The following is a 123,308-nucleotide window of genomic DNA, read 5'->3' on the forward strand; positions in this document are numbered from 1 at the left end:
CATAAACATGTATACGTTTTTATACACACACATCAATTTTTTTTATTCTCAAACAATCTACGCTTCTTCCACATTCATACATTTTCTACAAATGTTCTCCTATCCTGTATCCTATCCTGAGCTGACTTTCAATTACTTGATGATGCACAGTTTTTTTTCTTCAGAGTCTTCCTCTGATTCTATTTCCAACTACCATTGCCTCTTATACTTATTTCACTGCTCTTCTTTCACTCGTTAATTCACATGTCCAAACCATCTCAACACACCTTTCTTCATTTCATCGGTAATGCTTATCTCAGCCTTGCATCCTCTCCTTAAAACACGTAATTAGCTACCTTTGATATTAAACTACTGATTTGCGTCCAACATTTCAAAATCCTCATGAATAAATAATATTCTATCCAATTAATAATTTGTCTCTCTCTCAAATTGATTAACTACTTGAGAGTTATCTCATTACAAACTTCAAGTATAGCTTTCCTTTAATACGAAAGTTTTAACGCTAATATTTGAGTTAGCGTTTCATTAGTTTCGTTGAAGTCTCAACTAAGCCTTAATCGTTTACATGTTAAGGGAGTCCTGGTTTGGAGAGATAAAATACGCCAACACCATCTGCCGGCCGCCGCAAATAACAATATCGCATAGTTTGCGTTATATTTACGCTCTTTTATTAGTCTTTTAAAAAAAAGGCGCTTAGCTAGAATGCGTTTAATGCTATCGTAAAAATTGAGAACATATTTTTGAATAGCTTTATGGCGCACATCATTTGTCAATTTGACAGTTTTAGTTCTAATATTGTTTGTCGGGTAATATATCCAAAATAAAACAAGGTTTGTTGGATTGAATTCTGCATTTATTTATGTTTATGTTAATACGTGATTTCGTCTTCTTGTGACATTATCAAACACTGACTAAAAATATTTACCAAATGTCATTATTTACTAACAATAATCGCTACTTTTAACATATACATAAATAAATGTAGAATTCAATCCAACAAACCTTGTTTTATTTTGAATATATTACCCAACAATTCAATATGGAATTCTACCAACTATCTGCAGCTACAATAAATAACTTATATTGTTTTCTTGTATGCTAAATATTGGTGACTTTTTTTGTAAAAATGATCCTTTTTTTAATTTTCCTTTTATTCCACTATTTGATTCAATATGTCCGGCTCCCCTAGTGTAATGGTCAGCACGCTCGGCTACCGTTCTGGAGGTCCTGGGTTCGATTCCCAAGGGGGGCAAAATAAATTTAAGTGATTTTTTCACTGTAATATTTATTCTTATTACCCAGGACTGTTACCTGAAGCGGAGGGCTGATCACCTTTCCTTCATGTGTAAACGATCAAGATAACACTGCGTTTATATGACGCAGTGCCCTATGCACCATTGGGGTGCGGATAAGGGTTTTATTATTATTATTATTATTTGATTCAATATTGATAAAGCAAGAGTTGACAATACCCAATTTAAACCCCACCCACTCCTTTCAACCTATACAAACCCATCGTACCTTGACTAATATTATAAAATATTGTTTTGTAATTCTTAGTGCATGTTGGTCCTCGGGTCGACCAAAACCGTATTTGATCAAGATTTTATGTAGTCATCAACAGCATGCAAGCAATACTATACGTCACTAATACAGCACTTTAAGAGTGTGAATACTGATTATCCTGATGAAGAGACGAGTATGTCTCGGAACCGGTAGACAAGAATTTCGATGAAAGGTAATGTACTAACATTTCTTGTAAAGTAAAAAAAAGTATTGTCCTTTTTATTAGATATGTACAAGATCAAATATTTTTTCTCAAATATTGACCGATTTTAGTATTTCTTTCTGGTATTGGTGGAGAACATATCAAACACTCGTATTTTGTGTATTAAAAGCGTATTCAACTTTGTGGTATGATAATAAAACACCGTCCATGTCATTCATCGTTCACTTTGTTTATTACCTACCACTTGAAAACACTACTCACGACTGTCGGTTTTGAAATAACCATTCCATCATCAGGTCAAATATAGACAATAAAAAAAAACGATTTTTTTTTTTGGCTTCATTTGACCTGATGATGGGATGTTTATTCCGAGGTCGGTAGTTATAAAAAAAGTGTTGAGTTAAGTGATTAGATAAAATTAACGTTGAATGATAAGGAGAGTGTAATATAACCATACCACAAAGTTAATAATGCTTTTAACATACAAAACAGATTTTCAATATATTCATTACCTCAAAATTATTATTAAATAATACATATTAATTGTGTGAAATTTCTATTTTTTTTATTTCACATAAACGAGACTGAGCCACAGCAACGCGCGGCTAAAGAAAAGATAAAGACGAAATATCTCAAGTCTCGCTATGTTGAATATTCGTAGTATTTTAGCAAAAATTTTAAACTTAAAAAAAGATTAACCAGACGAAATAGTTCTTATAAATTTGAAATACCTTCTTGGAAAAACATTATTTACGTAAGGTTCCCTACAAACTAATGTACCCTTTCAGATGTAAAGCTTGTAACATCGTACTTCAATGTTCATACTGCATAACGATTCAAGGAAAAATATGTAAGTCACTCCTTTCGATAACGTCATATATCAAAAAACATGATTTTTCAGGAGATCGTTTAAAAATATAATACAAAGAAAAAATAAACATCAAGCCACTTATTGAATTTTTTACTGTGCAACATGTCTTTTTAGGTAAAACCTGAATATTTTTTCTCTATTTGAAAAATATTTAACATATTTAAAAAAAAAAATTAAACAATACCTTTTCTTCAAAATGCAAAAAACAACACTTTCTGCCATGTAGCGGGTAAATATTGAGTTTAAAATATGCTGCTTTTACCGGGAAATAGTACATTTTCTAGGCATTCCGAAAACATGCACAACTGAAAATTGACGATTTTTGATATATGACGTTGTTGAAAGGAGTGAGCGATTTATATAGTACACTCTCGATTTTCCGGGATGCGGATTATCCGGGACACATTGAGTCATTTAAAAAATATTTACAACATTTTAAGGGTGTCCAAATACTTGTTCACAAATCTGTATTATCTCCAATTAGGAGTTATTTATATATTTTTTTTTTGACATCTCATCAAAGATGAAGAAGAATATGGGAGTCTGACATTTACAGAGCTTATTACGACCGTCATATATTCTGGTTAATCACTTTACATACGTGTAACGTTCACTAATTTTAAACATGATTAACAACCACACTACTGAAATTCTCGAAACTTCTATGTAGATATATTGATCAAACTCAAAACACATTTAATTAAACAAAAATTAAAGTTATTTTTTTCTTTGTCTTTGTTGAGATGCCAAAAATACACTTTATGCGCTGAAAAAAAAAACATTTTTAGCGCATAAAGATTTTTCAGATTTTTAATTTTTACGCAGCTTATAATTTGACCAGTTATATTATTCACTACATTCTGGGTATGTCCGAATCCTTGTTCACAAATCTTGGTTTTTACACATAATTATTATTATTTGACACTTGAGTTATTACAACATGACATTCCAAACATCCGTATTCTTCTTCATCTTTATTGAGATGTCAAAAATTATAAAAATAACTTGTGAAAAAGCTTTAGTTTATATTGAAGCCCGTAGATGGAATCATCTGTAGCTTTCGAAACTAGTCGTAACAATATAATGCCCAAGTGGTAAATAACAAGTGTTTTATTTGTGATTTTATCATGTCTTACTTAAAAGTGAATGGCGAAACAATAGTAATAAAATATACAGAGAACAAGGCAGGGGTTGAAAAACAATATTTTATGTAATTTTTCTGTCAAAATTAATTAAAGTAGTGTATCATTATGATCATAACATATACGGTATGGTAAGGGTTTAATGCATGATTTTACACAATTTAATTTTGAAAACAGTTTTATTATGTAAATTAAAAATTACAAATGGGTGAATCGCGAACCGTAGGTTGACAAATCCTTCTACTGCATAAAGCGCAGTTTTAAATGTCTCTTTGTTGACATTTTTTCGTTTTCGAAAATTGATTTTACGGGATTTTTTTCGCCATCCATCCCGGAAAATCGGGAGTGTCCATTGAGAAACCTAAGCCTTTCGACTATCAGCACCGCAAGTACAGAGTAATAACATCGTACTAGATATTTCCTTAGAGATGCATCTCCCGGTCTTATAAAGGTTGTATCCTGTGGGAATTCGCCACATGAAGTTGTTTGGCTTCGGAGCTTACTTGAAACTGGAATATCTCGGCAGCGGTGGTTCTCGTATTTCTCGTACTCTTATATAAAATTGTATGGATTTAGTTCTATTTTGCATGATACATAAATTAAGTGGAGTACATCATCAATATACAACCTTGTCCAAATGTACTAGGCACCCCTTCATGTCTTTAAATACTGCGACTCTTGGAATTCTTGCAATCTTTTCGGATTGTATCGTATTTGGATGGATTTAACTTAGTATTTATTACCTGCTATGTCCGACCTACGACAGTTAGGGGCGTGGTTTATTTAAAAACTCTCCCTTTTCTTTTTTCAAGGGTTAGTTTTGTATGTGAAACATTACTCTCCCGTTATTTTGATCAGTGAAAAAGTGCATTTTTCGATACTTTTCATTTATACCTTCATTATTTTATATAAAAATGCCAAAAAAACGTGATTTGAGTGAAGCTGAGCGGTCTCAAATAATATAATTGAATTCAGAAGGGTTGACCCGGGTAAAAATAGCTAAAAAAAATTATTGCCAAGTTATCCTGTGAAATGAGACCTAAAAACTGTTTTTTTAAGGAATAACCCACAATGCCTCTATCAACCTCCCCCTCCGGGTGATATGTATTTACTACAATTCGACTGTGCACAAGTCGTTCAGTGTTATCGTGTCGCTACGCTACTAGCTACGGCGGCTACTAACGATGTATTATTTTTCTCTTTTCTTGGTACTAACCATATCTAAAATAACAAAATTGATACATTTTAACATCTACTATAGTCAATAAAAGCAACATTTAGGAACTTTTCATTTTTACCGTTTTTAAATCACATTTTCATATACGTATCTCCGGTGCACGCGGAAGTTTTTAGCACCTTAAGGGAAGGGTAAAGAGTCTTGTATGCAGGTAGGATAGTAAGGATAGGGAAGGTAAATGTGAAAAATACATCACAAACACCCAGATCAATTGAAAATAAATCATTCTTCAATTTATTTTGCACTTGACGGGAATCGAACCTGCGACTCCAGTTTCGCTGGCGAGCGTCTACCCAACTACGCCACGGCGCCTACCGTGTAAATTACTATTCTAAAAATTGTAAAATAGATTTATATTTTCTAATGAAAAAAAACTTTAAAAAATTGTGTTTTATGCTGACATTTCTTGGTGAAACTGCATTTTATAGAATAAAATAACAACCATGTAATTTTTTTCCACATTAATTTTATTTGATCAGCAATTTTGGATATTTGGATATTTGATAGCAAGATTTGGGTTTCATCGTGACCGACACGATGTGATGTAACTGACACCAGTCTGATGGTGTCAGTTACGACAAGACCCGATTTCGGTCGAATAAAATTAATGTGGAAAATAACTACATGCTTGTTATATTACTCTAAATAAAAACTTATTTTTATTTTGTGACAAATTCCTTCCTCTGGACGGTACTATGGGAGAATTTAGAAAATCATAGCGGTAGGGCACTCGGGATTGCATACCCATACTCTTACTAGGTTTTATAAGTTGTATATTGGGTAAAAGTATAAAATTCTTAAGGATTGCGTTTATTACATTTGCAAAAAAATTACAAAAAGTAGTTTATTAATGGAATACTTAGGGAAAATATGTACACAAAAAACATGCTTTTAACTTTTTCCAGAATCCAACCTTTTAAGTGTTTTTTTTATTGATAAAAAGTTCTTCGTTATGAGTAAAAAATTAAAACTTAAAACAGTGTTTAATAAAATTTGCTTTGAATTAATTTATGTAGCGCGATTTTCTCTTGGTGTAAATATATTCATTTTAAAATTTTACCGTGTATAATAAATTAAGTTTTAGGATAAAATTCCTATATTTTTTCGCCCGGACAACGTTTTTAAAAGCAATTTCACGCAAAATTTTCAATAGAATAAAGATTTATCATAACTTGTAGCGTTCAGCCAGAAATTTTAATTGAAATTTTATCCAGTTTTGAGCACTAATTTCCCAAAACGATAAATACAATTTAAAACTCGCTCGGGAACAACAATGCAATTCTCATTTCTTGGGGGAACTCGCGAAATTCAAACAAACTCTGGAAATCTCAATTTGTCCAACTGATAAAACATTTCAAAAGTTGACACGATAAAGAAAGCTATATACATCAACGCGTTTCTTGAAATATTGCCGTTTTTGTTTTTGACATTCTGTGTGAAAAATCTAATCAAGTTATTTTCTTAACAGATTTTGTATCTGCAATTTAGAGCCTATTTGATATGACGTACTATATTTATTTTTCCGTATTTTTGACTAAAGGCTTGTTTGTCTTTTTAGTCAAGTGGTAAATGGTAGACAAACGACCGAAATAAATTCTCGGGTTCGATTCCCAGGGCGGTCAAAATGTACGAGTACTCTTTATTTAGTAATACAGTATTTGTAACTTTAAATTTTATTTAATATCACCCTGGACTGGTACAAATAGCGCAAGACTGATCACTTTCATCACACTATTAGTGTAGTGCCCTATGCACCATTGGGCGAGGATAAAAGTTTGAAGAAGAAAGGCTCAAAAACGGAATACCCTACAGACATGAGGATCTCTCAAGAACATTTTCACTTATAAATTAGCAAAAAAATCGGTAAATGCCAATATTTGTAAGCTCATTCGTAAATATATGTATGTTTGAAAATATATTGTTTTTTTTTCTTATGCCACTACTTATCGAATGATGGCGCATAGGGTACTGGATCATGTATAAGCAGTAGCATGCGACCGAATGTTAATTTTTTAAACACGTCACGTAATATGCAACGTTTTAATCAGTGCTGGCTGGAAGATAATTATTTTAAGACTTGGTTAAAAACAAGTGAAAATAGTGAAGAATATGCAAACTGTAAGTTCTATTTAACAGATCTTGCTATATGTAAAGCAATGGCAAATAGGCACCTACTTAATCAAAACAAAAATACGTATACCAGGTATTTAGATACTAAAACGATGAAGAGACTATTATCAAAACAACCACTTAGCAATGATTCATGTTACAAACTAAAAATAGAAAAGGATTTGATTTCTAAAAAAATAGTGCGTCCGCCTCCATAGTGCAATGGTCAGCGCGCTCGGCTACCGTTCTGGAGGTCCCGGGTTCGATTCCCAGGGGGGGGGGGTCAAATAAGTATAATTGATTTTTCACTCTAATATTTATTCAATATTACCTTGGACTGGTTCCTAAAGCGGAGGGTTGATCACCTTTCCTTCATGTGTTAACGATCAAGATAACACTGCGTTTATATGATGCAGTGCCCTATGCACCATTGGGGTGCGGATAAAGGTTAAAAATAATAATAATAATAATATATACATTAGTACGAGTACTGTTTTATTTTCTCAAAAAGGTAAGTTTTTCAATATACTACAATAATTTATTGGTTCTAAAATTTATTTTTTTTTACAGATTTTGGGTTATTGATTCTATACAGATTTTATACAAATTTCTAGACTGCTTGATTCAGATTTTTGGTTTGGCATATGGCAACACTGGTTGTGACCCTTGTGGAAGCAAAGACTCTTCTCCAGTCGATGAGAAAAAGTGACAATGTTTACGAATTTGACAATGTTTTTTTTAATTACAGTCCGATTTTTTAAAAGCAAGTTTACTTTTTGTAATTGCTTTCTTTGAAGCATACAATCTATTATCCAGGGGGCAAACCTCAGCTCTCACTTTTAGCCTTTAATTAAACTTCCGAAAATCACAATCTTCACCCGGGACACCCTTTAAAATGCCCTTTCTTCTGTTTGTGTTAGGCTGCTCTGAATATTGAATTAAGTGTGCTAGATGATCCTTCTTTCAAAACTTTGAAATGCTTCTGCCGGCGAAAAGAAGTTGTTTTTAAATTACGTTGAATTCAAACATAACTCTCGTAAACAAATGGAGTTCATCGTCCTTGCTTCTAGTTTACTATTATAAAAAATCATACTATAATCTCAAACTGCCTGAAAGATGAGGATAGTAGAGATTAGTTCCTCAAACGTTTATAATTTCAATATTGAAGGATATTCCTATGCAGATGTGATATTGTGCTACGATTCTACGTTATCTCTATTAGCTTATGTACTCCTGGTATACATATTTATTTTTATTTTTATTTAATAAGGTTACAAACGTTTTCTTAACATTTCTACTTACAATGTTAAAATTGTCCGCCTCCGTAGTGTAATGGTCAGCACGCTCGGCTACCGTTCTGGAGGTCCCGGGTTCGATTCCCAAGGGGGGTAAAATAAATATAAGTGATATTTTCACTGTCATATTTATTCAATATTACCCTGGACTGGTACCTGAAGCGGAGGGCTGATCACCTTTCCTTCATGTGTAAACGATCAAGACAACACTGCATTTATATGACGCAGTGCCCTACTATGCACCATTGGGGTGCGGATAAGGGTTTTATTTATTTTGTTAAAATTAAAAACGCAGTTCTCTCCAATGAAGATACTAAGCTCTTGTGCTTGGAGAGGGATGAACTAACACTTGTTAGTTTTGTTTGTTGGTAGTAAAATTTATTTTTATTGAAATTATTTTTTTTCCTCATATTATTTCGTAAAAAAGGAAGAACGATAAATATTTCAAATCAAGTTGTTACTTTAAAAAAATAACATCTCATCTGTAGGATGAAAAATCTAATATCATTAATCGATTCGGCAGTCACTTTGTGGTAAAATTTATCCATTTTTAATTTAAATTTTACATAGTAAACACCATTATTTCATAAAATCTATTGTGATACATATTTCGATGCATTCCCCATTATTTTCAAATAAAAACGGTGTTTGAAAATGATGCGGATTGTGTCGAAACACGTGTCAGAAAAGGTTTTAAAAGATAATGGAATTTACCAAGTAAAACTTAAATTGAAAATATAATATTTATGTTGCTAAGAAAGATGAGGCATCCAATATTAATAAAACAAACTAAAAAATTAAAAAAACCGGAAAATGATTTCATTTCTACATTTCATACCAAATAAAGTATTCTTCTCGCCTCAAGGCACAGTTTTTTCTTCAATATTTGTACGTTGCGTGATTTTTAAAAGATGTTGTAAAAACTACTACGTGGTAGGGCACCCTTTGAATAATTTAAAAGATGAATTTTTATGTTATAACTTTATTCACAGGAGTCTTCTTAAAGCATCTCTTTTGCAAGCCTTTTCGCTTCTTTTAAGTTTGCTTCATACACGGTGTCTCTTAAAAAAACATAAAAATAATAATCTTAAAACTGTTTTCCCAAATTATGCACCGAATTTGGTTGAATTTTTATTTTAATGAATTTTCACATGATAAAAATAAAAACTTTATCTCCAAATCCATATTAATTAATGTCATGTGAATCATGTGAGAAACACTAAGTTAAGCTCAAATGAGTGAAAAAATTAATTGAAATGGTTGGGAGTTGGAATGATCGACGGATATGTATGAGGTGATGCATGAATGTGTAAGAGGCGAAGATTGTTTGCAAAGACATTGGCGTGACGTTCTATTCTCTCTGCCCACTCCTGTGGATAATTGGCGTGATATTTAGTTACTTATATAAACTGGTAGAAAATTATAAAATTTTGAGCGGTAATGAATGAAATTCATAAAAAAAACATTTTGCAATTGAATTAATGTTATATTTGACATAATTTCACGTTTTTTTGCGCATGTTTAAGAAAATGATATAAAATACTTAGCGACCACTAATTTTGCACCCCCGTGTCCGTATTAGTGAGAGCCTTCACTATCAGAAACCCCTTAGTACAGGTTACTACCATGCGAAAATAAAGAATAAATATTACTCTAGTTTAGCGATCCTCAAACTTTTTAGCGACGGAACCCTTTTAAAATACTAAATACTGTGCGGAGCTCTAACATCAGCAAAATCTGGTTAACCGTTCATTATTTAACAATAATTTTTAATGAAAAATCTTACACAAATAAATACATATTAATCATCTGACTTGTACCAACAGTATACAAAACATATACTATATTGATTTGGCATATATGTTATGGAATAACATGATAATTTAAAAATAAAAATAAACTCCTATCCAATTTCGTGGTCTTAACGATGAAATTGAGTTTATTCATGAAATTACGACTAGTTTTGAGAAATTCAAACGTTCTCATCAACATATCGGTTGGGTTTGTATTTTCTTCCCCTGTTAACCTCTTAACAGTTGGCAAAACAGTTGGGCTCGTCAAATGCAATAAGAAATCCTTGCCGAGTCACGCTCGGCCTAGTCTGGTTAATGAGAACGTCTGTATGTTTTAAAACTGGTCGTGTTTACATTAACAAACTCAAAAAGTGGTATTACGCCAGTGTTTTATTTTTAAATTTTATGTAAACAAAACTATACACACAAACTATGTAAACACAAAATTAAAATGACATCGTATTGATTCCACTGTAAATTAATATATAATTTTTCATTTAGTAGGAGGAAGGTAGGAAACATTTTTGTTTGGTTATACATCATATTTGAACAACTATTTAATGCAGTTTTTGCATTGCAAAATTTTTGAATTAGCGCTCTTGAGCTAGCATTTTTCGAAAATGTCGCTATATAAATCACCCCAAATTACTATTTTTATTTTTATTTGTTATATACACCTTTATTATGCTGCTTCTTGTGGTAGAACCCTCGCAGAAGCTTTGCGGAGCCTTAGAGCTTCCCAATGCACACTTTGAGAACCGCTGGCTCTACTCTGTGACTAGTGTTGTCAGGAACAAATATGCCCCTGTGACGCGTAATATCTTTTACTTTATAAAATACCTGCTCTTTACAGGTTAAAACTTAATCGATATACGATATGTTAAAACAAATATGAATCCATACGATACGTGACGATCCTCTATAGGGAAATCTGTATATTGTGGATCAGTAAGAAATTTTCTGAAAAATTAAGAGATTTTGGGCGAGTATTTTTCATCCGCCTCTATAGTGTAGTGGTTGGCGCTCTAAGTTACCATGCTGGAGATCCTGGTTTCGATTCCCAAGAGGGTCAAAATAAATATAAGAGATTCTAACGTTTATTTAATATGACCCTGGAGTAGTACCTGAGGCGAAAGGCTGATCACCTTTCCTTCGTGTATTTAACGATCAAGATAACACTGCTTCTATACGATGCAGTGCCCTATGTATGCCCAGGGTAAGGGTTAGAAGAAGAAGATATATGTTTTTTGTTTAAATATGCTCTTACATATTGAATAAAACTTAGTGCATCAAACGTCTTAGTCTTATCTATAGCATATCGTCAAAAATCATATACGAGATTTTCGTGTGAACTTGGCGTTACCCACATGATTCATATGATACTGATTCATATGGATGTGGAAATTAAGATTTTAGTTTTATGATGTCGTAAAATTACATATAACATAACGCACCAAAAATTTATCGCCCTTGATACAGGTTTTATGATATCGCTCACTCCTTTCAAGAACGTCATAAATCAAAAAACTTGATTTTACGGGAGATAGTTTTTAAAGTTTAAAAATATAATACAATGTATTAAAAATAAATACCAAGCCACTTAATGAACTTTTTACTGTACAATAAATCTTTTTAGGTAAAACTTGAAGGTTTTTCCTCCATTTGAAAAATATTGAGTTTATTTAAAAAAATAATTAAACAATACCTTTTCTTAGAAATGCAAAAACAACACTTTCTGGCCCTGTAGTGGGTAAATATTAAGTTTTAAAAAATGTTGCTTTAGCTGGGATATAGTACATTTTATGGACATTCCGAAAACATGCACAACTGAAAATTGACGATTTTTGATTTATGACGTTCTTGAAAGGAGTGAGCGATATGGCGTCATGTAATGGAAGCTGTGTTCATCGACGCTACATAATAATAAAATCATGATAACATGTTACACCATACACACACACACACATATACACATATAAATATTTGTGTGTGTATATGTGTGTATGTGTATGTGTATGTGTGTTGTTTGGCAATCCTTACACCGGTTTTAGATTTAAAATTCTTAATTAATTCGATTGTTTATAAAAATAAAATACTTCATCAATATACTGATGTTATGGGACCAGAAAGAAAATTTTTATGGTGGAGCATTCCACCGGCTTTCATTTAGACTTATTTGAAAAGACGCTTTACTTAAATTAAAACGGAAATAAGATTGAAAAATTTTGCAAAGATATGTGAATGAAATTTATGAAACTAATATGTCACGTATCCAGTGAAAACTTGGTTTTCCCCTTATCAAAGGTTTGGTAGCGGAACTCGTGTTCTTTTGGAGGTTTTTAAATAGCGCTTCTGAATTGATTTGAAGTCTGAGTCCTACAGTTTTTTGGACACATCGCCAGAAGAAACGTTGACAGCCTCGAATGGTTAATGGTCATGACAAAGTTGAAGGTAGTAGAAGAAGAAGAAGAAGATCTTCCACGTAATTAAGAAAAGGTTCACTGACCCATCAAGGCTTTAACAAGTTCATCAGAGGTTGGAGCAATGCGGATGGTGACATTTTGGTAGAGATGGAAGAGTACATAAAATATCTCAAGGACAAGGAGAAAGGAGGACGACTCTCAGCAATAAAAACAATAACGTTGAAGAAGAAATGTAAACAAGTCTCTTAAGAAGAAGTCAATATATTCATTGATTGACTCGGCATCACTTAGTGGTAAAATCTATCCATTTTTAATAAATGTTTTACTTAGTAAATACTACTATTTCTCATGTTTCTGTTAAGGTTAGTTTGTTGGTAATTAATAAATCCTTTACAGATGAAGCTACATCCCAATCACTTTTGTTTTTTGTTTTCACTAGTTTATGCGTCGGGGCACATTTTTTTTATTACTTCTGCACATTTTTACTTAAACTATGACGATTGTTTGTATTTCTACGTTTATGTTTTTGGTTGTAAATTGTATTTCAGTCCACGGGATAATAATTCCAACTGATCTTTGTTAAACACGGTATTAGAAAGTTTAGCCACTCAATCGAAGTATTTATGTTCACTACAGTTATTAGTTTGGGATCGACTCATTATTTTTATTTTTATTAATCAACAGATTTTTTAATTTTTCGTTTAGTATGGATTTCTTTTTATGAGTTATTGTACTAGCTATATATACAAAATAGTGGTTACAACATTTTGAGTGTGTCCAAATACTTGTTCACAAAATCTGGATTATCTCCAATTACAGGAGTTATTTCATTTTATTTTTTGACATCTCATCAAAGATTAAGAAGAATATGGAAGTCTGGGCATTTGCGGGGCTGACGACCGTCATCGGCTGGTTTAAGTGATTTTATCTTTGATGAGATGTCAAAAAATAAAATGAAATAACTCCTGTAATTGGAGATAATCCAAATTTTGTGAACAGGTATTTGGACACACTCAAAATGTTGTAAATAAATTATCTGATCAAATTATAAGCTTAAATAATAAAAATGAAAATGATATTTTCTGGCGTTTCTCATGTGTGTGATTATAATCCAGGATTCGGACCTCACATACTAATATAAGAGTTTTTGCTTAGTAAAAAGCTTCTTTACATCTCACCAATAGATGTCTCTAGTGAAGTTCTAGTGATTCAAGAACAAGGTTTCTAAATTGGTTCATATATATAGAACTTCCAAGAATTTGAGTAGTGTGGTTGTCAATAATGGGTAGAATTGGTGAATGTTACACGTGTGTAAAGTGATCACTTAAACCAGCCGATGACGGTCGTCAGCCCCGTAAATGCCCATACTTCCATATTCTTCTTCATCTTTGATGAGATGTCAAAAAATAAAACGAAATAGTGGTATTTACTTAGTAGAACATTAATTTTAAAAGTCAATATTTCTCTGTTTTGTGATTGAAGAACATCACAATTCTTTATATTATAATTAAATATTTCTCTATTTTGTGATTCTAGAACACCACAATTCTTTAGATTATAAATATTAATTTGTCTCTATGATAATGTAGAATGGTTTGGTGAAATTACCTGTTACTCATGACGTTGTATAGAATTGGGTTGACAGTACTGGACACGTAGTACAGCCATCCAGTGACGGAGAACATGACCTCGTTGATGTCCTTGAAATGGGCCCAGTTCTGACCGTAAATGTAGATCAATCTCTGGGCATGAAATGGGGCCCAGCAGAGGAAGAATGCGACGACCACCGCAGCTAAAAAAAATTGAGAAAAGGAGATTAATAAATCAAACAATTGGTTAGCAGTAAAGCCCTGGATCTTTTACTCTACCTCGCTTGGTCTTTAGCGATTGTTTTTAGCCCCGTTTAAGAGGTAAAGTCAATTTTTTAGATACGGCGAATATAGAGAAGATGCCAATTAATCATTCACCTTGATATCCAAACCTCACACATACCAATCAAATGAGCTTACCACTTATATAGAGGTAGTATTCCATATTGAATGATTTGTTATTATTGTTGATATTGAATAACTTGTAGGATAATGTCTTAAGAAGACGAAACGCGTCACGTATTAAAATATCCATAAATAAATTTAGAATTCAATCCAACAAAAACCGTGTTTTATTTTGGATATATTACCCAACAATTCTATATAAATGTACTGAACGAACATAGTCCTAACTTATAAAGCACCATTTTCGCAAAATAAAAGACTTGAACGACGCTTTACAATGATATTCTGCCATATATTGTTTATTCATGGACAAATATATAAAATCTAGGTCAAAGGTTTCCTTTCATTTGGACAAATTGACTTGGTTCCGTTAGGGTCGCATAGCCATCGAATGTACACATTACACATTACACATTTACAAAACGAATACATAACAAAGAAGTTATTTATAACTTTAAGTAATTATCATAGTAAGTCATTAATAACTTTAAGTAATTATAATTAATAATTTATGTCATGTAAGTAATTATCGGTGAGTGGTTACATAACATTTTTGTAAAAAAATAAATAAGTAAAAATGACTATCCACAAAGTAAATGCTTTAAATATTCATGATATTGAGAATATTAAGTAATTATTTGAAAACACAGGACTTTACTAGCAAAATTGAAGTTTTTTTTTAAACTGAGGCTAACGTTATTAGGTAAGTATTTCGGAAAATATTTTATTCTAAAACAGGAATGTTTAATTTTTTTGTGAAGCGAGTAAAAACATGGCCCGTAGCTCAAACAGCGCCGTCATTCATGGTTATGTTTGTTACGAGAAAATTCTTATTTTTTATGACGTATAAAAAACCCTTATAAATATTAATTTAATACTACTACAAAAAAATTAACATGGGTATAACGAATGCTTCCGAAAAGCGAGTTTTTAAAATATTTTTTTAACGACATCCCTTGAACATTATGCTTTGAAAATATATAGACCGACATTTTTATGAGATGATAATATTATATTATCACGTTTTTGCGACTGAAAAGTACCCCATATATTTGTACGAGATTTTTTTGTTTGTTATCAAACCTTACTCGATCTCAATAGTGCATAGGGCATTGTTTAGGATTGACACAGTGTGTTCTTGGTTGTTAATTACATAAAGACAATGTAACCTATATCTGCGCTTAAGGTATTGATTAAATGGATTTCAAATAAATTTTAAAATAATAAGTAAAAATAAGTTATTTTTATTTCATATACACATATGTATATGTATATATATTTATGTGTATATATATATATATATATATATATATATATATATATATATATATATATATATATATATATATATATATATATATATATATATATATATATATATATATATATATATATATATATATATATATATATATATATATATATATATATATATATATATATATATATATATATATATATATATATATATATATATATATATATATATATATATATATATATATATATATATATATATATATATATGTCCGCCTCCGTAGTGTAATGGTCAGCACGCTCGAGTACCGTTCTGGAGGTCCCGGGTTCGATTCCCAGGGAGGGTCAAAAATATAAGTGATTTTTTCACTGTAATATTTATTCAACGTTACCCTGGACTGGTACCTGAAGTGGAGGGCTGATCACCTTTCTTTCATGTGTAAACGATCAAGATAACACTACGTTTCTATGAAACACCATTGGGGTGCGGATAAGGGTTATATACTTATATATATTTTTTTCGGTAAATATTCTTATTTAATTTCACAAATGCACTTATCACCTTTTTATTCTCTATGTTTATGAACTCAGCTAAGTAAAAGTGCAGACACAATATGGACTTTACGATAACTTTAATATTCTAACTTTTCTCTCAGGGACATTTAAAAACTCATTTATCAGCGACGGCTTAAAAAGCATTCGCTGAATAAAATTTTTAACGGATCTTTCTCTTTTTATAGCCATTATTAAAAGAATATTGCGCTTTCTCGAAAAAAAAATATTTCAAACGACAGAAAAGCGCTTTTTGTTTATTTTTCATTTACTTTTTTCATATTAAGTTCTATAAAATAACATAACATTCTCCTTTAAAAGTATTCAATTTTAACCATTCACTATGGTTAAAATTGAATAAGCATGTATAAAAATTTTCCTTCGTTTCCCATCAAAATATGTAGAAAGTCAACTTTACAATGTTATTTTTTTTTAACTAAAACATATTTTTTAGTTAGAAGAAATAAAAATTCACTTGATGATCTATAAATCTTGTACATACGTAAATAAAAAACGCAATTCCCATTTTTTCAAATTTATTATTCTGTACGAATATATTTATCTTAGCCATGCTCTCTTCTCAAATTCACCATTCGAATATCTATCAAAAATCGTTTTGTCGCACATTCGTTTGAGAGATTGCATTAATAATAACTAATTTCATGAATTGATTAGGCAGTAGCTTTGTGGTAATATCTTTTTATGTTCAATATAAGTTTTACTGAGTAAATACCACAATTTTTTTTATAATCCACGTGGATTGATTGATGATGTGTTCAAAAATAATGCGGATTGAACTGAAACACGTGTCACTACAGATTTTTTTGAAATTGTATTTTACAAGTAAAACTTAATATGCCAATAGTATAAAAAACTTGCCAAATGCCAAATTTTCCTCGGTCTCTCCTTCTATTACCAACGACTATCGATTCATAGATTTGCGTCAACCGGTTTGTTTAAATAAATCTGTAATAATTTTACATAAATTAGTTTTTAAAAAATTTTCACAAATATTTTAATGGCTCCAAACAATGTCCGCCTGGGTAGTGTAATGGTTAGCTTGTTCGGCTACCGTGCTAGAGATCCTGGGTCCGATTCCCGGGGGGAGGTGAAAATAAATATTAGTATTTTGAATATTAGCATTGTAAATTTTGTGGTTTGTCAGCAAAAATGTGGAATTTATTATTATGTCAGACCGTAAAAATTTCATTTTAATGACCTGATTATGGAATGATTATCCCAAAACTGGTAGTCACGAATAAAAGCTATTACAGTGAACGATGAAAGATAAATAGAGTGTTTTAATATGAATATATGTATATATATATATATATATATATATATATATATATATATATATATATATATATATATATATATATATATATATATATATATATATATATATATATATGTATACAAATACATTTTTTAGGAATTGTACAGATTTGCATTTTAAAAAAAAGTATGTATAATGAAAAAAGTTACATTAGTAAAAAAAGCCAATTACACAATTCTACAATATTAGCGATTTTACTCTCTAATTTTTATTCAATATTACTCTGGACTGGTCACCTTGCCTTAATAAAAGTAACGATCAAAATAAACTGCGTCAATACGATGCAGTGCCCCTTGCACTATTGGATGCGGATAAAGATTAGAAGAAAATATTTATTTATGATATCTACATAATTTAAATAGCTAATTAAGGAAAATGAATAATGATACCCTGTAACGTCATCTGCTTGATAGATTACTCCAATTAATGACGCAGACATCCAGGAAATTAAGTTGAATTCGAGTATTATATTTTATCATTTCCGTCCATAATACAATGTAATGTGATTGGATTCGGAGTTTCGGCCCTATTATACCAAATAATTAAGAAGAGAAGTCGAATAGAAGGAATTATTGTTCCGAAAAATTGGTATTTATGGGGAATTACGTGTGTCTGTCATAGCTAGTACAATATCTCTCGTTGTATGCGATCAAAACGCTAAGTATTTTAATTTGCGTCATAATGATTTTATATTTTGACAGCTCAACAAAAACGAAGAAGAAAATGGAAGTCTGGACATTTACGGGGCTGACACGGGTGTAACATTCATCATTTCTATCCATTATTAAATAAACATGTTCATATAATTTCATTTTATTTTTTGACATCTCATCAAAGATGAAAAAGAAAATGGAAGTTTGGACGTTTACGGGGCAGATAACCGTCATAGGCTGGTTGAGTGATCACTTTACACACGTGTAACATTCACTAAATCTACACATGATTGACAACCGCTCTACTCCAATTCTTGGAAGTTCTATTTTGGTGAGATGAAAAAAACCTCTTTTATTGAGTAGAAACTCTTTTATTAGTTTGTGAGGTCTGAATCCTGAATTATGTTTACTTACATGAGAAACACCAGAAAATATCATTTTCATTTTTATTATTTTAGCCCATAATTTGACCAGTTGTTTTATTTACATCATTTTGAGTGTGTCCAAACAAAAGTTTTTTGTTTTGTTAACAAGTATTTGACTAAAACTCAACAAACAAATAATAATAATCTTAAAAAAAAACTATTTATCATTCATGATTGTAAACAATAAACAATGAATGTAAGTCCCTCTCTAAGCACAAAAACGAAGTCTATTTTTTGAAGAGAAACAGCGTTACTAGTAATAAGTAACTAGATATGCTAATAGTAGAAAAGTCTAGCAAATTATGAAATTATAATCTTTTTTGTAACTATATTAAATAAATAAATAAATAGCTGAGATAAGCATTATCGATAAAACTAAGAACGTGTAGAACGAATAAGTGAGGAAATAATGATGAAACAAATTTATGAGTCGAATATAATTGGAAAAAGGAGCGGAGGGAGACCGAAAAAAACTTGGCACGATCAGGTATGTCAAATACTTGAAAGTGGTCAGGTTAGAAGTCGTAATAAACGTCGGGTATGTATGGAGAAAATGCATGGACGTGGAAGAGGCGAAGAATGTTTGCAAAAACAGAGTGGTGTGGCGTTCTATTCTCTCTGCCTACCCCTGTGAGGAAGCGGCGTAATGGTTAGTTAGTTAGTTAGTTTATCATTTCTGATTATAAACTTTAAATAATGAATGTAAGTCCCTCTCTAAGCACAAAAGCTTAGTCTATTTTTTGAAGAGGAACAACGTGACTAGTATTAAGTAACTAGATACGTTAATGGTATAAATGTCTAGTTGATGAATTAAATTATAATATTTTTTGTAACTATATTAAATAAATAGATGCTGAAAATTACAAAATTCTAGATCAGTTTTTTTTGTCGACCAGATTGTTTAAATAAATCTGTTATAATTGTGTACGTAATTAGTTTTCAAAACTTATACGAAGTTATTTTATTGGCTCTAGTATCGCCGATATTTTTTCGAGACAGACAATATACTCGTGGGTACTTGAAGGAAGGGTTCGCCATCAAACCTCGCTCCAGATTTTTTTGACAGGAGAAACTAATTCACTATGGAATATGGAATCCCGTTTGTGGGAAACTTCCCAACTCCAGACCTCTATGATTGAATTCATTTGCCAGATAAAGTACATTTTCATGTATTTGTTTTTTTTTTTAGTGTGTCGCGAAATAATTATATAATATAATGATATCATGTATAAATGTCGTTTTTTATCCTTAATTTAGTGAAATTAATAAATACTGAAAGCAAGGCCTCTATTGGAAGAGACACAGTGTGACTAGTATAAGTTTTTTTATGTGTAGCTAATGAATTGAATAATAATATTTTTGGTTTATTAAAAAAATATTTAGTACACCCAAGGTTTAAAGTCGTCCGCTTCCGTTGTGTAATGGTCAGCACGCTCGGCTACCGTTCTGGTGATCCCAGGTTCAATTCCCAAAGGGGGGCAAATATATATTTGATTTTTTTACTCAAAAATTAATTCAATATAACCCTGGACTGGTACATGAAGCGGAGGGCTGATCACCATTCCTTCGTGTGTTAACGATCTAGATAATACTGCGTTTATACAATGCAGTGTCCTATGCATTCGGGTACGGATAAGGGTTTGAAAAGTTAATAGAAGAATAATCTTTTAGGATGTTAATAATAATATGTATATGGATTTGCGCTTTCACAATTAAAAAGCTCTCAAATTGGAGTTCAGTAGGGTTTCATTTAGGTTATGGTTTTAGTTCGGCTGGATCACAGTATGCTAGATGACGCGCGGAGACCATTGTCTGTTGACTGCTGTTTAAAATTTAAGTTAGGATAAGTTAGTTTATGTAAGGTTTCTTAGTTTAACTTGATCACAGCTTGCTAGGTGATGCACTATGACTTGGTGAAAGTTGGTTGTTTAAGTAAGGTTAGGTTAAGTTTTTATTTTAACTCGGTTAGATCACAGCGTATAAGGAGACCCTCTGAGACCGTAAATTGTTGCCTGCTGTTTTTAAAACGAAGATAGCTAGAAAGCCATGTACATAAGTATTCCAAACAGTCTTATTTCCGTATTTAAACCTATGTATTAAGGCGCGGTATGCGTTAAGTCGCAAATTAATTTTCCCTAAATACAGGTAATATTTAACGTAATTAAAATTTTTGTTAAAACACCGTTTTAGCATTGAAAAAATAAGTTTTTCATCGAATTAATTTGACAAGAAAAAAGTTATTCAAAGATAAGGAGATATATAAATATATTAAAATATTTTTTCCACACATATTGTGTCGGGTTGTGGTTCCGTGGTTAGTGTCGCGGACTCTTAAGTCAGAGTTTCTCAGTTAGAACCTCTACAGCAATTAGATACCTATTTCTAATAATAAGCCGCTAAGGCTCACAGAAATAGTATGAAATTGAAATATTTGTGTAAATTATAAAAACACATATAATTCTCTTTAATTTAAATTATTATAATATTATAATAAACAAAACAAGATCCTATAAACATTCATTTAAAAAAAATCGGGCGTGTACCGCGTCTGAGTGCATTCTGATTTCAACACAAATTCTCGAGATTTCAGCCTTAAACATGCGCTAGGATAGTTTGACAAAAAAATGCAGATAATCCGCGTAATATTTCGATAACATGACCCCGAGATGACTGTGTATCATACCATAATGCGAAAAACATATTCTGTATATAAAGCGCAACTTGTTTGACAATACAGCGAAGTTCTATTGTTGAAATTTCCTGGCCGGAAAAAACCCACATGCGGAACACATACTATTCCTTACAAAACATTTTAACCCAAAGGGGATGATAGCTTTGTCAACCGGTGCATTTTTTTATAGCATTCAGTTACAAAAAAAAAAACTACAGAAAAAACGAACAAAGAGATTGATGATTGCAAACTTGAGATACTATGGCTACCTCAACCAGGTTTTTTTGCAAGTATAATAAAGAATGTACAGTAAATTCCCCTATAACGTTGAGATAAGTACCGCGTTATCGGAGAGAACGTCAAGGAGGATAAATATTTAAAATTATAATAAATATTAAATTAATATTATAATGACATTATTAAATTAATTTAATTTTAAATTTTTAAATGTCATTTTTAAATTATTATAATAATAACATTCTTCATTTCAGTCATTTCCACTAGTTAAAATGTATACAATTTAAAACATTAACCCCGTATAACGTTTAATCCGATAACGCGGTACCTATATCAACGTTATAGGAGGGTTTACTGTATAAATGATTAATTTACATTCTTCTCACTTCTTCTAACCTTTATCCGTATGCAATGGTGCATAGGGCACTGCATCGCATCAACGCAGTTTTATCTTGATTGTTACTTACATAAAGTCAATACGATCACTCTTTTGCTTCAGGGATCAGTCCAGGGTAATATGTTTTAAATGAATATTAGAGTGTAAAATCACTCATATTTATTTTCATCCCCCCGTGGGAATCAAACCCGGGTTTTAAAATTAATTTGTAAAAATTTCAATCAAAATATATACACATATAAGATAAATTGAAATAAACCTCGTTGATATTTAAAAAAACTTAGGAAACTAAGAATTATGAAAATTCAACGAAGCCAGTGTTCACCGATTTAGAATTGTCATAAGGGTAGAATATACATTATAATTAAGTGGATTATTACTTCAAATATGAAAAAAAATGCATATGTTATCAATTGGTCTGGATATTTATGGTGTATTTTCACTTCTATTTTCCCTACCCTAACTATCCTACCTACAGACGACCCTTCAAAATAAAGGATTTTCGGGTATTTCCTTTGATATTATGAAAACTGGGAGAAGGTTAAAAAGGTTTATCGCAAAAATTCAAAGTTTCTTTGACCAAACGCAGTATATGTTAAATTTTGTTTGATGTGTTTTTATATTTCTGATCTTGTGATTCTACATGAAGTGTGTTATTGGTGATTTGTGTGTCGTTTAGCTAGGAGGTGTTTTCTTGCGATTTGAATGAGCAATTTTCGAATGCATAAGTAATCTTTATACTTAGTATAGTTTATTTGTTTGAATGCCACGAGTTGTAATTTGATTAGTATTTCCTTAGTAAAAATCTGTTTTGGAATTTTTCAGTATTATTTTTATTATTAATTTTTATCATATACTATGTCCAATTCCAAAAATCTGCATAAAACTAAAAGACTAAAACAACTACCTAAGAGTAAAATCTGTCATCTGTAACGGCAGCCTTAAATCTGTCTCAATACAGATAAATCTGCATATATAAATATAAATATATATATATTTATATATATATATATATATATATATATATATATATATATATATATATATATATATATATATATATATATATATATATATATATATATATATATATATATATATATATATATATATATATATATATATATATATATATATATATATATATATATATATATATATATATACATATATATATATACATATATATATATATACATTTATATATTCGAATGTTTTATTTAAAATGAAATGGATAAAAGGGTAAAAAGAAGGGTTTTTACAACAATAACAACAAAAAAAATTTTTTCGTCGGTATTTCGACCCGAAAAACGTTGGTATGTCGACGTTTTTCAAAGTATATAAGAGTCAATACATTTTATCTCAGCAGTCAAACGGCTAGGGCACATCTATGATATTTTGGACTCACCGAGCATCCTAATGATGGCCTTCCTGGACTGAGTCTGGCGATTTTCTCCATGCACGGAGCCCTTGACTCCCTTGAGCTGGTGCCTTGATCTCGCGCGAATCCTCAGGCCCATCCTGCAGTAGAGCACCATGATGACGAGAGCTGGCAGGATGAAGAAGACGATGCTAGAGATCTCCCAGACGGGAAGTCCGTAAGGTCTGGTCAGCATAGCGCAGAACGCGGACTCGTACGACTTGTTATTCGAATCTGAAACAGATTATAAAATTGATTTTTATGGCAGTCATCTACAAATAATAGATCTACAACATTTTGAGTGTGTCCAAATACTCGTTCACAAAATCTGGATTATCTCCAATTACAGGAGCTATTTTTATATTATTAATAATATGTGAACAAGTATTTAGACACACTCAAAATGTTGTAAATGAATTATCTGGTCAAATTATAAGCTTAAATAACAAAAATGAAAATGGTATTTTCTGGCATTTCTCATGTGTGTGATTATAATCCAGGATTCGGACCTCTCATAATAATATTAGAGTTTCTGCTTAGTAAAACGCTTCTTTACATCTCACCGATAGATGTCTCTAGTAAAGTTCTAGCAATTCAAGAGCAAGGTTTCTAAATTGGTTCATATATAAAGAATTTCCGAGAATTTGAATAGTGTAGTGGTCAATAATGGGTAGAATAGGTGAATCACTTAAACCAGCCTATGACGGTCGTCAGCCCCGTAAATGCCCAGACTTCCATATCCTTCTACATCTTTGATGAGATTTAAAAAAAAAATATGCAAATAGATCACTCGAATCAACACCTATCACATCGGAGTATACAAAAATGCTGCTTATTTCAGACGAAATGGTTGATAAATATCTCACGCGCTAATTGAGTAGATCTACTATGGGTTAGTAACACGTTGATTACCGGTCACGCCTATACGCGTGGTCCGGCCCGTCAGCCGGTGGCCGATCACGCGTTATCGCGTGATCAATATTTATATTATGTTAAACCTACTTAGATAATATTAAAACTATAGGCACACTTTACAAATTTATATAAGCACAGTTAAAAAATACTCGTGTAAGCAAGTTTAAAGAAAAATAATAGTTTGGCCAACTCCTGAAATCCAGATTTTCAGGTCGATAATTAACGTGTTGATATTATTAATTGATTTGGTATTATCATTAACTTTGAAATTAAACAATTTCACTTCATTTGACACGACCAGTTTTCATCGACAGGTGATAACAAAAATTAAATATGTTTTTTTAATCATCTGTAGATGGAAATATTTGTAGTTTTCAAAACTAATGCATAATGAAATCAGACTCAACAAGTAGCATATGTCTTTAATTGCTATGGGTAAAATTACCTTACCAACTCCCTATCAGCGCATTATTATTAGCAAGCGTGCCTTGGCTGTTGCGGTACCAATGGGATAAAATGTACTTCCACTAGTAGTTAGAAACAGTAAGAGTGAGATGATCTTTAGAAAAAATCTAAAAACGCCATTGTTCGGTGAATCATATCCACAATCTGCATTTCTCCATTTTAATCACATTAAAGCTCCCTTGAGGTATTATTATACGAAAATGGCTCTATATAAATTATCCAAAATAATAATTTTTTGGGTCATTAGATGGCCCATTTAGATAGCCTACTGTTTAAACTTAAATTCTAAAGTGTTTAAAAATGGATATGTAAATAATCGAAAAATCATCTAATACTGGGACTAATTTGATTACATTTTCTAGGATTACGAAGAAATAAATTATATTTATATAATTTTCAATTAAAGAGAAATAATATTTTTGTTATTTAAGGATAATATGTACCTTTTCAATGTATGAGTTTAATGTTAAAAGTCTGAGAATTTGTGTTAATTAAAATTTGTTTAAAACAACTCATTAAAACAACTTTTACGCTATGTACAGAAACAACTTCAAAAAACCATAAAAGCGTGAAGACTTAAAAAAGGCGAATGAAATTTCTAGTGTAGAACATTCAAACATTGAATATAAAAGAGAAAAGGTTTCGAATTGTTTACATTAAAAACGGGAAAATTATTATTTTACGAAACGACAAGTGTTTCAAGAATTTTGTTAGCAGAAACCTCCATGAAATGTACGTAACATTCTTTCCCGATTTTCTACAGGTGGCGCAAAATAAATCACCCTATCGGAAAATGTTACAATTTTTGCAAATGGCGGCGCACGTCAATTATATTTTGTATTTATAAACTAGACAGTTGCAGTATACAAACAAATTGATCAAACGGGCACAAATGTGTATCGACACTGGCGGCAGCCACTTGACGGATATCATCTTTTTTACTTCATTAAAAAAAATTGTAAAGATTCAAATAAAGGTTTTTTTAATATTGAAAATCTTTTTTTATATTTCGTAAAAAAAATATAAACTGAATTGGATGAATTATTTTGCGCCACCTTTGATCTGTTTGTATTCTGGAGCTCTCTAGTTCACAAATGTCAAATACGATTGACGTTCAACGTCATTTGCAAGAATTAAAACATCTTCTGAAATGGTGATTCATTTTGAACCACCCTGTAGTAGAAAAAGCCTAAAAATATTATTTTCAATTTTCATTAAAAATTCGTATTTTATATATTTGTTGTAAGTATGAAGATACTACCAAGTACTGTCCCAAGAATAAATTGCTTTTTTTATTATTTATAATAGTTAAAAATATTTTGGACTAAAAACGATAATGAGAATAAAAAATTACTTTGTTTGAACCAACTGTATTTTTACATAATTTAATAAGTGAATTCTTCAGAATTTATATTTAAAAAAATTAACACACTCAAAACATTGGTCTACAATAACGGTGACTTATTGTCACTGTTATGGTAGACCAAATCCAGATTTAAATCTCTTTTTTGTACTGGGCTCAAGTAACACATCAAAGTTCAAGAAGCCCTGTTCTACGGTTTACAACTTGTTATAAAAATGAAGATATTACCAAGAAATATACCATTTAAATAATTAATCCCTGGTCAGACGAATATTCCTCAACTTCACAATCAACCATCCTCGTGTTGACGAGCTTTCAACCAAGATCGTTATGACAAAGTTTCAACCAACCGATGTTTACATGATCCAGAAGGATGTTATATGTCGGAAGGAATCCAAAGTACTACGAAACCCCAACGCAAAGTTTGAAGATGCGGGCTGCAAATTGAGACGAAGTTTGCGACGACACACATATCTTTTTGACATTTTTAATAAAAGTTCGAATTGAGAAAATTGTTTTTCATAATCTATTTTTTAATGTTTGTCATATAAGATAATCTGTTTGTTTTAATATTCTTTAAATTTCCAAAAATAATTCATCCTTAATAAATATAAAAATGTAACAATCGGCGGGTATGTATGAGGAGATGCATGAACGTGGAAGAGGCGAAGAATGTTTGCAAGGACAGAGTGGTGTGGCGCTCTATTCTCTCTGCCTACCCCTGCGGGGAAGCGGCGTGATGGTTAGTTAGTTAGTTAGTTTTAAAAAATATTTTACTAACTAACTAACAAGCCTTCACGCCAATTCTCCGCAGTGGCAGGCAGAGAGAATAGTAATTATTATTTAAAAAATTAACTACTACTACCATCACCCCGTTTGCCCGCAGGGGTAGGCAGAGAGGATGGAACGCCACACTCATCTGTCCTGACATACACTCCTCGCCCCCTTCACATCCATACATCTAGTCATACATGCCCTCCGATTACGCAAACTTTTGACACAACCAGATTTTAGGTTCTGATTGATCTGATCGTACCAAGTCTTTTTCGGTCGTCCTCGTTCTGTATTCCTTCTCACATTTGCCACATATATTTTCATAGTCATTCTCTCGTTATCCATTCGCTCCACATGTCCATACCATGAAACACTTGTATAATAAAATTAAACACTAGTAAAAAAAAATAACCACTTGTAAAATACCACTTAATGAGTTTTATTTCATTACGCTCGACTGCTACACGACCGATCTGAAAGTCCCAAGTTCGATTCCCAGGGGGGGTATAATATAAATATAAGTGATTTTTTTACTCTAGTATTTACTGAATATTACCTGAAGCGGAGGCCTGATCACTTTTCATTAATGTGTTAACGATCAAGATAACACTGCGTTTATATGATGCAGTGCCCTATTCACCATTGGGGTGCGGATAAGGGATAGAAGAAGACACACGACTAGTTTAGAAAACAACGGATGTTTTGATCCACAGGTGAATACCGAAACTAACGAGCAAAAGAAATATTCTGGCATATATAGAGGTTGTTACAGTAATAAATAGAAGGGCAGGCTAAAAAACAGGACTTTTAGTAAAGAAAAGAAAGTTTTCAAAAATAATTTTATTAAGTATCGTTTTTTTTATATTGTGTTTCTATATTTTCTAAATTGTTCATGACTGGATTTTTGTTTGTAATTGAATGTAATAATTAAAGAGTATGTGAGTCAAATGAGTAGTTAGTTTCTATTATGTGATTCGCGAACCCTGAAAAATAATTACTAGTAAGTCCACGGCGATGTTCTCTGATTCTATTTTTTTGATTTCTTACAGTTTTGCCAATATGTTTTTAAAGCAGTCACCACAAGAAATTTCATAAACATCACTTCTATCTAATATGTTAACTAAGAATTTTGAGTTTCCAAGAATATATTTTTTGCACAAAAATCAAAAATTAATTTCCGAAATAAACGTATTATGTACAACTTGTGATATTTAGATACTTATACTCTAATAAAAAAAAAGTTATCGCTCACTCCTTTCAAGAACGCCATAAATCAAAAATCGTCAATTTTCAGTTGTGAAGGTTTTCGGAATGCCCAGAAAACGTACTATCCCACTAAAAGTGGCATATTAACTTAATATTTACCTGCTACAGGAGTGTTAAAAAAATAAATAAAAAATAAAAAATTCAAATGAAGAAAAAACTTTCAGGTTTTACCTTAAAATATCTGTTGCACGGTTAAAAGTTCAATAAGTCGCTTATATTTTTAATATTATATTTTTAAACTTTAAAAATGTTCTCTTGAAAAATCAAGTTTTTTGATTTATGACGTTCTTGAAAGGAGTGAGGGATATGCATTAGAAAATTCTTCTTTTTTTTATAAATTCTCTGTTATGTGGTAACACCCAGTTATAATAAATAACAAGTCGGGAGGAAAATAGCCATACGTTGAGATGTGAAAGTGTTCTTTTAATGGGAAATGTCCCGCGAAAGCCTTGCACATGTGATATTATTTGATAGGGTGAAAAGCCTGTAATATTATGGTGGCGGGGGTGGCATATGGCAACTGGCAGATGCCTTAAGTGGCGACCTAAATAAAGAAATACATCATGGAGCACACAAATCTAGGGTAGATTGGGGTTGAATTACACAAACATGTCGGATAAACACGGTTTTAAAACTAATTTTATAAGTAGGCATATCATTCGTTTGTTTGAAGTTGTATGAAGAAATTTTACATGTATGTAAATAAAACTAGTCTTTGTTTGGATAATCTGGAAAAATAAAAATAAAATGAAATTCCAATAGTAAAACAATCAATAAAGACTTACACATAATAAATAACTAAAATTTAATCATTTAAAAACAAGCTTAATTAAACTTCGAGTCCACTTTTAAATATATTTCTATTGTGATTCATTTGTCGTCTTTCTCTCTTTATTTTTTTTGTGTTACACAATTGTAAAACCGTTATAGCTTTATTTTGATGACCTGCTGATGAAATGATTATTCCAAAACTGGCGTGAAGTATAAGTAAAACTATGAGTATTTCAATGTTGTAGAATTAGTACATAAACCCTGATGATGACAAGGTTCTTGTCGAAACCATTTGGAAAAAGTGTGCTTATAAAAGTGGTTGAAATAAAGTTGTTTTATTTTATTAATGTTATAAAAAGTGCCACAGAGTTTCTGCAAAAACATTAAAGAAATAAATTATCAGTGTTTATAAAAGTGATATTACACAAAGTCAACAATGAATGATAAGGAGAGTGTTTTAAACGCTATGTTTCACTCTCGCTGCTCACTGATAGTGATTATTTTTATTAGTGCATTCTTTATTGTTATTGTATATATTTATAAAAATATTGTAAAAGGCATTAGCCGTTTATAAAATAAAATAAAATAAAAGTTTATCGCAAAACAATAAATTTTAAAATACTGCTTTGTAATGCGCTCGAACTCCAGCGATCAGAATATGTTCATTCAATCCTTTATCATTCGTGCTTTCACTCAAGTATCATGCATAGATTACGCACAGAGCGCCATAGTCGGAGCTTTAAGCTTCACTCGTAAGTTTATCTATAGGGCGTTGGAGAATAGGATAAAACTTTCATCCCAACTTTCTTTTATCATTATTTGTGATAGGTGTCTGAGATGAAACATTTATCGTTTTTAAACGAAATAAATGGGCGTTTAAACATTTCAGGCGTCATTTTCTGGCATTTGCTGGCTTAAGTGATCACTTTATACACTTGTGAAAGGTTCACATCATCCAACATACGTATTGCATTAATTTTTGAAAATAAACAGACTGGTCAATGGCTGATAATGTCAGTAACGACAAAACTCGGTCACTGGTCTGTATATATCTTTGGAAAAAAATATTTCGCTTTTATTTTACTATGTTATATTTTAATAATATCCTGAACTGGTACCTAACTAAACATTACATCTATTTGATGCAGTGTCTTATGCACCATTGGGTGCATATAAAAGAAAAAGAAGAATTTTACTTTGGAGAGTTTTGGAGAGTTCTATTTATTTTAATCATTGTAATTTATATATTTTTTTATTGTACGGTTTGTATGAACCATAAAAGCTAGCACACTTGGCTTCAAAGTTTATAAAAAAAATAACTGAACTTAGAAATTCAAATTAAAATTTACGAGTAATTATATGTCTGCCTCCGTAGTGTAATGGCCAGCACACTCAGATACCATACTGGAGGTCCCGGGTTAGATTCCTAGGGGGGGGGATCAATGTAAGTGATATTTTCACTCCAATATTTATTCAATATTACCTTGGACTGGTACCTGAATCGGAAGGCTGATTACCTTTCCCTCATGTGTTAACGATCAAGATAAAACTGCATTCATATCATGAAGTACCCTATGCACTATCGGGTGCGGATGTTTGCGAGGGTTTGATGAAGACCATATTTTATACTACAGAACGATTTTTCAACTTGTATTGTTAATGGAAAACGCGTTTCACTTAACAAATTTTTGCATAACTCGCTCTTGGAACGAATTAAGTACGTTATGCGAGTTTTCGCTATATTTAAAAGGTGATACTTTTCCATGACTGCTTTAGTGACCATCTTCTATAAAGCCACTTCATTTAAAGAAAAAAAAACCATGAACTCGAATTTTAAAAAATCGGTCGGTTTTAAATATTTATGCTTCTGGAAAATAAAACAATTTAACTTTTTAAAATACAATGCATGCTATTTTCACACAAGAACAATCTTTGCATTAAGGGTTGTTTTGTTATTCAACCCTTACTCTCTAGGCCCTTACTTAAGGCTTAAAGACGCAAGTCACGACCCCCTTTGAAGGGGAGAGTTTTTTCAGCTTTTTTCAGGACTCACGAGAATACACAATATTTCAGGATATGTTCATATCACGTTGTATGCGGAGGAATACAATAAATTACCATTTAAATGTTCATCAATCATCAATCCAACACCTATTTATAATCCGAGAAAGTGTCGATACATGGCAGCGCATTAAAATGAAGCTTTTTGTATTTTATCTTATTTATTCGTGGTATTATAGCACGCAATGCGTTTTTTTTTAACTTTTAGCTGAGAATAATCATTTCAACAAATTAGTTAATTAATCCCTTACATTATACGATTACCTATTATACGATTTCATATTTCATTATTATTTACAATATTTTATTTTATGATATTATCATCATTCGCCATCGTCATTCAAATTCAAAAATGACATTAAAAATCCTTATTCATTACACACGTGTTTCTTATGAACTTAAATAGTATTTTCTAAAACTAACTAACTAACCATCACGCCGCTTCCCCGCAGGGGTAGGCAGAGAGAATAGAGCGCCACACCACTCTGTCCTTGCAAACAAAATAGTATTTTCAATTTCGTTTTATTTTGCAATCTGAATTCCAGCAATCAGAATACAAGTCGCTCACTCCTTGTAACAACGTCTAAATGTTTGTATAATTCGCACCGGTTAATAGTAATTTAGACAAGTCAAGAGTCGCAATATTCGTTAGCATTATTTTTCGAAATGTCCAATTACGTTTGACAAATACCCAGTTACAATTTTATTCCCCTGGTAGTGATTTCCTCACCAAATATTGATCTGATTTTTTACTGTTCATATATTACAAAGTTAGGCAGACTACTTTAGGTTTCAATATAGTTTTGTTATACTTTTAGGTGGGATTATCTGTATTAATGAAAAGCACGTGTAAAGTTTTAAATGATTTTTTCAGAAGCTTAAAAATGATCAATTTTTCGTTTTTTTATTATTTATTATTATTTATTCATTAAAATACCAAGTAGAGTAGAGTGTGAAAAGACTTCACGGAATATATTATTTAACTTTAATTTTCAGGAACGTTCAAATGCTCATAGTTATTCTGAAATATTATGCCCTACGTCGTAACGTAGGGCTACCGACTACTAAATAGTGCTACCGACGCGTCGGTAGCACTATTTCCGACGTTTTGATTTTCACTGAAATTTTAAAATGTCAAAATTAGAATTTTCGAAGTCCTAAAGAGAAACACGATATAACATAATACTCCAAATAAAAAATATGCATCGCTTGACAATTTAGAAATTCGCAAACTCCCCTTACATTTGATAAAATTTCATTAATTTTTATGATATTCCCTTCGGCTATTCTGTGCTCCTGGGAAAAGATAATTTAGACGAACTTTGAATGTATAGTTACCTGGAATTAATTTCCAGAATTTCAATTATCCTGGAAAATAATTGTTCAGGGATTCGATTTCAATTGTTTTATCCCAAAACAATTGGCCTTTGATCTGCAAAAACAAGAAGTGTTTATAACCCATCAAAATCCCTTTAATTATAGAATTAGTCCCCTGGGATTTGGGGCTTGAAATTAAAAATAAACAACGAGTTTATTTATGCTTTGAAAATGTATCTAAAAGGGTTATTATCTCTGAACTTCAATTAAGTATAAATAAATCAGAACTTTCAAATATAATATTATAAAATATCCTAGAACTGAACACACATTTTTATGTCGTTTTTTTTAATCCGTATTTTAATACAAGTATTAATTGTCGTATTAAAAAAAGTCTGCCTTCATAATGTTTTTATTAGTGTTTTTTCACACAATACTAGAATAAGGTGTCTGGTTGAATTTTTAGGGGGGTCAAAGTTCAACTAAGTGTTTTTTCACTATATTTTTTTTTTAAGATATCTTTCACTGTAATTCTTAAAATTGTTTACCCTAGACTGGTATGTGATGGTGATTTGGTCCCATACAAATATTATTTTTTTGTTTTTTTTTGGTTTTTCATTTTATGTTGTACAAAACAATTTATATCAAATAATAAATAAAACATTTACAATTTAAGTTATTTCATACACAGACACACACATACACAAACATACACATACACAAACATACACATACAAACAAATACAATACACACATCCGTATACATTCATACATGCCTGCGTTTGGATAGGTAGATAAAATAATTTATGTACTTAGTTGTAGTTTATTGTTAAAAAAAAAACATAAAAAATAATGTTCTTCTATTTAGATTTTTTTTTAAAAATTGAAATATTTGTGTTTTTATTATTTACATAAATATCTCAATTTCATGCCATTTCTGTGAGCCTAAGCGGCTAATTATTAGAAATATGCATCAAATTGCAGTAGAGTGGGTTTGAACCGAGAAAGTCTGACTTAAGAATCCGCAACACTAATCACGAGACCACAACCCGATACAAAAATTCGTTTAAAAATGCCATAACTAGGCGAAACAATTGTCAAAATATTAATGTATGTGTAAAAAAAAAAATACAAATTAGTAGGCTCAAAAAATCCATGCTTGATTTACAACATTTTGAGTGTGTCCAAATACTTGTTCACAAAATCTGGATTATCTCCAATTACAGGAGTTATTTTCATATTATTTTTTACATCTTATCAAAGATGAAGAAGAATATGGAAGTCTGGGCATTTACGGGGCTTACGACCGTCATAGGCTGGTTTAAGTGATCACTTTACACACGTGTAACATTGTTGAATTTGTGAATGTGACACGTGTGTAAAGTGATCACTTAAACCAGCCTATGACGGTCGTAAGCCCCGTAAATACCCAGACTTCCATATTCTTCTTCATCTTTGATGAGATGTAAAAAATAACATGCTTGATTTATTAATTAGAACATAAATTTAATTGGAGTTCTACAAATTAAACGCCATATCAATAAATAAAATAAAATATTAAAAAATAAAAAATAAATTAAATAATAATAAAATGATCAGATAGAAAATAGCAAGTGGGCATAACCGAGAATCACACCAGAAGTAATATTTTCCTCTTAAAGGCACCCTTACCGATGATGAAAAAGCATTTAAGAAAATTGATGGAGGTATCAGGCGCTTGGCGTAGATGTGAGAAGACGAAAGAAGATGTGTAAAAGGACGCTTTGTAAAAAAAATATATTTCCCTACTTATACCGGAAAATATTTACGACAAAGGATAAACAGGGTAATCCTCGTGACTCAGATTAAATAAGATCGAATTAACATTTAGGAAGACTCAAATAAATTTAGGCAGAATAACAAAAAAGGACGCTAAATGAATTATTTCAAGGCATGGTTAAATCCGTTGTTCAATTTGAATTTCCTTTAAAGCACATTCAAAAACAAAAATTAAAAGTAAGATGTGTTTGAAGTTTAAAACATTTAAAAACATACAGACATATCGATATCGCTCACTCCTTTCAACAACGTCACATATCAAAAATCGTCAATTTTCTGTTTTGTATGTTTTCGGAATGCCTAGAAAATGTACTATATCCCAGCAAAAGCGGTATATTTTTAACTTAATATTTACCCGCTACAGGGCAGAATGTGTTGTTTTTGCAGAAAAGGTTTTGAAGAAAAGGTATTGTTTAAGTATTTTTTAAATATACTAAATATTTTTCAGGTTTCAGGCAGGTTTTACCGAAAAAGATCTGTTGCACATTGATCATTTGATATATAAACTATTTATATATCAAATATAAATTAACCATGAATATGGAAGATCATATATTGGTTTGACCAAAATCAGGGAACATGAATACTGTTTAAGAAATAATAATTTATCAGAGTTCGCTTAGCATTAAATAAATAACGATCAAACATTTTAAAAAATAACGTTGAAGTCACCTTTTGGTTTGGTTGGTGAAGTCACGTTTTTTGTAAAATATTGAATGTGAGGAAGGTTAATAAAAATTTATTTGACATAATTACGAATCTCTGTGCAACCAGTTCAAAAACCTTTTATCCTTTTTTTATAAACATATGTAGCGACATCTATGTTTTTATTTATGACTGTTAATTATTTATAAAAGCACGTATTTTTTAAATGTACATATTTAACGCGGCCTATCTTTTAATTAAACGGATGACAGTGATGGATGATGCTGGAAGATGAATTTGACACGAATGTTTTAAGTCTTCGTGTTATTTCTTATCATAACGAAATAACGTACGTAATAAATACAATGTGTGTATGTAAAATAAAACAACGTTAATTTTGCTTATATTTTTGACATTTTATTATAAATAAGGGAACTTTGTTAAAGTCTTATTCAAGTGGGTATCGTTAACCTAATAATATGAAGTAAGTAAGTTAAGTAAGTAATAGTAAGTAAAAGGTTAAGTATTGAATGATGAAATCCTGGAAAAACAAAGGTTTTTTTATTAATATAAACGTATATTTACTACAATATATATATATATATATATATATATATATATATATATATATATATATATATATATATATATATATATATATATATATATATGTGTATATATATACATATATATATATATATATATATATATATATATATATATATATATATATATATATATATATATATATATATATATATATATATATATATATATATATATATATATATATATATATATATATATTTATGAATACATAAATGTATCGCTCACCCCTTTAAATGTTTTCGGAATGCCCAGAAAATATACTATATCCCAGCAAAAGCAGCACAATTTTAACTTTATATTTACCTGCTACAGGTTTTCATTCAGGTTTTACCTAAAAAGATGTGTTGCACACTGAAAAGTTCAATAAGTGGCTTGATATTTATTTTTAAAACATTGTATTGTATTTTTAAACTTTAAAAACGATCTCCTGAAAAATCAGGTTTTTTTATTTATGACGTTGTTTTAAGGAGTGAGCGACAGACCCTGTAAGTGGCCTTAAAGAAGGGTTTTGTTTTAATAATTTAAAATCTACCTATGTAAATATATACTTTACTATTTGTTGTCTATTTGCATCTTTTGCATAGACCAATGAATATATTTCTGCATTGATTAATTTTATTTAAAACGACAATTGAAAATTCCAGAATCTTTACCTTAGTTAACTGGAGTATTAAGTGAAGTATGAGAAATGAGTGAGAAGCATTTAGAAGCAGCAGAACTGTTAGAGAATAATGGAGGAAATTAATTGATTTTCTGTGCAGTTAACTCAGTATTTGATTGCACCGGTTTCCTCTGTGTTTGATTTTCATAGCAACCCCTTCAGGCTGACTAACTGAACAGCAAACACTGCAATCTTGAGATGAAATGCAAAGCAAAAAGAAAATGCTTTGTCAGAATTTCAAAATGTTGAATTTGAGCATATTGAAAAAAAAACTTTTTTTATTTTAAATCATACATAATATATCGCTCGCTCCTTTCAACAACGTCATATATCGAAAATCGTCGATTTTCAGTTCTGCATATTTTCGGAATGCCCATAAAATGTACTATATCCCAGCAAAAGCGGCATATTTTTAACTTAATATTTACCCGCTACAGGACAAAAAATTTTGTTTTTCATTTTTAATAAAAGGTATTGCTTAATATTTTTTTAAAATAAACTTAATATTTTTCAAATGGAGGAAAAAATATTCTGGTTTTACCTAAAAAGATCTGTTGCACAGTAAAAAGTTCAAAAAGTGGCTTGATATTTATTTTTAATCCATTTTATTATATTTTTACGCTTTAAAAATAATCTCCTGAAAAATCAAGTGTTTTGATAAATGACGTTGTTGAAAGGAGTGAGCGATATATAAGTCACAGATACAATATTGACGATGAGTAATTTCCATTACTGGATCGTCATTTCGATATTTTCTAGATAACGGAGAAGAAATTACTGTAGCTTCTGATTTTGTTGTTGTTTCCTTAGGTTTGGTAAAATTTAGTTATAAATATTACTTACACAACCCTCGGTACCTCAGCTGTTCATTTATAACGTTTGACGTGCACGGACATATATCTTATATATTATTTATCACAAACCATTAATATCAGAATTACCAATTAAAGCACCAATAAATGACAGTGTTGATATTGAATTAAAATAATATATTTTTTATTGAAATTTTGTATTTTTTTTAAATGCTCTCTCTCTCTCTGTGTCTGTCTCTTACATAAAATCTGTTATTCTCTTTATTTAAAGTAGTTTTACTTCTATCACGTGTACGGTGCTGTGCTCACAATTTTATCATTAATTTTATCGTTTGCACATACTTAAACAACATTAATTTGTACGTATATTGTAGTAACCCTTTTTTAATGAAAACGTGGAATCTTCCTATTAAAATTCGTCTCAAAGAATTCGTGTAAGCAGAGTAAATTCTAAAATTCACGGAAAATATCTCGGAAAATTATGAAAGGCTTTTAAGGTTCTGAGTGAGGGTAGATGGACCCCAATTTATTAAAATGACACCATGTATTAAGTTCCATAAAGGAATGCTTGAGCCACAAATCACGAAAGACCCACACCTATATTTTTCGGTTTTCTCATATCAAAACCTCTTTACTGATTAAGACAAGAAATTTTCTTCTTAGACATTTCAATTTATGATAATATAAGTGTATTAAAAAGGTACAAGTAAAGGTAAGGTAAATTATCGCTTTTGATTCTAAGTGTTAAATTTTTTAATTATTCTTTTTTTTATCCCGGTCACTAGTCAAATAAATGTATGTCAAAAAAAACTATAAATGGTAGTTTTTATTTTAGTAATCAAATGTAGTATGCCCCAATTTATGTTCACGAATTTCAGATTTTGATCCACTTAATCAAAGAGTTATTATTTCTAAAGTTCTTATATATGTTTGTAGATGTAAGTAAAAAAGTATAATAATTTGACCAGATAATTTATTTACAACATTTTAAGTGTGTCCAAATACTTGTTCACAAAATCTGTATTATCTCCAATCACATGAGTTATTTTCATATTATTTTTTGACATCTCATCAAAGATAAATGCCCCGACTTCCATATTCTTCATCATCTTTGATGAGATGTCAAAAAACAATATGAATTAATATTTTGTTAATTCCGATTCATTGTTCAAAAATCTTCAAAATAACCTAATATACATTTTTGTTTGTCAAATAAATTACTGAATCTTTGAAAGGTTCAGATCTTAAGTGTCAACATCAGGTTTATCGATTTTCTTGTCAAATAAATAATTTAATATATGAACGGTTTGAATGTTTATGTTCGACCCATAAATAAACAAATATATTATTTGTTTATCAAAAAATGAATAAATCGTATAAAAGTTTGAAAACACAAGTTTGTTTATGTGTCGCCTACTTTCAAAATGCGCCAGATCCATGTAAGTCGATTTTACAAAAAAATGCAAAATTCTACGGTTAACATTTATGTTTCAAAAATTAGTCTATCTTAAGAAAAAATATTATGAAAAAGAGAATTTTTCCCTTTTTTTCAATATTAAAAAAAAAACACGAGACACAAACCGAAAATAACGTCATCTTAATTTTTGACCTATCCCCGCTCTCTGATTGGCCGATATGGGTCAGAAGGCAAGAGTCGTGGATATGGCGGAATTTGAAATACAAAGCTGTTTTTAAGTATCTTTTAGAAGGGTTTCCAGGTATATAAGTATTTTAACAATGAAACCCACAGTTAGCATTCCCATAGAGTATTTATTTAAAAATCTTATAAAATTGGATCTGGCGGATTTTGAAAGTAGGCAACACACATATAAATAAGGGCAAATAAAAAGCGTTAAAACCCAAACGAATCGATTTGAATATACAAAAGTACACAAATGTTTTGCTCATTCCAATTCATTGAAATAGATCTTTAGAATCAACATCAAACATATCGGTTAGCTTGTCAAATAAATGATCGAATCTATGAGAGGTTCGAAAATATACTCATGTTGATATTACACAACCCAACTCTTTTTCTACATCCGTGGCTAAGCTTGCTTTGATGAGGGTAAATTTATTTGACTGCTCAGAATAACCTGTTCAGTGGCGGTGGATTAATAATGTTCGCAGTTTTGAATGGATTTCCAATACAGAAAATTTGCGGAATTAATTAACAAGGCTTTCGTGCGCTTGAAAATTTATTAAATATTTGGAAATAAATGTACCTCTTAAGAAATGTTAACACAAAGTTGATCGTGGGTTTTTGCGAGAACCTACAGTATGTTTTGAAAATAATTTGAGCGATAGTAATAAAATACATAAGTTTAGTTTCTTCATAGTTAAGTTGGGTTGTTTTTATTTGATTTATTTATTGAAAAACTAACAGAATATTTAACCAAAATAGCATAATATAATAAAATTTAAAAAATTACATTCCCATTAGAGCTTTTCACTTGAGTAATCTAAAAATAAAATAAACTGTCATGTACATATCGCTCACTCCTTTCAAGAACGTCATAAATAAAAAATCGACAATTTTCAGTTGTGCATGTTTTTAAAATGCCCAGAAAATATACTACATCCCAGTAAAAGAGGCATATTTTTATCTTAATATTTACCCGCTACAGGGCAGAAAGTGTTGTTTTTACATTTTGAAGAAAAGGTATTGTTTACTTATTTTTTAAATATACTAAATATTTTTAAAATGGAGAAAAAACCTTCAGGTTTTACCTAAAAAGATCTGTTGCGCAGTAAAAAGTTCAAATTATTAAAAATAAATATCAAGACACTTTTTGAACTTTTTACTGTGCAACAGATCTTTTTAGGCAAAACCTGAAGGTTTTTTCTCCATTTAAAAATATTTAGTTTTTAAAAAAATAACTATTAAACAATACATTTTCTTCAAAATGCAAAAACAACATTTTCTGCCCTGTAGCGGGTAAATATTAAGTTAAAAATATGCCTCTTTTGCTAGGATATAGTACATTTTCTGGGCATTCTAAAAAAATATATATAACTGAAAATTTTCGATTTTTGATTTATGACGTTCTTGAAAGGAGTGAGCGATCTAGGAGTGATGTATCAAGAGTAAAAACAAGGAAAACTTGGCATGATCAAGTATTGCAAGTACTTGAAGGTAGTCAAGTGGGTATGTATAAGGAGATGCACGAACGTGAAAGAGACTAATATTGCAAAAGATAGATTGGTGTGGCATTCAATTCTGCCTATCCTTGCGGGAAAGCAGCGTAATGGTTACGTGCGTCGTTATAAACTTTTATAATTACATGTAATTCTTCTTGAGACGCAGTTTGAGGATGATCAAGGGGTAAATATATGTATTATATGGAAAAGGGAGTACTTACTACATTTTAAAGGCTTCTGAAAATTACAAAGGACCAAATTTCTGAAATTCTATTAAGTGGCGAACATTCTAATGATGCCAGGAGTACATACGATCGAGAAGATGTAAAGAAATCCTAATAACTAGAAGAGATCAAGGGCCTGACAAAAGCATTTTGCATAAGCCCAATTTTGGTTTGACCTATATCATAATATCATCAATGAACCCCTATCTGCAAGAAATGCCTAGGGGTTTGTAATTTTCCTTCCCTTGCGTCTTCAAATTTGAACAATTTGTCGTAATTATCATACTTATCTGATCAGATAAAATGATCTCCTTATTTAATCGTAATTTTAAAGAAAGATTAAAATTACAATATTTTGTATGTGTACAAATTTGACCAGATAAAATAAGAGTTCCTGCTCAATAAAAAGCTTCTTTTCATCTCACCACTAGATGTCTCTAGTGAAGTTCTAGTGATACAAGAACAATATTTCAAAATTGGTTCATATATATAGAACTTCCAAGAATTTGAGTAGTTAGGTTGTCAATAATGGGTAGAATCGGTGAATGTTACACGTGTGTAAAGTGATCACTTAAACCAGCCTATGACGGTCGTCAGCCCCGTAAATGCCCAGACTTCCATATTCTTCTTCATCTTTGATGAGATGTCAAAAAATAATATGAAAAATACTCGTGTAATTGGAGATAATCCAGATTTTGTGAATAAGGATTTGGACACACTCAAAATGTTGTAAATAAAATATACGTGGAAAAAACAATATATTTATATTATAATATTCAATTTTGAAGCTAAATGTCAAGTCTTTAGCGTTTCGTTATAAAGGTTTAAAACTTCAGTATTCCTGAAATATCATGGATTTCACAATATTGTTTTTCATTTGTTGTGCTAGTTCCATTTCACGAACAGCAGAGAGAACGCGGCGGAGAAATACACGACAACTTTGTTGGTAAACATTTCACAAAATACCATAAATTGAAACAATGGATAACTTTATGATGTTTTCAATAATAACGGTAAAGAGATTTTTTTACTGAAAATCCCAACAGCACCTGAGTTTAAATATTTCAGGAATCAAAATATTAACGTAGGTACTATTACATTTGCTTGTAGTAATATGAGAAAAAAACTCAATAATATACCTGTTTTATTTGGTATACTAAAAGAACTGTTAACTTTGTGGTATGGTAATTTAATAATCGTATTTATTGATTTGGCGTTTAATTTATAAAACTCCATAATTTATATTTTAAATTTTAAAATCAAACATTGATTTTTAAAGTCTACTAAGATTTATATTTTATTTTTCAAAACATAAAATGTAAAATTCAATTCGCGACAATTGTTTACAATTAGGGCATTTTCAAACTGTTCATAGTTTGATAATGCCCTTACATGGCGAAACATTTTTCTCATTTTATTTTAAATTCTTATATCTTAGTGGACCCTCAAAATCAGGGTTAGATTTAAATGACACTTATCATTCATCGGTTTATGGTCAATAATGATGGAATGATTACTCATGATTCAAAGTAGTCTGAAGACATCAGTACACATCTCGCGCACAGATTATGACAGCCCTCCTCGCAGGCTTACCAACTTGACGACTTACGCTCTTGCTAGTCTTAAGAATAATAAATATAGGCAGGTGTTCACGTTGACTATATATGTTGTACTTTTATGAATATATTTTTTTAAATTCTAACTTTAAAAAAAAAAAATATGTAACTAACGTCCAATTCGATTTTTAAGGCGTCCATTTTGTTTTGTTAAATGTCTAATTTATTTGTAAATCGTCTAATGTGGTTTGTAAAACGTCCAATGGTTTTGTAAAGCGTCTAATTTTTTTGTAAGGCTTCCAATTTGTATTGCAAAACGTGTAATTTGAAGTGAAAAACCGATATTTCATCCGTATGGACAAAAATGTTTGTCTGTATACATTTATTTTGATTCTTTCTTAGTAAACTGATATCTTGGTAGATTGATTGAACAAAAAATATATGTTGAAAGCCTAAACAGCCCAATAAATATTCAATGAACTTTAATTAATTCGAATTACCATAATTGCTTTGTTATTCATGATTTTATGTACCTTTCGGAAACAGAGGAGTCTTTAATTAACAGAAAAAAAACGTTTGATTGTCGCCACTTCAAAATCGATTTGGGGGTTGAACATTAGCATTTCCTGGAAAGGGTTGAACGAGTTAAAAAGCTCGAAAATTATTTTTTTCTGAAATGAAATTTATTTGCTCAACAAATGTCAAATATCAAATACACACCGTTTTTTTGTGGGCGAATTCACTTTTTTTATAAACAGATACCTAACATAAGCATTCGAGCACGGTATTGTGAGAGTATTTCATAGTACAGTCGACCATAGAGGGTGAAAAAATAAAGTAACCCGGATTAAGATAAGGACCGGATTATTTCCATAGAAGAGAGTTGAGAAAAAAATAAAATGTATTCGAAATAAAAAGAAAGTACCAAAAATAAAAGAGTCCAAAAATAAATATCCATTTATTAACCAAAGTTTTACTTGGATAAAAACAATTCCAATATTTATAACTAAGTGGGATTTATCAAGTAAAACTAAAATAATAAAATTTTCGCCTCCAATCGTTAGTACTGAGGGTTCCGGGTTCGATTCCCAAAGGGGGATCAAATAAGTTGAGGTGTTTTTTTTCACTCCAATATTTATTTAATTTAACTCTGGATACCTGCACCCCCAACCTAAAGTGGAGGGCTGATCACCTTTCTTTCATGTGTTTACAATCACGATAACACTGCGTTTATGTGATGCAGTGCCTTTTGCACCATTGGGTGTGGAAAAGTGTTTAAAGAAGAACTGATTCGGCAGTCACTTTGTGGTAAATACGTATCCATTTTTAATTCAAGTTTTACATGGGAAAACCACTATTTCAAAACAGTTGTATTTAACAAATACAACTATTTTGAAAAAGTTTTTAACAAATAAAACTGAAATTGAAAAACACAAAAACAATATTGAACAAACAACAAAATGATAGACTCATTGTCTATTGTTTCAGTCGAATTCAGAAAGTCCTCCAGCCTTCAGTTGGCATAGCCGGTTTAAAAAGGCTATTTTCACGAATGGGGAATATTTGTGAATAAAGAAATTTGTCATATACTAGTACTAATAGACATTTTGCCTTTTAATGCTTCAATACGTTGATAAAAAATATTTTTACGTTATTCTTTTTCAAAATCTGCGAGTGAAATATACCCTAACTTTTAAATAGTTGTACCGAAGAAATCACAATTCGATTACGCATATATCCTGTGCACTGATGGTATTATTGTTATATCACACATGACGCAATTAACGCATCATTTATCGTCAAAGAACTAGCATGTAACACTTAACAGTTCCTTCGTACAAGTCGTAATTATTTTATTTCTATCAACTGTTTAAAATTAACAAGCTTTTAATCTATTTATCAAAAAAATATATATATTTTTGGTTAAGTATGAAGGTCAAGTGTGAAGTGATACAGACATTAAAAAGAATTGTGTAATTCAGTTAACGATATGATGAAAATAATAAATTATTTATTTAATATGAAAAAAATGGTTTATATTTACCTTTGGGCTAAGAACATACATACAGTAGAATCGTTTTTATATTCGAAAAAAATTAATCGTAGTTTAGTTAGAAATAAATTAATCATTTTGTGTAGTTTTGAGTGTGTAAATGGTGCTATGGTGGTGAAGGGTAGTATTGTTTGCATGCTGTGTTAGTGATTGTCCTGACGAAGAGATGGGTACGTCTTGAAACCGGTAGACGTAAAAATCTCGGTGAGTGGTTATGTACTCATTTTATTTTTGTAAAAAAATAAATAAGTAAAAATGACTAACCACAAAGTAAATGCTGTAAATATTAATAATATTGAGAACAATATAAACTAATCGATTTCTTGAAAATATTTATGATTTTTTCACCATCCAAAATTTAAAAATAAACATGTTTGGTTGATGTTCGAGCCTATTGAAAAAGTAAAAATAAACATCCTTTCTTTTCCTTACTACACTGAAGGCTTTTGAGGGCTCAGAAAGCCTTTGTAGGGCATAAGGGAAGTTTGTACATCTTTTTCATATGCGAATTCCAAAATGACAGACTTGATAAAAATATTTAGATTAATATCGTATACATGAATTGGCAGTTTGCGGAAGGAAACAAGAAAATGTAATACCGAAGGGGTGGGGTAAAAGGAGAATGCTAAATGACCTCAAAACGTTTTTCTCAATTGGGTTGTACGTAGTTCAACGTATTTCGTTCATCCCTGTTGCATAAAAAAATAGGGCGGAGAATTTGGTTGGGTTAAATTTACTTATCTTGTTAAATTTGTGCATCAATCATGGATGGATTCAACAAAAAAACGTTGAAGAGATACGCCCGCTAGATCAGTTTATCTCTTTTGTGTTTTTCGTTAGATCTATATATATATACAGTAAAACCTCTATCTATAATTTTTAAAGGGACCCATTGAAATAAACTATGAATGTGGTAAAACGATGAATAAGGGATTAAGAGGTCTATCCACAAGGAGATACGATTGAGTAAAGATACCGTCCTCCCAATCTACACAATCATTGGTACGTTAAAAATTTAAGTAGATGACAAGTTTTAGGTGTAAGTTTAATAATACAAATCTGATCAGAACTAAAAAATATTTAACTTAAGTGCATTATAAATAATCTGTGATCGACATTTGTTTTTTTTGCTGTTTTATTTCCATAAGTCAATAGTAGATTTTAGACTTTGCAACTAACATTTTTTTCGGCATCGGTTATTGAATATGCGTAGTAGAAAATTTTCAGTCTTTCAAAGAGTGTGCAATACTTCTGAAAATGAAAATACAGGCAGCGGCTCCTCTTCATCAATATCGACCTCTTCAGCTTTCTCTGTCAACCTTGTGTCGCACAAGCTTTCGATAGCTTTTATCCCACACGTTGTAATACTGTCGACGATGATGTAACAAAATTGAGAAAATCGAGAAGAATGTAAAAAACAGACAAAATATATTAAATATGCAGCGTTATTCAAACGATGAATGCGGTAAAATGATAAACATTAAACCTTATAAATCTGTAAAACTTTTAAAATTATTTTAAAAGCTTAAATGTATCGAAAAATATTCGTTTTAAAATTAATATTTTTAAAAAAATACATTTAATTGGCTTAATTATTTTTTTCCATGAAAGACTATTCAGGTTATCCATTTTAGAATCGACTAATTTGACAATATGTATATTATACCCTTCGATTCCGGACACGTATAAATTATTAAGCACAACTAACCCATATCAAAATATTATTGGTAACTTTTAATTTGTAACTAATTCAATTACAAATATAATGATGGTAAATCCAATCCATTATTATTTAAAATAATAACACTTTACATTGAATTATTATTTCAATATTTTTTACACATTAAATCCACAAAAAGTTTTTTCAAATTTACTGTCAAAATGTCTTGTGTCGTATAAATGAAATATTTTCCCTAATAATTATTTATATTATATATAATTTTACAGGTTTATATCTTTACTTTTATTTTTATTTACGTACAATACATAAAATCCAACTAAATTTCGTTTTTTTTTAATTCTTTGCCAAAATATCATGTTCATAGCATTAACTATATTTTATAAATAAAATCTTTCCAAAAATCACTATAAATATATAAATATAGGATCATTTAATCAAAACATACTCAATTAATCTTTTTTTTCGACATGTAGAACATATGGAATCTTCAAACTATCTTTTTTTTCCAAGTCAAGTAAGATTAATTTTCATTGTCACTTTAAAATTTAACTATATTAAAAAATTAACTATCATGAAATCCATCCTGTTAAACGAGTCATTTAACATTGTTATTTTTTTTTCAAATCAATTAACCTTATAAATTTTCGTCGACATTGAATAATTTCAAATTCGAGATTCGTCATTTTTACCGCAATGATTTGCATAATTCTACATCTTGAATATGGAATGAAAAGCTTCGTGTAACTCGAAGAAAGTCAATTTTCTTTTCTTACAAAGGATTTAAAATTTATCTTCCGTTTTCTGGGTTGTGTAAAGAGAAAACTTGTTATGTTTGCGTCTGGCCATTATTTGTTGAGTACCGTGTACCGTGTTTATTCTCATACTGAATTGAGTTTTCTTTCAGAGGATACACGTCGGTTGTACAGTGTGCCATGAAAATTGGATTTAGTATTTAATATATATAAATATTTATAAATTTTTATGTATGATATTTATAAATTTTATATATGATAGATGTGCGAATAGTGAAATAAGGAAGAAATGCAAAGCTGAGATAAGCATAATCGATAAAATTAAAAAAGGTGTGTTGAGATGGTTTGGACATGTAGAACGAATGAGTGAGGAAAGAACTGTAAAACAAATTTATGAGGCGAATGTAAGTGGAAAAAAGAGCAGAGAAGACCAAGAAAACATGGTACGATCAGATATGCCAAATACTTGAAAGTGGTCAGGTTAGGAGTCGTAACAATCGGCGGGTATGTATGAGGAGATGCATGAACGTGGAAGAGACGAAGAATGTTTGCAAAGACAGAGTGGTGTGGCGTTTTATTCTCTCTGCCTACCCCTGCGGGGAAGCGGCGTGGTGGTTAGTTAGTTAGTTTTTGTTAGTTATAAATTTTCAAATATTTTAATGTTTATGCTGTGATCAAAGATCATCGAAGGAACATGTCATTTTGATAAATAATAAATATGTAACTTAAGAACTATACTTCAGTCACTATAATAACTTTCTAATCTTAATTCATTTTTTATGAACCCCGACATACTTGTGTTAATACAAAACCGTATTCATGACACATTTCATATTTTTTTTTTAACATTTTTTTTTGTATAAAAAATACAACATTGTTTTTATCACTCCCATTTTTAATAATTTTATCCCAAACGATGTCGACAAACATTTTGTCTTCTTTAGGCACAAATTAACTTAAAAATTGTAAGTTTAACGTTTAATATATGTATATTTACATTCCCAAAGAGGATGAGTTTTTTGCTTGAGACCGGTTAGAATAAAAGTGTCAAAAGTAGAAAAGGTTAATAAACTTAATAAATTTTTAATGTTTCCAAATACTTGTTCACAAATCTGGATTATCTCCAATCATAGGAGTTATTTACATACTATTTTATGTTAAACGTTTACCATATACGTGATCACTAAAACCAGCCTATGACGGTCATCAGCCCCGTAAATACCCAAACTTATTGTTCTTCGTCTTTGATGAGATGTCTAAAAATAAATAATAAACTTAATGTTTTTTTATGAATTTCAATAGTTGACCCCGAAGGAACATAGATTTTTTTCCATTTTAGTAAAAAATGTACTAAAATATAAATTTTTAAATTGGTATTTTTTTAGACACTTTTTATATCATTATTTCCCTTTTCATTCTGTTGAGCATATTTTAAAAGGCTTTTTAAAATATGAAATCTTAAAAGATTATTTTTTGGTATTAAATATTGGCGATAGAGTTTTTGAAAGCATCTTTTTAACTCCCCATTTTATGTAATTTACCCATCCTATAAATTAACATTTTAATGATTTTTTTTCATTATTTTCGTAGTGTCGATTTTCATGTAAAAAAAACTGGTTCATCGTCGAAAACGAATTACTTTTATGCGTAATGGAGTGTGAATTTACTGCTCTTGGTTAAGTGGATAGTTTTTATGAGATCGTACGGTAGAGATAACCGCTAGCGGCTTCTTAAGTTCTAAAACCTTCTCCACAAATCGTAAAAAAATAACCTTTCAATATGTACCTACATCAAACGCTGTGCTCCTGGTATTTTTAAATTTTTAAATTAGCAATAATTTTTTCAAAATGGTCATATTTTTTTGTGCATAGTTAGAAAACAGGCAAAGAAGTCGCAAACAGTTCGAGAACATGTGCATTTTGATATAGATGAAGAAAAATATGGAAGTGTAGGTATTTACGGTCCATTAGTGGCCATTTGGACTATACATTCTATGAAAAACAGAAAACTTAAAAAATCTATCTGATATTTTATTCATTTCATTCTAACTACTGCGCGCCACAACTGTGTGGAAGCGAGACAGCAACAATGTGTGGATTTTTATTAATTGCTTTACTTATTTCTAATGGAAAAATTAATTTACACAAAGTGAATGATAAATGAAAAGAAGAGTATTGTATTACCATATCACAAAGATAATAATGCAAAAACGCATGTCAAAATAAATTTTGATAGCCAAATTCCAGTTCATAATCTCTGGGATACTTAGACTTGCATCTTCTTTCATTTAAAAACAATAGATGTTTCATCTCAAATTGATACACCTATAATATTTTTAAAATATATCATCCACTGGGTGAATAATGCAGTGTGTAATAGATTAATTTATAATATACTGTTAATTAATTTCATTTTTCAAATTTAATTAAACATTGAAGAAACATTTAAGAGTTTTTTCCCGTTTTTTTTTTTTAAATCACATTTTCATATGGTGTACGGAGTGCGTGGATGTTTTTGGCATCTTATGGTAAGGGTAATTAACTATTACCTAACTAATGTTTTAGAATTAGTACATAAACCCTGATGATGACAAGGTTCTTGTCGAAACCGGTTGGAAAAAGTGTACCAATAAAAGGTGGTTAAAAACAAAGTTGTTTTATTTTATAAAATTTATAAAATGTGCCACAAAGTATCTGCAAAAAACATTCAAGATATTAAAGAAACCATTAAAATGTGAATGTTTGGTCACTTAAATACTTTTCTTTTTGGTTTATCTCACATGACTACGAGGTATAAAATTGGTTGGTGGAGAAATAATGATTAAATTTTGTAATCCACATCGTATTTGGTTTCCTGACTACTAGCGCACTGTGTTCAATTACTGCTCTGTCGAGTAACATCTAACATCATTATCTTAACTTATCTCCTTTTGATTGTGCACAACCCCGAAAGCTCGGTACGTGACAAAGCACTATGGGGAGCGGGCGGCGGCGCACAGAATGTAATATGACAAGTAAAGTTGGCCAGAATTATTTTTCTAACCAATTTTTACAATTCTACGTTACTTCTATTAGATTCTGTACTCCTGGTATATATTTTTTATTAGTAAGCTTTTTTATTCGATCCACGTCGAATTGTGAAGTCAATAAATTACAATATAAACTAACTAACTAACCATCACGCTGTTCCCCGCAGGGGTAGGTAGAGATAATATAACGCCATACGATTCTGTTTTTGCAAACATTCTTCGCCTTTTTTACATTCACACATCTCCTCTCACATACATACTTCGACTCCTGACCTGCTTTTGGCTGCTTTCAAGTATTTGACAAACCTGATCGTGCTAAGTTTTCCTCAGTTTTTCAAGAAAAAAAATATTTTTTTTTATTTTATTTTATTTGGAAAACCAACAGAGAACAATAACATATAAGTATACACCTTAATTATTGAAAAAAGCTCCAATTACAGGTTTTCGCAGTATGAGCGTTAACAGTAACAAAAACAAAAAATTAAATATATATTATTCAAAGGAATTGGAATAGGCAGTGGAAGTTTTTATTTATCAGAGAAGTTAAATCGATGGATGTGTGTTTACCATATTTTTAGTGTAAATAGTTTAGTTATTGTGAAACCAATAAAGCTAAATTCATTGTTGTGTGCCAAACAAGAACGTTGAATATAAGAATTTTTAAAGTCTTCCTCTGCTTTTTTCCAACTAAATTTTTTTTAACCGTTCTTTCTTCACTCATATTTTCCACGTGTCTAAACCGTCTCAACACAGCTTTCTTAATTTTATCGATAATCCTTATCTCGATATAACATTTCTTCCTTATTTGACCAATAAAACACCTCTTGAATTTTTAAAAATATTTTTAACGTTTACGAATTGATTCATTACATTGATTGATTCAGCAGTTACTTGGTAGTAGTTGTCATCTAATATCTTTGCATTTTCAATCTAAGTTTCACTTGGTAAATACCATCATTGTCTTCGTACCCACTGATATTTTTTTAAATTAAAATAAGAGACAGCTCTCACTCCCTCTTCTTCCTTCAACGTCCCAAGGCTGTCCTCGAAAATTAAGACATATCCTGATATACGGTATTTGAAAATGAAATGCATCGAAAAACGGGTCACAATAGATTATAAGAAAAAGTAATATTAACCAACCTGGATATGTACAACTTCTAGTAGATAACATCCATTATTTCTCAACACAAATTTGTATTCACTATTTTTTTTTAATTTTACGTTTTGTTTAATGGCCAAATTTAGAAATAAAATTGCATTCTGTGCAATGTATGGTACATCAAGTGTACTCGGTGCATTGTTTATGCTATGTATTCTGCCACAAAACAATTGTACAACTTTGGCTTTGCTCATAGATTAGTTGGTTAGTAGCTAGGAAATGCTACCCGCTTGTTAAATTGTTTTTGGCACAATTCAGTTTCCATCAAACGGTGAACCACGTATTGTGTTACTTCAACTTGAATTATATTGAGAATTATCATAGGAATCCAGCAAAGTAAATTTGGACTGAACTCTGTTATGCAAGAATGCACCAATTCGGAATTTCGATCACTTTTTATGATATTACTTTTACCCGTAATAAATAAGTTGAATAAGTCTTAACTACAACATTTTGAGTGTGTCCAAATACTTGCTAACAAAATCTGGATTATCTCCAAATTGGAGATAATCCAGATTTTGTGAACAAGTATTTGGATACACTGAAAATATTGTATGTAAATTATCTGGTCAAATTAAAAGTTAAAATAATAAAAATGAAAATGATATCTTCTGGCGTTTCTCATGTATGTGATTATAATCCAGGATTCGGGCCTCACATATTTACAAAAGAGTTTCTGCTCAACAAAAGCTTATTTTCATCTCACCAATAGATGTCTCTAGTGAAGTTCTAGTGATTCAAGAACCATGTTTCAAAATTGGTTCATGTATATAGAACTTCCAAGAGCTTGAGTAGTGTGGTTGTCAATAATGGGCTGAATTGGTGAATGTTACACGTGTGTAAAGTGATCACTTAAACCAGCCTGTGACGGTCGTCAGCCCCGTAAATGCCCAGACTTCCATATTTTTCTTCATCTTTGATGAGATGTCAAAAATAATTTATTTATTGTTAATATTCTGTCGTACGTAAACTTTTATGTAATTAAAAAAAATCTGGTTCAGAATTTCGCCAAGATTTTCAACCCAAAAAAATAGAATCATTTAGTTTAACATCTGTAAAAAAAAGGTACTTATACTGATGACATACTTTATTTTTTTTAGTGAAGAGATAATCATATGAAAGTACATACTAAATCACTTTACATTATTATTCTCATCCGTTCTTATGATAAAGATATGATTTAATATGCCTTTCTGTAACATTTTAAAAACCTGAGAATTAACGAAAAACATTCCCAAATAAGTAATACCATATTCGAATCTCGTAAATCGCATTTCCAGCGTACTTTGTTTAATTACAGTTGTAAAATGATGTACTGCGAAGGAAACGTAATTTATCCCGCGTAATAACATTTCAGGTTCTAAAAGGGTAGGAACTTGAGAGATAATTTAAGGTGTAGAACAATTTGCATTCTACCTCTCTTGGCAACACTTTAACGCGTCTAAATTTAGACGGTATTTCCGCCATAAATCATTTGATTAAAAATCACGATTTCACTATTTAAATTTTATTTTTAACTGTATTTTATGTATAATAATAATAATAATAAACCCTTATCCGCACCCCAATGGTGCATAGGGCACTGTGTCATATTAACGCAGTGTTATCTTGATCGTTTACACATGAAGGAAAGGTGATCAGCCCTCCGCTTCAGGTACCAGTCCATGGTAATATTGAATAAATATTACAGTTAAAAAATCACTTATGTTTATTTCACCCCCCTTGGAAATCGAATCCGGGACCTCCAGAACGGTAGCCGAGCGTGCTGACCATTACACAACGGAGGCGGACAAAACATTTTATACATTTTATGCATAGTATAATTAAAAGTGCATACGAGACTATAGGCTTGCATACTTCACCACTAGGTATAGAATGAAAATTAATAACTTAATTTTAAAGATTTCCTATTCCATACAAAAAATTATTTTTAAAAAAGTGAGCGTTCATTTATTTGATCTTTCTTGAAAATTATTTGAAAAATTTTTTTCTACCATTATTTTTTAAAATAATGTTTGATAAAAAAATACGTGTTTGAATGGGAAAAAATGCAATTTTCTTTATTATATCAACAGAAATAAAAAATTAAGTATTTTGAGATGAAAATATGGAAATCTGGGCATTTGGAGGGCCTACGAGCTGTCATTTACTTGTTTAAGTGATCATTTTATGTACTGAATGTCACTCATGATTGATGACCACATTTCTCGCGGAAAGTTTAATGTATGCTTCAATTGAAGAGATTGACTGCATTTTAGCATTGGACATCTTTCATTTAAAAAATGGAGGATTGATGTGTCATGTCTCATAGCAAGTTGAAACACCTTTAAAATTGATATTTCAATCGTAGGGTGAAGAATCTAATGTCCGATATAATATATGAAAAACGACAATACTTTAAGTATATCCAATTTTTATTTATAGCGCTGGGTTTGTTCACATGGAGATATTTATATATTGATGATACATATCAATATATTGATACTACGTATCAATATATGAATAGCTACGTATCTGTTGCGTATGTTTTCTGTTTTATGTGTTATTATTTTTACATAAGCTCTAAATTAAGTCTGTCTATTTTATTATTGCTGTTTACTTTTAACTCAATAAACATTTGTGATATTTTGTAATTGGAATGTTGAAATTACCGTTTTATTTGTAATTCATTATTGTAAATGTATGTTTGTTAATGTTTTGTTAAGTTTCTAAATAAATAAATAAAAAATAAAAATATACATATATACATATATATATATATATATATATATATATATATATATATATATATATATATATATATATATATATATATATATATATATATATATATATATATATATATATATATATATATATATATATATATATATATATATATATATATATATATATATATATATATATATATATATATATATATATATATATATATATATATATATATATATATATATATATATATATATATATATATATATTGTATGGATTCTCAATTCGGAAAAAAAAAATCGCTTTAATATTAATACTCGTGGGTCTTACTTGGTGGATAGTCCAGATAGTTGATGGTCGTGTGCAAGAAGAATGGCATAGCGCACGCCAGCGAGACTATCCACAGCGCTGCGATGATCCTAACGGGTCTCTGAAGGCCCGACATGGTGTAGAGATGCAGCGGGTGACATATGGCGAGATAACGCTCGGTAGAGAAGGCCACTATGGTCAGCACAGACACGTAGGAAGACCTAGAAAAAGGAAATGAAGCTTTATTTATTTGCAACATTTTGAGTGAGTCCAAATACAAATCTGGATTATCTCCAATTAGGAGTTATTTCTTTACATTTTTTTGACATTCAGACCTTACATACAAATGAATGAGTTTCTAATTTTAAAAAATCTTTCCTTATCCTAACATTCTCTAGGAACTCTTGCACATTATGTTATATATATGAACCAATTTAGAAACCTTGTTCTTGAATCACTAGAACTTCAATAGAATTCCAAGAATTTGAGTAGTGTGGTTGTCAATAAGGGGTAGAATTGGCGAATGTTACACGTGTGTAAAGTGATTACTTAAACCAGCCTTAGACGATCGTCAGCCCCGTAAATGCCCAGACTCCATATTCTTCATCATCTTTGATGAGATATCAAAAAATAATATTATTTTTTATTATTTACATAATAGTTTTTAATTAAGTATTCATCATACATACGATAACGAATTACTATTTCCAATATTGTAAACATACTGGGTTTTCCCGTGCCAATAATACATTCTACGGTTCTTATTTATAAAATTATTTGAAAAGGCAATTTTTAAAAATTTTGTAAAATATTATATATACTAACATTCCTAATACTTTAGAAAAAAGAGTAACTGAAATTTAAAAATATTTTTAGTATTAAATTGGTAAGCACGACCAAAAGAGGTATATATGTATGTGTTTTTGTTTGATGTGATTCTGTGTTTTTGATCTTCGAATTTTATTCAAGTTTTCATAAAGTATGTTAATTGTGATATGTGTTCTTTACTAAGATGATTTTTCTTGTCTACTGTGAGAGTAATTCTGGAAACCATGGCTTACGCGATTTACGATTCATTGATTTTGCGCTTTGATGCGGAATACATCGAAACATATCGCTCACTCCTTTCAAGAAAAATCAAAAAACTTGATTTTTCAGGAGAACGTTTTTAAAGTTGAAAAATATAATAAAATGTATAAAAAATAAATATCAAGCCACTTACTGAGCTTTTTACTATGCAACAGATCTTTTTAGGTAAAACCTGAAAGTTTTTTCTCCATTTGAAAAATATTTAGTATATTTAAAAAAAATAATTAAATAATACCTTTTCATCAAAATGCAAAAACAACACTTTCTGCCCTGTAGCGGGTAAATATTAAGTTTAAAACATGCCTCTTTTTCTAGGATATAGTACATTTTCTGGGCATTCTGAAAATATGGATAACTGAAAATTTAAAAAAAAAATATTTATGACGTTCTTGAAAGGAGTGAGCGATATGTCACATAGATTTTAAGAAAAAGTAGTAATTAACATGTAATTATAAATTAAAATTTAATTGATATTACAACAATGTGACTGCTGAATTAATTCAAGCAGAAAAAGAAAATCCGTACTCTTAGTTTTATTGTTTAATTTTTTTCAATAACACACTTGTATAACACATTTTTAAAGCGAAATAAATTTAAACCCAAATTGACATTACGTCTGTTAAACTTTTTCCTACGATACAAAACCAATTTAATCCACTTTCACCCTTCGAACATGTTCCCTTTCCAACATCTACTGTTCCGACAACCTAATTGACATTTTAGTGATAGTATTTTTTTTAACATCACACCCCAACGACGCCTGTCTAAAAAGGAAGTATAAAACAGTTAATCTGTAAGGAAAAAAAACATATAAAAATCTGATTTATTCACGAGAGCCTTGTGTCATTTAAAGCTTTTCTACCCCCAAATTATTTATACTTTATTCCTAAAAAAGTAAATAATATTTATTATATTTCTATTTTGTCATTAAAATGTGTTTCTAAGTGATATTACACAAAGTAAACGATGAATCATAAGGAGAATATTCTATTTTTTTTTAATCCTTTTTAACGATCGTAGCTAGTTTGTGCATTATATATAACATGTTGTATACTATATGATAAAATAATGTTTTCTCTTTTTACGTTTATTATTGTTTCAAAAAGTAATTATCTAAACAAGGATGAACATATTATGCATTAGCCTGAAATATTAAATTATTATCGCTTAATAGTTAGGAAGTGACATATTCCAGATATTAATATGGTCCGCGATATCATTGCCGACGTTTTGCATTCGGTGTATAGGAGTATAGAATCCAGACAGTCCGGCTGTTATTAAAATAAAATATTTGACGGTTTCTCGTGAACCGGTTGGGGCATAAATATTTATCATTTTCAATAAAAACAGTCTAAAATATTATTTAAAATTTTGTATAGGTAACCTATCCGTACCTCTTAGGTACGGATAGTTGACCTTCTAGGTAAAATTAGGCGTGTGTCTTTAGGAAAATGAACATTGTAAGCAAACCTTCCTTTAATTATATATTCCTAACGACAGCTAGAAAACCCATCTCTCATATACCCGGCATTAAAATGAATACGCTTCATTAATAATTTTCATTTCTGAAACAGTGCACGTTTCAATTTAATATAGCGGGTTCCTAGTACATCTTCCAGGATTAATGATAACGTTTAAAATGACCCGGTTATATTATCCTGGAAGAAACAAAAAGGATGCGGAAGTAAGGTATGGTTTCATGTAAAACGTATGTTTTAGGGATCGAACCTTCAGGAGTATTAAATTAATTTCTCATCATTTCCTGAAACAAAAGTGCGATAAGTATACGACTATATTTATTATTTTATTATTTATTATTTTACTACTGCATTTTTTAATTGATACTTCAACTACAACTTATGCCACATTTTTGTCCTATTTTGTCAATGCATCACTAACCGCTTACGTTACATCACGTTGGCATCGTATTTTCGCCATACGTTATCAAATACATGGCTAAAATGGATGCATAAGCCACGTTAACGTCATCAGTTAAACGCATTTTTTAAAAATATGTAATATACTCTGTATGTCTAAAAATTTCACTACTTTTTTTAACAGTATTTCATATCGTTTCATTTTTTTTAACAATTTATTTACATTTCTACTTAATACAACCAAGAGAGAGATAGCTCTTGTGCTTGGAGAGGGACTTTTTTTAGTTTTTTTTAGTTAGTATCATGTTATACATTTGAAAAAATACATATTACAAGGAACATATATATTTATGCGGTACGAGGGAGTTATTTTGTTTATTTTTCAATTATAAAGTCTTTAAATAGTATATTTATAAAGTTCTTTGAGTTTTTTTTTCGTAATTACAACGAAATATCGGTATAACATTTATAGTATAAAATTATTAAAATCTATCGAAAATATGGATTTCAAAAATATTTTCCATCATTAATCGATATCAGAAATAGAAATCTAATTCATCGAAAAACTGCCTGTTACATAAAATACAATATGACATTTTTGTTTAGTACAATCTATAATTTTTAAATCAATATTTTTTTCATTTTGAACATTGTGGTGAAAAGCAATTATTTATTTGTCGTTTTTAAATGTATACATCACCGTAAATTCTTTGAGATGATTTCTCACAAAAATGGGGTTATGGTATATAATTTGTCAAAAGAATGAATAAATAAATAATGACAAAAATTGAAGGAACCTTTCATAAAGAAAATAAATGACATTAAGTGCCTACTTTTTAAAATAGTCGTTAGGAAAATATAATAAATTGAATAAAATATTATTAAAACATATCACTTACGCTTCTGAGAGGAGAGCCCTTAATTTGCAAAATCCTATTCCCAAACTGTAGGGGTACTGGTGCCAATAGACGCTAATATCGTTTGGCAGGCCTGAAACAAATTACAAGAAAATTTTAGTCGCTAAGCATGATACATCCAAAGGATTTTGAGCCTTTGTACAAAACAATAGTCAATGTTGATTCGTAAGCAAATAATTGCGAATGATCAAAAGGCATGGTTCAAATTCGGCAACACAAATATTTGCATGGTCTCTAGTTATTTAGTTTGAATATTGACATTGACATCTTGTGATTGAATCTAAAACAAACAGTAATAAATGACGATTCAGGATTTAGGTTGCAGAAGGTTAAAAATATTTTAATTATTACTTGGAAACAACATTTTGAGTGTGTCCAAATACTTGTTCACAAAATCTGGATTATCTCCAATTACAAGAGTTATTTTCATATTATTTTTTGACATCTCCTCAAAGATGAAGAAGAATATGTGAACAAGTATTTGGACACACTCAAAATGTTGTAAATAAATTGTCTTCCCAAATTATAAGCTTAATAATAAAAATGAAAATGGTATTTTCTGGCGTTTCTCATGTGTGTGAATATAATCCAGGATTCGGATCTCACATACTAATATAAGAGTTTCTGCTTTATAAAAAAGCTTCTTTACATCTCACCAATAGATGTCTATAGTGAAGTTCTAGTGATTCAAGAACAAGGTTTCTAAATTGGTTCATATATAAAATACTTCCAAGAATTTGAGTAGTGTGGTTGTCAATAATGGGTAGAATTGGTGAATGTTACACGTGTGTAAAGTGATCACTTAAACCGGCCTATGACGGTCATCAGCCCCGTAAATGCCCAGACTTCCATATTCTTCTTCATCTTTGATGAGATGTCAAAAAATAATATTACTTGGAAAACTAAAGAAAATCAATATTTAATTTATGTTTTAATTTTAAATCAAACACAGATTTTTTGAGTCTACTAAGTTGTATTTTATTTAAAAAAAACACACACATAAAAATTTATAATGTGACAATTATTTCGCCTTGTTAGGGCATTATCGAACGAATGTTATTGAATGAATGAAAATTAATACATAAATTAAAATGGAGTTCTACAAATTAAACGCCAAATCAATAAATAAAAATGAATATATAATCTTTGGCAGAATAGCAAATGTTTAACGATATTTGTGTAAGGGTGATTTTTTTAGAGAAAAGAGTAATATTGGTTTTTTATAAACTTTATAAAACAAAACAACTTTGTTTTAACCACGTTTTTATTATTAGTACACTTTCACCTACCGGTTTCAACAAAAACCTTGTCATCATCAGGGTTTTTTAAATTCTTAAACATTAAATACTCATAATAAATTACATTCCCCTACCAAAAACTAAATCCTAAATGTTAATCTAAACAACATTTTGAGTGTGTCCAAATACTTGTTCACTAAATCTGGATTATCTCCAATTACAGGAGTATTTTTAATATTATTTTTTGACATCTCATCGAAGATGAAGAAGAATATGAAAGTCTGGGCAATTATGGGGCTGACGACCGTCATAGGCTGGTTTAAGTGATCACTTTACACACGTGTAACATTCACCAATTCTACCCATTATTGACAACCACAATACTTAAATTCTTGTTATAAAAAAAAGTTCTATATCTAAAGTTCTATATATATGAACCAATTTAGAAACCTTGTTCTTGAATATCTAGAACTTCACTAGAGACATCTATTGGTGAGATGTAAAGGATTCGGACCTCACATACTAATATTAGAGTTTCTGCTCAATAAAGGGCTTCTTTATTAAGCAGAAACTCGGGAAAAAAGAGCAACGCACGGTAACAATTAAAAAAAAAAAATTAAAAAAATCGACGATAGCTTTTAGTATAGCCATTTCATATAACTTTGCTGAACAAATCCTAGCTTGATTTCGGTGCATATGGCCACAGCGGGTGGCTAGTGAGTCATGTGCAAAGACTAACTAATTTATATAAAGACCGCCGACACTTTATATAAATAATAAAACATAAAAAAATCATATTTCTATTATTTGTTCCTCTTTTTTTCTTCATCAACATTCCTGTTCTTTTTATTTATACATAAAACTTTGAAAAAATACGTGTTTTCTTGAATATACATACTATTACGTAAAAATTGGTTTATGTCCCGTTTTGTGGACAAAAATAAATGGTCAGCTTATAATAAAATAAATAAAAACCCTTATCCTCAACAAATGGTGCATAGGGCACTGCTTCATATAAACGCAGTGTGATCTTGATCGTTTTTTACACATGAAGGTAAGGTCAACACCCCTCCGCTTCAGGTACCAGTCCAGGGTAATATTAAATAAATATTACAGCGGAAAAATCACTTATATTTATTTTACCCCCCCTGGAAATCCAACCCAGGACCTCCAGAACGGTAGCCGAGCGTGCTGACCATTACACTACGGAGGCGGACGTCATGGTAAATGGTCAGTTTAGGTATACATTATCTTAAGGTAATAATAAAGGGCACTGGCAAGAATAAAATAGATATTAACAGAAATAAAATATAATTTTAAAAAATCTTTTTAATGACATATTCTTTCGCACATGAATTCTCTCTCCACAACATCTATGATTGAATGAAGTTTTTTATTTAGCGGAGACCTTCATGAAGTGTATGTAATATTCTTCCCTTATTAATCATAATACTACCTCCTTGATACCTAGTCATGAATGGTGAATGTTACACGAGTACAAACTGATCACTTAAACCAGTCTATGATTGTAAGCTCAGTTTATACCCAGACTTTTATACACACGTTTTTCTTCTTCTTATTTAAGAAGTCTAGTAAATTTAGATTTGTGTAGATTCCAGGGTAAAAGACACCGAGAAGTCTATGTATATTGTTATAATTATTTATTTTTTGCCGCTGAAGATTTGATTCACCCCATTTGCAGTACAAGAAAGTTTACACAAATGATGGAGCGTCTCGCCGCGCTTAACGTATTCCAGAGAGACAAGCTAAGGGGAGAGCCTATTTATATCAACATTTAAATTAGTATCTAGGTTTTTCAGAAAAGTAGCACAATTGTATTTTATTTATTGTTTCGGCATTCCTTTGTGGCAAGACATGTTAAAATGATAAAGAAAACACTTTTTTTTTAATTTTATATTTTAGTTATTATTCAGACCTGACGATGGAAGTTTAGTTTCTAGTAGTCATTATAAACTCAAGTGGTATAAAAACAAGTGTTTCCCTAATCATTTTAGTACAGTTTAAGGTTAATTTAACTGCCTATAACTACGTTCAATAACAATAGAGGATTTTTTAAAAATAATATGCTTTTTCCTATATTTTAACGATTTAAAAACATTTACTAGTATGTGTTTATATATGTAGATATAAATACATATATTCGTAAGAATTATCCGAACCCATAAGAAAAAAAGAAGCATTGTTATCTGGTACGTTGAGTACATGAAAAAATATCCATATTAAATGAACCTCCCCTGGAAATCCAGCACTATAGCTACTATACTAGAAAGACAGTTTATGTATGTATGTATATATATATATATATATATATATATATATATATATATATATATATATATATATATATATATATATATATATATATATATATATATATATATATATATATATATATATATAATATATATATATATATATATATATATATATATATATATATATATATAGATATATATATATATACATATATATATATATATATATATATATATATATATATATATATATATATATATATATATATATATATATATATATATATATATATATATATATATAATATATATATATATATATATATATATATATATATATATATATATATATATATATATATATATATATATATAATATATAATATATAATATATATATATATATATATATATATATATATATATATATATATATATATTATATACTCTACTACATAATTGCAACCCATTTTTCGGTAGTATTTTTGTTCTATTAAATACTTCGACTTCTTCTTCAAACCCTCATCCACACCCGATGATGCATCGGGCAATGCATCATATAAACGCAGTGTTATCTTGATCATTACGTATTAAAATAGAAATCAAGTTATGGTATACTCGTTGTGTTCTCGAACCCGGAAACTTTGGCTTAGATTAGACTGCGACACTAACCACAAAACCATAGTCCGGTTTATGTTTTTTTCATATAAAGCATGTTTTTTATGAAATTCGACTCTCTTCTTAAAAGTGGTCACAATTCGAAACAGAAGTGAGTTTTGCGACAGTCGAAGCGTGAAGCGTAATGTGACAAGGGAAAGCGATTTTCGTGAAAAATAAAAGAAAAAAAGTTAATATTCATTTGGACTCTGTACTAGCCCTTTTTTAGCTAAGATAACGCGTTTATTTCTTGATTAAAAAAGTTTATGAAGTGTAATGGAGACGATGTTACGATTTTATTTTTTAATGTTAAAGGCAGGAGTGATGGAAACTTTTTTATTGCCTTTTTAATTGTTATTGAGAAAATGACATAATTGTTTTTGAACAATGTATTTTAATATTCTCAATATTATTAATATTTAAAGCATTTACTTTGTGGTTAGTCATTTTTACTTATTAATTTTTTTACAAAAATGTTAATAAAATTAGTATATAACCACTCACCGAGATTTTTACGTCTACCGGTTTCGAGACGTACCCGTCTCTTCGTCAGGACAATCACTAACACAGCATGCAAACAATACTACCTACCAATAATACCTATGGTGGTGAAGGGTAGTATTGTTTGCATGCTGTGTTAGTGATTGTCCTGACGAAGAGACGGGTACGTCTCGAAACCGGTAGACGTAAAAATCTCGGTGAGTGGTTATATACTAATTTTATTAACATTTTTGTAAAAAAATTAATAAGTAAAAATGTATTTTAAAATTAAGAGACATTTAAAAAAAAAAGAGGTAAAGATTATTAGACAGATTGGTGTGGCAATATATTTTTTCTGCCTACCCTTGCGGAGAAGTGGGGTGATCGTTAGCTCGTTACTTTTTTTTACACACACACACATACAAATAAAATATATGTGATTCTCGAAAATAGTCGTGTTTACATAAATAAACTGAAGATAGTGGACGACCGAGGAAAACTTGGCACAATCAGGTATGTCAAATACTTGAAAGAGGCCGGGTCAGGAGTCGTAAAAATCGTCGGGTATGTATGAGGAGATGCATGAATGTAGAAGAGGCAAAGAATGTTTGCAAAGACAGAGTGGTGTGGCGTTCGATTCTCTCTGCCTACCCCTGCGGGGAAGCGGCGTGATGGTTAGTTAGTTAGTTAGTTAGTTAGTTAAGAAAGTGGTAGTTTACAAACTTTTTTTTTTGCATTTGAATCATTGTCTTCTTCTTCTTTTTCTGGGTGTAGACCTTGCGTCCTGTTTTTAAGAGGGGTTAGCCTCCCAGCTATCGATCCATCTCTTTGGTGATCTTTCTCGCATATTTATCTTATCCTGGCGTTTCTTATCTCGAAGACACAAGTTATGTAAATCTTCATCGCAGGATTTTTCCATGTATAATTTTTCATCATTGTGTTTTTTTTACATTATTTTTTGACATCTCATCAAAGATGAAGAAGAATATGGAAGTCTGGGCATTTACGGGGCTGACGACCGTCATAGGCTGGTTTAAGTGATCACTTTACACACGTATGTGTGTGATTATAATCCAGGATTCGGATCTCACATACTAATATAAGAGTTTCTGCTTAGTAAAAAGCTTCTTTACATCTCACCAATAGATGTCTCTAGTGAAGTTCTAGTGATTCAAGAACAAGGTTTCTAAATTAGTTCATATATATAGAACTTCCAAGAATTTGAGTAGTGTGGTTGTCAATAATGGGTAGAATTGGTGAATGTTACACGTGAGTAAAGTGATCACTTAAACCAGCCTATGACGGTCGTCGGCCCCGTAAATGCCTAGACTTCCATATTCTTCTTCATCTTTGATGAGATGTCAAAAAAATAATGTGAAAATAACTCCTGTAATTGGAGATAATCCAGATTTTGTGAACAAGTATTTGGACACACTCAAAATGTTGTGTTTTTTTTTATTTTTAATTTATTATTAGATTAAAACCAATATTTTTAGCTTTTCCACTTTTTTATTTGACCAGCGACCGGGTTTCGTCGTTACCGACATCATCAGACTGGTGATGTCGGTAACGACGAAACCCGGTCGCTGGTCAAATAAAAAAGTGGAAAAGCTAAAAATATTGGTTTTAATCTAATAATAAATTAAAAATGCAATTCCATCACGAAGTGTCAGTGGATAATATAAATCTATTTTTTTTTATATTTTGATTCATTGTGTTTTCCATAAATCAATTCCAAATCCACAAATACTATTTTTATTTATGTATATCTTTGAACCGACAGGAATTGAACTTTCTAATCTAACTTTACCTAACTGCATTACAGATCCTATTCGTGCAATCTTGATTACATCCAACTCTTCTGTGAGGTATTTGTGTATAAGGAAGCCCGAACAACGGAAGAATAGTACATATCAACATGAGAACATATCTACATGAATTGGTACAGGAGAATGTATGGGGAGAACATTCTAGAACTAAAACGTGATGAGCTAGATAGCATAAAAGTTTTTTTGAACAAACTTATTCTTCTATATTGTCAGTCAGCTTGACATTTATGTATTTTATGTTTTTCATAACATACAGCATACGTCTTTTGGCTTTTAAATAATAAAGCATTTTAAATTTGATTTTATTAAAATAAAAAAATAAGATTAAAAGTATTATTATTTTAGGGTAAAATACGTCCAAATTAGGCTTTTAAGCACTTAGCTTTGAAAGTTTGTTTTTAAATCAAAATATATCAAAAATTTGAATTCAAATACACATAATTACGATTACATGCTGACCTTTGGATAAAATTATGGTACAGTAGCATAATTTTATCTAAACCAATGGATGATTTTAGAAGCAAACTTTTTTTTAAGACTAACTCCTGATTTAAGTTTTGTACGGACATTAATACGTGGAACTGCATTTAACATAATAAAATAAAATTAAATTTTAAATTTTTTTTCACACAATTTTTTTTTTGACCATTGACCGGTTTTTGTCGTTACCGACATCATTAGACTGATGATTTATCATACTAGTCTGATAATGTCGGTGACGACGGAACCCCATCACTGGTCTTATAAAATATATCGCTCACTCCTTTCAAGAACGTCATAAATCAAAAATCGTCAATTTTGAGTTGTGCATGTTTTTGTAATGCCCAGAAAATGTACTATATCCCAGCAAAAGCAGCATATTTTTAACTTAATATTTACCCGCTACAGGGCAGAAAGTGTTATTTTTGCATTTTGAAGAAAAGGTATTGTTTAATTATTTTTTTAAATATGCTAAATATTTTTCAAATGGAGAAAAAATATTCAGGTTTTACCTCAAAAGATCTATTGCACAGTAAAAAGGTAAATAAGTAGCTTGATATTTATTTTTAATACATTGTATTTTATGTTTGAACTTTAAAAACGTTCTCCTGAAAAATCAAGTTTTTTGATTTATGACGTTCTTGAAAGGAGTGAGCGATATGTGGAAAAAACTAAATACGTGTAGTTGTTTTTTTATCACTAAGTAGTTATTTTATAACAATGTTGTTTTTGTCATATGAAATAAAATGGAAAACAACAGTAAGTTCTTGAAATATTATATAATAATGGCGGGTTTTTTTTTACTTATTTGACTCTTATTAAATTGCAGTTAAAAATTCAGTGGTATTATTCTAATCAGTATAAATTTGAAGCGTAAAGAAGTATCGTTGTTATATTTACATATTTTAGTCAGTTTGATGCGAAAGTTCGCCTTTTTCGAAGAAAACCGAATAAATTTTCATGAAAAATGCAGCACGCGATGAAGAAATTAGCCTGACATTTGTACTGATCGGTGTTATCACCGCTGAAAGTTTCTGAAAGTGCTCTGTCTGAAAGTCAAGGTTATTGACTTGAGGTTTTTTTGTTGCACAATACATGGGTGTGCCAATACTTGGATGTAAAAGGGATTAAAAATTAATTTTCTATTAAAACGTGTTTGTTAATTACGGGTATCAATAAAATACTAATGATAATACAATTGGAATATTAATATATCTGGAAGGGTTAACAACCATTTGCTGGCCATTTAAGAGATAAGCATCGCATTATGGAATTTTATTTGCATATTTATTTTACCCTTCTCTCTTTACTTACGAATGGTGTGTTTATTTCATTTTCATTATGTTTATTTTTGATGTTGTTGATATGTTTTTTTTTGTGCTTGCTGATATGCATATATATGTGGATATATACAAGTTTTACACTTCAAATTTAACGTTTCACAAACCAAATTGGAAGCCTTACAAACCAAATTGGAGGTTTAACAAATCAAATTTAACGTCAAACAAAACAAATTGGACGTTTTATTGTATTTTATACCAAAGTTTGGATTTTTCCAAGTATTTTCATATGAGTACTATGTACATTTACCATCAGTGTGAATATCTTTTATTCTTAAGTCTAGCTAATGCGTTAGTCACCATGTTGGCAGTTCAACAACGTCATAAATCGAAAATCGACAATTTTCAATTGTGAATGTTTTTGGAATGCCCAGAAAATGTACTATATCCCAGCAAAAGTGGCATATTTTCAACGTAATATTTACCCTCTACAAGACAGCAAGTGTTGTTTCTGCGTTTCGAAGAAAAGGTTTCGTTTAATTATTTTTTTAAATATACTAAATATTTTTCAAATGAAGAAAAAACATTCAGGTTTTACCTAAAAAGATCTGTTGCATAGTAAAAAGTTCAATAAGTTGATTGATATTTATTTTTAATATATTTTATTATATTTTCAAATTTTAGAAATGATCTCCTGAAAAATCAAGTTTTAGATTTACGACGTTGTTGAAAGGAGTGAACGAATTAATGTTTTTTTGTCTATGAATTTTGAAGCATTCAGTATATTACCCTAATAGCGAGTGAAGGAAATCTCGTCATAATTGATGCCATTTGGGGTGGAAAATGGTGATTTATGGAAGAAAAAATGCGACGAAATGTTTTCATGTGATTCGTGCTGGTACTATTATTCGGTAATCTGTCGCAGGCAGCTTGCAGACGTGTTATCCATAGTCAAAATAAATCGTTAAAACCTGAAAAACGTTGAATGAAAATTGTAAAATAATAAGCCTCGCAGAAAAGAGCTCACAAACTACTTTAGCCTTTGAAAATTTAAAGAAATTAGTGAAACGATATTAAGTTGTATTCTCGTATAAAGCTTTTATCATTCTCGTACAAAGTTTTTATTTTAAATAGGAATATAAAAACTTGACCCAATCAACGGTTACAAAGAAGTATTAAGATTTATAGGTTTTTCCGCACAGTTTTATAAACACAATTATTTTATTTTAAAATTACCTAAAACACAACAGAACGTGATATATTTAACGAAAAAAGAAGAGAAATTTATATAACAAATTAATTAGAAATTAATATAAGAAATATATAAAATCAGTATTTGGAGCACTTGCTTTTCTATTTTCCTTTTTTTCTTACTTTTCTTCAACGAAAGTGTGTTATTTTGACTTTTTTTTCACAAATACTGCACTCTGCTCCACTTACAAGTGAAATAGATTTTTTTCGATTTTTTAATATAAATAAAGAAGACTAAAGAAGATTTGTAATTTGCAGGCCTTATGACCTTCTAAATACCGCTTTAAGTGATCACTTTATATACGTGTAACATATACCATTCTACCTGTTAATTACAAATAACACTACTCAAATTTCTAAATGTATTTGAACTCCAGTGGATATATTTCCAAGAAAAATATTTACGTCTACGGTGCTAAGCGTTAAAAAAATAATTGTTTTTCTTTTCCATAAATGAAATCATTATCTCGTCATTCAATCTTCTTTAATCTGTTTTTACACTCAACGAACAATAGGTTTTTTTCATTGGGGCATATTCTACAAGAAAAGAATTTTCGGATATCATTTATTAATAGTTTTTTTAAGTATAATATTTAATTTATATTATGGAAAGCCTGAAATATAAAAAAAACGCTCTCATAAGACCACTGAGCAATGTAAAAATGACTAGTTCAAGAATTACAGATGTTCTTGAAATTCTCTGACGTTGCTTTTTACTCCTTTGAACTTGTCTGCAGTCAATTATTCTTCATCTTACTAAATTTAACAGGGATAGAAAAATTATGAAAAAGGCAAAAAAAATACGGAAGAAATCTTTAAAGGAAATTTTTATGATCAAGTATTTCAGATACTTCAAAGTGGTCAGAGCAGAAGTTAAAATACTCGTCGTGTATGTATGGTATAGTATGATTTCGTCCGCCTTCGTGGTGTAATGGTTAGCGTGTTTAGCTACCGTGCTGGAGGTCCCAGGTTCGGTTCGCAGGGGGGGGGGGGTTAAAAATAAATATAAGTGATTTTACACTTCAATTTTTTTTTGATATTACTCTGGACTGGTCGCTGAAGCACAGGAGTGATCACCTTGCCTTCATGTAAGTCACGATCAAGATAACATTGCGTCAATACGATACAGTTGCCTTTGCACCATCAAGTGTGGATAAGGGTAAGAAGATGTATGGTATGAGGAGATGCATGAATGTAGAAGAGGCAAAGATTGTTTGCAATACAGATTGGTATGCCATTCTATTTTTTCTGCCTGGCCCTGCGGAAAAGTGGCGTGATGGTAAGTTTATTTAGAAAAATAGGAAGATTTCATCATACTAGCAATTTTGAGTCATCAATTAATTTATTCTTTTATAATTAAAAAAATAATAATTAGTAACACACCTGTTACCAACATTTTCAGTGTGTCCTAATACTTGTTCACAGATCTGGATTATCTTTAATTAAAGGAGTAATTTTTCATATTCTTTTTTCATCTCAACATTTTACACATGAGTAAAGTGATCACTTAAAGTCAGTCTATGACGGTCGTAAACTCTATAAATGACAAGACTTCCATATTCTTCTTCATCTATGTTGAGATTCAAAAAAATAATGCTTATAACCAACGTTTTAATGCGAGTGTATGTATACGTTGTATGTATTTATATGTTGAGCAAAATAATTCAAAATAATAATAATAATAAAGGTCAAGTCATGAATAATTTAGAAAATTTAGAAATACATAAAAATTTAAATTCAGATAAACAATAATTAATAATTTACTGTTTCAAAATACGTCACCATCAATGTTTCCTTTTACAAAAAACGTTGTTCCTTAACCCCCCTACCTATATTTATTAACCTATATATACACCTAAATATATTTTTGTTCGTTAGTTTTAATTTGTACCAGAAGATGAAAACAATTGTCGTTTTCGAAACTAGTCGTAAATAAAAATAAAACTAGATAAAGTGGATTATTCAAGTGTTCAATTTTAATAAAATATTATTTATTCTATATAAGTACCTAAAAACTATTGCTCGCATAAATTATTCTTTGAAAAAATGTAGCCAAATTGATACAATCGTAGAGTAATATTAATGGGCGTACTATCTTAGCAATAGTTTGTTTCTGACGGTGTGGCGTTAAATTAAATAATGTTCGGAAGAATGCCTTAATGGCTTCTGTTAATGGCTTATAATTGTCTAAGTTTTAACAAATGTCGTATCATTCGGGAAGAAGGGATAATTCATTATCCAGAATTGTCCAGAAGTTATGAAATAGTCAGGGATAAAGTGAACAGAATTGTCACATTTATATATAAAACATGTGGTGCTAAAGATAAATATCATTTTTGAGACGTTAAAAGGGTCATTAATAAGAGTGTCGAAATGAAGAAAAAAATCAAAGCCAATATTTTTAATCTTTTTTTTTCTTACGTCTTACTTCTTAATATTTTTCCGCCTCCGTAGTGTAATGGTCAGCACGCTCGGCTACCGTTCTAGAGGTCCCGGGTTCGATCTCCAAGGGGGGTAAAATAAATATAAGTGATTTTTTCACTGTAATATTTATTCAATACTACCCTGGACTGGTACCTGAAGCGGAGGGCTGATCACCTTTCCTTCATATGTAAACGATCAAGATAACACTGCGTTTGTATAACGCAGTGCCCTATGCACCATTGGGGTGCGGATAAGGGTTTTATTTTTTTTTTTCTTACGGGGACTATTGTTTATTATTATTATATATATAATAATTTATATAACGCCATTTCTTCCACATTATTTGGTCTCGAGAGAGCTTTACATTTATTTCTTATTTACTTATATTAGGCTTTGTACAATATACGAACTAAATTATAATTGAAATATTCCTGTATTATCTCAATTCGGATAGATAAATACAATAAGTAGGTACCTTTTTTTCACTCCCAACTTTAATAAGAATTTAATAAAAGGAATATTTTTTTAATTAAATGAATTTATAAGTTTATTCTTATTATAATATTTGTTGGTTTACTACTGACTGTGAAAAATATGAAAATATTTTTAATTTCAGTTTTACTGAGTTAATACCACTATTTCTAAATCTACTGTGACGCGCGTTTCGATGCATTAAAAATGGATAGATTTTATCACAAAGTGACTGACGAATCAATTAATGAAAGGAGGAAAATCTGTTTACTTTGGCAATACTGCGGTTTAACATTTTCGAATAGAGGATTTCGGAATCGGCGTCCGACGATGATTTTTTTCTCTAAAAACACTTTTTTAATAAAATATAAGTTCATGGAAAATATAATAAATAAATTGAAGGAATCAGTTCAAAATTGCCATCATTTATGGATGACAAGTCGATAAAAAAAAACAACAAAAATGTAAGGGTGTGCTGCTGATATAAGTTAATGTAATAAAAAGTTGAACTATTGATTATTTGTAAGGAATGAAGATTTGTTGGTGGCACATTGGTGACAACATCCCGCAATCGTATATATACCCGGATAGTCTGACCAACGGCATTCTAGATAAGTCTCTCCTCAAAAGCAGTCACTCGCTTGGAGCTACCTAGTATACTTATATATAGAATAAACCAAAGTCTACAACATTTTGAGTGTGTCCAAATACTTGTTCACAAAATCCGGATTATCTCCAATTACAGGAGTTATTTTCATATTATAGAATAATATGAAAATAACTCCTGTAATTGGAGATAATCCAGATTTTGTGAACAAGTATTTGGACACACTCAAAATGTTGTAAATAAATTATCTGGTCAAATTATAAGCTTAAATAATAAAAATGAAAATGGTATTTTCTGGCGTTTCTCATGTGTGTGATTATAATCCAGGATTTGGACCTCACATACTAATATAAGAATTTCTGCTTAGTAAAAAGCTTCTTTACATCTCACCAATAGATGTCTCTAGTGAAGTTCTAGTGATTCAAGAACAAGGTTTCTAAATTGGTTCATATATAAAGAACTTCCAAGAATTAGAGTAGTGTGGTTGTCAATAATGGGTAGAATTGGTGAATGTTACACGTGTGTAAAGTGATCACTTAAACCAGCCGATGACGGTCGTCAGCCCCGTAAATGCCCAGACTTCCATATTCTTCTTCATCTTTGATGAGATGTCAAAAAATAATACACAACCAAAGTCATTAAAATAAAACCAGCAACATTTTACTGATAATCTTTCACAACCCTTAACAAACAATTTTAACAAAATAAATACAAAAAAATACAAATTCCAGCCTCTAATAAATTAGAAATTTTCGAATGATTTCTTTTGCATTACACAAATAACATTAAAGCGGATGGATAGATGTTTTCAAATATTTAAATTAAGAATTTTCACTTTTGAACAAATCCCTATATTTGATTAAATAAATCTTATTCGTAAATCGGTATTACACTTTCGCTAAAATTTTAATTGATAAATTTTTATTGCTTTAAATTAAATTCCTGTTTTTGGTTTGAATTCTGTGAAGGATAATGTTTTCGATTTGACTGAGCACCTAATGACTCGAAAATTCAACATAATTCATATTCATTAATAATTCCGTATACTTGAAGCATTATTTCTAGAAATATCCTTATTTTATCAAAATATTTTGAAAATTAATAGGTTTTTATATTGTAAAAATATTTACCCTTAAAATAAAATCAATCTCTCTCAGATTGATAGTCCCAAGAGTGAACAATTAATATGGATTTTCAATTTAATTTTTACTTGGTAAATACCACAATTTCTTAAAATCTATTATGACACATGTTTCGATAAATTCCGTATCATTTTCAAACACAGTAAACGATTTTTTTAAATGATTCGGAGTACATCGAAACACTTAATATAATAAATTTTAAGAAGAAGAAGTATTTACTAAATAAAATAAAATAAAAAATAAATGGATATTACCTAACGTGGCCATTTATTTTTGTCCTTAAAACGGGACATCTACCAATTTTTACGTAAAAGTATGTTTATTCAAGAAAACAAGATTTTTTTTCGCAGTTTTTATGTATTAATAAAAAGAAGAGGAATGTTGAGAAAGAAAATAAGAGAAATAAATAATATAAATTAAAAAAATAATATGTTGTTCAGACTAACTAAAAACAAGACGTATGGTTACTTTAATATTACTACAAAGAGATTGCAAATTAATTAATAAAAATATTAATACCAAATTAAAAAAAACTTCACACAATAGTTCCGACACTCGCTCGGCTACCGTTCTGGAGGTCCCGGGTTCGATTCCCAAGGGGGGTAAAATAAATAAAAGTGATTTTTTCACTGTAATATTTATTCAATATTACCATGGACTGGTACCTGAAGCGGAGGGCTGATCACCCTTCCTTCATGTGTAAACGATCAAGATAACACTGCGTTAATATGGCACAGTGCCCTATGGACCATTGGGGTACGGATAAGGGTTTTATTATTATTATTATATAGTTCCGAACATTTTTAATTTTTTACCGGCGGAGGTAAGAGGATAAATCAAAATATGGACCAAAGAGAAAAATGTTCATTGTCAAATGATACACATAAGAGATGTCGCTCACTCCTTTCAAGAGGAAGATAAAGATCAAAGCTCAAGCCAAAGAAAATTTTATTGAGATATTGAAAAAGCCATTGATCTCCATGACAATGATTAAGTACGCTGTACATATCGCTGACTCCTTTCAACAACGCCATTAATAAAAAATCGTCAATATTCAGTTGTGCATGTTTTCGGAATGCCCAAATGTACTATATCCCAGCAAAACAGGCATATTTTTATCTTAATATTTACCCGCTACAGGACAGAAAGTGTTGTTTTTGCATTTTGAAGAAAAGGTATTGTTTATTTACTTTTCTAAATATACTGAATATTTTTCAAATGGAGAAAAAACATTCAGGTATTACCTAAAAGATATGTTGCACAGTAAAAGGTTCAATAAGTAGCTTGATATTTATTTTTAATACATTGTATTATATTTCAAACTTTAAAAACGTTCTCCTGAAAAATCAAGTTTTTTTTATTTATGACGTTCTTGAAAGGAGTGAGCGATGTGTGCTTTCTATTTTCTTTCATTTGACTGAGCTACAACAAAGCGTGGCCGGGTACAGCTAGTTATTCAATAAAACAACAAATAAAGGTTTCTTGCGTGATACAACATAACGAAAGATATAATTACTTGCTAAACTTTGTTGAGATACCAACGTATTTATAAAGCTAGCGAGGAACATTAAGGCAATTATGCGTTTTCCACCCAAACACGATAAGTGAGTCGATTTCACTAGATCGTAACAAATAGGCCATTTAGCGACTTAATTACGTCATCTCTAAATACTTTACAAGCGTGAAATGTATATGTGCTTTACGGTGGAAATTGTAAAAAACAGCAGCTTCTACCGAATGACTACCACTGTTCTAACTGTCAGTCATGTCTTTGTAACCCTCGTAAAAAATATCAGTAACTCAGGGATTTTTTTAATTTTTATTTGTAAACGATATTTTTCTAAATAACTTATAAAGCCTTAATTAAATAAAATAGTAAAATAACGACTTTCTTTTTTTTTCCACATTTATTTTATTTGACCAATGATCGGTTTTGATCATCAGACAAGTGGGAGGCTAGACAAAATTCTAGGTAATTTATACATTTTTGCGCTTTATAAAATAAAAATATCAAAATTCTATGCGCTTTATAAAAAATATCAAAATTTACTATTATCATTGTAAATACTGTTGTGTATAAAGCAGGGGTTGAAAACTATATATTTTTTTTTCTCACAAAATAAATATAAAATATAATGTCATTTACCATTTTTTTCTAACATAAAAATTAATTTTTTGTGTATTTAACATAGAATTTTGTCTAGACCTCATCAGCCTGATGATGTCGGTAACGATGAAATCTGGTAATTGGTCAAATATTTTTGTTTTATTATTATTATTTTCTTATATAAAATACAGTTTCACCAAGAAATGTCAGTACAAAACATAAATCTAATAAAAATTATGTTGTCTTTTTTGTTGAATTTTTTAGTGGTCCAATAAAATAAATTTGGGAAAAACTATATGGTTGTTATTTTATTCTATAAAATGCAGTTCTACCAAGAAATTTTGGTACAAAACTTAAATATAATAAATATCAAATAATACTATTTTTTTCATTATATTTAAAGTTATAATTACTACGAATTTCAAACACACGCACCTGTGCTAGAAATTGCGTTAATTAAATCAACGATTTTTTGCTTTACATACAGGTAGTTGAAATAATTATTTTCGACTAAGCGAATTGACGGAAAGTTGATAACTTTCTGTCGAATGAAATGAAAGATAGAATTCTTAGGAGAGACGATCGAAGTAATGTTGTATTAGTTTCTTTTAGTGCACCAAGGACCAAATCCAATTTTCCGAGAGATTTCTCTCCACTTCTCTGCCAATCTCTTCCCCGCCCCAAGTTTAGATCCAATCAGTAACCCAAGAAAGGGTCGTGTTAAAGAGGACGTGCCATAAATCATTTATAAACACGCCATATAATGTAGCAATGATTTTTAGTTAAAACGGGAACTTACTCTGTAGGCTTTGTCACGTATCCCTTCCGCATTCGTCATTTATCGCACCCCGAGCTTCGGGCTATTTATTTCAGCTTCAGAAATGACATTTCAAGATAAATGGGCTTAACGTGTCGTCTTTATATATATATATATATATATATATATATATATATATATATATATATATATATATATATATATATATATATATATATATATATATATATATATATATATATATATATATATATATATATATATATATATATATATATATATATATATATATATATATATTTGTGTATATATATAAATATATATATATATATATATATATATATATATATATATATATATATATATATATATATATATATATATATATATATACATTATTATATCGATAATGATATTATTATTCTTCGAACACCTTTCATACTCACAGAATCTTGGGTGAACCCAATTCCTTGTTCACAAATCTGGGTTAATTTAAAATTTTGAGAATCAAATAAATTTGAAATTCATATCAAAGTCAAAACCTGTGACATATTGTTTTGTCACACATTATTCTGAGAGATTGCCTTTCGACTGCATTCAGTCTACTTTCTTCCTTCTTTTACTTACTTTTAACCTTGTTTTCATACATAAGTTAGTAATTTTTTGGAAAAGACGGAGAAAAATAAAAGAAAATAAAAATTGTAACCATGTACTAAGAGTTTTATTTATTGTTTCGGTATTAACTTTGTGGTAAGACATGTTACAATGATTAAAGAAAACACTTGTTTTTTACCACTTGAGTTTTATTATAGACTACATGTTTCAGAAGTTAAACTTCCATCATTCAGGTCTGTATAATAACTATAGTTATTATACAGACCTGAATGATGGAAGTTTAACTTCTGAAACATGTAGTCTATAATAAAACTCGAGTGGTAAAAAACAAGTGTTTTCTTTGATCAATGTACTAAGAGTCTTTGATGTACGTCTAAATGATGAATTTTCCATCCTATAAAATTCCATTTAGACTTGGAATAGAAGGTCTAGCATTGCATTGCAGAGGAAATTACAATTCCCCTTCTCTTGATGAGTTTCCCATACTTTTCCCACCACAAAGACAAATGCGGAGAAGTTCCCACTAATATCTCACAGCCAAACATACAACTCGACTGACCCTTATACATAATATACACCATGGATAAAATGGTATCTAAAAACCTGTTTCAATTTTCAATTTTAAATTATTTTCGGTGTCAATTATGGAACGCTGACGTATCACAGTTGTCCGCAGCATGTTACAAATCCATCATTAATTATAGTTTTACTTAGTAAATACTACTATTTCTTAAAATCTGCTGCGACACGTGTCTCTATGCATTCTGCATCATTTTCAAACACCGTATGTGAAGCTAATTCTAAATTTTAGAGATGGGTCCTTGGAACGTTGAAAGTTGAAGTTACATAACATCAACGACATAATGATAAAAAGGAAGAAAAAAAACATGTTAAATGTAAATCGTGTCGGGTTGTGGTCCCGTGGTTAGTGTTGCGGACCCCTGAGTTGTAGTTTCTCGGCTCGAACCCACTCCACAACAATTTGATACCTATTTCTAAGTATGAGCCGCTTAGGTTAAAAGAAAAGGTATTAAATTAAAATATTTTTTTAAATAATAAAAACATAAATATTTGTCTTATAAATATTTTCCAGAAATAGTCCATCCCTGGAGATGACAAGATGCTTGTCGAAACTGATTGGAAAAAAGTTAAATAAAAGTGGTTAAGCATTCAATAAGTGAATAAAAGTGGTTAAGCACAAAATACAATTCAGCATGCAACCGGCTGACGGCTGAGAAGCCACAATTGTTGTTCGTGTAATTTTTTTACAGTACATACCCGAGTTTTTTTGTTTGTATGAATATTTATTAAAAAAATATTTTTATCATTCTTTTTAACTCCTTACTTTCAAATTTAAAAAAATCAATACCGTATACAGTATTTACTATAAAACGGCTTACTTTTTTCTCTATATTATTAAAATTTAAAGCATTTACATTATGGTTAGTAATTTTTACTTTTATTTAGTTTTTTTTTTACATTTTTTTATAATAATATTAATATTACTTTAAAACCATTATAAGTATGTGAGTAGTGCTATGGAAGCGACGTGTAATATTTTTTGCATAGTGTTGTTATAATTGTCCTGACGAAGAGACGGGCACGTCTTAAAACCGGTGGACAAAAAAATCTCGGTGAGTGGATATATACAAATAATACAAAAAAAATCGTTGAAATCGTTAGAAATCGATGTTTTATGGAAAAAATTCAATCAGGATAAATGTTACCGGTTTTCAAAAAATAAGTTGCAAGCTGTCGATTCTCTCGCCTTAAAAATAAAGTTTGAATATAGTATTATTGCCATTGAAGTAGCCTAGAGAGTATTTTTTCAACAAAACCTTTTGTCGACGTCACTTCCGCGGAAATTGATATAGAGCTTCGATATCTTCCTGTACCTGCCAAATATCTATTATGATTTCTACGCCACTTATCAAAATGAAAAGAAGGCTGCCGCAAAACGTTTACAATAATCCCACCCTTGTTATTCCAAAAGAATTCAATCCGATTTTATTTTACCTGAAAAGATATCGTACAACAAAACGGTATTATCATAACTGTATAATATTTTTCTATTCGAAAAGATCTGACTGAATTCAAAGTAATATACACATTTTCTCATAAAATGCTATAACATCGACGTTCCAATTTTCCTTTTCCAAATATAATAATTTATGAGTAAATATTTATGTTCATATTATTTTTTGACATCTCATCAAAGATGAAGAAAAATATGGAAATCTGAGCATTTACGGGGCTGACGACCGTCATAGAGATGTCAAAAAATAAAATGAAAACAACTCCCGTAATTGGAGATAATCCAGATTTTGTGAACAAGTATTTATACACACTCAAAATGTTGTAATTTTTTTTTTAAATTAAACACTCGAATATACCACTTCTATTTTATTTATATAAACGACTAGTTTCGAAAACATACAGATGTTTTCATCTTCTAGTGAAAATTAAAACTAACTTTTAGTTTTAATTTTCACCAGAAGATGAAAACATCTGTATGCTTTCGAAACTAGTCGTATATATAAATAAAACTTTACAACATTTTGAGTGTGTCCAAATACTTGTTCACAAAATCTGGATTATCTCCAATTACAGGAGTTATTTTCATATTATTTTTTGAAATCTCATCAAAGATGAAGAAGAATATGGAAGTCTGGGCATTTACGGGGCTTACGACCGTCATAGGCTGGTTTAAGTGATCACTTTACACACGTGTAACATTCACCAATTCTACCCATTATTGACAACCACACTACTCAAATTCTTGGAAGTTCTATATATATGAACCAATTTAGAAACCTTGTTCATGAATCACTAGAACTTCACTAGAGACTTCCATATTCTTCTTCATCTTTGATGAGATTTCAAAAAATAATATGAAAATAACTCCTGTAATTGGAGATAATCCAGATTTTGTGAACAAGTATTTGGACACACTCAAAATGTTGTAAATAAATTATCTGGTCAAATTATTAGCTTAATAATAAAAATGAAAATGATATTTTCTGGCGTTTCTCATGTGTGTGATTATAATCCAGGATTCGGATCTCACATACTAATATAAGAGTTTCTGCTTAATAAAAAGCTTCTTTACATCTCACCAATAGATGTCTCTAGTGAAGTTCTAGTGATTCATGAACAAGGTTTCTAAATTGGTTCATATATATAGAACTTCCAAGAATTTGAGTAGTGTGGTTGTCAATAATGGGTAGAATTGGTGAATGTTACACGTGTGTAAAGTGATCACTTAAACCAGCCTATGACGGTCGTAAGCCCCGTAAATGCCCAGACTTCCATATTCTTCTTCATCTTTGATGAGATTTCAAAAAATAATATAAATAAAACTCATTAAGTGGTATATTCAAGTGTTTAATTTAAATATTAATCAACATGTCATTCCACAAAGCTAATGCCGAATCAATAAATACATAGTAAATATTTCAGTTATTTAAAGGTTCGTTTATAAGGGATGACAAAATAAAAATACATTTGGTTTTAAAAGTGATTTTTACTCTCATATTTATTCAATATCACCCTGGACTGGTACAAGAAGCGTGGGTCTGTTCACCTTGACTTCACGCAATTAACAATCAAGATAAATTTGCGTAGATACTATGCTGTGCCATATTTGACAAAGGGTTTGGATAGGGGTTGGAAGAAGGGTTGCTTTATAAAAATTTATTTTATATAATTTCTATTTGAAGCACTAAGTTTGTGATGTTCCATTTTAGAACTAAAGTGTAGCTTTGTTTTAAAATCACTTTAAATTTATATTTAGAGTGATTTTAAAACAAAATAACATTTTTATTATAATCTTTATTTTTTAAGAAATTATGCAGCTTTTCCAAAAAAAAAATAGTTAGACTTAACAATAACAAAATCAAATAAATTTCCTCACATAAGAATACTTTATAGTATGGTAAGAGGGAAATATCTTTAAAATAATAAATCAATTTTTAATTAAAGTATTTTGAATATTTTATTGAAATACATATTCACAAATATTTCAACTCAATTCCACAATATTTTCAGGTAAAATTATCGTGTAGGTATGTTAATCAATTATATATTTTTTTGTTTTAATTTGACTTGCAAGCATTTCAAAATTTTAAAATTAATCATATTTTTTTTACATCGATGTAATATATTTTTATTCTACCTATCACAATAAGGGTATAATACACTAAATATATAAACATACGTATATTGTGGTTCATATAAATATTCACTCGTGTATGAATATATACAAATGTATAAAATATGTAGGTATATAAATATACATTGTATAATAAAGACGAGAGTAATAATCCATTTGTCTTGTAAATACATTTCTGAAGTTTAAACACATAGCTTGAAGCTCGAGGGTAGGATATATTAGGCAGGACATATAAATTTACTTTATCAAAAATAAATTAATCTTATTTTGACTAACTATCTAACTACACCTCCCCGCTGTTGTAGGCAGAGAGAATAGAACGCCACGATAACTTAGCAAACAATCTTCGCCCCTTCCACATTCGCGTATCTCTTCATATATGCATACGCACCGATTATTTCGATCAACTTGTTTTGAATTTAATATTTCATATAAAAAAAATATTTTTTGCTTGGTAAATGCCACTTTTTCATAAAATATATTTTAAGGCGTATTTCAATGCATTCTGACATTTTTTTCATCATTTTCCAACACCGTTTTTACCAATTGAAACTTAAATAAAAAATCAATACATTTTTTTTTATTTCTTTAGTTAGCTTATATTACAACTAATATAAACCATTATTTACACTTAATTTACATCATATATAAATATTCACATTTTCTTAAAGTAAACAAAACATTTATTTTTAAATTCTTTCAGGCTTCATTCTTCTTCTTCATTCTTCATACGTTCAGGCTTCTCATCATACATTTTCAGACCCTTACATCATATATTTTGCGATTCGGTTTTTTTCAACAATGGCAGTCTTATCGTATCCATACTTCTAGTAATACTTTCATGAATTTTTTAATTTAAACCTTTTTAATCCTTAAAATATTTGCGATAAAATTTATCTTTAAAAAAATTTAATTTAAAGATCATTAATATATTTTACCACAAAGTTACTACCGAATCAATTAACGAAATGTTCACAAATACCTACACAATGTATATTTAAATAATACATATGTGTAGGTTTGTTTATATAAAATGCATGTGTGTATGTGTGTATTTGTATAGTTTATTGTCTTATTGAATTTGTTGATAATGGTCATTTAATTCCATTTAGTTAATGACGAATTTCAGAAAAATTTCTTTTCGCTACCGACCGAAATTGCAACACTAATTTTCTGACAAGAGTTTCACATCACTTTCTAGAAGCGACTTGTAAAGTGCCTGTATATATATATATATATATATATATATATATATATATATATATATATATATATATATATATATATATATATATATATATATATATATATATATATATATATATATATATATATATATATATATATATATATATATATATATATATATATATATATATATATATATATATATATATATATATATATATATATATATATATATATATATATATATATATATATATATATATATATATATATATATATATATATATATATATATATATATATATATATATATATATATATATATATATATATATATATATATATATATATATATATATATATATTTATAAATATATATATATATATATATATATATATATACATATATATATATACATATATATATATATATATATATATATATATAAAAAAAATTAATAAATATATATATATATATATATATATATATATATATATATATATATATATATATATATATATATATATATATATACATATATATATATACATATATATATATATATATATATATATATATATATATATATATATGTATATATATATATATGTATATATATATATATATATATATATATATATATATATATATATATATATATATATATATATATATATATATATATATATTTATTAATTTTTTTTAAATATTTCTATTTCACACTATTTCTGTGAGCCTTCGCGGCTCATTATTAGAAATAGGTATCAAATTGTGGTAGAGTGGGTTCGACCCGAGAAACTCTGACTTAAGAGTCCGCGACATTAACCACGGGACCACAACCCGATTTAAATGATATTTTCTGGCATTTATCATGTATTTGAAAACATGGTAATCCTGGATTTGGACCTAACATACAATAAAAGAGTTTCTGCTCAATAAAATAGCTTCTTCATTCATTCAGCAGTACGAATATAGCTCAATCTATGAAGACGGTTACATTAAATCACGTGTAAACTCGTTTCATGTAACATAGAAGGTGATAAGCTGTAGTGTCACTTTGGACCCGTGTTACATCCAGGCCCCGACATCCCCTACACGTAGAAATATCGATTGAATATTAATGGAGTTTGTTAGGATTTGTGTACATCGTTGTAGATATATAAGTACACAAGTACCTATCTGTTGTTTGTGTTATCAAACACACGATTGGCTCTAAGTGCTATTTAATCTAAGCCTCGCTTTGCAGAGTGGTTTCGGATAAGTACTCGGTTTGATTTCGTTCTATCCCTTTTCTTTGTTTTAGCTTAACAAAATACAAAATTGTCATTTTCCATCTTGGCTTGTTGAATCAATGGTTGTTTATTTTACATAAGATTTTCTTTATATATAGATGATATATATATATATATTTATATATATATATATATATATATATATATACATATATATATATATATATATATATATATATATATATATATATATATATATATATATATATATATATATATATATATATATATATATATATATATATATATATGTAAATATATACATATATATATATATATATATATATATATATATATATATATATACATATATATAACAACATATGTATATTGTACATACCCCCCGATTATTCCAACTCCTGATCCTCCTTTATCATGCTAAGTTTTCCTCGGTCTTTCTCTACTTCTATTCGCAACTATTATTTTTATTAAGCTCGTCTTTGCACATATATTCTTTACAAGAAGTCTAAAAAAAAGGAAATTTTACATTATTAACCATTTACAAAATAAGCGTGAGATGTAAAGATTTATTTAAGGATAGATAAAAGAAAACATTAGGATGAAATGGACCAAGCATCAGTGAATGGAACCAGAAAATAACATACATTTATCTAACGACTGTCGACGGTCATCAATTTCTATATAAAATACGGATATTTACGATATTACAGACTTACTCCCAAGACGACCAAGATGTAAAATTTTATTTGTCATATTATCAACGACGCATGTGAGGAAATCCCTATTTGATATACTACTTCTTCTTCCTGTTTCCTATCACAAATTTCAGTGTCCTTTCTTTAACATGATTTCCCTGATGCCATAAACGTACGAAACACGAGAAACGAATGGAAAACACAATAAATCCAGTCATAAATTTCATTTTTCTCTTCCAGCATCCTGCATCCAAGTAGATAATTTTAAAGATGAGGTTTTAAAGGAAATCACGAAAATGCAAGCGGAATATATCCGTATTATTGGAAATACGAAAATAGATAAAGGAAAACTTGAATACAGAAAAGTTACTTGAAAGCTGTCTGATAAATAAAAGGATTTATGTATCTTGAACTTAATACACAATACTGTGAGATGGTTTGAGTCGAGTGCTTTGAGATGCATCGCTTGGTTGATTTTGTATTTGAGTTGCAAGCTATGATTCGAGTAACAAGTGAACTTTTTGGTACACCCAACGCAAATTGTATTTTTTAACCGGAATATGATATTTAGTTTCTAAAGGGTTGATATAACACCTGTTTGGCCTAAGAGCCTTGAGTTACAAGATATAATTTGAGTTCAGAGTGAACTTCAAAGTTTACCCAATACAATTTCTATCTTTCAATGTAATATCCTGCTTATGCAGATTTGAGCCTTGAGTTACAAGATATAATTTGAGTTAAGAGTGAACTTCATAGTTCACTCACCACAACTTCTATCTTTCAGTGTGATATCTAGGTTCTACAGGCTTCATAAGGCACCTGCTTAGCCTGAGTTGAGTCGAGCCTTGAGTTGCAAGATATAATTTAAGTTAAGAGTGACCTTCATGGTTTACCCAACACAACTTTTATCTTTCGATGTGATGTCTAGGTTCTACAGGCTTCATAAGGCACCTGTGCTTAGCCTGAGTTAAGTCGAGCCTTGAGTTGCAAGATATAATTTATGTTAAGAGTGACCTTCATGGTTCACTCAACACAACTTCTATCTTTCAGTGTGATATCTAGGTTGTACAAGCTCTATAAGGCACCTGCTTAGCCTGAGTTGAGTCGAGCCTTGAGTTGCAAGATATAATTTATGTTAAGAGTGACCTTCATGGTTTACCCAACACAACTTTTATCTTTCGATGTGATATCTAGGTTCTACAGGCTTCATAAGGCACCTGTGCTTAGCCTGAGTTAAGTCGAGCCTTGAGTTGCAAGATATAATTTATGTTAAGAGTGACCTTCATGGTTCACTCAACACAACTCCTATCTTTCGATGTGATATCTAGGTTCTATAGGCTTTATAAGGCACCTGCTTGGCCTGAGTTGAGTCGAGCCTTGAGTTGCAAGATATAATTTAAGTTAAGAGTGACCTTCATGGTTTACCCAACACAACTTTTATCTTTCGATGTGATATCTAGGTTCTATAGGCTTTATAAGGCACCTGCTTGGCCTGAGTTGAGTCGAGCCTTGAGTTGCAAGATATAATTTGAGTTAAGAGTGAACTTCATGGTTCACCCAACACAACTTTATATTTCAACCGGAATATCTGTAATGCCCATACAGCGTCTCCTAACATGTAAAATGATTCGAGAAGAATCTAACATACATTTTGTAAAAGTCTAAGTAAAAGCTAACTAAAAAAAAATTTATCCAACCAAAGATGGTACTGAGAACTAGCGTGTGAAAAAAAATTATGGATAAATATAACTTCCAAATTTTGAGTATTGTGGCTGCCAATGAAAAACCTATCAGCGGAAGCTAATAGGTTCTAACCTGGTTTCAACTCTAATGTATGGAAGTGAAACATGGAGTTGGCAAAAGAAGGATGAAAGTAGACTGAATGCAGTCGAAATGCGATCTCTCAGAAGAATGTGCGACAAAACGATGTATGATAGATGTGCGAATACTGAAATAAGGAAGGAATGCAAAGCTGAGATAAGCATTATCGATAAAATTAAGAAAGGTGTGTTGAGATGGTTTGGATATGTAGAACGAATGAGTGAGGAAAGAACGGTAAAACAAATTTATGAGGCGAATGTTATTGGGAAAAGAAGGAGAGGAAGACCGAGAAAAACATGGCACGATCAGGTATGCCAAATACTTGAAAGTGGTCAGGTTAGGAGTCGTAACAATCGGCGGGTATGTATGAGGAGATGCACGAACGTGGAAGAGGCGAAGAGTGTATGCAAGGACAGAGTGGTGTGGCGCTCTATTCTCTCTGCCTACCCCTGCGGGGAAGCGGCGTGATGGTTAGTTAGTTAGTTAGTTTTTTTGGCTGTCAATTATGGGTAAAATTATAAACTATGAAAAGTGTGTAAAGTGATTTCTTAAACCAACTGATGACAGGTCTAAACCCTGTAAATATCCAAACTTCCATATTATTCTTCTTTGTTGAGAAACCAATATAAATAACTCCTAAAAGGACAAACCCAGATTTGTGAAAAAAATTTAGCACACTAAAAAATCTGTCTTTTTATATAGTGATGTTGGTCTTTTATACTTGGGTTAAAAATTAATGGGAATTTAATAACAGATTATTTTTAATTTAAACATTTTACAAAGTTTTTTTTAAATAAATTAAAAATCAAATATAAATAACTATTAACCCATCATGTCTCTTGCTTTGAACAGGGTTGGTTAATTTTACAGAGAAAATGTGATGAAAATATGTGGTGCATAAAAATGCAGAAAGAATTGAACTTTTCATCCCCAGCGCAATTCAATTTACCCAAGAGTGAAATGGGTTCATAGAGATGTATACGAGTATAGCGGGAAGATTGGCTAGGAACTGTTCGCAATCTCTTCAAAACTGCTTCTGGATGAACTAAGAATTCCCGAAAGTTCCCGAAAAGGAATTTTCAGTCAGGATTTATGATCTGGACTTGATAGCTATAATCTAACTTAGGACTAAACTCCCAAAAAGAATTAAAATTGATTACTTGAGATCAAAAGATCGATTCAAATAAGTATTGATTAAAATTTTTGACATCTCTAGAAAGATGAAGAAGAATACGGAAGTATATTAAGAATAGAAGGAAGGAAGTATATAAGAATACGGAATATTTACAGAGGTTTTAACCTATCATAGCCTGGTTAAGTGATCACTTTTTTACGCACGTGCAATATTCACCATTCAACTCATGACTGACAACCATGCCACTCAAATTTTTGGAGCTCCTAGACATACCATTAATCTCGTGACACAATATCGTATGCTTGGAATGATTGCATACATCGAAATAAAAGCTATCCTAATCCAACCATAAATGACAGCAGTAAACTTGTAAATTGAGTAGCATCAGTGCCTGAAGTCCAACAAAGAAAACAATTAACACAATTTTATTAAACAAAGAAACAATCATAAAATTATAAAATATTAAAATGAACAATTTTTTTAATTTATTTATATGAGATCGTGGTAATGTCTATCATTTTTCAATTTTAGTTTTACTTGGAAAATACCACTTCTTCTTAAAATATATAGTGACCAGTGTTTCGATGCATTCCACATCATGTTCAAACACCGTATGTTTACTAATTCTAAATTATAAAGTTGTTCCTCGGAACGTTGAAAGATGAAGGATGGATAGGAGATGTTTCCTATTTTTATCAATTTATTTATGTTATATTTTTTATCAGTAAGGATAAAGACATTTAAAAAGTTGTATTACAAAAAGTAAACAATGGATGGTAAGGATAGTGTTTTATTACCATGCCACACAGTTATCAATGCTTTTAATATACAAAATACAAAGACATTCGTTTAAAAATATGATGACTAGGAGAAACAGTAGTCACAATCTTTTTTATGTGTTTTTTAACAACAAAATACAACTTAGTAGACTCAAAAAATCAGTATTTGATTTAACATTTAATACATTAATTAAAAAGGATACAGAAAATAGAGGGAGACTTTTGTATTTGTCATATTAGATTTTAAGAAAAGTGGTATTTACCAAACAATATATAAATTAAAATAATACAAATTAAACAAAGAAATAACATAGAATCAAAGCAGTATATTTTGAGGATCCGTCAATAGTCATCAATTCATCTAAATTCCCTCTGCTAAAGCCACTAAGTAACGAAGTCAACAACCTCTTTAGCTTAAAAGTTACTTCCACGATTCAAGCTTTCGGCTCTTAATTAAATTGTATTGTGTGAACTAAAGAACTATTTACACTCGCTACAACAATCAGATCTCAATTAGAGTTTCGTGTAAAGTTACTATGGGATCACTTAACTAAATTCCTGTGAAGAATATAGATTTCTAACTCAAATACATACGTAAAAAATCATTTAATTATTATTTATTCTTTCAGATACTAGATAATTCACCCTAAGGTTGATACATCGATATGAATCATAGGTGCCTGAGACAAAGCATCTTTGTTATTAAACGAAGGTTAGATGAACGTTTGAGTATTCCATGGCTTACGACCTGGTTGGTTGAGTTAAGGGATTTTCCAAATAATTACATCAAACTCAGCATTCTGCACATTATAAAACATCCAAATGGCATTAATCATGAAAATTGAACTGTATATTTGAAATATTGTTAGATCCCTTTCATTTTACGATTGATTTTTTTTTATGTAGAATTTCAAAAGATGGTACTACCATCAGTTAAGGATTTTTTAAAGTAATTTTTAATTTATAATTTTTTAAATAATTTGAAATAATTTAACAGTAAGCATGTGCAGCTTTAAATGTTAGCCAATGCTTTTGAAAGTATGTACAAGTATTTATTTAATAAAATATTTTTCTATCCACCTTGAAGTCTACACTTCCTCAGCATTTCTTCTCCGTGTTATAATGGATAAATTTAAACTTTGTGTTTCACTCTCTCTAGCTACTCGCTGATAGTGTGTGAAGGAGGCGTGTATTTTACCAGTGCTTACTATTTGTAATTTTATTTTATTTTATGTTTAACACTTTTTGTTTCTCTATTTGTGTATTCATTAGTGTATTTTTATATTAGATACTGTATTTATGTTTTATGTTAAAGGCTTAACTCAATCAATAAATAAATAGTAAACTAATTATATTATTCTTGTGATCGAAATTCCTTACAAATATATATATATATATATATATATATATATATATATATATATTCAATATATATATATATATATATATATATATATATATATATATATATATATATATATATATATATTTACATATATATATATACATATATATATGTATCGCTCACTCCTTTCAACAACGTCATATATAAAAAAAACTAGATTTTTCAGGAGATCGTTTTAAAAAGTTTAAAAATATAATAAAATGTATTAAAAATAAATACCAAGGCACTTATTGAACTTTTTACTGTGCAACAGATCTTTTTATGTAAAACCTGAATGTTTTTTCTCCATTTGAAAAATATTAAGTTTATGTAAAAAATGAATTAAACAATAACGTTTCTTCAAAATGCAAAAGCAACACTTTCTGCCCTGTAGCGGGTAAATATAAAGTTAAAAATATGCTGCTTTTGCTGGGATAAAGTACATTTTCTGGGCATTCCGAAAACATGCACAACTGAAAATTGACGATTTTTGATAGATGACGTTGTTGAAAGGAGTGAGCGATATAAACAAAAGCATTAAGTATCTTTGAAAAACTACAATAGTTAATCGTATTAAACTTAGTTTATAGTATTTTAATATATTTCACAATACTCTTTGCAACGTACGTATACTCTTTCTTACACTGGGAAACAATTGCCCCAAAAACTGATTTAAGATTATCTTAATTAAGTTTTCAGTTCCCCATTCACGTTCTAATTCCATTAAAACATGGGTTTTAAATACGTTTCCTTTGTATCCAGAGATTTGAGATATCCCGAATAAAACTTCTGGACGAGGAGATTAGATCGAGACTAGATTTGACTGATACATGGTAACAATACAAACAATTAGTTGGTTTGTTCCTTACTACTTTTAAGCCTTTAACCCAATGTTTGCCAGGGATGAGATACCTCGGAGGCACTTTTGGTGCCATATTAGGTGGCACTATTGGTGGCATATTTGGTGGCACTTTTGGTAGCATATTTGGTGGCACCTTTGGTGGCTTTTTTGGTGGCTTTTTTGGTGGCATATTTATTTGTAGGCACTTTCTGTGGCATATTTGGTGGCACTTTTGTTGGCATATTTGGTGGCACTTTAGTTGGCATATTTGGTGGCACATTTGGTGGCACTTTTGGTAACATATTTGGTGGCACTTTATGTGGCATATTTGGTGGCACTTTAAGTGGCATATTTGGTGACACTTTTGGTGGCATACTTGGTGGACTTTTGGTGGCACTTTTGGTGGGATATTTGGTGGCACTTATGGTGGCATATTTGGTGGCACATTTAGTGGCACTTTTGGTGGCGTGATGTCGAGGTGATCAATTCCACTGTTTTTGTACCAGTCCAGGGTGATATTTAATGAATATGAGAGTGAAAATCAATTATCATCAAATATAAACAAAAAATATTTTTATTTTGACATCTCAGACTCTATGATATATTTTTTTACACTATTTACTTTATATTCAATTACTTACATATTCAAAGATTTCTTCATCCACCCAATTTTCGTTCAAGTTTTACTTAGTAAATACCACTATTAAAATTAAAAAATGGATAGATTTTACCACAAATTGACTGTCGAATCAAATAATGAAATTCTTCATCTATGTTGAGATGTCAAAAAATAATATTAAAAATAACTCCTTATTGGAAATAATCCATATTTGTGAACAAGTATTTGCACTCACTCAAAATGTTGTAACTTTTATTTTTACAAAAAAATATTTGGACCGATAAGCACTGCGGCGTAATTTATTTGCGGCTACGAAAAGGTTAAATATTGTAATCTGTAGGTTAACGTTCCTCTGAAAAGCTCGTATAAGGCTTTCAATCTTTGTTTCTAATCCACCCTTCTAAGTAATTGATTGAGAGAGGTTTCCTTGTGGCTTTGTACTTTGTAATCTATGAAAAAGACAATTGGTATTATTTTGAACAATGCTCTAGGACTCGAAATAAATTAATTCTAAGAAATTTAATTAGTAAATTGAATATAACATTTAAATTTAAACTACTACTACTGCCATCACTTCGTTTTCCCAGGGATTAGGCGGAGAGGATAGAACCCCACACTCTTCTGTCCTGACATACACTCCTAGCCTCTTTCACATCTATATAACTAGTCGTACATACCCACCGATTACGAAGGCTTTTGACACCAACAGATTTTAGGTTCTGATTGATCTGATCGTGCCAAGTCTTTTTCGGCCATCCTCGTTCTGTTTTCTCCCGTTATTAGTCATTTTCTCGTTATATATTAATTAATATATTGACAATTTAGGATAAAAACGTACTTATTTTCAGAAATGGCACAAAAAAACGTACTTTTTACAGAAATGGTAGAAAATACGTACTAATTAAGAAAGTTTGTCTGGAACAAGTATTTCAAATATTTGAAAGTGGTCATGTCAAGGATCAGAATATTTCAGCGGGTTTGTATGATGAGATACATGAATGTGGAAAAGGCGAGGATTGTTTTGAAAGACAGATTGGTGTCGCGTTCTAGTCTCACTGCCTACCCCTAAGGTTAAGCAGTGTAATGGTTAGTTTGTAAGAATTATATCATATTTTGCATTATTTATTTGTTACATTAAATTGTAGAATAATGTTATCAAAAAACAATTAATCATAAAGCACACTTAAAGTAGTATTTTAAGAAAATGGTATTTTACAAATTTTCAATAAGTAGTTGTTTTATTATTATTACCAAATTTATTATTTTATTCCTAAAAAAAATCGATTGAATTTTGTGATTTTTGACAAAAAAAAATATGAAATAAGAAAATATGATTCAATGTCTAAATACAATACAAATATAACTTTGATATGCTATAGAAATCAAATACGTTTTACCACTTCATTTGTAAATAACTTTTACTCGGTACTTGAATATTACTTTATACAGGAGCTATTCGGATCCAAAACACAAATAAACGATTGTATAACAATTTTCCGAATCGATTACTTCTTCCAATCTTAGGATGAAGTTTATCCTTTGTCTGGTCGGAGTTGTATAAATTATATATCGGAGAAACAGGGTGTTCCGAAACTCTCGGTAAACGCAGGAAGCGAGTAGGTGTCTTTATACTCCGAAACCTTAGGTAATATTTACTCCATGTTCATTAATTTCATATTATGTATTGGGTTGACATTAGCTTTGTCAACAATGGCATGTTGATTATTTGAATTAAACAATTGTATTGTACTACTTATGGAGTTTTATTTCATTACACACGAATAGTTTCGAAAACTACAGATGTTTTCGAATCTAGTCGTGTGTAATGAAATACAACTCAATAATTAGTATAATACAAACAAATATTTAATTATTTTCACTTTACACACGTGTAACATTCACCAATTCTACCCATTATTGACAACCACACTACTCAAATTCCTGGAAGTTCTATATATATATATATATATATATATATATGAACCAATTTTGAAACATTGTTCTTGAATCACTAAAACTTCACTAGAGACATCTATTGGTAAGATGAAAATAAGCTTTTTACTGAGTAGATTTTTTTATTAGTATGTGAGGTCCGAATCCTGGATTATAATCACACACATGAGAAACGCCAAAAAATATCATTTTCATTTTTATTATTTAAGCTTATAATTTGGCCAGATAATTTATTCACAACATTTTGAGTGTGTCCAAATACTTGTTCCCAATTCTAGATTATCTCTTATTATAGGACTTTTATTTCATTTTTTTAACATCTCGTCAAAGATGAAGAAGATCTTGTTATTATGTTAAAAAATAATATGAAAAATAACAGTTAATATAATAATAACAAGTATTTGGACACACTCAAAATGTTGCGAATATTTAATTTGTTAAAATATATTTTCTCATTTCTGACTCTTTGGCTTGAGAAAAAGCATTTTTAAAGGCATTTCTGGCTTGAAAAGTCCTTTAAGACATGGTTTTTGGTGTAATTCTCTCTTAAGCATTACAGGACTCTTAATTTTCATAGTTTGTCTTGAATTGTCTCACATGGCCATCACGTAGATCTTATCGCAATCGTGAAAGATTTCAACTATTAATTTTTAATAAAACAAATGACATTAAAAAAAATATTATTTATATTGTACCATGACTTTTTCCTTTTTTGCCTTATTTTAGCGTTGCGGGACTCTCAATTGTCATCGTTCGTCTTGAATTATCTCGTATGGCTATTATATGGAGCTAATAGTTAATCGTAAAGATGTCAACCATTAATTATAAGTAAAAAAGAAAACCATTAGAAAAACATTGCCATTGTATTGTGCCATAACTTTTCCTTATTTTGCATCCCTTTAGAATTACAGGACTCTTAAATGTCATCATTCTTCCTGAATTGTGTCACATGGTTATCATACAGATCTAATCGTTAATAATTTTTAATATAATTTTAATTTTTAATTTTTTCAAAAGATAGTAAAAAACATGTCCTTCGTACCATAACTGTTCCTCTTTTTGCCTCCACATTTGAAAACCCTTTGTCACTGTTCGTTTTGAATCATCTCACATTACCATCATATGGATATAATAGTTAATCATACTAGATTTCAACGATGAATTTTTAATATAAGAAAAACAATAAAAATATATCCTTTTTTAGTAACATATCTTTTTTCATTTTTTGTAGCCATCGCGTGTATGTGACATATTCAGAGATAGAAACTTTTTTTTTCGATTGGATATCAAAAAAATATCAATAATTGAATAAATCAACTGTGTATGTGACGTTTCTTGTACAAACGAAATAATAAAGCAAACGTTGAAATTGAAGAGTTATTTTCAGAAGTAAGGTGTCAATCAAAGTATAAATATATCTTCCAAAATAAGACTAGTATGATAGAGTATGTCAATCATGATAGTAATGATACACTAAAAGTAAGTGATCACTTCAAACTAGCCTTTAGTGTAACAATTCAAAAGTCCTTTAAATACCCTGACTTCCATTTTCTTCCTTTTTTTGTTGAAATATCAATATTAAATAAATAATAAATCATTACGGAATATAACAAAAAATCTAGTTTTAAAACATAATTTTAAATTGATATATATACGTTTATTTTATTTTAGAAAATATTACCTTAAATACTTGTTCTCAGTAATCACTCTTATGCTTCAGGGACTAGTCCAAGGTAATATGAAATATGTTATAGTTATTAATATTAGGTACCAAATACTTTATTTTATAAATAAAACTGACTTCGTAATTAAACCGTAATCATGAAACAAATATTTTATATCTTTGAAAAATATGATATAAACTTTTACTTGATCGAAACACGCAAATTGTCAAAAAAAATTGTTAAAAAAAAATTGTTATCGTTAGTTGATGCCAGTAAAAGGACATTAAAAAATATGTCAAAATACCATAAAATATAACCAGAATCTCATTAACCCCAGAAGAAACATCGTTTCAACGACTTATAGCTGAAATATTTAAATTTAACCGTCGCTTTAAAATGTTTCAGCATATTTACGAGCGAAGGTACACCGTGTATAGGGTACTGTAAAAGATAGCTACTTGCCTATTACTACTCATAGTTACATATAAACACTACTCTAAGTGCTTTGTTAATTTGTTTTACTGGTTTCCTACAGATTGGGCTTAATCCTTTGTTGAGAAATTAACGAATTAAGACAGACAACTAATTTCAAACTCGTTCTTCCGGTTTCCGCTGTGTTGCCACAATTTTAGTTTCGTACCACGTTTTAAAAGGCTGGTAATAATTTCAAAGTATTGTGCCATATTTTACAAGAAATTGAAAATTTACAAAATTTTAAATGTCCAAACAATTCCTTGATTAAGCTCCAGTTATTTTTTTCAAATTTAAGTTTTACCTATTTAGTAAATACTACTATACCTAAAAATCTATTGTGATACGTGTTTTGATGCATTTCGCATCTAAAAATAAACTATTTTACTCACAAACATAAAAAAATAATAATATCTGTAAGTCCTTCTCCAAGCACCAGATATGTCTCTTCATTGGAGAGAAACGCGTAATTAATTTAAAGTTTTTCAAAGTACAAATATCTAGCAAATAAATTAAATAAAAAAAAACAGTAAATTTTAAGAAATAGTGGTATTTACTAAGTAAAACAATAATTAAAAATGAATAGATTTTACTACAAAGTGACTGCCGAATCAATTAATGAAATTTTTTTTAAAAATGTGCATTTCGCTATGGTCAAGATTCTCTAATAACTTGATTTTATTTACTTTGTCTCTAAATTATTATACTAAGTAGTTAAGTTAAAATTATAATTTCAGATCTTTCAAGATTAATGGTCCGTGTTACTCGTATAAATGTGTGCAACATATAGGGGATGTCGATCATATTTTATTCCATTGTCTTCCTTAAACATAAAAGGAGAACTTCCTAAATACCATAATACAGCCAGGAATTCAACTCTCACCCAAGTATCGACCCTTACTCTACAACCCCCATCAACATATCACCCTTATTCTAAAACTACCACTTTATGTCTAAAACGTGAAGTTCATAATAATAAATAAAAAAAGAATCTCCATGTTTTAATTAAATAATAAAACAAAATATATATTATAGGTGTCTCGAATTGATTTATCAAATTCTCAATATTATTAATATTTAAAGCATTTATTTTGTGGTTAGTCATTTTCACTTATTTATTTTTTTACAAAAATGTTAATAAAATTAGTAAATAAATGTCCTGACGAAGAGACGGGTACGTCTCGAAACCGGTAGACTTAAAAATCTCGGTGAATGGTTATATACTAATTTTATTAACATTTTTGTAAAAAAATAAATAAGTAAACATTCATCGTTGGTTTTATATTAAAGAAGACGGATGTCTGAGCATCCCATAGCTAACGACCTTGTATTTGGCTGGCTTCAGCGATCACTTATAAACTTGTGTAACATTTACCATTCTGCCCATTATTGAACAACCATATTGCATTATTTTTTAAACCTATTTATATGCAATGATCTAGGATACCTTCCACACACGGGTAGCATTTTTAATCGATTTGAAAGTATGGCTTATTGTGGTGCCATTAGTAAAGACATTTTCGAAGTATTTATATAAAGCTTGCTTTATTTTGTGTCTCCGGAGTGCCTCCGTGTGCCTCCGTAGTTTGAGTGCGCTCGACTACCGTTCTGGAGGTCCCGGGTTCGATTCCCAGAGGGGTCTTATAAATATAAGTAATTTTTTCACTCTAATATTTATTAAATATTACCCTGGATTGGTACCTGAAACGGAGGGCTGATCACCTTTCCTTTGTGTGTTAACGATCAAAGATAACACTGCGTTTATATGATTCAGTGCCCTATGCACCATTGGGGTGCGGGTAAGGGTTCAAATGAAAATATTTGAACATGCCAAATGTCAGGCCGTAAGCCCTGGAAAGCAGACTTCCACATCGTTTCATATCAAGTTGAGACACTTATAATATTGATACATCGTAATGAGGGTGTATTATCGAGTGTCTGATATAATAAATAACAGTAAAATTGTTTAAAAAAAACTCAAGGTTTGATTCCAGCAAAAACACCCTCTTCTGGGTGATGCAAGCTTTTTTCATTTTTAAACGATAGCTGTAATTGTAAACTCGGTGATGTAATTACACCCTATCCAATGAACTATCACGAGCAGATCACTGCAATCAACCGCTTAACAGTGCTGGAATAGAGAACTGATGATTTTATTTTATTTTTTTATAGTTTAACATACACATAATTACAAATAACAATATGCTCTTGAGTTTTTCCGTGCCGAGGGCATATTTTACAATACTAATTTATTGAAATACCGTAGAACGGGGCGGGGTAAATTTTCTTTATGTACCGTAGAGCGGGGCTACTTGAACTTTGATGTGTTACTTGAGCCCAGTACAAAAAAGAGATTTAAATCTGTATTTAGTATACAATAATGAACGTATCGTGACAATAAGTGTCACCTGTCGGGAAAACAATGAATCATGTCGATACGTTCATTATTGTAGACCAAATACAGATCTATTTTTTTTTGTACTGGGCTCAAGTAACACATCAAAGCTCAAGTAGCCCCCTTCAACGGTATCTATAAGAACGCTACTTATTGCGAATAATGTCCTTGCATCTTCTTTGAAAGTTTGACCAAGTCAGTTAGTGTGACGTTATTTTTAGCACGTTCCTAGGTTCTCGTCAATAAGAGGTATTCTCAGTTTACTTTTGATAAGGTTCATGCTTCAAAAATATTGTTCCCGCGAATATGTCGAGTCGAGGAACCTTCCCGTGGATATTTATGTCAGATCCCCACTTAAAAGGTCAAAGAGCCGCATCCAGCTCTCGAGCCACACTTTGCCGACCAATGAGAACAATAGCCAAGGGTCGCTGGCGTGGAGATAGACAATTTGTGGTGTAGACGTAGATCAATGGATATGAGAGAGAAGACTAAGAGAAGGAGAGAAATAACTTAAACTGGAATAATCAATGCATCCTCGAAAAGCCACTTTTAGATGCAAATATTTTTTCTTTTTTTTTTTACAAAAATGTTAATAATATTAGTGTACAACCACTCATCGAGATTTTTATGTCTACCGGTTTCGATACGTACCCGTCTCTTCGTCAGGACAATCACTACCACAGCATGCAAACAATACCACCCTTCACCACCATAGCACCAATTACACACTTAAAACTACACAAAATGTTTAACACATGCGATTTTGGTCGACTCGAAGACCAACATGCAATAAAGGTTTTAGCACAAACATGCTTAAAATAAATAAATTATTTTTTATAATTTTTTTCCCTAATGTATGGAAGTGAAGCGTATAGTTGGCAAAATAAGAATAAAAGTAGACCGAATGCAATCGAAGTGCGATTTCTGAGAAGAATTTGAAGTAAAACGATGTATGATCGATGTTCGCATTGTGAAATAAGGAAAGAATGCAAGATTGAGATCTTGAGCGTTATCGATCAAATTAAGATAGATGTGTTAGTTTAGTTTGGGCATGTGAATCAAACGAGCAATATAAGCCGAGAAAGACCGAGGAAAACATGACATGATCAAGTATTTTAAATACTTGGGCATGATTAGCTCAATTAGAATAAGACAATAATCGGGGGGTATGTATGAAGAGATGCATGAATATGGGAGAGGCGAATATTGTTTGCAAAGACATATTGGTGTAGCGTTCTATTACCTCTACCTACTCCTGCGGGGATAAGGGATAAGGGTAAGTGAGTTATTAAGTTTATATTGTGACCTCAAAAATCGATGTGGATCGAATAAAAGAACTTATTAATAAAAAATATGTACCAGGAGTTCAGAAGCTAATAGAGGTAATGTAGAAACGTTGTCAATATATTACTCACAATATGCGGGAAATCGACGTGATGATCAGTACACTTAAGTTTTTTTTAATTTGCAAACAGCCCGGCTCTGCAACCCTTAGCTAATCTTCCCAGCCGAGTCAAGAACACTTTAAGTGCTGCTCAGTTAATCGCCCTGCAGGAATCTTTCCTTAATTCTAATCTTAATTGTAATGTATATCCATTCCCTTAGGAAGAGCGGTTGAGGGATACGGTTCCCTCGCTTCCCAGAGGACCAATTCGCGTTACAGATCTTGACTTTCGTGTTTAAAGGACATTTCTGCAATTGCAAGAGGATTTCTATACGGAAAAATCCATTTATCCGTCTTTGTCTCTCGGTACGGAGAATCAGTATTTATGAAAGTAATCTGTCGCAATATATTGCTGAGTGGGATAAATTTCTTGTGCCATAGTTACAAATAGGGATACAATTTTTCGCGATTTTCTATTCGATATTTTACCAAAAACACATTAAACGTTATTTATATAGTAGCCATATATTTTCATTAGAGAAAGGAATGATAACGAATGAAAACTTTTAATATATTATTTAATTAAAACCAATATTTGTAGCTTTTCCACTTTATTTTTATTTGACCAGCGACCGGGTTTCGTCGCTACCGACATCATCAGACTGGTGATGATGTCGGTACCGGGACCGGGTTTCGTCATTACCGACATCATCAGACCAGTCTGATGATGTCGGTAACGACGAAACCCGGTCGCTGGTCAAATAAAAATAAAGTGGAAAAGCTAAAAATGTTGGTTTTAATTTAATAATATATTAAAATGCAATTCCATCACGAAGTGTCAGTGGATAATATAAATCTATTGAAAACTTTTATTTTTATCTCAAAAAATACTTGCGCATATGATTGGTCACATTTTCTTTTTTTCCTTTTAAAAATGGTCTTAACTTATGTTTTTTTTATATGCCTATTTACTATACCTTTTATTGTTGTATATTTTACATTTTGCCCTATGTTTTCTTAATTGTTACTTTCTTATCTGTTTTTCAGTCTTGTTTACCTTAATCCCATGTCCCAAAATGAGTAATTGAGATAACTCCTCAGGAATATTATGTATATGTGTAACTTATGTATCTATGTAATATGTTGAAATAAATAAAAAAAAATTAATATCTCATCAAAGATGAAGAGAAGAATATGGAAGTCTGGGCATTTACGGGGCTGACGACCGTCATAGGCTGGTTTAAGTGATCACTTTACACACGTGTAATATTCACCAATTCTACCCATTATTGACATCCACACTACTCAAATTTTTGGAAGTTCTATATATATGAACCAATTCAGAAACCTTGTTCTTGAATCACTAGAACTTCACTTGAGACATCTATTGGTGAGATGTAAAGAAGCTTTTTATTAAGCAGAAACTCTTATATTAGTATGTGAGGTCCGAATTCTGGATTATAATCACATTCATATTCCCAGACTTCTATATTCTTCTATTCATCTTTGATGAGATATTAAAAAAATAATATGAAAATAACTCCTGTGATTGGAGATACTCCAGATTTTGTGAACAAGTATTTAGACACACTCTAAATGTTGTAAATAAAAAATATATTTTGTCGTTACAAGTAATTGTTTATTTCCCCAAAAAGCTTTGTGTAATTCACTTTATTAAAAAATTTAAAATAGGACTGAACTCCATACATACTGTTTTAAAATTAGCTTAAGGGATTCAGGCGATATTGTTACTAGACTGTAATTTGAAGTTACAACCTTAATATTCTTTGCCTACAAGCTTATTCTCTAATAAATGAGACCTTTTGTATACTTTCTTTAAAAATCGAGGATACATAAAATTGGATCACGTATTTTAGAAAGTTTTGGTAGGCCATAAAAACAAAATTTAAAAAATAATGTAATTAGACTCTGAATATCTATTCCTTCATATATTAATCCTACAGCCTTATTATTTTGTTTACAACTTTTACGTTTTTCTTATGGTATTTCTTATGAAGCGATGACTTGTATTAAAAAATCTAAATTTCGTTTGATTAAGAATGGAGACTATCCTAGTTAATGCATAAAAAATAGTCGATTATTTAAAAACAATCTATCAAGATTTTTACTTCTTCTTCTTTAGCCTTCTGTCCTTCACTGCTGAATATATGTCTTTCCGTATCCTTCCTTTTTTTTGGTCCGTTATTACTTTCCGCCAATTTCTACCTCGCACATGTCGTGGGACCATCTTTTTGGGGTCTTCCAACGTCTGTTTTAATGATGTTTATCTTTTTACTAAGAAACCAATATAAATAGAAATCAATATGCCTGAAAATGTTTGCTAACAATCTTCTCCTCTTCCATATTCATGCATTTTTTCATACATATCCGTCGATTATTTCTATTCTTATTTCTTCTTATCGAAATCGGTTGGAGAAAAATATCAATAAAAAAAGTTAAAAACAATGTTTTTTTATAAAGTTTATAAAATGTGCCACTAAGTATCTGCGGAAAATGTTCCAATATCTACGTTTTTTTTAAGAAGATATTTATGATTTTTCCCTGCACCACCTTCATTGTACTCCATTTTTGTTCCCTTTGCTTTCCTTATAAATTATAAGTTTTATATAATTTTTTTGTTAAGCATTAAAAAATATAGCAAAATATTTGATCGAATTGCAATTTTATTTTAATATATGCAATGATATAGAATGTGACGCATTTTGTCTTATGAAGACATTAGTTGGTTGTAAGCCCCGTAAATGCCTAGACTTTCTTCATCATATATGTTGAGATTTAAAAAAATATATATATAAAAAGTTATAACTTAGTTAGTACATATTTTATACGGATACATGTATAAGAATTTTATGTTTGAATATTTTAATATTGTTTAAGTCTAAAAACATGAAGAAAAAAAATTTAATGCTGAAAGTATTAATCAGTACAAGAATTTTATAAAAAAATTAACTGACGATTCTGTTTTTTATATAGATGCCGAAAATAGAAGGCATTTTAGAAAAATCATTCATAAAACATGATAAGACTAACCTTCGATGTGAACATACCATATACCGAGTAGAATATAAATATGTTATCTTAACCCTTTGAAACCGCATTATATATTTATTTAATATAATATTTTATTTCGGTGTTCCAACTGAAATAAGATAATACCGTTTTTTTTAAGTTCATCCTGTAGAACGTAACTATCTTCATCGTTCAGCTCCAAATCTTTTTTTTTTACATTAACGAATACAAACCATGTAAGAACTTACAGAAACGTATTCGTTTCCAATGGTGCATAGGTCACGGCAACAATCTGATGCTTTATTAGTTTAAACGTTGTTTTATGAAGGTTAGTCCTGCGTATCAGGTACAAAAATAATATTGAACAAATATTTCAGTGAAAAATATAATATTTATCTTGACTCACTGTAAATCGAATCTGGGACCAGCAGCATGATAACCATATGTACTAACAACTTAACTATGAAGGCGGACATGTTAGTTTATGTAATTACACGATAAAAAAATATTTTATCGAATAAAAACTATTTAATATGAACTTTGCCTGATATATACATGCGTTGTTATTGGGTTCTATTTGTAAATAGGTTGTAATTTTTAAGAGATGTAGAATTTTGGCTGTCGTGCTACCTTTGGTTGAGAATTTGTGAAGTACTACACATGTAGCTTTCCCCCATAGAGCTCCAATCAACATACGAAAGGACTTCAATAACAATAACATCATAATATATATATATATATATATATATATATATATATATATATATATATATATATATATATATATATATATATATATATATATATATATATATATATATATATATATATATATATATATATATATATATATATATATATATATATATATATATATATATATATATATATATATATATATATATATATATATATATATATATATATATATATATTTATATTATCCACTGACACTTCGTGATGGAATTGCATTTTTAATTTATTATTAGATTAAAACCAATATTTTTAGCTTTTCCACTTTTTTATTTGACCAGCGACCGGGTTTCGTCGTTACCGACATCATCACCAGTCTGATGATGTCGGTAACGACGAAACCCGGTCGCTGGTCAAATAAAAAAGTGGAAAAGCTAAAAATATTGGTTTTAATCTAATAATAAATTATATATATATATATATATATATATATATATATATATATATATATATATATATATATATATATATATATATATATATATATATATATATATATATATATATATATATATATATATATATATATATATATATATATATATTTATAATTTTGTGTTTATTGTAATGTTTTATGATGATTTGAGATAAAGTAGTATTACAAAAATTAAAATATTTTTTAAATAAACTATCACGCCCCCTACTCCTTCGGAGAAGCGGAGTGATGTTTAGTTTTTTTTACAGTAGTTTTTGGTAATATATTTCGCAAAAAAACAAATATTCATCTTATACGTTTGTATTTTATTGAACTACTCAACAAATATACGTAAGAATAAAAATGAATGTTTATTGTCAAATGTGAAATGTTTATGACATGTTTTGCTAATTTTCTCTTATTTTTGAGTGTGTAAAAAGCATAGAAAATATCAAAAAGTTATACCGAAAATATGCCCCTCTGCCACTTCCGAGTAAATCCAAGCATTCTATAATCTGTTTATACAAAGGTATAAACATTTCGTTAAATCGTCGATTCCATATATTTTAAAGTACTTTTGAAGCTTTTATCTACAATTCGTGTATAAAATTTCTTGCATTACACTCATTCTTTGAAAAACATGTCTCTCGTATTTATTTTGTCTGCACATGGTTCTTACAATCGAGTGAAATACAAACTTCAGTGTCGAAACTTCAATTTCAACAGGATAATAAAAAAGGAGTTTTATTCTCAAAAGTCACGGAGGTCATAAAGGGTTAGAAAAATTTTCCACCCAACGGACTGTGAAATTTCCTTTCAGATCATTTCTTTTACTTTTCTCAACTTTTTTTTCTCTTTCTTCTTCAATGTTTTTTTTTTCTTCCTGCTTGTTTTAAAAGCTCCTCACCTGTCTCTGACAAAACATGTTAAGAACGCAGTACATTGTAGCAGTTCGGTGGGTTTTAGTACGTTTTAAATTGCAGTATTGATGGAACTATAGGAATTTAAACATATAAAAAAATCCCACAGGGTAGAAATGAAAACAAACTATCGATCAATTTATGTTATTTAATAAAATATACGTTTTTTACGTTTAAGCGATTTTTAACAAATATTTGATTTTGTGTTTTGTAATATTTGAGATTGAAATTGGAATATATCTTTAACATTCCTGTATAATCTACCGTTCTTATATAATTATCCTAAAATAAACTTTTAAAATCCTAAACCATCGTTATATACTTCACCTATTTTTATGATATGGTTATTAGACACTAGATCATATAAATTATGATTTATTTTGTGTAATAAAAGCATTGTTAATTTTATGGTATGGCAATATAACACCGCCTCCGTGGTGTAATGGTCAGCGTGTTTAGCTACCATGCTGGAGGTCTCGGGTTCGATTTCCAGGGGGGGTGAAAATAATGATTTTACACTGTACTATTTATTTAATATTACCCTAGACTGGTTCCTGAAGCGCAAGACTGATCACATTGCCTTCATGTAAGTAATGATCAAGATAACACTGCGTCAATTCTTATGCACCATTGGGTGCGGATAAGGGTTATAAGTAAGTAATGATAAAACACTCTCCTTATCATTCATCGTTTTCTATCATCATCACTTTGTACATATAATCCCACTTTAATTAAAGTATAAGAAAACAGAAAACACAACGAAAACAGTATATATCATACTAGTATTTACAAAAAAGAAATTACACAATATTTAAAATTAACGATTTAATTTAATTTTTTTGAAATTATATATTTTGTCAATATCTCGTAAATATTCACGATAAATTAAACGTGTAAAGCTTAAAAGCTCCATAAGTTAGCAATCATATCGACATGTAATATTCGTTTATGATATATTGCATATATGTTTATGGTTCAAACATGCATGGAACCATAAAATTATGCAACTCAAAACGCAACACTCGTGTTAATATGGAGGTGCTTTCAATTATCGAAATGGCATAAATGCAAATTGAACTGGTTGCAAAATAGATTTATCCGATAATGGAACTCGAAACGCAACTAACATGAAAACGTGTTTCAAACACATTTCGACGTGTAATACAGTATTGCGCAACTGACGGTTTTTAGAGCGTTATGAATATTTAGTAAGTTATGGTTTTTGAAAGGAATGAATGTAGATTTGTATGTGAAAAATCGAACTCAGACTTCCATCGTATTTCATAAACAAGGGAAGAACGATATATAGATATGTTTCATATCAAGTTGAGACACCTTTAAAATTAATTTATTTTACTTCATTCGGGATGATATCGTCTTTTGTTCTTTGTATGGTTTTTATTTTCTCATAGAAAATAGGCTATTTTTAACTATTTTATTATTTTCTATTTCTTGGTATCCCTAGGGAGATAATATTTAACCCTTCCCTTAGGGTGCTAAAAACTTCCGCACGCACCGGTGATATGTATTTTGTACACCATATGAAAATGTGATTTAAAAACGGGATAAATGTAAATATTCTTGTAAAATGTTACTTTTATTGAGCATAGTTAAAGTTGAAATGTATCATTTTTGTAATGTTAGCTCTGGTTAACACCTAAAAAAGATTTTTTTAAATGCATCGCAAGTATCCGCCGTAGCTAGCATAGCGACACGACCATCCTAAACGATGACTTGTGCGCAACTTAAATGAGATCGTCGGAAACAGTATGAAGCCGCGTGCGCTTGTACGTGGCGGCACGCACGCATACTCGGAGAAACGTTTCTGTACTGGTGATGCTATCCCCGATTTTTTAACATATTTTTTAATTTATTTATTTCCGTCGCTGCAAATGAATATCTTTATATTTTAATACTTTTAAGTAACACGTCAAAGTATTACGGAGGAATACGAAAATTCTGAGCCCGTATCTATATTTTATATGGATATTCTCGTTTTTAAAGTCAAGTTGTAGTAAATACAAATCAACTGGAGAGAAAGGTAAATGATGTGGTTTATTACCAAGGCAAGGTAAATTCTTTATTATATAACAGCGCACATTCAAAATCTTACATCCTTTTGAGCTAAGTACCGAAAATGTTCAACAACCATTTCAGGCAAACTGAAAACAATACCCTTTGTACGTAATTTTACATACATGAATAGGTGAGTTTTATCCGAAAAGAACCCTAACTTTTATTGAATTAGAGGCCGGGCAAAGTAGGCCCTTGTTGCTTTAATTTAATAAATTAACAAAATGGCCTGGAAATATTTAACCCTCTGTATTTACCGTGAAACGCCTTATTTTAATCTGGTTAATTTATTGCTTATCTAGGGAGAATTGCTTTATCTCTGCCTAGGACACGAGATAAATACAATGAGATGTTTTATGCTCGCGAAGAGTTTTCAGGAAATTATTCTGAAACACAAAATATATACATTCATTATAGAACTAGTAATGAAATACCCACTCAAGGATTCACTAATTTGATATTGAATGTTTGCCGTAGATACTTTGTGGCACATTTTATGAACTTTATAAAATTAAATAACTTAGGTTTAACCACTTTTTTATTAATACAATTCAACCTGCCGGTTTCAAAAAGAACCTTGTCATCATCAGGGTTTATTTTTATTCAAAAACATTAAAAACATTAAAATACTCAACCAAAAATTTCAACACACTCCGTAAAAATCTTTTTAAAAATTTAGGATTTTTACGTATGAGTGTGTGGAAGTGTATGGTTGAGAATATTTTGATATTTTTAATATTTTTGAATTAAAATTAACCCTGATAATGACGAGGTTCTTGTCGAAACCGGTAGGTTAAATTGTATTTATAAAAAAGTGATTTTACCAATGTTATTTAATTTTATAAAACTTTTTTAGTTGCATTTTGGTAAAAAGTATTCTGAAACCTTTTTTTATTAGTTATATCAGAAATTAATAATTTTAATATAATCTCATTTCGGCTCAATTAAAAGTTGTACTCTTCTTGGCATCTATTACACAAGTTTTTGGCACGTGGATGCCATTTTATCGTCTTGAAACCATATCTGAATTATGGACAAAATGAACTTTTCCACCGAGAGCCGATTATTACAGATTGCCGATAGATTTTCAATTAGGTTTATGTCTGACAAAATTCTTGACCAGTCCAACACAGTTCATCGTTTTTGTGAAAAATTTCATCATTTTTTTGGATTTGTGGCAGGGGGTTAAATCCTGCTGAAGTATTCCGTTATCATTTGACCTTCGGTTTTGTATCTCTGGTAGTATTTTTTTTCAGTTGGATAGGGTAATACTTCTCGCTATTCATCATCTCAGTCACTAAAAGAAGCAGCCCTGGCCCATAATACGAGGAACACCCCCAAAAACATTTTTTTAGAGGGCGTTGAAAATACAAAAAAAAATTATTTCAAAAAATCTTTTCGATACTTTATATGCATATCCATATTAAATAAAGAAAATATCTAAATATACAAGTTTATAAAATATCAGAAGTAATAAAAAGGGAAAAATGTATTTATGTAAACAAAATCACATAAATTAGTAATTTCATACTCTTATATTTCATACTCTGAATCCATTTATATTTATTTTATATCTTTTCTTTGACGTTTCTTTATATTTCACTCTTTATCTTGTTTTCCTTATATATTCTGTTTTAAATTTATTGCAATTAGCTTCACACTAGAATTAATATATTGTGTACCTACTTACGTACATCACGACTATCTACATATGAGATTTTTTGTTTATTTTAATGGTATACCATATAAATAAATCATGTACCTACTACGAATTATGTCAAAAAAAATTGAATGAATAAATCAATTTACAAAATATCTGTACAATTAAAATATAACTTTGTTTTAAAATCACTAAAAATATTTTATTGTAACTAAATTATAATGTCTACCGGTTTTGACGCTAACCCCTTCTTTATCAAGACTGATTAATACTGTCCTTATAAAGAAGCGGTTAGCTTCGAAACCGATAGACATTATAAATAAGTTAAAATAAAATATTTTTAATGATTTTAAAACAAAGTTACATTTTAATTATAAAATGGAAAATCACAAATTTAGTGCTTCAAATATAAAAAAAAAATATCTCTCCTAAGAACCAAATTTGAAGCTTTTGGAATAGAAACTATTTTTTTCGTAAAGAACCGTGAAACAGCACAGTTAAACCTTGATTATACTACCTCAATGCCGCTATTTGTGTAATACCATTTTTATAAATACTTATTCGTGACTACCGGTTTCGGAATAATCATTCCATCATCAGGTCGTTAAAATAAAATTATTTTGGTTTAAAATTTGTACAAATATAAAATCTTGAAAGAGAGAAAGAAGAGAAAGAAGAGAGAGAAAGAAGAGATTCTCAAACGATTTTTTTACTCCAAAATGCAACACCAAGCAATTTCAGCAAAACTTCAAATATTTGGCAATCAAACATTTCAATAAACTCCCTAAAGAAATAAAAAAATAGATGATATAAAAATACTTCAGAAAAAAATTTAAGCTCATTACATTTAAATCTTGAAAAAATATACAAAAAAAGACTATTATATCTTTTATTATATAACATTAAACCACGAGTGTAAGTCCCTCTCCAAGCACAAGAGCACAGTCTCTTTTATGGAGAGGCACAGCGAATCGAAATATAAAAGTTCTCCATATGTATAAATGTTTCAAATGTATTATGTTATTAATAAAAATGTAAATATATTAAATAAATAAATTTAAAAAAAAAAACAAATGAATCACAAATGGAATATTTTTTAAAGTAGAGTGCACTTATATATGTTTATTTTCATCGATTCGTAAAATCCGAAAAGATTTTTCATAAAAAAAAATCCGAATAATCGCGTCTCAGCTGTATGTAAAGTTCACATTTTTCATATTATTTTTTTGACATCTCATCAAAGATGAAGAAGAATATGGAAGTCTGGGCATTTACGGGGCTTACGACCGTCATAGGCTGGTTTAAGTGATCACTTTACACACGTGTAACATTCACCAATTCTACCCATTATTGACAACCACGCTACTCAAATTCTTGGAAGTTCTATATATATGAACCAATTTAGAAACCTTGTTCATGAATCACTAGAACTTCACTAGAGACATCTATTGGTGAGATGTAAAGAAGCTTTTTATTAGTTCTAAGTTCTAGTGATTCATGAACAAGGTTTCTAAATTGGTTCATATATATAGAACTTCCAAGAATTTGAGTAGCGTGGTTGTCAATAATGGGTAGAATTGGTGAATGTTACACGTGTGTAAAGTGATCACTTAAACCAGCCTATGACGGTCGTAAGCCCCGTAAATGCCCAGACTTCCATATTCTTCTTCATCTTTGATGAGATGTCAAAAAAATAATATGAAAATAACTCCTGTAATTGGAGATAATCCAGATTTTGTGAACAAGTATTTGGACACACTCAAAATGTTGTTCACATTTTTCCTTTATATCCTTCTCTTCTTCGCGTTCCAAGATAAAGGAAACTTAAAGCTCTTAATATAATTACACAGTCAACTTGTATTATTCAGAGATCTCATTAGGTGCACATGTTCCAACTAACCAAAATTGAAATATATTACATTCTCAATGATTTCCTTTTTCGTTACATTTAAGTCTCTGTTTCTCAAAGTGCGCACTCAGGTCGTTGAAGCAATATATTAAAATACACCGTTGAAGGCATACCTCGTATAGCAATGATCTGAGAAATGTGATATTTTGTATAAACAGAAATTAAAATAATAAATAAAACAGCAAAATCTAATAAGTTTAAAGTTTTTGGTAGAACTTACTGATTTCACCGAGATTTAATGATTTGTTATTTCAACTGAGTACACAATTCAAAAAAGTTATTTTGAACTTCACCTGAATTGGACTGTTTGGATTCATTGAATCCTTCATTATTACATATCGCTCACTCCTTTCAAGAACGTCATAAATCAAAAATCGTTAATTTTCAGGTGTGTACATTTTCGTATGTATTAAAAATAAATATCAAGCCACTTATTGAACTTTTTTACTGTCCAGCAGATCTTTTTAGGTAAAACCTGAAGGTTTTTTCTCCATTTGAAAAATATTTAGTATATTTAAAAAAATAATTAAACAATACCTTTTCTTCAAAATGAAAAAACAACATTTATTGCCCTGTAGCGGGTAAATATTAAGTTAAAAATATGCCTCTTTTTCTGGGATACAGTACATTTATGGGCATTCCGAAAACACGCACAACTGAAAATTTACGATTTTTGATATATATCTTTGTTGGAAGGAGTGAGCGATATGTTAAAATTAGAGGTAGAATACGAAGTAAACCTAGGTTTATCCAGGCTAACTTAGCATTACCCAATCCTGTTGGGTAATATTCTAAAACGGATAAAAATAGATAGGAATTTGCAGTTTACCCATATATATCTAGGTCTACCCAACACTGACCGGGTAATGTTAGTTTATGTTTGGATATATAAGGTTTTTTTTAATTACTTTTTTTTGTAGCCACTTCTAAGTAGACTAACGAGTATACAATTTGGTTAGTGAGATGCGAGGTATCGTCTCGACAAGAGTGATGTCATTACTGCGGATTTGAAAGAACTCAAGTATCTGAGTCGTCTACTCAAATTACATTACATATCTCAAAACGTAATATATAATTGTCATTGTTCAAACCACAAAACAATGAGATTCAACCGAATTTCTTAGTTCAAATAAATTTAATTCTGCCCTTAGACTATCACCCACACATTTTGTGCGATATGGTGAAGTGAGGGGTGGTGAGTGGAGGCATAGTTGTGTATTAGGGGATGTTTTTGGCTTGAGTCTAGACTCGTGAACTCGACTACTATCTACATAAATTAATGTTTCATCCTTTTGGTGTCTAAATTTAAAATAAAACACTTTTATAAGACCACTTTTTGAGTCTATGAATGTCAATGCGATTAGTTTTGAGAACTAAAGATGTACTCATCAACAAGTGAAAATACAAACTGAGTCTGTATTTTTGCGTTTTCATTAATAAACTTAAAAATTGACTTATACCAGTGCTCTATTTTCATTTCTCGAATGTTTTTCGCAGATACTGTGTGGCACATTTTATAAACTTTATAAAATTTAACAACTTTGTTTTAACCACTTTTTATTGGTACACTTCAATGACTTAGAATTCAGTACATAAACCCTGATGATGACAAGGTTCTCGTCAAAACCAGTTGGATAAAGTGTACCAATAAAAAGTGGTTTTAAACAAACAAAGTTATCAAACAAAGGTTTCAAACAAAGTTGTTTTTATTTTATAAAGCTTATCAATAATGTTTATTAGTCAGCACGCTTGGCTACCGTTCTGGAGGTCCTGGGTTCGATTCCCTGGGGGGAGGACTAATTAATAAAAGTGATATTTTCACTATTATATTTATTCAATCTTACCCTGGACTGGTACCTAAAGCGAAGGGCCTATCACTTTTCTTTGTTATTTTATTATTTTATTATTAGTAAACTTTAACCAACCGGTTTCGACGAGAACCTTGTCATCATCAGGGTTTATTAAATTCTAAAACATTTAAATACTCATAGTTAATTACATTTCCTTACCAAAAACTTCCACACACTTCGTCTACAATATAAAAATATGATCTAAAAACTATGATTTCAAAATATGATTTAAATACTCCGAAATGTTATTTATATTGTAAAAAAAATATATTTTATTTATACCATTTTGTTATTCTACGAAGTTAATGCCATATCACTAAATAATATATTATAATAATGGAAACATAGGTTAAAACCCTTAAAATATACAAATATTTTAATAAATTAAACTACGTGAACTACAACAAGAAAGAAAAATTAAAAATTATGTGATTAAATCAAATTATTAAAAAATTCAACACATTACAACTTATGACAACTATATGTGTGTTAAAACAATCTCAAATACGCATTTAAGAATTACTCTAAGGGTGGAGACTGAGCGGAGCATTTCGTCGTAACGTAACATGTTACGATGCGAGCATTCAGGCAGTCAGTACACTGAGCCGAGCTGCTCGCCGCTCGTTCCGAATGCTCCATCCGAAGTCGGATGCAATTAAGTCAGTACCAGGGATGCCAATCTGTGGGAAATTCCCCAAACTGCGGGAATTTTTTTTTTCTTCATCTGGAGTAAGCTGTAATTTATCGAAATCACAAAACCAAGAATCACGTCTTCGTCGTCCGACATTTTAACTACGAATGTAAAGTTGCAAAGATTCATACAGATTTTGGGTTATTGATTCCATACAAGGCTGTTGTTTCATGTAAGGCTGAACAAGGAATAATTGAAAATATTAGGAAGAGTTTTTTTACGGTGGTATGGACATGTGGAGCAAAAGGATAGCGAGAGAATGACTAAGAAAATATATATGGCGAATGTGAGAGGGAAAACAGAACGAGGACGACCGAAAAAGACTTGGCACGATCAGATCAATTAGAACCTAAAATCTGGCGGTGTCAGAAGTCTGCGTAATCGGAGGGCATGTATGACTTGAATTATGGATGTGAAGGAGGCGAGGAGTGTATGTCAGGACAGAAGAGTGTGGTGTTCCATCCTTTCTGCCTACTAAATCCTGAAACGGCGTGATTGTAGTAGTAGTAGTAGTAGTAGATTCCATACAAATTTAATACAGATTTCTAGACTGTTATTCAAATTTTTTGGTGTGACATATGGAAACACTGAGCACAAGGCCACAAACGAGCACTGATCGCAGTCAGTCAACAATGTCGTAACGTCATGTAACGTAACGTGCTCGACGCGAGCGATGTTACGACGTTACATTACGACGAAATGCTCCGGTCAGTGTTCACCCTAACATAACACAAAAGCACCTCCCAGCAATGCTAACGAATCACTATTAACGCACTTAACGCACTTTGACGTACAGAAACACGTCCTTCAAAATCTTAAACACACCTCTTGTGGTCAAAAAAACTTGGATTATTTTGCAAAAAGTTGTACAACCTGCTTTTATTATCCATAAAGTCATTTAAAATTAAACTTAATATAAAGAGCTATTCTCAAAAGTCAATAGAGGTGTGTAGATCTGAAATATATAAACATGTCGTATTTTATTGCATGTCACAATTACATTACAATTTTCCGATTACAATTTTCTTTCATATTCATACATTCAAACCCTTATCCGTACCTCAATGGTGCATAGGGCACTGCATCATATTAACGCAGCGTTATCTTGATCGTTGACATATGAAGGAAAGGTGATCAGCCCTCCGCTTCAGGTACCAGTCCAGGATAATATTGAATAAATATTAGAGTGAAAAAATCACTTAGATTTATTTGATTCCGCCCTGGGAATTTCATTTATATAATTTTATTAATTAATAATGTAAAATGTGCCCTTGGCCCGGGAAAACTCAGTGAGGGCACATTTTTGTAATTTGTAATCATGTATATGATGAAATACAAATAAATAAATTCAACGATTGTTTTTTGATTCAATAACAAGTGTTTTCTTTCATCATTCAATGATTGAGATGGTGGTTATTTTTTTTACCTCCATCTCAAATTTGTAGCTTAATTTGCAAGAATGAAGCCGTGTTTTTTTTATTGATCTCTTTGAGGCCAATTCCAAGCAATATTTTATTTGAATTTGTTGATATATTCAATTTGTTCGTTCTTTTGAAAATGTTATTGAGAGGCAATTGCGACATCAATGAATTGATGCTTTGACTCTAAATTAATGTCTGTTGTCATTATGATATTCACATTTACAATCTTGTATGTAAATATCACATTAGCACTCATTGATAAAGCTTTTGTTTCTCCCAAATCAAGTATCCATAAAAAAATCATATGTATCTAAAAAAAATTGCCTGTATTAATTTATTTTATTTATTTTACTAACTTTGCCCAGCAACGCGTTACTGTAACTAAGTCTGGTGAAAAGTAAAACAAACAAAGTAAAAAGCATAAATTTATCATATATTTAACTTTACAATAACTTTACAAACCAACTTTTTATTTAATTTATGACTTTGTTGAAAAGAGTGAGCGACATATTAACACGCTATATAAAAATACATCTCACATGCCATCCTATCCAATAATCACTGCAAAAAATACTTTTAAAACGTTTTAATCACTTCATTTCAAAATAACATGTAAACAAAAATATTTTGTTTACTTGTGATCCCGTATAAAGCTGATAATATTATTTACGTAGCAAGAGCTTTGTCATATTTAACACGCGACTTAGCGAGATGCTAGCGTGAAATATGACAGTCCTGAACAAAAGTTCAGAGAACAAACAAAAGCAAAACGAAACAAAGAAAACAGTGCTTTTGGAGCCAAGTATCAACCCAGTGATGTGCCATTCCTGAAATATAGCTTTCATAATACCTTCACGTCACTTTCATCACTGGGGATATTACTTATTCAATATTTCTCTGCTACATTCAAATTGTACGCAAATATCATTCATAACGTAAATTGTCAGTTTTCTCAAAACGCCTACGCACATAACCTCCTTCCACAGGAATTGTTTTGTATTAAAATTGTTTTAAATTGTTAACTTTACATTACTTTTTGTTATACTTAATTCAGCATATATACAGTATTTTTCGGCTTTATACATAATAATAATTATAGCCCTGTATAATTCAGCATATATACAGGGCATGCCTAAAGATTATAGATATACATAATAATAATTATGTATATTTATTATAAGATATACAATTATAAGATATACATAAGTATATCTTATAAAAGATATATCTATCTTATATATCATATATCTATCTTTTATATCTATATCTAGATATATCTATCTTATAATAGATATACATATTTATTATAAGATATATATTTTTCCACAAACATTTTATTTGACCGGCGACAATAAATTTAAATGATTTTTTCACTGAATTAGTTATTTGATATTACCTGAAGCGGAAGGCTGATTACTTTTCCTTCATGTGTTAACGATCAAGAGATTACTTCATTTATACATATAATGCAACATCGGGTGCGAATAGGGGTTGTCTACGATAATTTAAGAATAAACCAGGCTCTCTGAATACTCCATATTTACATACCTTCGTATGTTATTAAACCGATATAATTGAGAGAAGAACGTAAAAAAGTTTATTGATAAGATTTTTTACAGTCAATAAAAATGTAATCCATTTTTACGATATTCTTTAAATTCATGTCGTGTATAAAATATTTTTTATGCTTTATAACATATTTATGCGCGTAGTAACGTGCGAAACACAGGTAAATTATATCGTTTTACAGTCGATATGGGCTGTAATATCGAGCGAAAAGCCCTATTAAAATTTGCTTTTTTATTCGTGTCTTACCGATCGTATTTTTATAAAGCCGTGAAGAAACGTTATACCTCTCAAACGGTATCAATATCTTTTATTTATTCTCGAGATCTTTATGTAAATCTGTTACTGATAAAATAGGATTTTTAATTGGATGCATCCAGCCATATCGAATGTACAGAGGTTATACCCGTTAAACCATAAGTAAAAAAGTTCTTAACAAATAATTATAATAAATATACATATCATAGTCATACAGGAGAAAGTGACCAAGTTCATTTTTTACTAAAACGTGTTTATTGACAATTTGATATCTTACTAATTAATATTTCCCTGAAAAAATCCGTTTTAAACTTGGAAGTATAATATTATAGAGTTGTTATAAAAGACTAACTGCATTCATGTTTATTTTCTTGCCCAACAAAAGTGACTTCAATGGCCCTTCTGAACATTTTACGTTTTGTTAGTTGGTCACTTTCTCCTGTACGACTGCAATATACTTTTTCACTGTATATCATTTATTGTTTCGGCATTTACTTTATAGTAAGGCATGATCGAATTTAAAAAAAAACACTTATTTTTTACTACTTGAGTATTTAACACATTACTTAATTTTTTTTAAAAAAACTAGTATTTTTTATAATTTTCACCTTATGTTTAAAAAAAATAAACATAATAAAATAACAACTTTATATATTTTGATATTTTAACATAGATATTTTATCAATTGTTTCGGCATTTACTTTGTGGTAAGATATAATGGAAATTGTAAAAGAAAATTGCCTATGAAGACTAGTTTAGAAAAATATGCTTCATGTTCAGGTCTAAATATGAACTAGTTTATATTTACACCTGAACATGGAATCATATCTTCTGGAACTAGTCGTCATGATAAAATAATCTCAACTGGTAAAAAAAATGGTTTTTCTTTTACAATTTTAACAAAGACATAATATTTTTGACTTCAAAATTCGAGGTGGAATAAATAAAATAGCTTCCCAATAAAAATATAAACCAAGAGAAGCTAATAGAGATAACATAAAATCGTAGCACGATATATAACTCACATTCCCACTCTAGAAGAGGAGTAATCAGCGAGCTAGTGTCCGCCTCCGTAGCGTAATGGTCAGCACGCTCGGCTACCGTTCTGCAGGTCCCGGGTTCGATTCCCAAGGGGCCTAAAAAAATATAAGTGATTTTTTCACTGTTATATTTATTCAATATTACCATGGACTGGTACCTGAAGCGGAGGGCTGATCACCTTTCCTTCATTTGTAAACGATCAAGATAACACTGCGTTAATATGACACAGTGCCCTATGCACCATTGGGGTGTGGATAAGGGTTTAATTATTATTATTATTAAGTTAGTCAGCGAGCTAGAATACTGACCAAAAAAAAAACAGTGTCCTACTGGGTAGGATATTACAATGAATCGATTACCGTAAAATGCAGTGGCTAATTAGTAGATTGAATTTCAAATGTTGAGTAGGTACGTTTGAATTTTTTTAAATATATAAAAATCAATTCAATCTGGACTAGCCGAACAATATCAAACAGACGCCCCCCGAAAATCCTTGTTGATATTTTTTCATTCAACTCACAATGGCCGCGCTAAAATATTCGATTTACATGATTCCCGCGTTTTCTTATTCAAATTCGGAGCGTGACGTCACAAAACAGATGTGCCAATCACAAAAAATATCCGGGAAAGCGCACAGAAAAAGCACAGAAATATTTGTCAAGTAGGCTAACTTGTCCCTCGCAATCTAAATTTTCCCCAAAATACGGTGTTTGTTTGCTGATAATTCGGTTTGGTGATTTCTCTCTCACGATTCGAAATGAGGATAAGAAATTGTTCATGCCTTCAATAGCACATAAAAATCACTTAAAAAATCAAAACTCACTGTCAGTTGAAAATTAACAAAATATATTTTAGGTGCTAGTTCTGAGAAATATTATATATATATATATATATATATATATATATATATATATATATATATATATATATATATATATATATATATATATATATATATATATATATATATATATATATATATATATATATATATATATATATATATATATATATATATATATATATATATATATATATATATATATATATATATATATATATATATATATATATATATATATATATATATATATATATATATATAATATTTCTCAGAACTAGCACCTAAAATGTAATACTGATCAACCTGCATTCATATTAATTAACGTTCAACTGAGCATTTGATACAGTAACCCATGCACCATTGGGTGCGGATGTCGGTGAGAAGAAAAATAATATATATACTTCATCCCACCATAGTGTCTCTGTGAAATCTAGTGAAGACAAACACTGTGTTTCTAGTTTGGTCAATATAACCAGAAGTTTCAAGGATTTGACCAGTGTAGTTGTTAATCATGGGTAGAATTGGTAAGTGATCACTTAAACTAGCCCATGACGGTCGTAAGCCCTGCACATCTACATCTTCTTCATCTACGTTGAGATATCAAAAAAATTCAGAAAAATAAGGTTTTAAAGTCACTTTTGGATAATATCTTTTCAAAAATATCTTTGCGCGTTTTTCCGTATACCCAACGTCAGTATCAAATATCGTATCATACTGTTTGATAGTGATGTATAATGTGTCACAATTTGAAGAAATAGTGGAATTTACCAAGCGAAAGTTTAAAAAAAATGATGATCTTATTTTTAGTGAAACAAGACGAGCGATCGTTTCGAAGTATTGTGAAAATTCAGTTAGTAAAAATAAAATATGAGGAAGTAAAGTTTTAAGGAAGCGAACATTCGCGACTGGACCGGGATGAGAGAAGTGAGTTGTTCCGGATGGCGCAGGACCGCGAAGTCTTTGGGCGCTTGTCCACTACCCGGAATTCCGTGTATTTTTATCGTCCGGCACTTCAGTTAGCGTTTTAAAACGACAATTAGCTTATGGTTTTGTCCACCTTTCTTCGGATCGGTGCTCTTGATTGGTGCGTGAATACGTTGCGCGTAAATTCGATCACGCTTAACTGTTGTAGTCGTTTTCATTTTTCAAAACTGGACTGCTGGACGGAGAAATTCCGTGTAGTGGACAAAGGCCCTGTTTCATAGTGATTGCCAACGTTGGAGGACCTTACAAGGTACACGAAGAAGAAGAAGAATAAGAAAGTACATGTATTGTAAGATGTCATAAGTTACATATCCTCGGGCGAACAAACACATAACAATGACAGACGGCGGAATGCTTGTTGGTTTTTGAGAATTATTATTTGTTTAGTTCGGAATTGAAAAGTATTACGCAAACGTAAACCTTTTTATTCACATTATCCAATAGAGACATTACAACCCTGTAGGATAATTAAACCTTTGAGATGGGAGATTTTTTTTGAAAACATTCAATACTTTTTTTTTTACATTTACCCTTTTGGAAAATACTCCATAAGCTCAGTGTTCTAATCATAATTCAGAATGCAATAAGCAAATGTAGACCAAAGAAAGATTTTGACCGTATTGAATATCAGGCAATATGGTCATATACCATATGACAATATGACAATATGGTATATTATCATATTGAATATCAGGCAATAATTAGCGTGCACAGAGAATTAATTAAGGTAGGAGTAGCGGGAGGTATTAAGGTAAGCAGGTACTACTTACTAGGGTAGGCAGTAGAGGTAGATAGTAAGGTAAGCTAGGTACTACTTAGTAAGGTAGTGTAAGTACTGGTTGCGTTTTTATATGTCACGCGGGTAAGTTGAGATAGGCACTGCTTTTCTGCCTATATGGAATGTACGCCCCTGGTATCAGGTATAAGATTTTAAAATAAATGCAAGGTAGTGAAATAGGTATTAACGGTTTTAAGATAGTAATTATGGTTATACTTATGAAAAGAACAAGATCTTTTGGAAAATAAAAATAAAATGCATTATAAACAATAGAAATGTTTTTCGCAGATTACTTTGGGGCACATTTTATAAACTTTATAAAATTAAACAACTTTGTTTTAGCAACTTTTTTATTATTAGCTATTGGTATTTTAATGTTTTCAATGTTTTAGAATTTAATAAACCCTGATGCTGACAAGGTTCTTGTCGAAACCGGTTGGATAACGTGTACTAATAATAAAACAGCGGTTTAAACAAAGTTGTTTAATTTTATAATGTTTAATAGAAATTTCAGCTTTTTAAAGAGTTTTTCCTGGAATTATATTTTAATTGTACCTATTTTTTATTGCTTCTTGATGATAATTAAACGATTACATTAAATTTTTCGGCGGTCACTTTGTAGTAATATCTATCCATTTTAAATTTTAGATTTACTTGGTAAATACCACAATTTATAAAAATGTATTGTGACATCTTTTTCGATGCATTCCACATCATTTTTAAATTGTCGCATTTGATTTAAATAAATAATCATATTTACCACATGTAACAATGTAAGTGTGTCGTAATAATTAAAAAAAAAAAAACTTTTATTTTTTGACCTCTCATCAAAAGAAGAATATGGAAGTCTGGACATTTACGGGGCTGACGACCGTCATAGGCTGGTTTAAGTGATCACTTTACACACGTGTTACATTCACAAATTCTACCCATTATTGACAACCACGCTACTTGGAAGTTTTATAAATATGAACCAATTTTGAATCATTAGAACTTCACGAGAGACATCTATTGGTGAGAAGTCAAAAAATAATATGAAAATAACTCCTGTAATTAGAGATAATCCAGATTTTGCGAACAAGTATTTGGACACACTCAAATTGTTGTTAGCTAAACTTATGTTGAAAATAATTAAATGAGTGAAACTTTAAGACGTAACAATTGAATATGATTCGTGACCTTTGCTGGATATATAAAAAAAAGTTTATTCGTAACTCACACGTGAAATTCTGTTCTGAGAAAATACGATATTACGTTACTTAGAATATATTATAAGGTTATTATTGGTATTAAGTTCGTACCGCCCACGATTGTAAAAACTTCCCGATGGTAACAGGGAATATAAAATTCTCCCATATGTCAACAAAAGAGCGTGGGTTTCTTAGCTTGTGCGTTGAAGAATAAACAAAATGCGCACATTTCCAGGAAGGTTATTTATTATTTTCACTTATTTCGGCGTATTTTTTCAACTCCAACGTGTATTACGGAAATTTGTTACGACTTACTTATATTTTAACGTATTTACGTGGACTAAAACTGAGGTCATTATTTTTAAGTTATTGATGTGGAATTATGAATGTTAGGGTATTTACAGGGTTTGAGACTTGTTATAAGATGACTCAAAGATGTTTACGTGATCACATTATACAATTAAAATAAAAATAACAATAAATTTGGATTATATATACAGATTTTAAGTATATTACGCATTGTTAATAGTATATTATGGTATTATAACACTCTCCTTATCATTTATCGTTCATTTTGTGTAATACCACTTAAAAACACTACTTCATGATTACCGGTGTCGGATTAATAATTCCCTCGTCAGGTCAAATGTAGACTTAAAGTCTTCAGTCTTACATTTCTGACATCTCAACGTGGATGAAAAATATGGAAGTCTGGGCATTTACAGGGTTTACGACCGTCATAGACTTGATAAAGTGATCACTTACAACACGTGTAACATTCACCAATTCATTTATTTTTAAATAAACAAAATTAATAATATTCACCAATTCAACGCATGATTGACAACCACACTTCTCAATTTTTGACCTTCTCTTTGTAAAGCAAATTTTCGTTTGTTTTATGAAAATTATAAAAAAATATGAAATAAAATTGTTACTCGATTTTATTGTAGATTTAAAATTAAAAGGTTTCAATATCATTGTCACTGCCGATCTATATGGGTACAAGATATAAAAAGATACAATTTATAAATTATTGTTGAAAACAAAAATAATAATTTTAGACCAGCGCATTTTCCAGATATCGAAGCCTTTTTTTATGTTACAAAAAAATATTTTTTTCAGCCATGTAATACGAGTATACATCGAAAGATCCTAAGTCGTCGTGGCATGTCTCATCTCAAATAATTCCTTACAAAAAGGATGAAGAAAATTCTACTCACTGTTTTTAAGGAAAAAGGTTTATCGTTCGCCAAATGTTAAAGGTTATAATAATTCAGGAAGAATTTCAGTATTTTTATATCAAAAAATATTAATCATGTAAGAAATGACAAATTATTTTGTCCATAATTTTTATTCCATTTTGTTCATAGTGTCGTAGTGTAACTAACTAACCATTTTGTCGCTACTCCTCAGGAGTAGGTAGAGACTGTGTTGTAGACTTTAGATAATCGATTACTGCAGAACTAAAGAGGTATAATTTAAATGAAATTCAGATAATTTATTCATACATAATTTAAATTACTTCATTAATTCATGAAACCAATTCACATTTTCATAAGCTTAACGAAACTTTTTAGTTTTAAAGTATCTCAAAGAAAAATATGAGACGTTCGAACGAGATTGAATAAATTATAATTGATTTTGAAACGTCCTAGCATAAATAATTGACTTATAATAACCTAACTAACCATCACACCGTTTCTCCGGAGGGGTAGGCAGAGAAAATAGAACGATAATCGACAATCTCTGTTAGATACCCTGGAGCCATATTATGTATTGATTTATAAATGAGTATACAGAGTTTATACTCAACCCTGTCGGGAAAGCGTAACCAGTGCATTTCTTACATTTCTGACATCTGAAGAATTATAAAGAATAATGAAGTCTGGGCATTTACAGGGTTTACGACCGTCACAGACTTGATATGATCACTTACAACACGTGTAACATTCACCAATTCATTTTTTTTAAATAAACATAATAAATAATATTCACCAATCCAACGCATGATTGATAACCACACTTCTCAATTTTTGACCTTCTCTTTATAAAGCAAAATTTTTATTTGTTTTATGAAAATTATAAAAAATGTGAAATAAAATTGTTACACGATTTTACTGTGGATTTAAATTTAAAAGCTTTCAATATCATTGTCACTGCCAATTGGTGACCGAATTAAGAAATTTAAAAAAAATATCTCGCTGCAGCGTATTTATTTACAAAGTCTCAAAATGTTTAACTTATTCAGTTTATAGTTGTACTAACTCATGCGCAACCATTGCCTTGTTCGTTGCCTTCTCTACCTAACGACATCTTCGATCTCGAATATTTCTCTTATCCTGGTGTTCCTTATTGTATCTCGTACTTATATTTTGGCGAGTTATGGTACCGTGGTTAGTGCCGCGGACTCTTAGGTCAGAGTTTCCGGGTTCGAACTTACTCTACCACAGTTTGATATCTATTTTTAATAATGAGCCACTAAGGGTCACAGAAATAGTATGAAATTGAAGTATTTTTGTACGTTATAAAACACAGCTATTTCTCTTTTTTAACCGGCGTCGCGGGTTCCATTTCTGCCAATTGCAAAATAAATTCAAGAAAAATGTATTTTCAATTGGTCTGCGTGTTTGTGATGTATTTTTCAAATTTAACTTCCTTATCATTACTATCCTACCTTCAGACAAGTTCCTAAAAATAGAGTCTTGGCGGATTGTTCCTTTAAAAAATATTAATAAGAAATTCACACAGATTTGTCAACTTACCTAGTAGAAGAAGGGTGAGATCGCTGACTGCCAAACTGAAGAGGTAATAATTAGTGGCTGTCCTCATAGAAGGGTGGCGTACAATAACAATGCAGACGGACACATTTCCCACTACCCCGGTCACGAAAATAAGGACATAAACCACCGTGATGGGCACAACAACCGACAGCGCCAGCTGTTGGGGACCCAACATGAACTGCAAGTAATCTTGCAACGAGCAGTTGAAGAAAGGGTTGTTCAGATCACAACGGTCCATATCCTCGATATTCTCAAACACGGCATCCCCAAACCCATGCGTGAAATTTGATGTAATTTCATCTTCAAAAGCTACCGCACTTGGCGCCACCAATGGAGACTCCATTTTGAATTTTATTTAACGATTTCAATAGCTAATAAAACACTTTCGCTATAATCTTATTAAAAGCACAAATTTACTCGTGAATTTTAAGTACTGATTTAATCTGCGCTATTTTATTTGAATATTAATGACTATCAAAGTTTCGAAGTAACAAGCTCATTAAAATCAAGTTAGCATTTTTAATAAATTCAGAACAGCTCTTGTTATTTTTGCTGAGGTTTTCTTTGATTCGTTGCGCTTCTTCGTCATCTGCAATAAAAAGATACAAAAAATATTAGAAATTTTCATTACAATGTTAATTGGATGAATTCCGATATAATTGGATGGGTGTTGCTTTTGATCAAAAATTATTAAAAAAGTGAATTGTGTATTCAAAATAATAATGTAAAGACCATCTTTCGATTTGTTAAAAATATAATAACTGATAAACAGTGTTCCATCATAATACGTACATGTTCAGGTATTTTTTAAGCAGTGGAAGGCATATTAAATAACTTTATTTCATTAATTGATTCAGTAATTACTTTAAAATATTAAGTATCCATTTAAAATTTAAATTTTACTTGAGATATGTAGGTACACGTATTTTGATGCATTCGATGTTATTTTTAAACACCGTGTTTGAAAATGATGCGAAATATATCGAATCCCGTGTCAAAAAAGATATGAGTAATAATAGTGGTTTTGTTTAAGTGAAATTAAATTACCATAGTACATATTTGATAGATTTGAATATTCAGAATTAAAATGGTCAGATGGGAAGAAAGCCTCCTAAGTTAATATATAAAAACAGTTTATTTTACATTAAAAAAATATATTATACTTTATGGTATATTTTAACCTCTGCATTTACTCGTATATCAAAAATCTATTAATTTTTATATCAGTAACATGGAGTTAACTATATGCTGCAATTTGAGGATATTTAAGATTATGAACAAACCATATCGCTCACTCCTTTCAAGAACGTCATAAATCAAAAATCATAATTTTTTTTTATGTATGTTTTTGGAATTCCCAGAAAATGTACTATATCCCACCAAAAGAGGCATATTTTTTACTTAATATTTACCCACAACAGGGCACAAAATGTTGTTTTTGCATTTTGAATAAAAAGGTATTGTTTAACTATTTTTTTAAATATACTAAATATTTTTCAAATCGAGAAAAAACCTTCAGATTTTAACTAAAAAGATGTGTTGCACAGTAAAGTGTTCAATAAGTGGCTTGATATTTATTTTTAATACATTGTGTTATATTTTAAATCTTTAGAAACGTTCTCCTGAAAAATCAAGTTTATTGATTTATGACGTTCTTGAAAGGAGTGAGCGATATGTTAAATTAAATGCAAAAAATTAAATATTGAAAAATAGTAAAAAAAATAAAGTTTATAAGTATATATTCCAATATTTATATCTTATCAAATTTAAGTATTTTTTGCTTACGCGTGGTACATTAATATCTTTGTTCACTGAGATTATTTTATGAGTTAAATTTTGTAAACGTAAAAACCTGTACGTTGAAGGGTTAAACGCTTCCATGTTTTTAAAAATATATTTGCTTATCTTTTGTAAAAAAATCTTTGTTTACAGGAGACATTTTTAAGGCAGAACAGTGACTATTTAACAGTGAAATATGCCTTCGACCTTAAATAAAAGCCTTCTCCTTAAAGCAGGGGTTACGAAACCGTGGCGCGTGAGCCAAACGTGGTTAAAATGCTTTTTTTGAAGGCTTACAAATTTAACTTATTTAATTTAATTTTTTTTAAATTTCATCACCAATGTGATTTCAGTGCAATCAGTACATCCGTAATAGAATGTGATGAGTAATGGTCGAGTCGGAAAGCGATGACTGAATATTTTATAAAATAATTTTTAAGAGCAGAGGAAGAC

General features: G+C 30.1%; 1 protein-coding gene across 1 annotated transcript; it reads right to left on the bottom strand.

The window, feature by feature from the left end:
* Positions 1 to 14,203: 14,203 nt before the first annotated feature.
* LOC148299619 (neuropeptides capa receptor-like) lies at positions 14,204 to 121,327 on the bottom strand. Its single transcript, XM_088275882.1, has 5 exons — positions 121,059 to 121,327; positions 57,505 to 57,595; positions 53,661 to 53,860; positions 23,533 to 23,778; positions 14,204 to 14,391 (listed from the first exon to the last, which is right to left on the bottom strand). The coding sequence occupies exons 1-5, from the start codon at positions 121,312 to 121,314 to the stop codon at positions 14,204 to 14,206; spliced, it is 981 nt and encodes a 326-aa protein (XP_088132008.1). The 5' UTR covers positions 121,315 to 121,327.
* Positions 121,328 to 123,308: the final 1,981 nt, after the last annotated feature.

This window comes from Brachycentrus maculatus, unplaced genomic scaffold (genome assembly GCF_059751285.1).
Source record: "Brachycentrus maculatus isolate JH-2025_06_01 unplaced genomic scaffold, ASM5975128v1 h1tg001048l, whole genome shotgun sequence".
In the NCBI taxonomy this organism is placed as follows: Eukaryota; Metazoa; Arthropoda; class Insecta; order Trichoptera; family Brachycentridae; genus Brachycentrus; species Brachycentrus maculatus.

Excerpts from the sequence above, each read along its gene's own strand:
- LOC148299619 (XM_088275882.1), bottom strand. The coding sequence starts at position 121,314 with ATGGACCGTTGTGATCTGAACAACCCTTTCTTCAACTGCTCGTTGCAA. Across the intron at positions 23,779-53,660 it reads CTATCTGGACTATCCACCAA|ATTCGAATAACAAGTCGTAC; the intron begins GTAAGACCCACG and ends AATCTGTTTCAG. Across the intron at positions 14,392-23,532 it reads GGCCATCATTAGGATGCTCG|CTGCGGTGGTCGTCGCATTC; the intron begins GTGAGTCCAAAA and ends AATTTTTTTTAG.